Here is a 144,179-nt window from a genome sequence, read left to right as displayed (position 1 = left end):
CATTCATGCGACGGGTCTTCGTCGAGTTGTGCATAATTCTCAGGCTACTTTAGGAATTCACAACAGGGCTATGTCTTTATTAGAATTATTTGTTTATTTATTTTTTGTTGTACGTTAGTAGTAACTGCCTCCTTCTTCATCCGATTTGTTTGTACCAGTAGCATCTGTCTATGCAGCTAGCTGCTGTGGCTCAGATGAATTTTTCTGCCTATCCCACAAATTTTTCTGGTTTTATCGTAGAAGATGGTCCTCTAGAAGTGGCACGTCGGTCACTAGACACAACTCAGCTATTGCAAATTGTATGTGTGGAGCCACCGCGTGCGTGGTTCTGCACTCTTCGTGCCGTCTGTACATGCGTACCACCGCTTGACTGTAGATGACAGTAGTCTATTCCAGTACATTGAGAAGCTACGGCCTATAAAATGTATTACCAATCTACGGCGGTAGCTGGAAGATGGATTCAACAATGTGTAGAATTTTCTGAGCAGACCGATTCCTCTATTCCTGACGTTTTGGAATAACTCCATTCTGTCCTCTTGTATACACCGAGATGACAAAAGACCTGGTATACCAACTAATATCGTGTCGAACCTCCCTTTGCTTGGCGTACTGCACTCTCTCGACATGGCATGGGCTCAACAAGTCGTTGGAACTTCCCTCCAAGACTATAGAGCCTTGCTACCTTTACAGCCGTCCACAGTTGCGGAAATGTTACCGGTGCAGGATTTTGTGCTCGAACTGATCTCTCGATTATATCCCAAAAATTTTCTAAGGGATTCACGTCGGACGATCTTGGTGGTAAAATTATTCTCTCTAATTATCCAGACTGTTGTGACTTTTCATGCTTCCCCTACGAATCTGTTGCAAATACACTTCTCGGGTTTGCGCCTTATTGTACTGCGGAACTTGCACAATGTTTCATCGATGCAACTGTTCGACATCATCAGGTGGTGGTAGCTGCTGCTCTCACTACTGCAAGGCTCGACTGATGATAATCGCGCGACGGCGTCTGAATGTATCATTCCGGGAGCAGGCAATACGCGTGCGCGGAAAGACGCTCGTAGTTGGAGGAAAGCGGCGCTCCTGGTGCCCCCTCCTGGGAGCCGCAGAAAGGCCATCCACGGGTGAGCTATGGGAAATGACTGTACTGCCGGACGCTCCTGCGGTTAGCGGCTGAATTAAATCTCAGTAGTGCGTTGCGTCGCGTGATGAATCGGAAGTTCTTGTTTTCCCTGTTTTCTTTAATGGTAGCCAGTGGATATCAGGCGTCGCTTAGTTGAAAACATACATCCCTGTCCGCCTCCCTAACAACACAGTCGCAGAAAGATGACGCTGGGGATAAAATTTCAGAATTTTCGTAAAACATACGGTGTCCCGTGCCCAGGCACTTCTGCACTACTGCAGGTTTATTAGGTTGCTCCAGGCTTGTAGGACGATGGCGTTCAACCCAACGTTCTTGTACGGTTTGGCATGTCTGCCGAATATCTCATTTTCCATACTGGCATGGGATTTTACGAAGGCCAAGGTCGTCTTTGTACGAGCACTATAAATTCCTCAATTTTGCTGGTGGACGGAAGAAAACACTTGATGTCGTGTCTTTTGAGGATTCTTTCTATTCTTGAGGACATGCCACCAAAATAAGGCAGAAACGCTGTTGGCTTAGAATTTACCTTGAACGGAATGCATGGCGTATCTGCCTATCGGAATAGCCATTCTGTTGGAATACCGTTCTTAGGTGTTGTAGCTCGCCAGGTAGACTATCAACATCTGAGACCACATGTGCTCTATGCACCAAAGAGCGTAAGACACTACCGCCTTGCGCCGGATGATGACAAATTGTGGCCTGCAAATATAGTTCCGTATGAGTTTATTTGCGATAGACGCTATGTCCTAGTGTTCCACCACCTTTTCTTCTGACTATGACGTCCAGGAATGGCAAAATGCCTTCCTGCTACCATCACCAAATGATGCCGAGCACTTGAGTCGATGAAATATCATGCGAGTTACACAATACGATCCGGCGGCAAACCCGAGAAGTGTATTTGTTCAGAATGTTCTACAAATACATCACGGACAACTGTGGCGTATCGTTCTTAGGGGAACATGAAGTCTATGAACTGCTCCAGATGGTCTCCTTGTTGACAAAAACATCTCCGGTCAATGATACGTTCAGTTGGACCACATGACCCAGTCCATTCCACGTAAAGACAGCTCACACCATTGTGGAGCGAGCACCAGTTTGCTCATTGGCTTGTTGACTACCTGTGTAAGTGGCTTCGTGGTATTTGCTCCACAATCGAACCGTACCATCAGCTTTTATCAACTGAAATCGGGAATCATCTGAAAAGGCCACGGTTTTCCAGTCGTCTAAGGTGTAACCCATATGATCACGATCCCAGAACAAGAGCTCCAAGCGATGTTCCGCTGTTAGCAAATACACTCCTGTCGGTCGTCTGTTGCCACGTTCGTCGTGCGTGCCACATTTCTGCGATTATTTCACGTAGTGTAGCTTGTGTGTTGGTAGTGACAATTCTATGCCTACGCCGCTGCTCTCAATCGTTAAGTGTTGGCCGTCGCCCACTGCGTTGCCGGTGGTGAGAAGTAATGCCTGAAATTTGGCGTTCTCGGTACACACTGGATATTGTGGACCTCGCAATGTTGAGTTCCCTAACGAGTTACGAAATTGAATGTCCCATGCATCTAATACCAACAAATATTCCACGTTGAAAGTGTGTTTATTCTCGTCGAGTGGCTGCAATCACGTTCGAAACCTTTTCACGTGAATCACCTGAATGCAAATGACAGCTCCGCCAATGCACTGCTCTTTTATACCTTCAGTACGCGATGCTCCTGCCATCTGTATATGTGCACACCGTTATCCCATTACTTTCTTCACCTAACTGTACGATGGGACACCGACTAGAATTTATTTAACGCTGCTGTACACGTCTGAATGACGCAGACACATGACTGCTTCCCGATATAGCCACCAGATCTCTGTAATCAATGGTGAGAACGTTCTACCAATAGTTCGGATCCCGGACGATAGAAATCCGCTTCTTGGACAAGGGACCATTAGAGAACATCGTCGTAAACGCCTTCAACGTCTAATAATCTGCGACTGCTCTGAATCAGACCCTCGATTACCCGGACGCTCGTCTGCGGCCTATGTCAATGGCCTGCCTTTCCCATCAGCATCATCCACGTCTGTATGGCCTTGCTGAAAATATTGGCACCATTTCGCAACGGTAGGATGCAACGTTGCTCTTGGTCCATACACCGCCTGAATTTCAGTGCGAATTTGTGTGGAATTTAAATGTTTTACCCAAAAGAATCGTACTGTAGCACGTACTTCGATTTTGGAGTACACTTCCAGTTGCCGCTCCACTTCCTCACTCCCCCGCTGTGATGCTCCTGTTATCCGTACCGCAGCGAACTGTGTCTACAGGAAACGAGGAACATGAACTCACTTCAGACAATGCACCACATCGTCTAGGCGTGGGGCGATCTGCGTGACTTACTTCTCGAAGTTGCTCCCTTCGTATGTGATGGTTGCAGTAAGAGCTTATTTTACTTCGCCTTTCGAAATACTGAAAAGGTTTAATCATTGTGGTGAATTCGTGAACAAAGTGAGGAGGGTAATCTATCTCCAGTGACTTGTTTGAACGGCGCTCCAGAACGTCATAAATCCCCCCCCCCTCCCGCAGCACTAATTATCTTCTCCCTCAAAGGAAAATGTGACAGTAAACCGATACGTACCAACATGAGTTCAGTGTGAAAGAAAGGAAATGAGAAATAGATACGTCAGTGAAAACAAGCCGTACATCACCTATTCGCCTTGGTAGGTAAACATACAAATAAGTATGCGCTGTTAGTTCAGCTAAGATTAGAAGATAAACAGAAAATTCAATCGCAAGTGGGTGGAGTACTTACTTACCATAATGTCAGACGCCAGATTCCAATTGACGTACTTGTCCGGAGACGGTTGCCGTAGTGGAGTCATGTGCAGAGGCTAGTTACATTGTATCAGCTTGGCACCACTGGAGTTTCATTAACGATATGTTTAAAATGTTACCATAATAAGAAATTCAGGGAAATCGGTTTTTTCCGCATCCTATTTCTCTGGATACCATCTAAAATACTTCGAACATATCATTTTAAAGTACTCTACATAAAAATCAACTTCCATAGTAACGTTCATTTAAAAGTGGTAGTCTTCTTCCAGAATGCAGTATTTAAATTTTACCATCGCAGCTAAACATCCACTACATTAAGCGGCGTGAAAGATGGAAGCGAGAACGAACGAGGGACCTAAATTATTTACGCTGCAATTAACTGTAAGCCTCTTATCTGGGAAAAGATAATAAAATTCTTTCCTTACAGCGTCCTGTGTCATTATTCAGACTAAGCAGAAAGCTATGGCACGTTAGCAAGACAGATGGGATGGTGAGTATTAAAGGGAGGAAATAATTATAAATGTTTTCACGTTTCTTCACTGAAATTTAGTAACGTTACAGGACTAGACCTGCGAATTTTCTTTCATTACATACCTAATGCTGACAGAACAATCTCATTCACACATATTTTGGAATTTTCCTTCCTTCCCACAAGACAGCGGCAGAACCCTTATTGTGATAAACAGGTGACAGTTATTACATGGTAGCGTCAGCTGTTTCCTCAAATTTTAAACGCCATTCGCAGTATCACCATGTTCCTGCATTACGTTATGTATTGTTTTCTTTCCTGAAACATTTCATTGGATTCTTTTAAAACAGGCTTTATATCAATTGAAAGTGTAATTGAAGACAATACAGAAACTTTTTCTACTCAAATCAGATTTATCTTGTAATAGAAGTACCTGTATATAGGTCAGAAATCTCAGCAGCGTCTGTCATTATGTGCACAGTATCCGTCAAATAGTCCGTACGTACAGTATGTGAGGCTGCACATTTGATGGTACGTAAGTGTAATAACAACATGTCAATGCTAACCGCGTGTTTTCTGTCAGAATGAATCACTGCAGAGAATGAAACGATTTCGGATATAGCTGCTTTTAAACGAATGCCTTGGAGGAGAATTCATTTTATTATGATGTAAGTTATTCTCTTCAAACATTTCCTAGATAACCTCTGTGCCAAATCTGGCTGAGTGCACCTAAATATTTGTAAACCATGTTTCAAACAGAAATATACGAGTGCATACAACACAAAGAATATTTTTCCAGAACACCAATCCAATTGGCTGTGGCTGTCGTCTGTATACCATGCCAGTGCAGACTGTTAACTCTGATGACACTGGAAACTAAAGAGCGGATGCAGTGGATAGGTTATTGTGGGAAGTGGATCAGAAACGAAGCCGCAAAGTAAAAATACGGCTATGGAAAATAATGTGCTCCAGTTTTCAAAATGGAGGGTGGTATGACGTTATTGTCTCTTGGTTTATAGCTGCTTTCAATCCCTTGTGCACATTACACCAACTTCCAATTCACATACCTGTCTCGTTAGATTCCTCCTTCACTTCCTCACTCACCACTCATAACCCCTCATCCCTCTAGCACCCTCCGTCTCTCTATATCCCTCCCTCTACCCCCCACCCCCCGTTTTGTTGAGTCCATCTCGTTACAGTCGTTCTGCAGTCATTGTACTACAACCAGCTGTCTGCGCTCTCTTTTAGGATTATGCTTCCATGTCTTTCACACCAATTATTGCTCTTTGTCAAGATATGATGGCGAGAAGTTGACGTATGTGAGGCCATGTTTTGTTCCGATCACCACCTGAAAAGCTCCAGAAACGTTAGGCACCCTCAATAATCATCACGCACTCACACAATTTCTTTTACACTTAGTACAGTTCCATACAAAATGTGTAAGGTAATTAATTTCGGTCTACGATAATCACTTTCAAGACGTAATAACAAGTAACTTCTCAGTCACAATCAAATCCTGCAGGCGTGGAAATGTTGAAATATTTGTTTGATAACTTTCAGGCAAGTTGTTCATGGTTTAATCCTTTCCGCATCCATAACTGTGTTTGTTGTCTCCGTCTACACACATTCTCTCCCTGCATGTATCCATAAAAACGTACACGTGAAACAGACTATCTCACTTCTTTGCATTTATTCGACTCTAACCCCAAACAATTTGTACGTCCTTTTGTTTGACATTAACAATATCAGTAGCTACTAACCCATAAGGTTGCATGCTAAGTCTCATTGGGTGTTTGATAGGTGACATGAAATTTATCTATTCCTTGTAAAGCACATATTGCGTGGAGTGTGCTGAAAAATAATGACATCGAATTTTTAAGTGAAATGTCTTAAAGCTTTTCAAATAAAACAAATGTTATCAAAATTCTACACCTTTATTCTTCAATTGCACACATTTACTCCTCAACATAGTCACTCTGGCGATGAACACATTTCTCCTACGGAGAGGATTTGTTAATAACGTCACTGTGGAATGTTTGATCTTCTTGACAGAGCCGCAACCTCACCTCTCGTTTTACCGCTTCAGCACTATCAACATTAACTTCTCGAAGTTTTGGAAAAATTAGAAAATCGGATAGGAGCAACTCAAGACTATGTGGAGAATGATCGTCGACAGTGAACAAAAGGCGTCGGATTGTTACAGATGCAGCGCTCATGTGTAGTCTGGAATCGTCATGCTCAAAGAGAAGGTGCTCCATGTGTGGATTACAGCAAGCTGTTTCTCCTACACCAACATAGTTACGTTATTGTACATCCAACATTTCAGCACAGTCAGCAATCGTGATAATCCTATACATAAGAAACTATCAGCCTCGATTGCGGTAATGAAACCAACCTTTACCAAGGTTTCAGCCCAAGTAATTGAGACTTCTTCAGAATATACACCTGAATCTGTTATTTGTCTAAGAAATAAATAGAATATTCAGGCTGTTTTAGTTTTATTTCTTAACCATGCCCTCTTACACAAATTATAGATTCAGGTATATCTTCTGAAGGAGGCTCAATTATTTGGGCTGAAAAGTAGGTAAAGGTTGGTTTCATTACCGCAATCGAGGTTACGTTACACACCATCGTGTTACGTGCCAGAATTCGGAACCCTCTAGCGGCACTGGTCTGCAAACATGTAGACTTGAAAAAAAAAGATGTAGAATGTAAATAACGTTTGTTGTATTTATAAAGCTTAAGAATTTTCACATAAAAAATTCGAAGGCATTACTTTTCAGCACGTACTCGTACGTTTGAAAAGTTAATGTTTCGCCGTACAGTAGCACAACAGGTAACGCATTATCCACATACAGAAAGTATCGGGACACGAATCTCTATGTGGCACATTTTTTATTTATGAAATGAAACCAATTTGATCGCAAGATATTGTTTAGCGTCCCAGTATATCTAACGTGGTCAGGCTAAGTAAGCAATGAATAAATAAAGAATCCATTTGCACAGCATCAAATCTCGTTACTTAATTCCCGTTGTTTGTCATAGTCTTCTGATGTCTCTGAATGCTGTTACATTCAAAAAATTACACTGTGGGATTATACTGCCACAAAGATAAACCAAAACCAAAGATGTGGTACAGAGAAGACACAATCAATGTGGTTTAATGTCAGGAAGGGATGAAAAACCTTACCATTGTGATTTGAATTAAGGTTCGAAAAAGCAATACGAAAACAATTCGGGCTTTCAGCACTGGAAATATGAATTTGTTACAACTCAAAATTTTCGTCATCAATTTTTCTTTTTGCGAAAAATTTAGAGAAGACTGTTTTTGTTGTTGATTCATGTTACAAAACTGGTATTTTTTGCAACCGTAACAATAACTCCAAAAAGTCTCATGGTCATCAGACAAGTAAACTCTAGAGTTCACAGCCAGGTTTTAGTGATTCATCTAGTCCACATAGTTTTAACTTCTCTTCGTGATTCCCGCATCACTTTTTCATTCAAGGAATAGAACAGATTCGGTGTCCGATTATCCCCATCTAGACTACTAATTTGGAGACACCTTAGATATCTCTGCTACGCTGTTGGTTTTAGATCAACATATCTGATCTAATGACCATTGTAATGACAAGTCATGCAAAAGATGCTTAAAGTAAAAGGGTATCTAGAAGCTACATTGGTGCGAATGAGAAGTGAGCACTCCCAGTGGAACACACAGAAAGAAAAACTATTACCATAAACAACAAAGTCTAATTATTGTGTAGACGTGTAGACACATGGCTTATCCCACGATTCTTATATTCTAGTAAACATTGTTAAATGAACGCTAAAGTTCAAGATTAACCGACGTATCCGATATTACAAATTTGTGCTAAATAAAAGAAAACAATCTAATTAAATATAATAATATTATGAGTTATTTTAGAAAGAAGCACAGAGCTGAATTGAAAAAAAAATTGTAACTGTTGTGACCTGGAAAATGTTTTTGGCAGATTGCACTTTAAATACTTTTTGAAGACTTCTACAAACTTGAAATAGATTTAAGGGATAATAGATTCTCTATATTATAAAAATCCCGTCTGACAGATGTCAACACACTTTGTATTTCGCTGAATTCTTTTTATAGAAAGTACTATAGAAACTATGAAGATATCAGTGGACATGACTTTCAACTATGAGGCTACTTTGTGTTTCATTTGAGATACTGTACACATGACCTAACACTCTAAATTACACCAGGATGTTACACTACTGGCCATTAAAATTGCTACACCAAGAAGAAATGCAGATGATAAACGGTTATTCGTTGGACTAATATATTATACTAGAACTGACATGTGATTACATTTTCAAGATGCCTGTCATCTCGATTGCTAGTGATACGAGGCCGTTCGGATCCAGCACGGCGTTACGTATTACCCTCCGGAACCCACCGATTCCATATTCTGCTAACGTCATTGGATCTCCACCTACGCGAGCAGCAACGTCGCGATACGATAAATCGCAATCGCGATAGGCTACAATCCGACCTTTATCAAAGTCGGAAACGTAATGGTACCCATATCTCCTCCTTACACGAGGCATCACAACAATGTTTCACCAGGCAACGCCGGTCAACTGCTGTTGGTGTATGAGAAATCGGTTGGAAACTTTCCTCCTGTCAGCACGTTGTACGTGTCGCCACCGGCGCCAACCTTGTGTGAATGCTCTGAAAAGCTAATCATTTGCATATCACAGCATCTTCTTCCTGTCGGTTAAATTTCGCGTCTGTAGCACGTCATCTTCGTGGTTTAGCAATTTTTATGGCCAGTAGTGTACTAGGATGCGAGAAAATAGGTTGCTAAGCAAACTGCTCCAATATTCACGCCAAGAAAGGAGTGATTCAGGAAAATCTCTTCTTAATTGAACCGAACACTTCGTGCAGTCGCATAACGAAAGCTGTTCAATGCTCGTAATGGATGACAAAGGTAATGCAACATGTCTTCCTAGCACTTCCGTGCTCCACAATACGAAGGGACTTCGTAAGGTGTATTACACATTATATGGCAAGTTCAAATGGTTCAAATGACTCTGAGCACTATGCGACGTAACTGCTGAGGTCATCAGTCCCCTAGAACTTAGAACTACTTAAAGCTAACTTACCTAAGGACATCACACACATCCATGCCCGAGGCAGGATTCGAACCTGCGACCGTAGCGGTCGCGCGGTTCCAGACTGTAGCGCCTAGAACCACTCGGCCATTCCGGCCGGCTATTATGGCAAGTCACATAACTTCTATTGAATGCTGCTCTATGCGTCAAAGCGACACATATACATAATACTATTGTTTAACTTCGTCATCAAGTCTCTGTCAATAATTCTCGGAATGTTCCTCAACGATAGAAATTTCCTCCTCGCCCGCGGAGCCATTAGAAAAGCGCTGTGTACGTGGCATCACTGGAAAATCTTTTTCCTACCAGATGTTTCTTCTGCTTGCGGGAAAGATGCAAGTCACACAGTGCCTGACTTAACTTCTGAGGTCATCAGTTGCCTAGAACTTAGAACTAATTAAACCAAAGTAACCTAAGGACATCACACACATCCATGCCCGAGGCAGTAACCAGGGGCTCAGTATAGTTATGTGTTATCAGGATACCTTATAATTTTTTTTGGATACAAAACAGTTGCGTACAAAAAGACACACACTGTTTTCTGAGTCTTCTGACAAGTGTCTGATTTGGGACTTAACAATATTTGACGTGCCCACTCTTCAATTAGTTTTCTCTGTTAAGGACGACCGTGCTGTCTTTTAAGCACTTTCCAGGACAGTGTACTCTAGCCACGGCAAATTAGTAATTGCGACACGTGAGGTGCGGATTACGCTGACACGATACATTGTGTGATACGACACGTTGCAATGAGGACGGCGCGACGCGACGTTTATCAGTGCGACAGTCGTGTTCCCACTGGGATGACGCGATATGCGGCACGATATGCGATGCGTTTCGCCATTCGACAAGCAACAAGACAACAGGAATCAGCAGGTTTCTTTTTCAGTTTCAGTTGCAAAGATATGCTCTTCTGAATGGGATGCTCTTTTTGGTCCTCATTAGTTAAAGCTCAAAAAACTGAAAGATGAAAGTGAGAACTTGGCGCAGCTGTACAATGCTCTACATATCTGACAGTATGGATGTGATCTCTCGAGAGATCTCTCAACAAGAAAAGTTTCAAGTTTCACGAAATCTACAGATTAAGTCCAGATAATTTCCACTTTTTGGAGCACCTAGTATCAGCTACTCTGACTAAACAGGAGACATATTTTTGCCTTCCTATTTCTTCTGCTGAGGAGCTACTCATTACAATAAGATACATTTGTGAAAGTGTGTGAATGACATTGAAATGCCATCATGAAAAGTTTATTTTCTTGTGAGACCACATAGTATAGTACTTTATTCAATTAGGTACATGTATAAATAATGGTTAATAACTAATAAACCTAGGATATGACTTCTGCAATTGTTCAATTTCGCAAAGAAGTATATCATTCAGGTTGATGATTATTAACAAGAAACATTGCTGGATTTGAAATGACACCAATCAACATCGATGGTGTAGCAGTCACTAGATGGTGAACTGTGTGTAGGGATAGACATTGTGTTTGAAGAAATGGAAGTAGCCCTTGATAATTAGAAAATTCCAAAGAGTCATTCCCGGCTTCGTCCAGATAGTCATGCAAAAGTAACTGGAATTCAGCTTTCAATCTCTTTTTGACCTCAAATCCGGAAGCATACAGTTTTAAAAAAATTGACACGTAGAGACACGGAGGAGCTCCCCATTTCACATAGGAGGAGGTAATAGCGTCGCATGAGGCCCGTTGCCGCAAACCTCAACCCTGGCATCCTCCTATATATTATGGAGAATGGAAAGAGGTATCATGCTCTTTCCACCGCCAGAAACAGTACCAATACGTTACTTACATTTTCTACGCAGCAGACTATGACCTAATGTGGACAAAACTGGCCAGCGACTACGTTCTACACTGAAGAAAGTTCAAAATGTGCCTAGTGGTTATATATTAGGAAACTACCACAGTAAATATGGGTAATAACGAAAATTAAGTCAGTTCAGACTATTAGATGTGGAAAATTTTTTGCCAAATTGTTTCCTTAAAACCGAATAAGAAAGACTGTATAGCAGGAAAAATGTGTGAATCAAAATCAGTGGTTTTTATGTTTTACGCAAAAGTAAAAGTTTTGCTTAGAAACAAACTACCTACAAACACAGACGTAGCTTTCAGAATGAATTTTCCACTCTGCAGACGAGTGTGCGCTGATATGAAACTTCCTGGCAGATTAAACCTGTGTGCCGGACCGAGTCTCGTATTCGCGACCTTCGCCTTTCGCAAGCAAGTGTTCTACCGACATTTTTGTCATTTTCTTGCTGGTGTCATTTTGTTCGTAATTGTTCGTTGGATATGTTGGAGCCCGCCGTTGTGGCCGAGCGATTCTACACGCTACAGTCTGGATCCGCGCGACTGCTACGGTCGCAGGTTCGAATTCTGCCTCGGGCATGGATGTGTGTGATGTCCTTAGGTTAGTTAGGTTTAAGTAGTGCTAAGTTCTAGGGACTGATGACCCCCGAATAAGTCCCGTAGTGCTCAGAGCCATTTGCACCAAAAATGGCTCTGAGCACTATGGGACTTAACATCTGTGGTCATCAGTCCCCTAGAACTTAGAACTACTTAAACCTAACTAACCTAAGGACATCACACACATCCATGCCCGAGGCAGGATTCGAACCTGCGACCGCAGCAGTCGCACGGTTCCGGACTGAGCGCCTAGAACCGCGAGACAACCGCGGCCGGCCCATTTGCACCATTTTGATATGTTCGAGGAGGACGTCCCATGAGACCGGTCAAAAGTTCATCGTTGATCCGTTCGCTCAGTTATTTCATTACAGAGGACAGCTAACCCTCCGTCCGACCACGCTGAGCTACCGTGCCGGAGTCCGACTGAGCTACCCAACCACAATTGAGACACTGTTCACACAGTTTTACTTCCGCCAGGCACTCGTCTCCTACCTTCCAAACTTCGCAGAAGCTCTCCTGTGAACCTCGCAGAACTAGCACTCCTGGAAGAATGGATACTGCGGAGATATGGCTTAGCCACAGCCTGGGGGATGATTCCAGACTGACTGCTACCATAGCACGGCTCAAGACCTGAATTCTAGTCTCGGTCCGACACACAGTTTTAATTTGCTAGGAAGTTTCAGATTTACCTTTGCTTCATCTACATAAAACAATTGCTTTTTAGGCACATCGGATGACTTGAAATTTCCATCGCCATGTACGAGGGGCGTTCAGAAAGTAAGCTCCGATCGGTCGCGAAATGGAAACGACTATGAAAATCTGATAAAGCTTTGCACAGATGTGTTGGGTAGTGTCTCTAGTATAACCCCAGTTAGCATCACGTCGCTCTTCTCATTTCTGAGCTAGCAGTAAGTGCGTAAAGATGTCTAGAAAATAGTGTCTGCCGCTAAGTACGAGGGCCTGGTGAGAAATTTCGCCTGAAGCTATGCAGCTAACATTACATAACTGTCGTGCTGTTTCGTCTTCACCGCAATTCTCAGCCGCATTCTGCAGGGGCAATGAAGATGCTCCTGTATCGTTTTCAAATGGACATGTTAGATTACCCACAATACAGACCGCAATTGTCTCCCCCTGAGTTTCATCTCTGGTCACATGAACCGCTGTCTTTGAAGACAACATTTTGGCACAGACAACGAGGTGTAGGCCAGCGTGGAGAATTGGCGGAAAGCACTGGCGGCTGCCTTCTATGATGAGGCTATTGAAAAGTTGGTACAACGCTATGACAAAAGTCTAAGTCAGAATGGCGACTACGTAGAGAAGTAGCTGAAAGTTGTAGCTAATTGTTACAAGTAAAACATTTCTGATGTTCACTGTGGTTTCAATTTGGCAATCAATCGGAGCTTACTTTCTGAGCAGGCCTCGTATCTTAGCACACAAGTTGTGTAACACTCCACAAGGCGCTGGGCGAACCGTGTCGGTGTCGTATACTTTTGTAACAGAGTGAAGCAGTTAAGTCGCATTAGCTTTGTGTCTACGCACCACATGATACGGGTCGCTTCTGCGTCGTATCACGAGTCGCTTCGCGTATCGCATATCATGTCGCGAGTGTAAACCGCCCCTTAGGCCGTCGGCACACGGACCGTGCTGCCGAACGTTAACGTTGAGCGTGCCAAGTTCTACGTGCTGCTGAACGCTCAGGAACGATGCGACTTGCGCATACGGTACGTGGGCCCCCAAGTGGTATACGCGATTGCAAGGCACTCCAGCGGCAGTTGAGGGATGTTTCTAGTTCGTAAATCACACTATTTACTCAACGGGCGCGCGTAAGATTCCCACGTTAGCTCTATTAAAACGCACATTTCTTCCATCGCCCACCAAAAGGAAAGTACCATGTCCAATCAATAACAACACAGGCTTATAAAAGTTGCATTACAAACAGTGCGTTACAAATTTGGAATACTTCTCCGCATATGATAAACATTATTTCATCATTCCCACATTTTAGTAAAACCCCAAGGTTAGTCTTACTTGATCACTGTTCGTACCCAGTAGCAGAATCTTTGCAACATGTGAATTACGAAGCATAAAAGAAGAAGGAGCAAAATATTTTTATACAAGTTGAGCAAGCTATCCTTTAGATTACGCCAATCGAACAAAATCACCCCTAAAAAGAAAGTGAACTTGTATTTACATAACATCAAATATTATAGTCTACACTTATATAAAACTAATAATAAGGTATCAGAACCTAATAAAAACTCGAATGTTAAGGGGAAAAAAAATGGTTGTGTCAGGACGCAAACCACCGCCCCAACAAAAAAAAACCTCGTTATTAGATGGTGACGCTATTCATTACGCTTTTTTTTAATCTCATTTTGTTCGTTGTATTTGCTCAGGGCGGACGTCACAAGACACCCGTATCAGTTCGTCGTTGATCCATTAACTCAGTTTTTTTTTATTACAGAGGGGAGCTAACCCTCTGACCGAACACACTGAGTTACCGTGCCGGCTATCTAAAACAACGTCACACCTTTCGTATCTAATTACAGTGTCTTACCTGTCTCTAAAAACCTTAATCATAGATATGTTACTAACTGAAATTTAATTACAACACATTGTACCATGAAAAATGCGTTTTGTGTGGATCTTTAGTGTGTCGCTGCCTTCAAATAGCCTACTCTCATATACGCAAGTTACAATAATTCTTTTGCCACGAATATGATGTTTCTCATTATTTTATTGGAACGAATGACACAGTTAACAACGGGTTTTGCAGTGATTCTCAGTTTGCTCGTGCCCGGAACGGCATATATACATATAGGCTTGAAATGAATGCCAACATGGCGCCTCACAACTCAGTACTGAAGGGAGACGGCGTGCTTGTGACGTAGGTGGCGTTGTGCCATGTCATTGGTCAACGCTGAGATGCACGCTCACAAGGGAACCTCCCCATCGCACCCCCCTCAGATTTAGTTATAATTTGGCACAGTGGATAGGCCTTGAAAAACTGAACACAGATCAATCGATAAAACAGGAAGAAGTTGTGTGGAACTATGAAAAAATAAGCAAAATATACAAACTGAGTAGTCCATGGGCAACATAGGCAACATCAAGGATCTTCTGAGCACAGCGGCGCCGTCGTCCCGTGGTTAGCGTGAGCGGCTGCGGAAGAAGAGGTCCTTGGTTCAATTCTTCCCACCAGTAAAAAGTTTAAATTTTTATTTTCAGACAATTATCAGAGTTCAGGCACTCACACATAATCAATTTCGCTCTCCAAAATTCCAGGACATGTTCAGATTTGCTTGGACATATGCAGGATTTGACGGTCTACACAAGGAAAAATTTGAAAACGTTAAAAACATATGTTTTGACAGAGCACAGAGAAAACTGTACGACTGTGAAACTATTGTATTCATTTGTTGCAGTTTATGTGACACACACATATGTTTTCATCGCTTTTTTGGGAGTGATTATCACATAAACAAGAAAACCTAAATCGGGCAAGGTAGAAGAATCTTTTTACCCATTCGCCAAATGTGCAAGTTAGGTAGGTCGACAACATATTCCTGTCGTGTGACGCACATGCCGTCACCAGTGTCGTATAGAATATATCAGACGTGTTTTCCTGGATCAAATGTTTTCGGTTCCCATTGGAGAGGCACGTCCTTTCGTCTACTAATCGCACGGTTTTGCGGTGCGGTCGCAAAACACAGACACTAAACTTATTGCAGTGAACAGAGACGTCAATGAACGAACGGACAGATCATAACTTTGCAAAAATAAAGTAAGTAAACTTTGCGCTCGAGGGTAGACTCGAACCAAGGACCTCTCGCTCCGCAGCTGCTCACGCTAGCCACGGGACCACGGCGCCGCTGTGCTTAGAAGATCCTTGATGTTGCCTATGTTGCCCATGGACTACTCAGTTTGTATATTTTGCTTATTTTTTCATAGTTCCACATAACTTCTTCCTGTTTTCTCGACTGATCTGTGTTCAGTTTTTCAAGGCCTATCCACTGTGCCAAATTATAACTAAATCTGAGGAGGGTGCGATGGGGAGGTTCCCTTGTCAGAATACCTGACATGCCAGATATTGCTCTGCACGTCCGGAAAGACTCCCGAGCGTGCTATTCCACGCTCTGACGTCAGAAACTCGGCACGCTCAACGCTCAACGTTCGGATGCACGGTCCGTGTGCCGAAGGCTTTACCCTCGTAAGACGTGGCCTCCCTGTCCAATCCCGACACGGTGAGACGCGACGCTAGGGGCACCCGTGGGGAGCGGGCCACCTGCTGCTGGAGTCGGTTCGGGTCTAAGAGGAGGCGGCGTCGGCGCCACCGGCTCGGCCGTAAACGAGTTTAAGGCGCGCTTAAGGGGTGCGCGCGCGGCGGCGCGGCCACGGCACCGGGCCCGGCCGGCGCGCCAGGCGGTAATTGCAGCCGTGTTTGGCCGGGCTGCGCGGCGCAGCGCCGAGCGGAGCCAGGCCGGGCCACGCCCACCTCTATCGAGCGGTCCCCGCCGCTGCCGCCGCCGTTGCTGCGCGCTGCGAGCCGTCTGCACGCGCGTGCAAACACTCCGCCGCTCCTCCCAACACTGCGCTCTACCTGCACAAACCTTACCCCACGCCCACTGCACTGCCGTTCTCTCGGGAAACGCCGACAGTGCCACTAACACTGTGTAGCGCCGCCCTTTAGGTACAATTACAGCCCTTCACTCTCCGTGAATGCTTCCTGCTGTGATGTGATACCCTTCTCCTATTTTTGGGTGATTTTCGGGTCATCTTTCTGACTGACTTGATGCAATCCTCCCGTAACTTGATTAAACATTTGGGCGTAACATTGCAGAGCGATATGAAGTGGGACAAGCATGTAATGGCAGTTGCGGGGAAGGCGGATAGTCGTCTTCGGTTCATTGATAGAATTTTGGGAAGATGTGGTTCATCTGTAAAGGAGACCGCTTATAAAACACTATTAAGACCTATTCTTGAGTACTGGTCGAGCGTTTGGGATCCCTATCAGGTCGGATTGAGGGAGGACATAGAAGCAATTCAGAGGCGGGCTGCTAGATTTGTTACTGGTAGGTTTGATAATCACGCGAGTGTTACGGAAATGCTTCAGGAACTCGGGTGGGAGTCTCAAGAGGAAAGGAGGCGTTCTTTTCGTGAATCGCTACTGAGGAAATTTAGAGAACTAGCATTTGAGGCTGACTGCAGTTCTATTTTACTGCCGCGGCTCCTACAGAGGCATATAGGCAGTCATTTTCCCCTCGTTCTGTTTGGGAGTGGAACAGGGAGAGAAGATTCTAGTTGTGGTACGATGTACCCTCCACCACGCACCGTATGGTGGACTGCGGAGTATGTATGTAAATATGTTCTAGATGTAGATGTTACTTCCTCACCCGTATCAACCTCTTCATCTCAAAGTTGCACTTGACCAAACATTATCGATTATTTGTTGTGAAAGACGTCAATAAATCCTCCTTTCGTAAAGTTTTGTGGTTTTATAATTTCGTCGCTTGATCGAGTAGGCAGAGTATTTCTTCTCTGCCTGAGTTTTCTCATGTTTTATATCCCTCGCGGCAAAATTACCCTGGGAACTGTAACGCTTTCTTGTTTGTGAAATGTTCCAGAATTAGAAGTAAAATTCTATCTCGAAATATGGCAGAAAACCCAAAGAGATTCTGGTCATACATAAAACACACCAGTGGCAAGACGCAGTCAATACCTTCACTGTGCGATAACAACGGTGAAGTCACTGATGACAGTGTCACTAGAGCAGAGTTATTAAACACAGTTTTCCGAAACTCCTTCACCAAGGAAGACGAAGTAAATATTCCTGAATTCCAAACAAGAACAACTGCCAAAATGAGAAACATAGAAGTAGATATCCTCGGAGTAACGAAGCAGCTTAAATCACTGAATAAAGCCAAGGCCTCTGGTCCAGATTGTATACCTGCCAGTTTCCTCTCAGAGTATGCTGATAAAATAGCTCCACATTTAGCAATCATATACAACCACTCGCTCACAGAAAGATGCGTACCTAAAGACTGGAAAATAGAAGTCACACCAATACCCAAAAAGGGAAGTAGGAGTAATCCGCTGAATTACAGGACTATATCAGTAACGTCGATTTGCAGTAGGGTTTTGGAACGTATACTGTATTCGAACATTCTGCAGTACCTCGAACAAGACGATTTATTGACACTTAGTCAGCACGGTTTCAGAAAATACAGTTCTTGTGAAACACAACTAGCTCTTTATACTCATGAAGTAATAAGTGCTGTCGACGGGGGATGTCAAATTGTTTCCATATTTTTAGATTTCCAGAAGGCTTTCGAACCCGTTCCTCACAAGCGTCTTCTAACCAAACTGCGTGGGTACGAAGTATCGTCTCAGTTGTGCGACTGAATTCGTGATTTACTGCCAGAAAGGTCACAGTTCGTACTAATAGACGGAATGTCATCGAATAAGACAGAAGTAATATCCGGCGTTCCCCAAGGAAGTGTTATAGGCTCTCTATTGTTTCTGATCTATATTAACGACGTAGGAGACAATCTGAGTAGCCGTCTTAGATTGTTTGCAGATGATGCTGTCATTTACCGTCTTGTAAACTCATAAGATGATCAAAACGACTTGCAAAATGATTTAGATAAGATATCTGTATGGTGCGAAAAGTGGCAATTGACTTTGAATAAGGAAAAAAGTGAAGTTATTCACTAAAAGAAATACGCTAAATTTCAATTTTGCGATAAGTCACACAAATCTGAAGGCTGTAAATTCAACTAAATACTTAGGTATTACAGTTACAAATAACCTAAACTAGAACGATGACATAGACAATATTGTGGGTAGAGCAAACCAAAGACTGAGTGAGATTCATTGGCAGAATACATATCTACATCTGCATCCATACTCCGCAAGCCACCTGACAGTATGTGGCGGAGGGTACCCTGAGTACCTCTCTCGGTTCTCCCTTCTATTCCAGTCTCCTTTGTTTTCGGATTGCATTTCCTTAGGATTCTTCCTATGAATCTCAGTCTGGCATCTGCTTTACCGACGATCAACTTTATATGATCATTCCATTTTAAATCACTCCTAATGCGTACTCCCAGATAATTTAAGGAATTAACTGCTTCCAGTTGCTGACCTGCGATTTTGTAGCGAAATTATAAGGGATCTATCTTTCTATGTATTCGCAGCACATTACACTTGTCTACATTGAGATTCAATTGTCATTCCCTGCACCATGCGTCAATTCGCTGCAGATCCTCCTGCATTTCAGTACAATTTTCCATTGTTACAACCTCTCGATACACCACAGCATCATCTGCAAAAAGCCTCAGTGAACTTCCGATGTCATCCACAAGGTCATTTATGTATATTGTGAATAGCAACGGTCCTATGACACTCCCCTGCGGCACACCTGACATCACTCTTACTTCGGAAGACTTCTCTCCATTGAGAATGACATGCTGCGTTCTGTTATCTAGGAACTCTTCAATCCAATCACACAATTGGTCTGATAGTCCATATGCTCTTACTTTGTTCATTAAACGACTGTGGGGAACTATATCGAACGCCTTGCGGAAGTCAAGAAACACGGCATCTACCTGTGAACCCGTATCTATGGCCCTCTGAGTCTCGTGGACGAATAGCGCAAGCTGGGTTTCACACGACCGTCTTTTTCGAAACCCATGCTGATTCCTACAGAGTAGATTTCTAGTCTCCAGAAAAGTCATTATACTCGAACATAATATGTGTTCAAAAGTTCTACAACTGATCGACGTTAGAGATATAGTTCTAAAGTTCTGCACATCTGTTCGACGTCCCTTCTTGAAAACGGGGATGACTTGTGCCCTTTTCCAATCCTTTGGAACGCTACGCTCTTCTAGAGACCTACGGTACACCGCTGCAAGAAGGGGGGCAAGTTCCTTCGCGTACTCTGTGTAAAATCGAACTGGTATCCCATCAGGTCCAGCGGCCTTTCCTCTTTTGAGCGATTTTAAAGTGCAACAGGTCTACTAAAGAGACTGCTTACACCACGCTTGTCCGCCCTATTGGGAGTAGTGCTGTGCGGTGTGGGATCCACATCAGGTGGGACTGACGGATGACATCGAAAAAGTACAAAGAAGGGCGGCTCGTTTTCTATTATCGCGAAATAGGGGAGATAGTGTCACAGACATGATACGTGAATTGGAGTGGCAATCATTAAAACAAAGGCGTTTTCCGTTGCGACGGGATCTTCTCATGAAATTTCAATCACCAGTTTTCTCTTCCGATTGCGAAAACATTCTGTTGGCACCCACCTACATAGGGAAAAATGATCATCACGATAAAATAAGGAAATCAGGGCTCGCACAGAAAAATTTAAGTGCTCGTTTTTCCCGCGTGCCGTTCGAGAGTGGGACGGCAGAGAGACAGCTTAAAGGTGGCTTACTGAACCTTCTGCCAGGCACTTTATTGTGAATAGCAGAGTAATCACGTAGATGTAGATGTAGAAAACGTTCTCGAAACAAGGCCGCGTTACACTGATGACAGAAAGACAATAATAAAATCACGAAAAGGTAGCTTTTAGAATTGACGAGTTTAGTAAATTTCTCCTGCTTCGTCTAATATCTTGAACTGATTAAATAGCTACTATTTTTATGAAACTGAACCACCAAGCTCCGAGCGAGGTGACGCAGTGGTTAGCACACTGGACTCACATTCGGGAGGACGACGGTTCAAACCTGCGTCCGCACATCCTGATTTACGTTTTCCGTGATTCCCCTAAATCGCTTCAGGGAAATGTTCGGATGATTCCATAGAAAGAGCACGGGCGATTCCCTTCCTAATCCTTTCCTAATCCGATGGGACCGATGACCTCGCTGTTTGGTCACCTCCGCCAAATCAACCAGCCAACCAGCCACCAGGCACAGAAGTCGTTATTGGAGAGCAGAAAAGTTTGGTGCCACAAAACCGCATTTTATGCTACGTTTCAATACAAAGAATGATTTGCATGATGATCGTAATAATGATTGCGCTTCGCTAATATTACAAACTACAGGCTGGAATGATATGCATTGAAATTTGGAAACGATAATGCACTTAGGGCGTGCGATCTATCCGTCATCAAATCTATCACTTTCGACTAATTAACGGGCTGAAAATAGATAAATGTTTTTGGATTAATGGAGCACGGTGCTGATAACACTATTTTAAATAACATACATGCATTTTTAAGCATTCAGTTATTATTTCACCACTAATTACGGTAGCAAAAATATGAAACATTTCCTCTGGTAGCTCTAAAAGGAAGAAGAAAAATTGTGAGTTGTACCTTTTTTTTAAAAACAATAGAAGGGCGAAAACTCCTCACATTGCTGAATAGTAACAAGAAAGGAACTTCATGCAGTACAATTAAGTCTTTGGCGTTGATTCATAATGATTTCTTATAGAAGAGACATTAAGTGTGTTTTGTTCTCATGTTTACATTTGATATTCAGCATACTGTGTACGTTACATGTAGCTACCGTCCTAGACATGGAAGATTACTGCATTGAATGAATGTCTGTATAAGTAAAACTGCATGCAACTGTGTGAATTCAAGTGAAAATTCTTGTTTCAACTTTGCTACAGAAGCCTGAAAAAGGCAGTTGAAATTTCAAAGCTAGCTGGCGTGGGAGCGTTGTCTTCATGGGTTTCGTGCTAGAGTCTCTTACGACTGATTCTCCCAGACCACATGACGGTGTGGCTTTCCTTAGAATTTTGGACCTTAAACCGACTGGAAAATTTTGAACCGAAGAAACAATCATTTTTTCTCCTGTGTTCTACTTGGAGGAGACGCCTGCTCTTACTGAGAAGCTCATCTTGGTGATTGGTAGGTGTGCCCCCCTCCCCCCCCCCCCCATTAACGTTGTTCACTCTCTGCACGCAGGGGCGAGACAGTTTGTATTTTAGAAAGATGTTACCGGGGGGCGCGGACAATATCAGTCGCAGTTAGTATTAACTGCTACTTCCGAGCGCACGATTTTGGTTGCAGTTAATTCAGCTTTGAGTTAGGATTCTCTATTACGACTAATCTCTATCTTTAGCAGCAGCTCGGGGTTTGCACGATTGTTACTTCAACTGTTACCTAGTTTCAGGTGGGACCGAACTGATCAAAGTTTATCAGCCAAGATTTACTCCACGCGTCGTGAGCCCATTTAACTTCCTTGTTTCTTTACGGTGCAAGGTAAAAGCCGGCTTTGATGAGTCAATCATTCCTACTCTGAGATTCTGAAACTTTGTATGTGAGTAGTTGTGATTCCATGTTGTATTCCTTAGCCAATCCGATCTGCACTGAATAACGATGAACATTACATTAATACATTTTGCTTTAAGAAGCCATAGTATCAAGTTCTTACATGTGTGCCATGTTAAATGCGGTTCAGGAGTCCTTCCGTATTTGTGAACAAATGTTTTCCAAGCAATATTTTATCTTGTCAAACTTTGTCACAGTGGGCATACCAACACGCCTTCCCTCCTTCTGTGATTTCTAACCTCACGGAACTTGTAAGAGGGAATTACTTGGAAATATTCAGTAAAGTGCAACCTGTGATCGGTTGATCTGAAGTTTAGTTTGTCGTTTTATCTTTGTGGTAACAACGTTAAGCATTGTAACTGCTCAAAAGGAAGCTCCCGCCTACAAAAAGTTGGCTGTCATACGGTGGAACGTCGACTCACCACAGAATTATAAAGAGGGAGGATTTTATTTGAATAAGCTCCCAGAATACTGATGCGAATTATTTACAGAAGAATGGAAAAGTGTGAGAACCCATAGCCGGAGAAGATCAGCTTCGGTTGTGTGGAGATGTAGGTATGCGCTGGACGATAGCGACGTTGTGACGGACTTTAGAAGACAGGTTTAAAAAAATCAGATCTGCGTTCGTAGCATTAGTAGAATGAAAAAAGTCGTTAACAATATTCAACTGAACAAAAATATCTGAAAGTATCATGGATAAAATACAGACAGCGAAAGGTCATTTACAGAAATTAGATTTCAATGAAACGACATGAAGAGAATCAGTGGTTGGATGGGACCGAAACTGGGTTGTAGCATATACCCAGCGCAATTCAACCCCTACTTTTTGCAAGCAGTTAATGGAATCAAGGAGAAGTTTGAAAAGAGAAGTGGAGTCCAGGGAGAAGACAGAAAAATTTTAAGGGTTGACAATGACATTGTAATTCAGAGACAGCAAAGGATTTGGAAGAGCATTTCATCTGAGTGGAGAGTGTCCTGAAAAGACCAAAGTAAAACAAGCGTAATGGAATGTAAGAGAAATAGACCGGCTAATTCAAAGGGAATTTGATTAGGAAATGCGACACTATAACTAGTAGACGAATTTTGCTACTCGGGCACCAAAATAAATGATTATCGTCGATGTAGAGAGGATATAAAGTGCAGACGGACAACAGCAAAAAAAGCAATCCTCAGAGACAGAAATTTGCTAACTTTTAATATAAATCCAAGTATTAGGAAGTCTGTTCTGAAGACATTTATCTGGAATGTACTTTTCTATAGAAGTTAAACATGGATGACTATTCGTTCAGACAAGAAGAGGATAGAAGTTTTTGAAATGTGGCGCTACAGCAAAACACTGACGATTAGATGGGTAGTTACTAATAACAGGTCTGCATCGAATTTAAGAAAAAATAAATTGAAACTTCCTGGCATATCAAAACTGTGTGCCGGACCGAGACTCGAACTCGGGACGTTTATCTTTCGCGAGGAAGTGATCTACCATCTCAGCTAACCAAGCACGACTCACGACTCGCTCCCACAGCTTTAATTCCGCCAGTATCTCGTCTCCTAGCTTCCAAACTTCGCAGAAGCTCTCCTGAAGACCTTGCAGAACTAGCACCCCTGGAAGAAAGGACATTATGGAGACATGACTTTATTTAGCCACAGACTGGGGGATATTCCAAGAATGAAATTTTCACTCTACAGTGGAGTGTGTGCTGATATGAAACTTCCAAGACTTGCACACGGGACCATTGCCTTTCGCGGGCAAGTGCTCCACCACTTTTTTTTTTTGACCTCATTTTGTTCATTATTGTTCGTTGCATTTGATCGAGGTGGACGTCCCATGACACCTGTTCAAGTTCATCGTTGATTCGTTCACTTAGTATTTTATTACCGAGGGCAGCTAACCCTCTGACCGAACACGCTGAGCTGCCGTACTGGCGCCATCTGAGCTACACAAGCACGATTCACGACCCGTCCTCACAGCTTTCATTCCGACAGTACCTGCCGTCCCCAGCAGCTAAAATACATAGTATCGAGACTTCTAAGGAGCTTCACATCGTTACAAGTTTCATTGTGTGTGACAGAGAATGATTAAGAAAAGCGTTGGAAAATGTGAGTGATGGGATTCATGTCGGACGATCTAGGTGGCCAAGTCAATCACTCGAACTGTTCAGAATATTCTTCAAATCATCTGCGAATCCGGCCGCTGTGACAGAGCGGTTCTAGGCGCTTCAGTCCGGAACCGCGCTGCTGCTACTTTCACAGGTTCGAATCCTGAATCGGGCTTAGATGTGTGTGATGTCCTTAGGTTAGTTAGGTTTACGTAGTTCTAAGTCTAGGGGACTGATGACCTCAGATGTTAAGTCCCATAGTGCTAAGAGCGATTTGAACCATTTTGAACCATCCACAAACTAATGTGGTCCACTGACATGACGCATTGTCGTCGATAAAAATTTCATCATTGTTTCGAAACATGAAGTCCATTACTGGATGCAAATGGTCTCCAGGTAGCCGAACATAGCCATTTTCAAGCAGCGATCGTTTCAGTTGGACCAGCGGCCCCAGATAAATCTATGTAAACACAGCCCACACCATTATCGAATTGCCGCCAGCTTGCAGAGTGCCTTGCTGACAACTTGGGTCCATGGCTTCTTGGGGTCTGCGCCAGATTCGAACCTACCACCAGCTCTTACGTACTGAAATCGGGCCAGGCACGATTTTTCCAGTGGTCTAGGATCCAACCGATATGATCACGAGCCCAGGAGGGGCTGCAGGCGATGTCGTGGTGTTATCAAAGGCACTCGCGTTGCTCATCTATTGCCATAGTCCGTTAACACCAAATTTCGTCGCACTGTCCTAACGGATACCTTCGCCGTAGGTCTCACTCTCCGTTCTGCTGTTACATCACGAAGTGTTGCTTGTGTGTTATCATTGACAACTCTACGCAATTTCCGCTGCTCCCGGTAGTCGACGTTGGATGACGCTATCCCACGACTCTTGTCACCACAGTGTAAAGGCACTATCAGCAGTGTGCGTTGTACCACAATAGGGAAAGTACACAGGCATTCGGAAGTGTCAGTCAGTCAGTAGCTTGTAAGTAATGTGCAGGGCGAACATTAATAAAATCTGCCAACTGCAGTGACGTATTCCTGACATTAAATGGTGGAAAAAAGGTCCTATGAACATGTGTTCGTAAACAGATGGTGTGCGTATAATGACAACAAATCGACAATGTGCACAGTACAGAGCTGCATCGCATTCACTTCACATCAGATGTTCAACTGGCCTCCATGGGATTAGAGGTGGTAGCGACAGTAGCGGTTGTCATGTGTGATACACATAATCGCACTTTGACTTACACCATGTTGGTGAGCCACTTGCCTGGAGCTTGTTCTAGGGTTGGTTCGTCTCAATATCCTGTAGAATCCTGTCCTCCAAATTTGGTGTACACAAAGTCCTCCGCCATCCTGCGCGTGCGTCTGTCTGCGAGGTACCATGAACACGATAACGTCCATAAAGTGCTTGAAATGTTGTGGTTGGTTTCTGCGAGGGTACTTGTTTTGATGTAACCGTGCTATCTCTCGATCGTTTCCATTTGCTTGGCCGTACACAAACACCATTTTGGTTTTCTCGCGACATGAATACCGGATCATTCTGCTGTTTACAGCACGCTGCACCATTCACACAGCCAGCAACACACAAGGAACACACAGCAAGTGGTCAGAGGAACTTTCCTTCGTCAGCGCCATCGACCATGGTAACGATGCATATTCGGACACACGTTCTTTCTTCCATTTGCAGTCAGGAATTCGTTCCTGCAGATTGTCGGATTTGTTGATGTTCACCCTGTATATGTGTACCTATCGATTAATGCCCTGGTTAAATTATAGCGGTAGGCCGTATCTGCCGTTGTTCTCCTTCAGTAATAAGCACTTCACTGTTTCCGTTATTTACGTTTCACGGAATTTTTTATCTACTTCTGATGGCATCACAAACTCAGAACGGTATGTCGAGAACGGAAACGGTAGCTGTAGCAGACAGTTGGAAATGCTATCTATATCTAACACAAGCATCACAGAAGACTAAGAATACAGACAATTGCAACCAATAAGAAATGAGCTGTGTACATCAAAAGATGAAATGGCCCACCATAATTCAACAAGTATGGGTTTCCGGACGTACGGTATAGCTTTTCCATTCTAGTTTTGGCCAAAACTATGTCTTGTGATTATGTGGAAAACTTTTAAACACCCTGCACGTAGTAGGTAAAAAGAAATAATAATAGACAGGAAGATTCTACTGCTAATTTCCGTTTACGTAAAATATTCCTATCCTGAGAACAGACTAATCCAGCTGCTGCCCTTTATCGGCGCTCCTGTTTTCGTATTTCTCACACGTGCAAGCGGAGCCGAGACAGTTTCTTCTTCTTGGTTCTCCTGCGCTCCCTAACTAAATTTCACAGCGTTCCCTCGTGCAGTTTCATTTCTAGAGGTCTTGCAGTACTACCTTATTCAGCGCTTTTTTCCCCCAAGAGAGCACAGCGCATGTTTAAATTTTCTTTTCCAAGAACACATCCCTTCCGGGACACTGTGTTTGTTTATATTTTCAACATGTGGTGAATTTATCCACACTTTGGGATTAGTGTAATTCTGGGTATTTCAAATTAAGCTATCCCACAGAGCACACTGTACACCAACGGCACCTAAACGTAACTCATAAAGAAAAGGCATCTGTATACTCTTGGCTTGCCAAGTCAGGATCCTTTTATACTCTGACTTCCATTTCGTCAAGTGAATTACATAGACTAACGTAATTTTATACTTTCCTTCGTATTACCGTGTTATACCTATGTCACCACCCGTCTTATTCAAATAACGTAAAGGATCTTCGCTAGAGTTACCGTGTTTATTTTTCAGGGAAGGTTATTCAGTTCCTACTTTACTGAACGCGAGATATGCTTCCAGGATATATTCATAATCGATACCGGTTCTTGAATGTTACAGAGATATTCATCAAACTCCAGAGCAGTAGAGACTGAGAGGTATACTATTTAAATTCCGAGAAATGTCTGGCAACATATTACTTCCTTCCACGGTCCTCTTGCGGGGATGACAAAGAAGGGAAATATCAGGGAAGTCTGTATTCGTACGAGAGCTTAGCGACAGTGATTCTGTAACAGGAAAGCGAGGAAGCGCTAGTTGTTTCCGAAGCACCGTCCACCACACACAGCAGTATGGGGTTAAGAGCCATTCGTCTGTCAAAGGGACGGGTTTGGGGGGGGGGGGGGGGGGTGAAAAGGCAGTGTTGCCACAACGCGAGAATGCCCATACTTCAGTGATCCAATACCTGAAAATAAAAGCACTTAGGGTCTTGCAACAAACTGTACATGTAATTTAAAACATTTGCGAAACTTCGCTGTAGACTCCCACAAAATTATGAAAAGAAAAAGTTTGTCGTTTACCGTATTATCGCTGTTAATGCAGTAAAACTGCTATATGAAGTACGACGTTTTAATTTATTACTTCCTTACTACTACCTGTGTTCGTGGCACATTTTGCAGGCAGTATTCACATATACCACTGCATGTACCAGAAAAATTACATCATTGTGAAACACTTAATTGAGGAGGTATATGATAAACACTGAATGCCTTAAAGTCAAATAAATACTCGTGCAACACCGGGTTTCTCAAACTAGCGAAACCTGTTTCAGATTTTTTTGAATGTCCATTCTTTTGACTGTAGGTCTTGGGGACCACGGCCATTCACTATTGTAAAGAAACGATACGTCTACAACCGTCCTTATGAGCTTATTAATTGTGTAGCTACCACTTTCGGTGCTTCACTGCGCCATCACCAGACCGTAGTTGGCGCTGAAGGGGTTATCACGATCCATACATACACTGCATCAGTGTCCAACATAACTGGTTAACGCAGATTACCTATAACTGTGGTGTCATCACTCCATCAACTGCCAGCTGACTCTTGGCAATTGATGGTTCGAGGGCTAACACCACGGTTACAGGTAGACTGCGTAAACTAGTTATGTAGGCCTCTAATGCATCGTTTATATCGATCGTGATAACCCGTCAGAATCAACTACGGCCTGAAGATGGGGCATTGAATCGCCGAAACTGATAGCTACACAATTAATAAGATTGGAAGGACGGCGCTTCAGTCTGCAACCGCGCGACTGCTACGGTCGCAGGTTCGGATCGCAGGTTCGAATCCTGCCTCGGGCATGGATGTGTGTGATGTCCTTAGGTTAGTTAGGTTTAAGTAGTTCTAAGTTCTAGGGGACTGATGACCTCAGCAGTTAAGTCCCGGTGCTCAGAGCCATTTGAACCATTTTGAACACTGTCAGAAATATCAGAACGATTTATCCGTCTCCATCATTTATCTATCATTCTAGAAAATAAGTAACATCGTCACGGAATCACTCTGTATATGCATTCGTTTACAGTGGCTGGTGCCTATAACTTGTACCATCTCAAGCATCTTTTGATAACGTTTTGGACATGGTCTCCTACTCAAAATATTGTGTAGTCAGACATCAGCTCTACGCCAGTAACTGTTATAAGTTGTAATAAAACCTATAACAGTCACTGGCGTAAAGATTATGTCCTTCAAAAAAATTTTATGATTGTGAATCCTAGCTAAAACAAGTTTATTCATTGTGTAGTCACTCCCCCTTACATGTTTTGTAAGTTTATAACAGAAATTTCCGAACACCTTGTATGTGTATATCGCTATCACACGACTTTTGTCACCTCAGTGCAGTTGATTCACACTTGTTCGATCGATACTCAGGCCTCTAGCAGGTTGGATTACAAATGGATAAAATCCATTTAAGAGCCCCACGATTCGTCAAATGATCGTACAATAGGTGTGAGAGCGCTACGGAGATGCTCGACAAATTACAGTTGCAGTCGCTGAAGAGGCATCATGTGTATTACGACGGACAGGGTGCGTTCCAAGAACAATCGGCCAACATACTAATTCCACCCATGCATTAAAAGTCGTTCTTTATACACAATATTCACCAACGTACCAGGGCAGGGAGAGGGACCCTCCGCCATAAACCGTAAGGTGACTTGTGGAGTGCAGATGTAGATGTAGATGCATCACGTTACGATGACCACAGATGCATGTTTCGGTATTAATTTTTGGATAATAAAATAGGAAAGGAAATGCTGGTGTGCGACCAGCATTGTTCCCCAGGTGAGCAAAGCACGTAGTCCGCGGGCCCCGAGCGGGCTCGCAGCGCCGCCGTTGTCCTGTGGCCTGGTAACGACCTTGTATATAGGTCGCAGAGCCCCCGCAAAATCAGCAGAAATATCCCCCATTTTAGAAACGTGCGGCCGGGCAGGCAGCGGGGGTCAGCGCTCACGCTGGATGGACATCAAAGAGGTCGGCCGTCGCCCACGGCTTCAACCGCAGCAGCAGCAGCAGCAGCAGCATCGGCCGCACGACAAGTCAGCCAGTGCCGTGCGCAGCCGAGCCGCTGCAAAACCCGCGCCTTTGCCGAACACTCCGAGGCAGCGGGCCGGCCCCCTGTCTCTGCTGCCACTGGCGGCGGGCGGCGCTTTCCAAAAAAGTTGCACGTCGCGCTTTACACTAGTGGCTCTCAACTGCGCGCCTAGAGCACACCGGCCTAGAGCACACATCAATTTTCGTTTGCGATGTTCACGCGGTAACACTATGTCTGACTGAGACTCAGATCCACCCTAGTAATAACTTTATTTCTTAATTTTTTGTTCAACCTATTGGAGGCACATTTTTTTAATCTCTTATATAAAAGGCAATGTCCCGACTCACTCATCATTGTCCAGCACAAATTACTCAGGGCAGAAACTTGAAATTTGCAGAGGGTGTTGTATTACACGCCAACGGCCTTGCCGCAGTGGTAACACCGGTTCCTGACAGATCATCGAATTTAAGCGCTGGCGGGCTGGGCTAGCGCTTGTATCGGTGGCCATCCGGTTTGCCGAGCGTTGTTGGCAAGCGGGGTGCACTCAGCGCTTGTGAGGCAAACTGAGGATCTACTTGATTGAGAAGTAGTGGCTCCGGTCCCGTAAACTGATACAGGACCGGGAGAGCGGTGTGTTGACCACACGCCCCTCCATATCAGCATCCAGTGACACCTGAGGACCGAGGATGACACGGCGGCCGGTCGGTACCGTTGGGCCTTGCGAGGCCTGTTCTGACGGAGTTTGGTTTTAGTTTAGTTGATCTTATACTTTAGGCATCGTTAAGAAGGGATTTTTCGAAATTCCACCCCGAATGGAGTGAAAAATGGTTCAAATGGCTCTGAGCACTATGGGACTCAACTGCTGTGGTCATCAGTCCCCTAGAACTAAGAACTACTTAAACCTAACTAATCTAAGGACATCACACACATCCATGCCCGAGGCAGGATTCGAACCTGCGACCGTAGCGGTCGCACGGTTCCGGACTGCGCGCCTAGAACAGCGAGACCACCGCGGCCGGCCCGAATGGAGTGAAATAAGGGCTGAAAGGTATCTTGAAAAATGTCGCTATTAAGGTAGTTTTAAGGCTAAACCTACGAAAACTGATGTCTGGTTTCTCGGTCAGAACTAAAGAAATATGTTTTTCCGCATTTTTGGAAATTTAACACTTTTCTGTGTGAAACAGTCCTTGAAACTTTCAAAAAAGAAATCGTTATTTTTAAGCCAACACCCATGAAAATTTTAATTTGACTTCGCGGTTATAAATTTTAAAAAAAAGTGTTGCATTTTTTTTCGAAATTGAACCCTTAAGGGGATGAAGTAGGGCAAAAACTTTTGATAAATATTCCACTTGTCGATTAGATACAAATTAATATCTGTTACGAACGCATGAGGCATGATCTACGAAAACCTAGGACTCCATCTACCACAATCGCTTTTTGGTTAGAAGTGCATTCGGAAACGACCATACTTCTGTGACCTTAATTAGCGTGAAAAGCTTAGAAGGTGCTGCAACTTGTGAAAAACATAAACATTCGGTTAAATAGAAACAAAAAAAAAAAAAAAAAAAAAAAGAAATCTGTGCAGACCACACAGTCCAGACGAGCGAAGAGGCGGGCGCTAAGCTAGTTTTCGACGAATAGATAAAGTTCTAGCGTCATTTTTATTTTCTTGCTATCAAAAAGTGACTCGCAGGGTCTATGCTCTTGTTCATTTGTTTACTGAATTGGAAAAAATGTGCAGTTAATTATCTCATTTGTATAGCACTAAAATTATTCAAAGTACTTAGAGACATTAGAAAAGGGACATCAGAAAATTAGTTACACTTTATATTATGAGAACCCCAGTAACTTTCATTGAATATTGCAATACACTTCACAGATACATGGCACTATTTTTCAACGTAGTTGCCAAGTATCTGTAAACGACATTCGGAATGTTCAACCCATCGGCTTAGTTCTCGACAATAGACACCTACTCGTTGGTGTCGTACATGTCAGAAAGTATAACATACAAAACATAAAACATTTGAATATAATACCTACTATCCTGATCATTTGTCAGGAGATTGTCGAAATAGGTGAAAAGCTGTAATGTAATTTATTTGAACTGAATGCAGTTTATGATATTAATACTGACTTATATCTTTCTTATTTGGTTATTGTTTTCTCTTCTGTGATGTTTAGCAACATTTATCCAATTTAGGAATTCTTGATTCATCATTGTATCAATGGATTTAAATTTTTTCTTACAGTGCTATTATTTTCTGTATTCGCATATTTGTTTTTTTAATTGAATCTACCTTGTTTCCAACGTTATTCGGTCACACACTCTTTCTTTTTTTACATAGTTTCTTTCTGCAGGCAGATACGCCTTTTCACTGAGTTGATGCTCAGCATTTACTGTGTTGTACAGTTCATCTGGTAAGACGATTTGGTCAACTGACGATCAATACGATACGGGCAGTTTCCAAATTTTATTACAGAACCAGAACAATTAACAATATTCTAGAACATTCGACTATATTACAAAAGCTCGAGATCATCATAGTACCATCTCAGATTTTTTCCATTTAAATATACATTGATGCCGGAAGGACATAAGATGTTCTGGGTACCACCAAGCACTCACATCTCCACAACCACAACAGCTACCACCGTACAAGCTCTATAATTCACAATACGCTAAACAACGGTATCACTAGACACACCCAGGGACCAATGGATAGTTTTGGAGATATCGTCCAGTTCACCCACACTGATGTTTTGTTCAGTTTTGCGTAAGCTGATTCTGAAATAATTTGGAAGAGAGTATGACGTACTGTTGATTTATCCCTATTTTTCAAAAATTTCTGGTTTAGGAACTTGCGCGCCTGGGCGTCGTAATATATATGAAAATAACCGCGGAAGTTGTAAGCTTTTATATGTAAATTGAAGGTGGATGGGGGAGGGGCGTGGGGGGAGAAAGGATACAAAAGGAAGTGATTACGGAGTCAGATGCATCGGGACATTACGCGGAATCAGCGGCGACTAGCGAAAATGTGTACCGGAGAGGGATTCGAAATCGGGGATCTCCTCCTCATTAGGCAGGTGCGTATAACGCTGGCGCCATCTGGGACACGGTGTTATCGCAACTGTGCTTACCATCTCGGCACGCCTCACGGCGGACCAACATCCCCACCGAGCGCCACCTATCCACAGTCCCTGTCCTTTTCCCCAGTGCTCGATTCTCAGAGATTTCCGTATAAGGTCGGACGTACTTATGCATTCTCACTGAAGAAGGTCGATCCAGTGCCCATCTAGGCGAATGGGCATGTCCCAAAGAACGGACACCACGCATTCATATAAACTTAAGCCTTTTATTCGTAAGTCACGACCGGTTTCGGGCTAATAAATCTCCATCATCAAGTGTAATTACTAAAAACAAACAAGAGCAGCGTGCAAATAAATAATTTTTACACACGATTGTATACAAAAATAAAGAAAAGTAGTGAGGACTATCACATATAAAATTCTAATAGCTGTCAGGCTAGACAATGTGAAAAGTGAGCGCGGACTAAGTCGCAATAGTCACTAAATAGCATATTGCTATCACTTACAGAAAATTTTTTATTGTTCATTTACCTATTACTTTAAACTGGTCTCTTTAACGTACTAGCTTTTATTTAGTGGTTTTTATCATCCTTGCGTACTGTTTCGTCATTTTGTGTTTATTAATCATTTAAAGTTCATCTTTGCTTGCACGATTTTACGCATAAATATCGAAAGCTAATGAGGACTATCACATATAAAATTCTAACAACGATCGGCCTAGTTACGGTGATAAGAGTGAGAGGAATAAGACGCAATATCGTGGCGACATGTAATAATAAAAAAAAGAAACCACCTTGAGACGCCCACTAAATCCGCTGGGCAGAACATGTGATTGTTGTTGTTGTGATCTTCAGTCCAGAGACTGGTTTGATGCAGCTCTCCATGCTAATCTATCCTGTGCAAGCTTCTTCATCTCCCAATACGTACTGCAGCCTACATGCTTCTGAATCTGTTTAGTGTATTCATCTCTTGGTCTCCCGCTACGATTTTTACCCTCCACGCTGCCCTCCAATACTAAATTGGTGATCCCTTGATACCTCAGAACATGTCCTATCAACCGATCCCTTCTTCTTGTGAACATGTGATCAGGATTGTGGAAAGGGCCAAATAAGGTTGGTGTCAGTTTCACCTTAAAATTGTAATTTATTGTAATTTAATAACACATTTACAACCAAAGCGACACATAGCCGAACCTTTACAACTACAGGTTTCAAAATGCAATTCTTTCACGGCTGAAGGCCTCCAGACAAGAAATCTTAAAAATCAACAAGAAAAAAATCAGTTAAAATAGCAAATAAAATAATTACAATATAAATCTATCACAGCTAGCCTGAAATCTCAAGGCAAAAGTGGATAGAAAGACGTAAACAAGGTGCAATACAAATGGCTGAAGGGCCAATTAATTTTCCAAAATTTAAAAAAAAATTATAACCATAAGCCTAAAGTTTTATGTAGCTGAAACCGGATTAAAAGAAAAGACAACACAACGGCTATTAGCTCTCACCAAATATCCACTTTCCGGAACTCAAACATGCTTACATAAAACACAGTAACACCAATAATTTTTCTTTTATCATTGGCTATGCTAGAGTATAAACAGACAATTAAATACCGGTGAGAAAGACAGTAAAGACAACAGCAGTCAGGAGCCTCCAGGGGGTCGTTTTGCCCTTGTTCACTTAGGTGAGACAGGTGGTGAGCCCAACTACACTTGATCCGTCGGAACCCAACCAACGGACAGGCATGGACCGACCGACACACGACTTGCTTTCCGTCAATCGGTACATGAGAATTCAAACACAAAATGTTTCGGGCGTGATTATCCACAATCAAACATGTATATTTTTGAATGCATTATGGGAACAGCAGTGATCAATGTCTTGTAAATAATTACTATTAAAAACAGTCTTGATCACGATTTATTTAACAAGGTGACCGGTTTCGACCACTACTGCGGTCATCTTCAGACCATTGAGTAGGAACCCCTTTCTGTTGGAGAATCACAACAGAAAGGGGTTCCTACTCAATGGTCTGAAGATGACCGCAGTAGTGGTCGAAACCGGTCACCTAGTTAAATAAATCGTGATCAAGACTGTTTTTAATAGTAATTATAAACATGTATATGTATTAAGCTGTCAAAACTACACACCATGTTGGACAGCGACAACAGGGGAGGAAAGGACACTGCCGGAAATTACGTTAGTGGCCAGGGCAGGTAACCGGAACACTAACGGCCACAAGGCAGAAAACTCTGCTGGTGCACTTGAATTGTAGTCAACCAATATAGTTAATTCCACTGCATGGCGGCTAAATTTCAGCAATACAAACACTCGGTGTTGCTCACAGAAAAACCTCCCCAACAGCGAACCAGAGAAACGAACGAGAGTGGATATATCGATACGCGCTGCTAACGCCGCTCATGGTCAAGCAAAACAGCAACTCAGCGACAGTAGTAATTTAAATTAACGTAGTGAGGTGGAAGTACGGTAAAATCAGGGTGGAAAATACATGACGGCGGAAACACGAGCCACGCACGGCTCACACCTAGGTTGAAGAGACACGGTATAAGATAAGAAAGAGAACACTCACGTTCTGTAATGCGACCTCGAATGCCGAGAGACTGTATAGAGTGGAGGCGACCACCATAAGCGAGCTCAGAGGAGAGCACATGGTCCCACTTAAAATACGTGGGACACCACGATTCTTGTAGGCAAAACGGCTAAATTGCATACAGATTCTCCATGAAAGGTAATGCCTCGACCAGCTATAGTGAAGATCTTATTTTCTTGTCGTTTACATCATTTTATAATTTTTTCTCTCGTTCTGCAATTAAAATTGCCAATTTAAATGTGAACGGTCTCTTGCCATTAACTTCCAGTCGTCCTAACAGATAGCCGCAGTATCGTCATACAAAAGTTTACCAATTTAGCTCCCTCCCTGGTGTCCGTTAATCCATGCTCTTGAGACTCATTCCACTCTCACTTTTCACTGTATCTAGCCCGAGCACTATTAGAATTTTATACATGATAGTCGTCATTAGTTTTATTACTTTATGCATACAAACGTATGTAAACATTATTTGTTAATACGCTTCTCTTGTTTCTTAAAAACCTTACAGCTAAATCGGTGATTTTCGAGTACATCCTTGGTTCTGACTTTTTTTTAATTTTTCGCTCAGGATCATTATTGAGGACTTTTCTAAGGTTTGCTAAAACCCGTGAAAAGCAGGTACAGTTTGACAGTTTCGAATCACTTTCGAAGGCAGCGAATGGTGGAAAGCTATGAAACCATATCGAATCTCTGCCCAATTCGAGTATCGACACAGTCGCTCGGTCAGAAATTCTCGAGCTGTGTATCCATCGAGGTGACATTGCAAGCTGACGGAGTCCGCAGACAGGGTGTGGAGTGGACGTGGCCGCTGACATACCGCTGGTGTAACTCGTTTGGGCTACGAAGACTGTATCGATGTGCTAAAGGAATACTCTGTGCTCGAGTTTGTTTGTTCACGTTTTTCGGTTTGGATTACTCTCTGAACGGATTTGTCACACTTCACTACATTCTTCGCTTTCTTCTCAAATTCGCTTCTAGGCAGACGTTCACTGCATGAAACCAGTCGTTACCGAAAAAACGAAAAGTTGTTTGTTAGACCTGTCTCTGCGTCTGGGCGTGTGCGAGTGATCACGAACTTAGTTTCTATCTACGTTTGAGTAGCACAGAGAAACAAGCAGTCTCTAAGAATGACTACTTTTCAGTCAATAGCAAGCAGTGGTATCTCGTAGATACCTTCTCTCCTTCATCGTGCCATAATATTGAAGTAACACGTAAGCATACAAGTTATAGTTGTGTACACTAATCCACCTAGCAGAAATTGGTATATTGCCTGTTTTTATGTGCCGGACTGAGTAGAATTGAGTCCAGGTCCAGTTCTTTCCAGGAGCCACAGAGCGGTCCCAGCAGACGTCAGTGTCCTAAGCACTGTCAGGTAAGCACTGTAGATGGACAGGTAATACACTCTCAGTTGCCAAATTCCATGCACCGCAAATGAAGTCGACAGTCAGCTGCTGAAGCTTTCGCGGTGCATTTGTGTCCGTTCACTCCTTGTAGAAAATGGCATCCGACACCCAATGCGTGTGCTACATTTTGCAGCTTTTCCTCGCATAGGAACGGATTTGATCTAAATGACTTTCTGTAATCCAAACTTTCCGAAGTCTCCCACTTGTACACATAACGAGGAGTTTCGAATACGATCCACCTGCCAGGCACCTGGACAATTATTACTCAAAAACCGAAAGACAAAAGAGAGTGAAAGCCGCTATGGCCGAGCGGTTCTAGGCGCTTCAGTCCGGAACCGCACGACTACTACAATCGCATATTCGACTCCTGCCTCCGGCATGGATGTGTGCGATGTCCTTAGGTCAGTTAGGTTTAAGTGGTTCTAAGTTCTAGGGGACTGATGACATCCGATGTTAAGTCCCATAGTGCTCAAAGCCATTTGAACCATTTGAACAAAAGAGAGGTATCAGATCGGAGATCCACACGATTTTGATTGAGTTCTGCCGGATAGAATATCATTGGCAAGTTTTACGAAGACGAGATATCTTCAAATAAATCAGATTCGTGCGATCTAAAATTTCCGAAGCAACGAATAATTTTTAATGTAAGACAATGCTCCAGCATGTGCTTCGGCGACCAATGTCCCTGCAGTTGACATGACTGGCCACTATCGGGCTTCTCCCTTTTTCCTGAATTAAAGGGCGCTCTGAAGGGAATCCGATACTGGTCCATTATCGATAATCAAAAGGCAGCGGACAGCCATCGGAATACCATCAGAGAAGAAGATTCAAATGAAAATTTCTCGACCGAAATAAAGTGTGTATTAACAGAGGAGCTGACTACGTAGTAAGTTCATCCACCGACATTATAAACTTAATGTGTGAACATATTGGATAAAAGCTTCATGAGATGTGGCGGACATATTTCCACTAACAAAACTGACGTCTTGACCACAAGTATTTATTTTATTTCTTTCACAATAACGCGTGTCGGCATTAACACCAAATTCCAAGTAAAAAAATCCTGGTGAAACGAAGTATGGCGTCCAAGTTAACCATATTAGGTCTAAGTCCTAAATTTTATTATTAATGTGGAAACTTAGCGAAGTGTCGTGTTTGTCTTAAAAATCACTTCATACGTTATTGATTCAAAATGTTTTCTTGTTGTACCGACTCCATACCGACAGTAGATCCTCTCTTGCGTAGTATACGGGATGTTTCAGGAAGAGCTACAAATATTTAGCACTGTAGACTAATTATTCATAGCCAAAATCAACTAGTACTGGCATTTGCTATGAATAATGAGAAATCCTATAAGTTACGATTTAGCGCAGACCTTTAATTTGCCCTTCTTCTCGTAAATGTTTTCCATGTATTCCCTTTCTCGCCCATTTTGCTCAGAACTTCCTCATTACTTACCCTGTAAGTACGCCAAATTTTCAACTCTTCTGTAGCACCACATCTCAACTCTCCCGATTCTCTTCTGTTCCAGTTTTCACACAGTCCGTGATTCACTGCCATACCATGCCGTCCTCAAAACCTACATTCTCAGAAATTTATTTCTCAAATTGAGGCATATATTTGATACAGAGAGAGACTTTTCTGGTCCAGGAATACCTCCCAGTAATCTTCCTTTTTGTCCTTCTGGCTTCCTCTGCCATGGGTGTTATGTTTACGTGATAGATCAGTTCCTTAACTACGTATCTTTCGTGATCAATTTTGGTGTAATGTTTCTCGCGATTCTCATTTCTGCTACTTCTCCTGACCTTCGTCATTTTTCGGTTTACTCTCAGTCCGTATTCTGTACTCATTAGAACAATCATTATGTTCAACAGGTCCTGTAATTCTTCTACAGCTTCACTGAGGACAACAGTCTCATCAGTGATTGATATCCCGTCTCCCTGAATTTTAATGCCACTGTTGAACCTTTATTTCATCATTTTTCTTCGATGCACAGACTGAACATTAGGGGCGAAAGATTGCATCAGTGTCTTACAACCTAGTGGATCGAAGCATTTCGTTCAAGGTGTTACCTTTACTATTACCAAAAACCGAAATGATCGTCATTTGTAACAGATCCTCAGTCTTCTTTTCCATTCTGCTTCTTGTCAGGATCTTGGGTGCATAAGCTGTTAAGCTGATTGTGAGATATTTCTCGCACTTACCAGCTCTTGCTTTCCGAAAGTCTAATGGAACGTTGCCAGTATCATGGATTCTATACAACACCTTGAATAGTGAATACTTAGCCCAATGATTTCTAAAATTCTGATGGAATGCTGTCAATCCATTCCGCATTATTTGATATCAAGTATTTCAGAATTCTTGTAAATTATGCATCTAGTACTGGAGCCCCTATGTCTTCCCTATCGAATTCTGTTTCTCCTTCTATAACGTAATCAGACAATTCCTCCCCACCATAGATGCCTTCAGTTTACTCTTTCCACCTATCCTCTCTCTCCTCTGCGTTTAACAGTGTAACTCCGATTGCATCTTTAATGTTGCCACCCTTGCTTTTAATTTCACGCTAGGCTGTTTTGACTTTTCTAGATACTGCGTCAATCCTTGAGATGATTATTTCATTTTCAGTTTCTTCAAATTTTTATTTTCCAGCCAATTCGTCTCAGCTTGCATCCACTTCCTATTTCATTAGGAACTGATGTGTTTTCCTTTATTCCTGCCTTTTCGTCAACATTTACGTACTTTCTTCTTGTGTTAATCATTTAAAGTGTTTCTGGTTGCCCAAGATTCTTTGCAGTTATCTTCTTAATACCCATGTTTTCCTTTTCAACATCCATCATGACTGTGTTTAGAACTGTCCACTCCTCGTCAACTGAACTGCTTACTGTATTATTTCTTATGACAGTATCCATATCTTTAGTGAACTTCAAATGCGTCTCATCCTTCCTCTGTACTTCAGTATTCCACTTTCTTCCATACTGAATCTGCCTTACTTTTCTTTTAAACTTCAGTCTATTTTTCATCATTACTGAATAATGAACTGAGTATGTATCTGATCCTGAGCACGCCTTACAATTCAATATCTTATTTCGGAATCTCTCATTCACCATGATGTAATACAGCTGAAGGCTTCTGTTTCTCTGGACCTTTTCCACGCGTACCTCTTCCTCTTTTGAGTACTGGCAATTAATATCTGAAATTTATTGCAGAACTAAATTAGTCTTTCACCTACTCCCAAGCCTATGCTCTCCAGTAACGCTTTCTTCTGTTCCTCCTTTCCATGATTATTAGATTTTGATCACCCCCTACGTATTGAATTACCCTTTCAGTATCCTCATACACTTTCTCTCTATCTTTATCTTTTGTTTGTGGCTTTGGCATGTACACTGAAATATTGTTGTCGGCGTTCGCATGCAGTCGATTCTGATGAGAGACACACTATCCCTGAACTGTTCACAGTAACTCACTTTCTGTCCTACATTCACATTCGTAACGTGTTCTACTTCCGTTATACTATTTTCTACTACTGTTTATATTACTCTGTACTCGACGGACCAGAAACCCTTGCCTTGTCTTCTTTACATTTCACTTCACTTAACACCACCATACCTAGATTGCGTCTTAGTATTTTCCTTTTCAGATATTCTGGCTTTCTTGTCACTTTCACACTTCTCGTACCGACGCCTCAGTCTTGGAATGTTACCCTTTCGTTTGCTATTGCTCTTTTTCTCATAGTTATCTCCCTCTTGGTAGTTCCTCCTGGACTTCCGAGTGGGAGACTAGTCCGGAATATTTTGCAATCTTTGATATTATAATGACACTTTTTCAACTACAGACCATATGTCCTGCGTATATACATTATGTGTTTTTAATATAGTGGCTTCCATTGTCTTCTGCATACTCAAGCAAAACATCATCGCTGATTCATCAGCCTCTTATAATCAGTTTTCCAACCCAAGGTCACGAGAGTGCCCCGAAGCTTTGTCCGCTCCTTCGCCCTCTTTGATAAGGCTGTTGGCTGAACGAGGGCCTTAAGCTGGGAATCTTCGTCCACCATTGGCGATGATTTTGATTCAAAATTTGAACCCAGAACGCAGGACGCTGTGATTACCAGTCAAAAACGCTTCCACTTTTTTTAAATTTCATTTTTTTCGGTATTGTTCGTTGCGTTTGGTCTGGGAAGACGTCACAACGCATCCATTCAAGTTGATCGTTGATTCCTTTACTCAGTTTTTTATTACAGAGGGCGAGCAGCCCTCTGACCGGACACGCTGACCTACCATGCCGGCAACCACTAGACCTCTTAAAGCGTTTACCATTTCTCCTGAAACACCCTTTATAGCGATGGACAGTCATCACTTGCGATCCCCCACTACTCCAAAAACACACACACACACACATACACACCGTACATACATGCGGGCGAGTGTTGTTTTAAATACGGATTAGGAAACCCACTGTCATTCCAAACAGCTTCCAGTCGTCCCGTAATGGATCAGTATAGGTCCTGAGTGGTTTTGGGGAGTCTTATAACATTTTTCCGCCAAACTAGTGGCAAGTCCAGGTAACGATGATGGAGGTGGATCGCGTCCGCGTACCATCTGTCTAAAGCAGACCACAGAGGCGAAATAATATCGAGATCTGGCAACTGTGGTGGTCACAAAACCAGTCCTGGATGATGCAAGCTGTGTGAATTGGAGCCCTGTCATCTTGGAACACAGCATTACTTTTGCGGAACAAACATTGTACCATGGGGTAGAGCTAATCAGCCAAAATGGTCACATAATAGTTGGCGGTAATGTGCCCTTGCAGAGTTCCGATGCCGGCCGTTGTGGACGAACGGTTCTAGGCGCTTCAGTCTGGAGCCGCGCTGCTGCTACGGTCGCAGGTTCGAATCCTGCCTCGGGCAGGATGTGATGTCCTTAGGTTAGTTAGGTTTAAGTAGTTCTAAGTCTAGGGGACTGATGACCTCAGATGTTAAGTCCCATAGTGCTTAGAGCGGTTTAGATTTCCGAAGGGTCCCATGGATTACTACCATGTGGCTGCCCAAGTCATCACCAAACTCCCGCCATCCACTCTTGTGACTTTAGTTTGGCTGGAAGTTGGAAACAATATGAAACAAGTCTCATCTGATGAAACGACTTTTTTCTATTGCTCCATAGTCCAGGTTTCGTGGGTTCTGTACCACGTAAATTTGTTACGATCATTTGCATTACTTATGAGTGGTTTTGGACTTACAGCTCACTATGCAATTCCCAGCTTATGCAGCAGCCTTCGTGTAGTTTTGGTGCTGACAAGGTTTCCGAGTACGACATTCACGTGTACAGTGACTTTTGCAGCTACCCTCCTTTCAATTTTCGTCACAGTCCTCTTCAATGATAGTCACTCACAACAACTCAATGCACATTTTCTTCCGCGTTATCAGCTAGGGGATAATGTTTTTCAGCTTTACCTGTGTGCGGTATCAGATGGTGCATCTTGAATCACCAAATATTTCGAAACTTCCTGGCAGTTTAAAACTGTGTGCCGGACCGAGACTCGAACTCGGGACCTTTGCCTTTCGCGGGCAAGTGCTCTACCATCGGTCCGGCACACCGTTTTAATCTGCCAGGAAGTTTCATGTCAGTGCAAACTCCGCTGCGGAATGAAAATCTCATTCTGAACCAAACACTTCGGCTGCCTTGGTTACGATACCCCCCGCCTAACAGCAGCATCAGTTGGCTCACATTTGAATTCACTTAGCTCCGACATAATGCACTCTCCTGCCTCGAGATGGCTGGGTGTTTGTGCTGCCTTCATCATTCATGAAAGTGGCGAGATTGGACTGAGCAAAGGTTGTGAATTTGTACGGGCGCTGATAACATCGCAGTTCAGCGCCCCACAAACCAAACATCATCATCATCATCATCATCACATAATGCACTCACTACTGCGCAGAACACTGTTCTGAGCACAACTGACCTTTGCAATTCTGAGGTCATTATACAGGTTCAGTTCGTGGTGAAATCCCACAGCGCAACCTTGAGACTTCTCCAGCATATGCTCTTATGTTCAGGCACGCATTTCACACGTTTCCATATTTTCGTCCAACTCTCGTACATATTAAATGTAAAATAATTAATAATCTGTTTCACAAGCTGTAGTATTCGTCTTGGAAATTTATCATGTTAAAATCAGCGAAGGAAGCAAGGAAGTGCTCTTGTCACATCGTCGACGAGGTCATTGGAGACAAAATATAAGCTTTTGTATGACACAGATGGAAAAGGAAATTAACCTTGTTCTTTTCAAGGAACTGTTCTCAGTTTTCGCTTAGACTGATTTAGGGAAACTTCGGAAAACCTAAATCGGTATTGCTGGTAGGAGAGTTGAACCTGGCTCCTATCGCATACGAGTCCAGTCGTAACCACGGTGCCATCTCACACTAACGTAAAACCGGAGAAGAAGTGTAGTGAGGTAGACACACAGTAAGCGAAATAAGAGCTGCTAAGAAGGGACGGGTTAGGTTCAAATCTAACGCAGTCTATATGAAACTTTAACCTGATCTTGAGAGCAGATGAGAAGAAGCATGGTAGGGGTCAGACAAGGATGTAACGAAATCATGCATATTGTACAGGATGTCTGTATAAGACGCATGGAGTCGCATCGGGAAGGTTCTAGGTTCCAGTTGCCCTCCACTTGCCGAATTTAGGTTTTTTGTGGCTTTCTTAAATAACTTGATCGAAATGCCTGGACGATTCCTCCTAAAAGCACAAGGACGGTTTCATTCCGTTGCGTTCCCAAATCCTAGTAACTGTCATGTCTTCGATGGTCTTCTCGTGAACTTTCTTACTTCCCATTTTACGTGTAGTATGTACAAAGAGTTATAGCTCTACCATAAATAAGGAAATGAAGAAAATAACAGGATTCTACCGCGAAATCCGTTGTTTTGTTACAGCTCATCTATATTTCAACTACTATATAGTCGTCTTTGCCAATAACAAACATGTAACATTAGTCCAAAGTGTCATGTACTAGTCGGCCGGAGAGGCCGAGCGGTTCTAGGCGCTACAGTCTGGAACCGCGAGACCGCTACGGTCGCAGGTTCGAATCCTGCCTCGGGCATGGATGTATGTGTTGTCCTTAGGTTTAAGTAGTTCTAAGTTCTAGGGGACTGATGACCTCAGATGCTATGTCCCATAGTGCTCAGAGCCATTTGAATTTTTTTGTCATGTACAAGTCAATATTGGTTTATGTAGAACATGCAGGAGTCTAACATGAACTTAAGTGAGACTCCTAAACTTTGTACATCAACCAATATTGTTTACTACGTGGCAATTTGGACAAATGCCACCTGTTCTTATATGCACTGATGATGACTATGTAACAGTTGATACCTAGATCTGCTGTAATAGAACGACTTATTTAGCGATCAGTTGCTGTTCTTTCCTCCATAACCTTTACTGAACTGCTGCTCACAACAGGATCATATGGACTCCAGTGTAATTACAATTAAGAAACCCGAAAGACTGATCATTATAAAAAAGGGAGTGAGTGATAATGGCGTAGAGTTCTTTACATCCTATGCCCACGATATATGCATTGTGTCATGCAGTGAGGCCACATAACACTGTTGATGTCGGTAGTTACATTTAGGTGTGTGAGGAACTTAGAGTGGAGAAAGATGTGTGGTAACACCGGCTTCCATTTTCTGAAGTTCTCTTTGTGTTCAGTAGTAGAAACATCACGCCAACGTATACCTATCCATATTATAAATTAATGTCCACCACCGCTTTTTTCAATCGGTATGTGAAGGCTAATTTCAGAAACTACAGCTGGTATTACTTTCATTAATATATATATATATATATATATATATATATATATATATATATATATATATATATATATATTGATTCACGAGGAATGTTTGTGTGTATAATTTATAACAACTACGCGAGCAAAGTTGTCCGGTCATAGATACTTCGTCAAACGCGTGAGGAGACTGGGTGGCTGCTATATGGTATCTTCTTTTTCCGCCTCTATCGCAGCTGGGAATTAGATCCCTGTTTTTCAATAGCATTAGAATGCCAGTGAGTAATGTCAACCCAACACCACGTAGATCACATGTGATTATTATAATTCCTCTGTGCCCACTTTCGTTTGACTCCCTCTTTCCCACGAGGAGATCATGAACACAGAGTTGAGTTCTACAACGACACCGAAGTAGATAGGACGCATTCGCTTTGTCGTACAGCTGATGTACAGCTTTAATCCATCATTACATGCAAGTCTACAGATACGACCACATACGAAATAATAATATAAGTGTGATGGACAAATTATTGCTCAATTTTGTATGCCGGTGAATTGGTAAATGAAAGGGAGTATCAAACTCCCTTCTGTATTCTGTGAATTCTATTAAAATATGATCCTTCCCTTCCCAGTCTTCCGTCCTGGACGAATTTAATTGTAACATTCTCAGTCCAGAAGCGAAGAGAGAGGCTGGATGGTCAAAGAAATGATTTACTTGGATTGACTTAAGCTAAATTTACTGGAAAATATAAGAAAGAATGTTCAATAAGAATACGTCAGGCAATTCCATTTCATGTTATAAGTGTTGCTGAAAATGCACATTGATGTTCATGTACATAATGAGACGTGGTGACATGCGATACGCTGCATTTAATGCACTAATATGAGCCACCAACATATCGGATTAGAGCTGGTGTTACCAGTTAGATTAGTATTTGGTCCAGGAACTACGAAGATAACAGTTTGCAGTTACATCTTGTTAGACGTACGAAGACTGATAATAGCAAGGCTTGGAATTACATCGGAAGAGGCAAACGCTGACAGTTTCCAATAGCGCTTTGAATTCCAGTAACAGTATTTTATTTGTAGTTTGTAGATCGTCATTGAGCTACAGTACCACTATTCTCACTTTGGAAACATATAGTAAGCTATATGTGAGTGGGAGTGGGAGTGACTAAGCCACACCCGACAGAAGCAGTGAAATAATTTTCGTGAAGATGGACGTATTGTGCTATTCTGTGGGAGTGCTGTTTTATACGAATTACACTGATTATTTCTACATATTGCACTTCAGTTTGTGAAACAGCAAACAGACAGAGTAATCAACGTAATGCATTTGAGTTTGGCATTTGTAGTAAATAAAAGTAAAGGAGTAATTGCACCAACGTTAGAGATGTAATTAAAGTGAAATTCCTTTTGCTTATGAATGAACTATTCATTTTTGAAGACAAATGCTTTAATGGAGTTACCATTTATGAAACTGTTTAATTACGTTTGCTGAAATGATTAAGTCAACCAACATCTTCGCATCAGTCATTAATGTGAATTACAAAACATATTCCATATTAGAAACAGCAATTATTGTTTACAGCAGTAACAATGGAAGTAATAATAATTTAAAGCTACAGTAAAAACTGAAAGAAAAAACATAGAAAATTGTCAGTTTTTAAAAAGATGTGGTGATAGACGATAGGGAAGACTTGGATAGAAAGAGAGAGAGAAATTTTACCCTACCTGGTCTGAAATTCTCGGGACTACTTTGAGCCTTGAAGTCCCGGTTCACTACAGTTTAATTAATGGATTAATATTTCTAAACACTACTAACACAAACGGTAAAACTATTACGTATATTGTGGAAAGCGCAGTGGCGTGTGAGAGTAAAGTATGTTACTTCTTAGGGTTATTAATTAACCTTCAGCTCCTGTGTCATTTGTCTTGCATTTTACCTATTAAGTTGCTTATATATTAAGTGTCCAGTTACAAGTGCTACATCCCAACTGCGGTATAATGACCTCGGGATGGATATGCCTGCTGTTTATACTTAAGCTATATCAGGTTTACCGGGTTGATTCCATTACACTGTTAATTTACATTTTAACTATTCTAGATGATGTGTAAGGTTTCTGTGGAACGAGTTGGTGAAAGTGTTCACTGTTGACTGATTGCGTGTTTCGGTACTGCTGCCTGTATTGGTGTACCAATCTGAGCACCTGTCGTACGTGCATCGTGTGTGGTACAGTGCTCTATTTTACGGCCGTGTCCGGCTGTATTCGTCATGTAATGTCCTTGACACATCATCAGCGATTTTATTTATTATCTCCCACTTGTCTTTGTCTCTTACTGCCCGTATCATGTCGCTGTGGTAATGCATTGGCTTCTGGTGCGCTGCTCTGTATCAGTGACAGTGAAAAAGTTTGTGTTCTGGGCATCCACGTTCCCCACATGTACAGGTAGCACCCTGGCTGCCGTATACGCGGTGTATGTTCACTAGGTAAGTGTCGTGACCTGTCGAACTGAACCATACCCCGGCTGGGATTGATATCAGACGTTCTCTGATGTTCGGGAAGAAATGACATACCTTGCGGCCCTTTTCACTTAACTCTCATTCCCTTTGCCAGGTATCCACCTGCCTGTTAACGAGTTGGCGCTTCTCGGTGATGTCCTGTCCGGTAATCTCTCTTGGTGACCTTGCGTAGTAATTCGCAAATCAAAGGTCAGCTTGAAACACCTAGGGGTCGTTTGTCGCGGAACCCCATGTTCATCTTGGCACCCTGAACGGGGTGCTCCGGAAAGCCAGCATTGTACTCTGTCGTCAGATCGGCCACACATTGCCGGTTACCCTGCCTTACACAGCAGACAAGCCTGCGACCAACATATTCCCTAATGAGCCGTGGTCCTTTAACGCCTTTTCTCCTACTTCTGGTTTACCTTCAACCACTTTCCACACATGTTTACGACAATGGCACACGAACAGCCAACTAGCTCCGCCGTTTCCCAGATTCTCGACTCCAGGCGTCTGGCCGTAAAAGACTGCACTTTGGCAAGTCGCTTACGTCAGTGTATTTCCCCGCATGCGGCCCGTACTTTCGCTAGAGTGATTCCTCATTCACTTCCGCCGTGTATCGCGAACTAGTCTCTATTACTTCTAGAAACAAATTATTATTCATGTGCGGCTCTTTTATAGTAATACTGAGTTAATGCAGACATTTTATACGAGAAGGAAACTTGAAATAATTAATAAAACAAATTAATAAGCTGGTTCTTGTGGCAGCTCATCGATGTTTGTGTCTCGTAGAAAATCATTCTCGCTAAAAAGAATAATATCTAGATGGTTTTGTTAGGTTCTTTTGAGTCTGACAATTTCGATACTGCATAATTAAGCTCCATCATCAGTTCTTTAATTTTCTTTATCACGTATTGAAGAATAATTTCACAAATCGGTTTCCATTCTGGTACAATCATTAATCTGGACATTAACTTCACATCTTATTCTTGTTAACTACCTCTCATGACAACTCCATAACAAGAACTAGCCTATGAGAGCTTTTTAAGAATTGCGACTAACTCGAGAACACGTACAACGATACAAGAAGTCGAAGTTTCAGCGACCTTATAATACACCGACATTTTGCGTCCAAAGACTTTCACACAAAATTAATTATTTTTATTTTACAAATATAATCAAACTATTATGCAAGATAAACTATACAATAACGCTAACAATTTCAAACATCATTACAATTTCGAATTAAATATGATGTACACTACTGGCCATCAAAATTGCTACACCAGGAAGAAATGCAGATGATAAACGGGTATTCATTAGACAAATATATTATACTAGAACTGATATGTGATTACATTTTCACGCATTTCGCGTGCATATATCCTGAGAAATCAGTACCCAGAACAACCACCTCTGGCCATAATAACGGCGTTAATACGCCTGGGCATTGAGTCAAACAGAGCTTAGATAGCGTGTACAGGTACAGCTGCCCATGCAGCTTCAACGCGATAAGACAGTTCATCAAGAGTAGTGACTGGCGTCTTGTAACGAGCCAGTTGCTCGGCCACCATTGACGAGACGTTTTCAGTTGGTCAGAGATGTGTAAAATGTGCTGGCTAGGGCAGCAGTCGAACATTTTCTGTATCCAGAAAGGCCCGTACAGGACCTGCAACATGCGGTCGTGCATTATCCTGGTGAAATATAGGGTTTCGCAGGGATCGAATGAAGGGTAGAGCAACGGGTCGTAACACATCTGAAATGTAACGTCCACTGTTCAAAGTGCCGTCAATGCGAACAAGAGGTGACCAAGACGTGTAACCAATGGCACCCCATTCCATCACGCCGGGTGATACGCCAGTATGACGATGACGAATACACGCTTCCAATGTGCGTTCACCGCGATGTCTCCAAACACGGATGCGACCATCATGATGCTGTAAACAGAACCTGGATTAATCCGAAAAAATGACGTTTTGCCATCCGTGCACCCGATTCGTCGTTGAGTACACCATCGCAGGCGCTCCTGTCTGTGATACAGCGTCAAGGGTAACCGCACCCATGATCTTCGAGCTGATAGTCCATGCTGCTGCAAACGTCGTCGAACTGTTGGTGCAGATGGTTGTTCTCTTGCAAACGTCCCCATCTGTTGACTCAGGGATCGAGACGTGGCTGCACGATCCGTGCCTGTCATCTCGACTGCTAGTGATACGAGGCCGTTGGAATCCAGCACGGCGTTCCGTATTACCCTCCTGAACCCACCGATTCCATATTCTGCTAACAGTCATTGCATCTCGACCAACGCGAGCAGCAATGTCGCGATACGATAAACCGCAATCACGATAGGCTACAATCCGACCTTTATCAAAGTCGGAAACGTGACGGTACGCATTTCTCCTCCTTACACTAGGCATCAAAACAACGTTTCACCAGGCAACGCCGGTCAACTGCTGTTTGTGTATGAGAAATCGGTTGGAAACTTTCCTCATGTCAGCACGCTGTAGGTGTCGCCACCGGCACCAACCTTGTGTGAATGCTCTGAAAAGCTAATCATTTGCATACCACAGCATCTTTTTCCTGTCGGTTAAATTTCGCTTCTGTATCACGTCATCTTCGTGGTGTAGCACTTTTAATGGCCAGTAGCGTATGACAAAATAATAAATCTCGTCTTAATTTCATGTTTGATTTCCGTTTCTGAAAAGTAGGCTAACTTGTGTTGTGAGAAATACAATGAATGCAAAGTAATGATTTTGATTCCATGGGATTGTGTCATGAATTTAATACGAGTATCACATCGTACAATTCGCTTACATCCTTTCCTTGCCGACTCACATGTCCGCAGCGTCACCTGGTGGAGTACCGAGGCTCACAAGAAAGACAGGCCTCAGGTCGTACGTCACTGCAAGTCACATCTCCGACGGGGAGCGAGTAACTACCTCAGAGGTGATTTTTTTTCTTTTTTTGAGTCACGAGTCTTCTGACTGGTTTGATTGGTTTGATGTGGTCCGCCACGAATTCCTCTCCTGTGCCAACCTCTTCATCTCAGAGTAGCACTGCGACCTACGTCCTCAATTATTTGCTGGATGTTTCCCAATCTCTGTCTTCTACTACAATTCCTGTCCTCTATAGCTCCCTCTAGTACCATGGAAGTCATTCCTTGATGCCTTAATAGATGTCCTGTCATCCTGTCCCTTCTCCTCGTCAGTGTTTTCCACATATTCCTTTCCAACCGATTCTGCGCAAAAACTCCTCATTCCGTACCTTATATGTCAACCTAATTTTCGCCGCGCAGTGTAGCCGTGCGGTCTTGGGCGCCCTGCCTTGGTTCGCGCGGCTCCCCCCGTCGCAAGTGCGAGCCCTCCCTCGGGCTTAGGAGTGTGTGTTGTCCTTAGCCTAAGTTAGTTTAAGTTGGATTACGTAGTGTGTAAGCCTAGGGACCGATGACCCAGCAGCTTGGTCCCATAGGAACTTACCACAAATTTCCAAATTTTCCACCTAGTTTTCAACATTCGTCTGTAGCATCAAATCTCAAATTCTTCGACTCTTTTCTGTTCTGGTTTTCCAACAGTCCATGTTTCACTACCATACAATGCTGTGCTCCACAGGACTTTAATAATTCATAAATTTGAATTTAAATGCAAGCAAGCTCTCGTTGCCCACGGCTAGGTTAAGGCCTTTAGTGGTTACATTTTCGCTGAATATTGATATCCTGTGAAACGTCTCTGTGAAGTCGTTTCATAAGTCGCTTGTCGAATTTGGTACAACCTATTCATTTTACTACCTGATTTTACCTCAATTCATGAACTCTTCCAGAAAGACTGAGCACTCAAATTAGGCCTATTGATTATTATATGTGTGTTTTAATGTGAGTTTCGGTTTTGTTTTGTGGGAATCGCTGAATTGGTCATCGTCTGCTGAGAGCAGACGATGTTGCTTCTCGTTCAAAGTAGAGCACAGGATGACCAACTTAGGTTTCCAATACCTGAACAGAGAGGTTGACCCATCTTAGTCGAGGGCTGTGTCGAAGGCTGTTTTTGTGTGTGAGGTTGGTGACGGAGGGCTACCCCTCTGGTAGCTTCCGCTGCACGAGGAGCTTGGTAATCTGGAAAGAGAAAGAGACACTTCGGTCAACGCTCGGTGAGTACGGATCGTAGCTCTTAAGGGGGGTTGCAGGTGATAGGAATCAGGTTGAGTTAGGACTTTATGTTTAACTGGTGAAATACTTAAGAACTTTAGCTTATCTGAAGCATGTGAAGAGAGTTATTTTTTTAATGATTTTTAATCTTATATTTTGTGGAAATTGCTTTTGTGTTTGTGTGTCGATTTTGTGCCACGTGATTGGTAATCAATGACACTTTTGGTTCACCACAGCACCGCAATAGGCTTTATTTTAACAGTTCGCTTGTTTAATGAGCTACAATTTCTGCAAGAATATCTGTTCTTTCGTGCGCTTTCTACAAAGCAGCACAACAGTTTGAATCAGAATGCACCACTTGCTCTAGTTCGGCCGTCTGAAGCAGCAGACGCAGTTACAGGGTGTTTCAAAAATGACCGGTATATTTGAAACGGCAATAAAAACTAAACGAGCAGCGATAGAAATACACCGTTTGTTGCAATATGCTTGGGACAACAGTACATTTTCAGGCGGACAAACTTTCGAAATTACAGTAGTTGCAATTTTCAACAACAGATGGCGCTGCAAGTGATGTGAAAGATATAGACGACAACCCAGTCTGTGGGTGCGCCATTCTGTACGTCGTCTTTCTGCTGTAAGCGTGTGCTGTTCACAACGTGCAAGTGTGCTGTGGACAACATGGTGTATTCCTTAGAACAGAGGATTTTTCTGGTGTTGGAATTCCACCGCCTAGAACACAGTGTTGTTGCAACAAGACGAAGTTTTCAACGGAGGCTTAATGTAACCAAAGGACCGAAAAGCGATACAATAAAGGATCTGTTTGAGAAATTTCAATGGACTGGGAACGTGACGGATGAACATGCTGGAAAGGTAGGGCGACCGCATACGGCAACCACAGAGGGCAACGCGCAGCTAGTGCAGCAGGTGATCCAACAGCGGCCTCGGGTTTCCGTTCGCCGTGTTGCAGCTGCGGTCCAAATGACGCCAACGTCCACGTATCGTCTCATGCGCCAGAGTTTACACCTCTATCCATACGCGGCAACCCCTCAGCGCCGCTACCATTGCTGCACGAGAGACATTCGCTAACGATATACTGCACAGGATTGATGACGGCGATATGCATGTGGGCAGCATTTGGTTTACTGACGAAGCTTATTTTTACCTGGACGGCTTCGTCAATAAACAGAACTGGCGCATATGGGGAACCGAAAAGCCCCATGTTGCAGTCCCATCGTCCCTGCATCCTTAAAAAGTACTGGTCTGGGCCACCATTTCTTCCAAAGGAATCATTGGCCCATTTTTCAGATCCGAAACGATTACTGCATCACGCTATCTGGACATTCTTCGTGAATTTGTGGCGGTACAAACTGCCTTAGACGACACTGCGAACACCTCGTGGTTTATGCAAGATGGTGCCCGGCCACATCGCACGGCCGACGTCTTTAATTTCCTGAATGAATATTTCGATGATCGTGTGATTGCTTTGGGCTATCCGAAACATACAGGAGGCGGCGTGGATTGGCCTCCCTATTCGCCAGACATGAACCCCTGTGACTTCTTTCTGTGGGGACACTTGAAAGACCAGGTGTACCGCCAGAATCGAGAAACAATTGAACAGCTGAAGCAGTACATCTTATCTGCATGTGAAGCCATTCCGCCAGACACGTTGTCAAAGGTTTCGGGTAATTTCATTCAGAGACTACGCCATATTATTGCTACGCATGCTGGATATGTGGAAAATATCGTACTATAGAGTTTCCCAGACCGCAGCGCCATCTGTTGTTGACAATTGTAACTACTGAAAATGTACTGTTTTCCCAAGCATATTGCAACAAACGGTGTATTTCTATCGCTGCTCGTTTAGTTTGTATTGCCGTTTCAAATATACCGGTCATTTTTGAAACACCCTGTAGTATGTTAAATAATTATCGCACAGCCTTGTGTACTGGTTAAACCTCTGTCCAGAGTAGAGCATGAGTAGAATCGTAATGCAAATCTCACTAAGATATTTTTATGGTATTAATGCAAAGGAGATGGTAGTATAATTGTCTCCCACCCCCGTCTTCTGTGTTTCTTCTTGCTGTAGTTAAATTGTGCTCTGTTTCATTCTCACGTAAATCTTACTTACATATTTCGAGTCAGGCACCAGTTATGTGTAGTCAGGATGTGCAACCAACTATTTAGTTACAATAAATAATTTACGTGAAAGATAAATTCTTTGGTGTCGATCTTACCCCCTTACTCTGATTTCCATTCCTGAATTAATCAAGTTGCTTCATGCACGACATGGAGTACTATTTACCTGGCTGCTTAAAGAAATTTGCCTACTTGTAATTAAATTATTAAAGTAATTAAACTAATAATTTTCCAGCACCGTTTTTTCTAAATGGTTAGGAAGGGCTTGGGCTGGTGGCGACCCTGAATTTGTGAATTTTTGTCATTATTTGTGTGCGAGAAGCAGCTAGAAATGCGAGATAACGTATACGGCTCGATGAGAAACGTCGTAAACACAGTAATACGTTACACCCGTGTGCTCTTCACGGAGTCGAGCGTTCGCAAAGTGTGGCGGACGAGGTGACTTGTACGACGTCACGAGTTCGTTGTGAGACCCGTGTTTCTGGCAGATCCCGGCGGCACACATTCTAGTATTCGACAGTGGTGTCAATGCTCTGCCTCGTCAGCGTATAGCCGGACAGGGGTGCGCGGCTAAGCGGCACAGTACCCCGTCCGTCGCAGAGACGTCAGCCGTGCGGCAGGGCTGCGGCCTGCGGTGGACGCGCTCGCCCCGCAGTGTTTCAGTGGCGGCAGCGCGTCCGCGGCGCCCGTAATGAGCGGCTCGGCCCGGCCACGTGGCTCGGCCGCCTCCATTACGGAGATTGAGCGCCCCGTCAGCCCCAGCTGCCACACCTCGGCCCGAAATCCCATTATAACTTGCGGCCGCCTTTCTTTCCCTTTTCCGCAGGCGAAGCCCCGTGCCGAAGCGCCGGGCGGGGCCCGCCTCGAGTTATAACGCGCATCCAGGCTGGTGATAAATAATCCGGGATTTGCTCGACTGAACATTGGCGCCGCAGCGCTCTCGCCTTCTCAAGTTAGCACTCCTTTCTCCTTAGTTCGACTTCCTTCGTCTCCATTAACGTTTTACCCTTTTTTATTTTTCTTCTTCATCTTCTTCTTCCCGCTATTCTTTCACCGGTGAAATAAGGACCATTCATAACGGATTTAGCTTCTTTAAATTATATTGTTATTAAATGAGCGTCCGGCGTCCTCTGGGTAAGTTTTTTTTATTCTAATTTTCTTTTATTCTGTACCCTACATCCCTCTGTCCTTCTCCACTACCCCCTCTGCTTCACCCGGCCTCTGTCCATCTGCTCTTTCTCCCCCTGCCTTGTCACAGTTCGCGCCGCTCCCCCCCCCCCCCCCCCCCCCCCCCCCCCCCCCGTCACCACCGTCGGAGGTTCGAGTCCTCCCTCTGGCATCGGTGTGTGTGTGCGTGTGTTGTCCTTCGCGTAATTTGACTTAAGTAGTGTGTAAGCCTACGGAACGATAACCTCAGCAGTTTGGTCCCATAGAACTTACGACAAATTTTTCGAATATTTCCCCCTGTCCAACCGTCCTCCCCCTCTATTCCATCTTCTCTTCCCCCTTTTTCTGTCAGTCTCCTTCCACTCTCCCTGTCATCTCCTCCTTCCTCTTCCCTCTCTGTGACTGTATCGTCCCTGCCTCTCTCCCTGTCCATCTCCTTCCCTTTCGATGTCCATCTTCTCCTCTCTTTTCTCTCTGTCCATCTCCTCTCTTCCCTTTCTCTCTCCATGTCCTCCTCACCATCTGTTCATTCCCTCTTTCCCCGTCTCTCTGCCTATCTCTTCGTCCCCCTGTCCGTCCATGTTGTCCTCTTTCCTTTCTCTGTCCGTCTACCACACACCCTTCTCTCTGTACATTTCCCCCTTCCTAATTGTGCCTATCTCCATCCTCCCTGTCGCTGTTTGTCCATCTCCTTCCTTCTCTCTCCACGTCATCACACTCACTCCAATGGGAGTTTTTACCCGTAGCTTACCTGTCATAAGCACATGTCAATAAATTTCACACATACTTAAAATGTTTCACTATGTCTTCAGGTAAGCAGTATGGGTTGAATACCATCTTCTATGAGGTTTTACCGGTTCCGTAGTTCTCTAACGAATACGCTTTTCGTCTTTTCCTTTTTCGTGTGTGCGAGGTCAAGGGGTCGGGGCGGGGGGGGGGGGGGGGGGGGGGAGGACAACTCGAACAATTATTTCCTCACGAAAGTGAAGCTTAAATGCAACAGTGTCGAAGAGTAATTGGCTGGTTCAAATGGCTCTGAGCACTATGGGACCTAACATCTGAGGTCATCAGTACCCTAGAACTAAAACTACTTAAACCTAACTAACCTAAGGACATCACACACATCCATGCCCGAGGCAGCATTCGAACCTGCGACCTTAGCGGTCGCGCGGTTCCAGACTGAAGCGCCTAGAACCGCTTGGCCACAAAGGCCGGCGAAGAGTAATTAGTTTATTCTTTTTTTTTATGCCCTACACTATACAACGTTCAAATAAAACTTCAGAAAAGTTATCTGTAAGTAGCAAAACGTCAGATTTGCCTCATTTACTCACCTCTGGAACGACATGTCGGGACGAATTTTAATGGCACAATCTCTGACAAGAAGACAAACCTGCCATCTGGTGGTCAGCTCCTGAATCGGTGGTGTTCAGTTCAAAAAGTCGGTGCGAGTTTTTACCTCACACGAGACTTTATCCCCGCCTATCCCAAGATAGGAGAAGTCTCTAACATACGAAATTTGTGAAATTCGTTCATGTAGAAGCTCGCTAAAATTGACTTGTGACTTCGCCAGCTGCCTCTTATTTCGTAATGCGGTTCCTTAGCTCTTGCCTCTCATTGTTAACATCGTGAAATCCCATTCCTTTGTCATCATCTGTGTATCTGCAGGCAGCACTTGGACCCAAGTTGATGCGTTAATCTTCTTTGTCCAATTAACGTAATTATAAGATTTGATGACAATGAGTTAAAATTTACAAGACTGCCTTTGCATCAACTGCCATACGATTTAAAACACAAATTTCATTCCCACTAACTGGAGCACTTACAACAGAAAGGACGTAAAGTCAGTGCATCATATATTAACAAATTATTTACTAAACCAGCAGAACAAACAAATACACATATACACATTCTCGGGTAAGCACGAATACAGATAAAGTCAGGCACATCTACATCTGCATATATACTCCACTAGCTACCAAGCGGTGTATGGCGGAGGGCACAATTCGCGCCAAAGTCATATTTCCCCCCTCTGTTCCACTGGCGGATCGCGTGGGGGAAAAAGGACTTTCTGAACGCCTCAGTACGAGCTCTAATTTCCCTTATCTTTGAATGGTGATCATTGCACTATCTGAAAGTTGGTGGTAATAATATATGTTCTACATCCTCGGATTGCTTAGCTCGCAATCTATCTGCAAGTGTGTCCCACTTCAAACTTTCTATGAGATTTGTAACGCTCTCGCGATGGCAAAATGTACCAGTCACGAATCTTTCCGCTCTTCTTTGGACCTTCTCAATCTCTTGAATCAAACCCAACTGGTAACGGTCCCATACAAACGAACAATACTCTGAGATTGGACGAACTAAAGTATTGCAAGCTATTTCCTTTGTTACAGGACTGCATCGCTTAAGGATTCTATCAATAAACCGCAATCTACAGTTCGCCTTGCTCGTTACTTGTGTTATCTGATCATTCCATTTGAAATCATTTCGAATAATCACTCCCAGGTACTTGACGGATGTTACCGCTTCCAAAGACTGGGCATTTATTTTGTCCTCGTACATTAATGGGGAATTTCGCCTTGTTATACGCAGTAGGTTACACTTACTAATATTGAGAGATAACTGCCAGTCATTACACCACGAATTTGTTTTCTGCAAATCCTCATTGATTTGTTCACAACTTTCGTGTGATACTACTTTCCTGCAGATTACAGCATCATCGGTAAACAGTCTAATGCCGCTGTCAATAACATCAACCAGATCGTTTATGTGAATCGTAAAAAGCAGCGGATCTACACTACCTTGCGGCACACCTGAAGTTACGCTTACTAGTTTGATTGTTCATTTTTTAATGCCGACTTATGACATGAATCCCGCGGACAGTTTATGAGTATCTTTATTTGCTGTTATTAAAGACATCAAAACATTCGATGGAAGAACTTGTTTCATTTTAGCTAACACCGTAAGCAGCTGGTTTAATTCCTTTCTGCGTCTTTGGTAACCAAAGTATATGTGACTGACCTCCTGAATTTCCTCATTGTCAGATGTGGTGATGATACGAAGTGAATTCTCTGGAGGTATTGTCGGAAGAAGCCTTGGCAGAATTTCTATTTGGCAATGGTCATGACAAACCGCCTCTCGTTCCCTTTGTCAGTGGGGTTGCATTTAGCATCCCTCTTTTCAATGTAAAATTGTCCCTGTCCTTGCTCTTAACTTCGAACTGTCACTCTATGTTCCATTCGCTTCACGCCACATATCTCACTACAGCAATTAAATCTGGAACTCACATCTCTGTGTATTGCATTTAGTGCTGGGTACATTGAGAGCTGTTCGGCTTTCTCATTCCCCACAATCATGATGATGACCTTGGTCAATGCAAATGACTCTTCTGTTTCTTTGTAGTTTTGATATAGTAGTGGCTATTTGATCTTCACCAATACTTTTAAACATGTTAACTACTTGCGTCTCGGTTTTTACACAGCATGTCGTCCTGAACAAAGACAAGACTTTAGACGTAAAAATAGCTTCGGCTTTACCCTTGGGAGTGATACAGATCGATTACTTATTACAGCATATATAAGTAACCTAGTGGAAAGGACGAAAGCTCCTGAGAACGCTCGCGGATGCTGCTGTTGTATATAGTCACGTCATGTAGCTAGAAGTTCTTGCGAATTACCGGACGATTCGTAGAGGATCGACAGCTGATGAAGAAATTGACAGTTCAACCTGAATATAAATAAATTTGAAGTGTTGCATATAATTAGGTGGGCAGAAAAGTTACGGCTTGTTTTCAGAAAAATGTCGGAAAACAGTTTTATCTGAGGACATGTGTACGGAGCTACTTAAAGTGGAACAACTGCATGAAACTGATCATAGGGAAGGGAGATTACAGACTGATGTTCATTGAAATAATGCTCAGGAAATATAGTCCACCCGAGAATGGCGTAGTTTACTACCATCGTCGGCAGATGCTTGAGTATCGCTTCTTAGTCTGTGACCCGTAGCAGATAAGGTTCATCGAGGAAATACAGAAAATGCAAAGGTGACCACCACGTTACATCACAGGTTCATTTACTAATTTTAGTATGAAAGCATTACGGAGATACTCATCCAACCCCAGAGGTGGGTGCTAGGCATGGCAGACCGTGGGCACAGGCGCTATGCATCACGATCTAGCTCGCTGTTAGATTTCCAAAAGCGTACGTTTGTAGTAGAGTTAAACATTATGCTGCTTCCTCTTATATATTAGTCATTAAGGGTGTACGTGCAGGTATTTATTGTGACTGAGGACAGTGTAATGAGCAACATTACATAGTTATTTACTTCATTTTCAGATTAACAATTAAAGTTAGTAGGAGTAGTACTTTTCAGGTTGGTTAGTACCTCCAAGTACGACAGTAGGCCATTAATGTTTATTTTCCCCTGGCCAGCAGGTCAGGTGAAGTGTGTATGCATAGCTGCAAAATAGTTAGTCTATAGAGACAGGCGAATTCCACTTAGCGGTGCATTTACGACCGTGCAGATAACAACAGGTAGTAAAATATGCGACGTGTTTCTGAGAAGACTGTTAGACGCAGAGAAAAAACAGCTAACACACTGAAGTGGGTACATGTTAAGGCACCAATGATCAACAAATCCGCACTTATACCCCTAAAACAACGAATATCTCGCGAAAACAAATTAGAACTTGTCAAGCCACACAAAGGTTTACCAACACTTGCTGTTCCCAGGCGCCATTCTCGACTGGAACACAAAACCTGGGATGTGACAGTTGTACACCAAGTATTTCGCCCCCCCCCCCCATTCCCTAGGTAAGCTGACTTACAGGGTATAGGGTACCATTATAGATGCGTAAATAAACATCTTAAATATATTCAATTGGTTGTTTATTTACATTAATTTCTCATATTTTCCTAAACAGCGATCTTTATCCGTCAGCTTCTTTGGACTCATTCTTTCGATGTGTCTTTGAAACACTAACATTTATATCCTTTTTTCTCTACATATCTCTATATTATCTCCTACCAGAAATCTTTCTGCTACTGTCATATTGCCTGTTATCTTCTCCGCAATCAATTTCTTGTTTTCGCTTGAATTCTACATTCCTTGCTACCAGTCGTCAAACTAACGTTTCTCATACATAATTGAATTCTGTTGGACTTGGTACTCTGTAATGGTGATATATTTCCCATGTTTCAAATCAATGATTTTTTGTAATCAACTACTTCATATAATATTGAACTGAACGCTTTAGTCTGATACTGTCAGTAATTAGGCTTTCTTTTCCTAAGTATACTTCTGTGTCTGCGTTTTCCTGTATTTTCCTACATTTCTGTCTCCTTTTCCGCCTAAACTGTCCATCTTAATTGCTAAATTGTGTACAAATGTTAGATCAAGAGTTCAGAAACTCCCTCTCTTTAAATACTAATTTCCAATAAAATAAAGAGAAAATTCCATTTTTTTGCTAGGGTATGCCAGTTTCCTCTTTCATTTGGTATTCTTTTCAGGAACATAGTTAAGAAACGATAGAGATTTCCACAGCCTTTCTTCACTCCTATATTACCCCCAGACGTTCCTGAAATTCCATGAATGTTTATATTTTATAGCTGTTATTATCTTTTATCGTTGTTACCTTCAAAAACCAATTTTCGTACAAATATTATGTAACTCATATTACATTTTTCTCACAGCAGATAATTTTTTGCGGTCAGTAGGAGAAACTTTGAAGTAAGTTTCTCCCTTCAGAATATATCCTGAATGAGCAATTTATTTCTATAAGTGGGGAGAACTTCGGATACGAGTCTAGTTTGTCAAAACCATCTGCCATCATTAGAGACGGGTTTACAAAAACCTTTACACTATAAGAACGAATCGAAAGTTATTTCAATTAAAACGACAGAGTATTCGGTGCCGTTGCATGTGCAGCAATTATGTATACGTAGGTGTAAAAGGAGTTATCTTCGCTGATGGAACGATAGCAAAATAATTTTTATTTTAGGTTATCAGTCTTCTGACTGGTTTCATGCGGCCAGCCACGAATTGCTCTCCTACACCAAACTCTGCGCCTTAGAGTATCCGTGCCACCGTTCCATTTCACTTCACTGACCCCTACTACACACTGAGACTTTGCAGTTCCCTTTTCAGATTTTCTAACTTTCCTGCTATGTTCAGTGTTCTAAAAGTCCATGCTCCAACTCGCAGCATGTTCTCCCTTAGTTTGTTATCCAGTATTTTTCTCGTGGTTACATCCCCCTTGGCAATCCCCTCCTGGATATCCAAATGGAGGACTAATCCGGTATGTTTTGCCAGTAAAGGGCTTATCATATTCCTTTTAAAAAATAAGTAAACTAGATAAATTGCGCAGTAATTTCGCCTTTTCACTGCGTACTGTGAAAGGCAGTACAGTGTTCTTAAAGTAATCTCTTTCGAATCAGGCGTGAAAGGTTTTAGTCTTTTGCTTCAGGGTTAAGCAAGTCCTGCATCTCCCGTACCTGACAATTACTGAAATTTAAATACCTGTTGATCAGCTTGTTTCTATATTCCTGTACAGATTCTCAGGGAGTGTATGTGTATGTAAGGTTTAAGACAAGACCTCATATCTGGAGACGGACCATTTTCACATTAAAAGTACAAAAGTGGAGGAGAATGAGTTTCGCTCCCGAAATTTATAGGTTTAATATCGGTCATTAGTAGCATAATAATTCACTGTACATCATATTGCACTTATGAATTCCTATTCAATGTTGTAATGATGCTGACTTTTACACGAAACGTAGGAGACAAGTACTTAGTTTCACATGTTTGTTCCCACAGCAGTAGTACATGATCAGAAAAGTGTTCCCACTGAGACCTGTCTTTCTACATTTACATACATACTCCGCAATCCACCATACGGTGCGTGTCGGAGGGTACCTCGTACCACAACTAGCATCTTCTCTCCCTGTTCCACTCCCAACAGAACGAGGGAAAAATGACTGCCTATATGCCTCCGTATGAACCCTAACTCTCTTATCTTATCTTTGTGGTCTTTCCGCGAAATACAAGTTGGCGGCAGTAAAATTGTACTGCAGTCAGCCTCAAATGCAGGTTCTCTAAATTTCCTCAGTAGCAATTCACGCAAAGAAATCCACCTTTCCTCCAGAAACTCCCACCCGAGCTCCTGAAGCGTTTCCGTAACACACGCGTGATGATCAAACCTACCAGTAACAAATCTAGCAGCCCGCCTCTGAATTGCTTCTATGTCCTCCCTCAATCCGACCTGATAAGGGTCCCAAACGATCGAGCAGTACTGAAGAATAGGTCGTATTAATGTTTTATAAGCGGTCTCCTTTACAGATGAACCCCATCTTCCCAAAATTCTACCAATGAACCGAAGACGACTATCCGCCTTCCCCACAACTGCCATTACATGCTTGTCGCACTTCATATCGCTCTGCAATGTTACACCCAAATATTTAATCGACGTGACTGTGTCAAGAGCTACAATACTAATGCAGTATTCAAACATTCCGGGATTCTTTTTCCTATTCATCTGTATTAATTTACATTTATATATATTTAGAGTTAGCTGTCATTCTTTACACCAATCACAAATCCTGTTCAAGTCATTTTTTATCCTCATACAGTCACTCAACGACGACACCTTCCCGTACACCACAGCATCATCAGCAAACAGCCACACATTGCTATCCACCTTATCCAAAAGATCATTTATGTAGATAGAAAACAACAGCGGGCCTACCACACTTCCCTGGGGCACTCCAGATGATACCCTCACCTCCGATGAACACTCAGCATCGAGGACAACGTACTGGGTTCTATTACTTAAGAAGTCTCCGAGCCAGTCACATATTTGGGAACCAATCCCATATGCTAGTACCTTAGTTAGGAGTCTGCAGTGGGGCACCGAGTCAAACGCTTTCCGGAAGTCAAGGAATATGGCATCCGTCTGATACCCTTCATCCATAGTTCGCAAGATATCATGTGAAAAAAAGGGCGAGTTGCATTTCGCAGGAGCGATGTTTTCTAAAGCTGTGCTGATTCACGCTAGTCGCTAGTCGCTAGTCCTCATTTTGCATCGAATTTTCAAAAGGAATTTGGACACACTAGAGACTTTTCAAGTCACAGTTATCTGTGCAGGTGCGTTTTGATATATTTACCGTTCCTCACAGTACATCTTTTAAAGGTAAAGTACCAGTGGTCCTAAAACTGATCCTCAAGGGACACCTGTCTTTTCGGCTTCCCAGTGCGTCTTTCGCATTCCTTACATTATGTAATGCAGTGTCCATAATAGCGGGTATTTCTCCCTTCCTTGTAGGTACTATTGGATTTTTGAACAATTTATTTTTGTGTATCAAAGATGGTGCTCTACCTCCGAGACTACGCATCGTCAAATATTTTCCTAGAAGAACTGTTGCCACTGCGGAAGCTCTCGTTGACTGAAAAGCGCTTCAGTCTGTGCGCAGTAGTGCCCTGCGTCTGCAAAGAGGCACTCGGGCCCTGCTGCAGACCCAGGAGCTGCCACGCTCCCTTATTAGCGTAATGACCACCGCAGGCGGACCACTCCACACCAGGAAACGGAATTAATCATGGCCGTGAATGCGCCGCGGCCGGCCGTATTGCGCCCCAGAGGGCCACAAGTACTGCTAGCCTCACTGCCTGTCGCGTCCTACGTCCATCCCCCACCCCCTCCCAGCCACACCACAGTCACAGTCACAACCATCGCATCCTCGCCACTCCGTATGAATTCCGCATAACAGCCATCACTCCTTATCACATTGCTATTGTGGATAGCGAGTTCCGTGCCAAGCGTGCATTTGAAACGAGCATTTCGGGCTGTGTACCAGACACCATCCCAGGAGAGGACGCTTCCTGTACAATAACATGCACTCGTTTAGGAGTGCTATATTTTTTTCTGGTCAGATATCAGCACTTTGAGTTCCATAGAGTATGCAAGCCCGTTAAACTTCACAGTGTATTTCTATTTTTGCGAAGTGCATCGCATATGGAAGGCAACCATTTGAGCTTTTTTACATGTCTTTATTTTTATTTACCCCCAGTAACAATGTTGATTTCTCCACACAGTCGTATTGTAAAATTTATTTTGATTAGCTGTGTGGCCCGAGTGGCATGTGCAACTGGAACATTTCCATCGAGTAGGTTCCACAATCGTCTTGGATTGTAATTATTATTTTTTGCTATTGGCCCGTTTAGGCTATTACGCCATTTTCAAGCGGTAGTAGACGTAGCACACTCCACCAAGCTCTGCAGCTACCAGAATGTAGCGGGAAAACATAAAACTTATGACATGCAGTCATGCGTACAATTGGTATAAAAGCAGGTTAAAAATAGTAGCAGAAATAAGAGCGCTGCCCATAGGGGGTCAACTGCGATAAAATACCTGTAATAGCACAGGAAATCATCAAAAATTTACTGACAGTAGGAAGCCCTAAGTTCTTAACTGTGCAAATGGATGAAAAATTGCACTGTAGAAATCGTAAAAGTAACTGACTCTTTTAAGAACATAGAAATCATTAATCCGACACATTTTTCAGTCACTACGTTGTTAGTAAAACATTCTGGGATAACTCCTCACTTAGCCATAAAGTAGTCATTGTACAAAATAAATTAGAATTATATTTGGGGGTGACAAACGTATCCCTTTACGCAGTTGGGAATATTAATACTACAGCCTATCAATATAATTATTCTCGTACGAAATTTGCTGTCAACAATGCGTCTGTGTTGGAGAGCAAGGGAAATATTCACAAGAACAACATAAAAAAGTATCTGCAATACACTTATATAAGTATGTCTCTACCATAGAAACGAAAGATACGCGCAACGATAAAAATCATTGACAATCTACCTGTGACAATAAAATGTCTGACAGCATAAGTATTATCAAATGTTGATCAGAGATGATCCTCCTTGACAACTTCTTCTCCACCACACAGGGGTTATTGAATAGAAAGCGTTCGGCATCATTTGTACAGGTGAAAACATGTAAATGGCCAGCACGTAGCAACATGAAATATTTTCCCTTTTTATTCGTTCTGTGTCGTTCAACATTATAATTTTTATCGTGAATATCATTTATTGAACATTTAGTCAATTCATAATCCGACTATGCTATGATGACGTTATTACCAGATCGATAATTTCCGGCGCTCTGTGCAGTGTTCGCGTTTCTGGTACCAAACATGATGACTAAGGTTTTATGAACCTAATGTCAATAAAATGGATAAATACCTAGTGTAGTACGGGTGTAAGAACAAACTGGTATTGTCAGTGAAAAAATGGCATTATGTGTGCTGTTTCAACATAATTTTTCCTGCCCCTTCTTGCGTTTGCTGCATCGACATTTCTCTTCCACAAATGAGGTGCTAATATTAACACAAAAAAACATTTTCCTGTTTGTGAAAATGCATATATCAAGACTGTTGGAATACAGTCATATCAATACACAGTTTCCAGGATAAGTAAACATACCTACAGCCGTATACTGTTCATGAACTGTCCATATCGCGGGTGGTGTGCAAGTCACGTGGGTCAGATATTGTATTTTGTTGAAAAATATTTCCGGCCTGCACATATTTATTGGTGCTTCAGCGCCATAGCAGAGAAAATGTTTTCGGCACTGTAATCAACAGCCATCTGCTTTTGTTCTCGGAGATACAATTGGAGCACTAATGGTGTTGACCATGTTTGTCTGATATTTGCCAGTCACTGTAATTTATACTTATTTTTCTATTTATTTATGAAACATTATCAAGATTTATAACTATAAATTTAATTAGGGCGGTCAAATCCAGGCCTACTCAGCAGTTACTGTCGGAATATACCTAGCGCAAATGAATATCAAACGCTCCACTACCAAGCATGCAAGAAGTCACCGAATGTCTGAGGAAGATTCTTCATGTAACGAGTATTAAACAAATATATTGAGGAAACAATCAAATGAGAGACGTGCTGGGTTCTCCAAACATATGGTTGGTACTGCACACGAGCTGGGAGTTTTTGAGCTCAGTTTCGAGTGCGGAAGTGTTTACATCTGAGAGAAAGGGCGACCCGTTATGTTAACATAACGAGCTTTACGTACAAATCGGATAAGAACACCAAAATGGATTTTAACAGCTACAGTTCCAAGAATTCTACAACAGCGATAGTTTCTTCCAGCAGGATAACAGTCCATGCCAGAAGGCCAGAATCGTTGAACAGTGGTGTGGTTTGAAGAATATGGTAGTGAAGCCACGTTGATGTCTTGGCCGCTAAATTCGCCAGACCTGAACCCAATGGAATACATCTGGGAAGCTATCGCGCATCATCACAGGCCTGACCCTTGCGATGAAATCTGGTTCGACATACATCCGGAAACCAACGAACGGCTTGACGAATCCATGTGAGGCAGGATCACCACTGTGTTACGTTCCAGAGGTGGACCAAGATTTCTTAAACAATCTGCCATTCCTATCATCAGAGATGTGATCGTACTTCTTGCAAGAAATACTATGTCACAGGCAGATGGATACATAGCAAGCCGGCTGCACGCATTTTAGAGCAAGAAGTTCGACATCTGTATTTGCAAATCGTTTTAAAATACAAATATTATCTATCCTATGCAAGACTGGAAATTTGAATGTCATTGTATATCACGATTGGAATTGCAATCATCATTGACAGTGCAGAAACTTGTCGTCTTACAAATGCGTATGAAAATGGACGTGAAGTCCGTAACATGTCGCATTTGATAGAAAGCCCGACATTTGTGACATCGCAAATTGGAACCCATCAAGGTTTGAAGTGTTCCCATTTAAAGGAAGACAAAAGTACTCCGACTCCATATGGTGCTGAAAGGACATGGTGATGATGTTGAGGACAATGACGATGACGATGATGACAACTATTGCAATCTCATGGTGATCCTCATAGTCCTCCTCATTATCATTAAGGCATCGCGTCATCATCGTCATTAGGTGCCATAAAAGAGGACTGTAACAACACTCACCAGCAAATATTGAAAGCCGCTTCGGTACAGACAGCAATCGCGTTGAAGCCCCTTGAATGGCGCGATCAGGGGTACTAAACAGCTTCTCGAAGAGTGGATCAGAGTCATCGACATCCAGACGTATCGTATGTGAATAAGATCAAGATTGCTATTGATAAACAGCTACAATTAAATCAAATTGATTTCTGGGAACGGAGGCCATGCAAAGACCAAAAGGCCACGCTACAAACCACTACCGAACAGAATGAGATTTTCACTCTGCAGCGGAGTGTGCTCTGATGTGAAACTTCCTGGTAGCACTCGCCCGCGAAAGGGAAAGGTTCCATGTTCGAGACTCAGTCCGGCACATAATTTTAATTCGCCAGGTAGTTTCACTATGGAACAGCTGACCAAATTTCCAGTACTCTGTACCTGACGCGCAATTTTTAAGAAAGCATTCTGAGCCGTCAGCTCTGGCCACCAATAAATACTTTCGGCGTTTCGGGTATTATTATCATACTTGCATGTGCCACGCTGCTACAGAGGGATCAGTGTGGAGTCAGGGATGAGGCACTAGCGATTACTTCTAAGTGTATTGTTCCTGCTGCTAAACATTGTAAACAAACCACCTACGCATGCTGAAAAACGTAGTGGGCAGTGATTCCACACTTTTAAGTTCTTGAATACCCAAGTGAGTTGCATCTGCTGATTCATAGGTTGTGAGTCCTGTCAGAGAAACTGCAGTACATAAAATATGAACTTAATGGAAGTGAGTCTAATGTTGACAGCGAAAACTTGGAGAAACTGTGAATCAGCCCATCGTCCACAGACGAACTTAATACTGGATGGACACTACGTTGTTCAACGAACTTCCAGCATGCTGGAGTACCTTGGATCAGCAACTTTTGTTAATCAATATAAAGGAAAACAGTTCAAGTTGCAGTTATTTTATTTTTCATTCAATGATTAGTTTCGGGCCGAGGCTCTTTTTCAGATCAAATAACGAAGTCGAAAATGCATTTCCGAAGACGTCAAAAATTGTGTAATGCACATTTACAGTGAATACAGATAAAAGTTATCTGTATGCACTGTAAATGTACATTTGACGTATTTTGACATCTTCGGAAATCCGTTTTCGACTTTCTTATGTTGATCTGAAAATGGGTCTCGGCAAGAAATTAGTCATCGGAGGAAAATTAAAATAACTGCAACATGGATTGGTTTTTCGTTCTATGTTGTTCAACGTTAACAGATTTCCAGCACATGCCAACAAATGAATGACCATATCCACACAGCTAAGAACAATCTGAAATGTAATCAAATGGCCTACCATACAAGGCTAAGACTGTTTTACAAGAATTAATTCTAAAGCAGTAATCCAGTACTGCTGCGAATCGCGAAGCCATTCAAAGAACTTTCCATCTAAACATCTACTCATGCTTCAAGAGTATATTACGAATAGTATTGCTGAGTCTGATACCGAATTCGAAGCGTTGAAAAATTGCCAGCCAGATACCTAAAAAGCTGGTCTGGTGCAAGTAGGGCTCGCGCTCTGAGGGCTCCGTACAAACTTAATTGTGGATACAGACACTTCATCAATCCAGGGAGTCGAAAATATCCACAATTTTTGGCTGCCATCGACACTGATACTAGCAAGATATCTGGGGCGACAATGCTTAATTTCTAGTTTGAAGTCGTACAACAAATAAAAAATAGAAATAATCATGTGATAATAATTAGACACAATTTTATGTTTTTTTCCTTTAATTGCACTGTGAAACCTTGTTTCTTCTCAAATTTCATGATTCCAAGCCATTGGGAAGCACCCTATAGGTTGTGATGAGTGTACGTTCGAGTATCAAAATAAGTAACATAAATGGTCGTATCTTTTGACTGTACTGACTTAGCTTTTTTCTGCCAATTGAAGAACGGAACACTAAAAGGAGCGTATTTGGTATGGAAACTGGAAATGGGTGAGGGTAGGAGAAGGACTGCATCGAGCACTGACACGAGATATATTTCTGATTGCCTGTAAAGATTGACAAACAGCATATCATGTAGCCAGTAGCATTTCTGTGGAGATTCTTCTTGGATTCCATGTTCCAATTAAAGGAACTAAAAACAACTAGTAGATATACACATCAACAAAAGTTTTGCATCACAACTTTATTTCGAAATTCATGACACATAAAACCAAAATTGGCTCTGCGGCATGCGTATACAGTCATTTGCTACTTGTTAGTCTCACCAAATCAAAAATAGAAACATTTTTAACAACAAAATAGTACTTTTGCATGTGGAAAGGGGGAGGGGATCGAAGGGAGGGGGGGGGGTGTTCACAGCACTCCAGAGCAATGTTAATACTGGTGGTACTGCCTGTTGCTGGGTTGAATCCATTGTGGAATACCACTGATGATACCGTCAACTGTTACAATCTTCAATGGCGATTGTGCGTCAGTCGGGCCGTGTGCATGGTCATCGTTAACGACCAAAAACAGCTCGTTTCAATGGATCCCAAACGTGTTCGGTTTCGTTCATGTCCTTTGTATGGGTGGTTCACTCCATTCTGGTGATCCTCACATGTTGAAGGAACATGTTCAGGAGAACATCGAATGGCCTAGCAAGTTATCGTCAATGAAGAGGAACTTGTCATCAAAGTGTTTGCGACACGGTACCACTATGGGTTCAGAACATCGTCCCTGTACCGTAGGAAATTTCCTTCTATACTTATGCGATGTGTACGGTGGCCCAGTGTAACGCAACCCCAGACCATCACTCCACCACCACCCTTGTTGAACATTTGGGCCACAGCGTTGGGCGTGTTTACCTAGTTGTCTCCAAACATATCGTCTGAGACTTCAGACTACAAATAGACACGAGTTTCGTCCGTAAATAACAACCGTCACGAATGATGAGAGGTCATTCTGCACGATTCCTTGCAAATCTATGACGGAGAGCATAGTGGTGTGGTGTACGACGTGACGCTCGTCGTGGTCTTCGTGAACAGAGATTCGCATTATGCAGTAGTCATAGTCTGATGCGACGTATGATGTCCTCGCCTCTTCGAACACCGAATACAGTTCTGGAGTATTCAGCTCACTTTTCCTTTGAATCAAAAGTCGTAAATATCGATTATTCTGTGCACTTGTTAAACGTGGACGGCTTGAGTGATGCAAGTCCCTAACTCTGTTTGTCAGATGTAGCCGATTCCATGTCGCTCAACATCAGTTGAGTCCGGGGAATGTGTCGAGCAACTTACCTGGTTGACAAGCTTCCAATCATTGGTCGCGATTGTCCTCCGTGGCTTGGTGGATGTCAACTTTATTGTCCCACAGACGTCTTTCATGCGTCCCTGCTGGCGCTTTACTTTCAACTGATGTGTTAACAGCCCATTTGAGCACGGCGATCTGCCCGTAGGTAGCCCTCATGGTAACTGTGTGTATATTTACAGACGACGTCAGTGGTGACTACTAGATCGGTACAGGAATATTCATAATAACAGCTCACATGCATGATATATCAGGCTGATGCAAAACATTTATCGATGTAAGTATTTATTCTGTATCTCGGCTCTCCACCATCTGTTGCTGAGACTGACATGCTATGTGTGTGAAAGTTTGATGATGGACTTTGGTAGATAACTGTTCATCATTAATCTTGGTGTAAGAAAACGAAATAAATATCAGGGCTGAAACAAAGGGGAGATCTACACTTATGTTGCTGGTCGTGTAGGATGTTATCCAAGGACAGTTCTTAATGATTTTACCTTTATTTTTCAATTTCATTTTTTCGAATAGACCTATAGTAGTGTCCACCACTAGCACTGCCCATTTAGGTAAGACGAATTCAGCGATACGTAAGTGGTAAGCAACTGCGTCCACGACGTACTGTCGATCGATATTACGCAGAGTACTGGGTGGAGCTCCCCGTTTACGATTCTGGGTGAAGCACCTCCTCGAAACAGTGTTTGAAGTGACGATGAAAAAGATAATTGACCATTCAATGTTCGTGTTGCAAAGCTGTCAATGCTGTATCTACCATTTGTACATTCAGCAAAGCGTACTGAAGTTCATCACAGTGTAGAACACGAGCGCCAAAATTTTCGCTGAACACTTGGAGGCGGCGCGCCTGGTGGGAACCCTCTAGGGTCAGCTTGAGCAGGTGGGCGGCAGCTCGCGCCGGCTACGGCTCTCCGTTTACGACTCTTCTTTTACGACTCGCTACTTGGAAATCGCCGCCAGAATTACGCTCATTTGTGCCGCCACCCTGAGATGTTAAGCCAGCAGTTCGCTGAGCGAACACCTGAGATTCCCGCTCAGGCTCATCTCGCGAATGCACTTTCTGTGATGCTTCCCCTCATTTCATAGGGCTCCGTGAAATGGAATCTTCATTGTGGCGTTCCAATCGAATTTAGGCTGCCAACGAATGAGAGGTTTCGTGTGCTAAAGACTTGATTGTGACCTAGATTCCGGAACCGAATGAAATCGGCAACTGGAGAATTGAATCTCAACACTGGCACGAGTTCACTGTTTTACTGGTGTACTAGCTGGTTCGATCTCAGTAAAATTGAGCCTCCATAAAATGCAGTCGAAGTAATGTGCCTGAGTGCACTACAATTAACAGTGATAGCCGTACTTTCACACTTGCTGTAATACAGACTTATGGAACAATCTTTATTATATTTATTTTACGAAATATGAACAGGGTATGAAAAATCTAGTGTAGAAGGAGACAAGAGGTTTAAAGGTTGCAGACAATGGTTACAACCGTTTAATGTGTCCTTTCTTCTTTCAGTTCGTCTCACGTCCTCACCCACCACACATTTTTGGATCGAACTTCGGCCCTCGACGAGACGTCCAGTCTGTTGAAATTGCTTAAACCGATGGCTTACGCTTCCCTTAGTTAGTGGTATAAGGCCGAAAATGGGACGAAATGAACTCTGTACTGAAACCTCCGACTCACACCTTCAGAAGTCAAGAATGCAGAAAACCTTATGCGGCCTGGTTGCAATCTTAGAACTATGTGAACTGACTGTATGCCGGCGCAAGCACTCTAGCAGTCATTTACGCAACTATCAGCGTTTTAGAGGTGGAAATTGTACCTTTATATTCTGTTCACCCCAACGGTGTATAGATCATTTTGCAATTTTGATATTTTATCAAATAAAAATGAAAATAAGTTGGGTTCATTTTTAAAAAAATAATCCTGCATTTCGTGCTATAAGGGCAATGAAAAAATCTGCGTCTGAGAGAGTTGCTGCAGCGTACAGGTATGTGCAGCGTAGTGTGACTTTGATGCGGATGTATAATCACCGACATGTAGGCAATGGATTAGTATGGCATTTGGGTCTTTCAAAAGTGCGTGCAGTTACGCGCGAAAACGTGAACTATGGCAACGTTATTAGCAAATGCGTCCAAACAGGAACTTTTTTTTCTTTTGAGTCTTCAGCCTTTTGATTGGTTTGATGCGGCCCGCCTCGAATTCCTCTCCTGTGCCAGCGTCTTCACCTCAGTGTACCACTGTCAACCTACGTCCTCAAATATTTGCTGGATGTATTCAAACTTCAGTCTTTCTGCCCTCCAGAGCTATCTCTAGTGCTATGTAAGTCATTACGTGATGTCTTTACAGATGTCCCATCACCTTGTCTTTTCTCCTTGTCATATCTCTGATTCTGCACAGAAACTCCTCATTCCTTACCTTATCAGTCCACCTGATTTTAAACATTCGTATGTAGCATCTCATCTCAAATGCCTCGATTCTCTTCTGTTCCATTTTTCTCACAGTGCATGTTTCACTACCATACAACTGCTGTGCTCCAAACGTGCATTCTCAGAAGTTTTTTCTCACATTAAGGCCTATGCTGGACACTAGCAGACTTCTCTTGGCCAGGAATTGCCTGTTTTCCAGTGCTAGTCTGCTTTTGATGTCCTCCTTGCTCCATTCATCATTGGTTATTTTGCTGCCTTGGAGGTAGAATTCCTTAACTTCATCTTCTTCGTGACCATCAATCCTGATGTTAAGTTTCTCGTTGTTCTCATTTCTGCTACTTCTCATTATTTTCATCTTTCTTCGATTTATTCAGTCCATATTCTGTACTCATTAGTCTGTTCGTTCCATTCAGCAGATCATGTAATTCTTCTTCAATTCCACTCAGGTAAGCAATGTCATCAGTGAATCGTATCACTGATATCCTTTCACCTTGAATTTTAATTCCACTCGTGAACCCTTGTTTTATTTCCATCAATGCGTCTTCGTTGTACAGATTGAACAATAGGGGCGAAAGACTACATCCTCATCTTGCACCAGTTTTAATCCGAGCACTTCGTTCTTGTTCATCCACTCTTATTATTCCCTCTTCACATTTGTACGTATTGTATATTACCCGTCTCTCCCTATAGCTTATCACTGATCTTTCAGAATTTCGAAAATCTTGCACCATTTTACATTGTCGAACGCTTTTTCCAGGTCGACAAATCCTATGCAGGTGTCCTGATTATTCATTAGTCTTGCCTCCATTATCACTCGCAAAGTCATTATTGTCCCTCTGGTGCCTTAATCTTCCCTAAAACCAAACTGATCGCCATGTAACACATCTTCAGTTTTCTTTTCCACTCCAACAGGACATAAGTGCTGTTATTCTTTTATTGGATGCCGGAGTAGAAACACTAGTAGAGATTCATTGGAGAATGAAGATTTTTATGGGGGAGCATGTCTGTCAATTACCACATTTGCTTCATAATAACTTACGTCCCCCATTTTCAAATGTTGAACGCACAAGTTAGGCCAACTCAAGTTACTCGAACATCCGCCCTGTAGGCGTGATCAAAATAGTTCAAATGGCTCTGGGCACTATGGGACTAACTTCCGTGGTCATCAGTCCCCTATAACTTAGAACTACTTAAACCTAAGGACATCATACACATCCATGCCCGAGGCAGGATTCGAACCTGCGATCGTAGCAGCCGCCTAGAACCGCTCGGCCATCGCGGCCGGCTGTAGGCATGGTCTCTCCCCATGCGATTACCAAGCAGTAGGAGAGGGTTTTTTACCAAATGGGTATCTCATACTTGCTACATGGGTGAGACGATTACCTCAGTGCTTACGCAGATAGCGCATGATCAGCACATAAGTTCTGAAGCTTACGGCCTTCGAGCGAAAACGTTTTGATCGGTCATTATATTGAGACGTGACTGAAAGAATTTCTTCTGCTCCTTCTGCGGAGGACATCACCAATATGGGTTGTAGCCCTCTATTAGGGTTCGATTCTTTCTGACTACTGAGGCATGACGACACAGCTTTTCAGAATCAGAGCAGAACTGGCCATCGTCATTTGTCGCCGTCCGTTACGGCTATTGGGAATAATTTTAATGAGGTGGGGAAGGGTGTGAGAAGGAATAGTATCTGCACTCCGATGCTGACGAAGACTTGTAGGAGCCTTCTACCTTGGAGCGATAGCATTAGCGGACCACGACAACGGACCACGGCCGACTGCGTTCAGTTTTGGACATCACGCTTGTGCTCTGGAGAAGGCGGTAACGAAATTTTTGTGCTGTCAGTAGCAAACCTTCACATAAGCTACAACTACCTTTCATGATATTTTCCGCAGATTGGGCCAAGCGTTGGGTTTCTCCGGAAGTCATTGATGCTGTAACTGCCTTATGGTCATCGACTTTATCCGCTTAACAGATTCAAAAACTCGGCTCTGTTAGTCACTAGGTCTAAGACGTTGTCCTCACGGGAAGGTTCCGTAACTGCTCGAAGTATTTAAAAAAGTTTTCGAAACAGTTCACACGGGTACCGGTCTCTTAATACATATTCCGTAGCTGAAAAACTATGTAACTGAGAAATTGAAGTTTGCCACTATTGCAACAGCACGACCAGGAAAAATTCTTGCAATATTTTTAAAGCTTTGTCTGAAGTGATCTGCCACCGCAGTTTCTGAGGCACGTGGCCTTTAAAAGCACTCCATGACGATGCTTGAATCATTATTGCTGCTTACGTAGAGACAGATTAATTGCTGTTTGTAATCTGTAACATCTCGTTAGATCCTATAGCTCTTTTTGGTAATAAATACACAGCAGATTTTAACATCTCTGAGATAATTTTTATCTCGATCGATGTTTTCGCTATTATTCACTTCCAGTTTGATCCATCTTCCCGAACCCAATTCTACTTGTTACCTTCATCTTCGTTATTAATTAAATTTTCGGTTCCCGTATAATCGGCGTGTCTCTCAATTTGAGACGCAATATCTGAGTGGCAGCGTGACTATTTTAATATAATAAGGGAAAGCAGATTTCTTATGGACCACTTTTTATGCTTATTCGGATCACCAGCATCAGCCATTGCCACGTATATTCAGATTCAAATCTAATTGCCGCGATATAATGGGGGATAACAGTTCACCATCAGGCCGGAACTTCAGCTGCCCAATCTGACACGAATGGCAAACATTCCAGCAGTATACCAGAAAACGATCTGTAGCAAAGATCAAAAGTAGTAATCCGAGTAGACACAGAAAATTACCCAGACGATGTCTGACTTTCTTCATTATATTAGACAAGTGACCGGACACATGGTTTCATTTCAATGACCGAGTTCAAGTAATATGTTTCTTAAGGTTCTGTTTTTCTTTAATGTTTCCGAAATTCGGCCAGCCACATTTTACTCTGAAATTTGCACAGTACTTCTTGCTTGCTTATCCTCAGACTAATTTCGGCTATGTTCGCACGTTGCTTTTCGACAAGAGTTTGACTTCGTTTGCGTTTCTCATGTAGCCGCCATCCCTTTCATGGTGACACTCTCTAGTTTGTCTCCTACATAATTATTCTAATATTTTTAATGCAGTCCATTCTCGTACAGGTATTTTTAGTGACTAGTATAATAACTATAATGACACAAACATGATGAAATAGTAGTATATATGTCACCCAGTGTAGTTGTAGAGCAACCCGTCATTTTCATGTGCTCTGCGCAGCCTCCACAGGTCACTAATGTACATGAATTATATCAAACATTATAACGGAGTGAGGTGAGAAAATTAGATAGGGTTGCCATTTATATGTGGTATATCAGGAGGATAATTGTGTTAAAACGAAGCACCTACAAATTCAGAAATACACTGGTTTGCAAGTCTTAAGGAGGAAATTAACTTTTGCACGATGTCTCACTGCTATTAACATACATTGATGAAATTTGGATCATATACAGAAAGAACTGCTACAGTGTAGTACAGCAGGTAAGTAAAAGAAATACCCAATGAAACAAAAATGATACTTATTCAAAGCTAATAATTACACTGAAGTCACCGCGACTCATAATGGTCCCCTGGACATTACAGATGGCGACACATGCGGTTTCATACGGTGTGTGACGACAACGGACGGCAGCGCATGCTCTGCAACGCGGTCCCATTCTGCCCGCTATGTTAGTATGGAGTTCATGCGGTAGGGCGTCCCTTCTTCAACCAGCGCGTGTGAGGACTGTCGGATGTTCGTGGCCGCATGGACGCATCCCACCCATGCTCGATGGGATTAAGTCGGAGGACAATTCCCCACATATCCTCTCGTTCCAAGAGCTCCTCCACCCTCCATGTTACATGAGGCCGTGCACTGTCGTCCATAAGAACGAAGTTATGATACAATGCAGCCCTGAAAAGACGCACTTGCTGAAGTAGTACAGTGTCACAATAACGTAGACCAGTGAGTGAACCGTGATCAAAGATTTGAATGTCAGCACGCCCTTGCAACGTGCAAACTTCCTCAGAACATAACATCTTCACCACCAAAATGATCATGTTCGATAAAGCTGGACGTCCCCTCATACGTAATGCACCCAGGAACGTTACTGAAAATGTTCCTTTTCAAAATGGCTCTGAGCACTATGGGACTTAATTTCCGAGGTCATCAGTCCCCTAAAACTTAGAACTACTTAAACCTAACTAACCTAAGGACGTAGTGCTCAGAGCCATTTGAACCATTTTTGAGCTATGTAAGAGTTACTTTCACTATCTGCGCCATGAATAAAAATAGGAATGGGAAACTAGTTTTGTCCATACTGGTATTTTGGAAAGGTACTATTTTTTCCAACCTTTATACAACATTTTCCTCTTTCAGGTTTTCTTTTGTTGAGAAGACGTCAGGTCATTGGGAGGTCCTTGTTTCGACAATGAGGAGCAAAGCATAGCAGTGTGAGAGAGACAAGAGAGAGAAATGTCACTTGAAGACGACGATATTGAATAAATAAACAATGAAGTGAAGAAGAAATTTTGCCAAACCACAATACTGTTCTTTGTTCTTCATTACTCCTAAAGAAATTTGCAACAGCCAGGTTTAGACGACTGTGAAGATAGAGACTTCATTTCCCATTGGAAAAGCGGCTGTCCGAAAAGATAAAACTACTCTCTTCTTCTTTGAATTATTGATGGGTGAAGATATTCAGAAAATTGTACTTCACTCTAATGAAGAAATCAGTAAAAAAGAGGCTTTCGACCTGAAGTTAGAGAGACACACTGGACCCATTGATGACAGAGAGGTGAAATCACTTACCGTGTCTACTTTGTTTGTGGGGCTATCAAGAACTCTGATGTGAATTTCGATTGTCTTCATTTCGAAAAATTTGGTCTTTCATTTTTCAAATTTTATGTTCTGAACCCTACCCAAATTTCCTCATTCACATTTGAGATTTGATTCTAAAAAAAACACGCGATAAGAGAAGGAGAAATTATAATTTACTACCATTTGTGAGCTGTGGGATATTTTCAGTACAAGCTGTGGAACATATGATACACCTTCGGCATGTGTGACTACTGATAGAACTCTTCTTAGTTGCAAAGGAAAGTGTCCCTTCAAAATGTAATTCCCTTCGAATTGAAGATTCTGTCACTTTCCGAAGCTCATGTATTTTATTTTTACGAAGGGGTACCCTACGAAGATAAAAATATACAGAGGGAAGGCTTCCTTCTATTGCCGACATACCACGACATTCACCGTGTGGAAACAAAAAATACCATTCTCAGTGTAACAGCCGACAGCTGGTTTTCGTTGTACGAATTAGCTGAGGAGCTTACTGAACCTTTCGATGCGGAAAAACAAAAGAGAAATACCTCCCGGATAACTCGCTGTGAGAGGATTAGATCCCATGACACCAAGATTTGCTAACCAGCCAGACAAAATGGTCAGTCCCAAGAACGACGCATGATTCAGGATCCGTAAACCCTGATACACAGACAACCGACACTGTTGAGAAGCAGTTGATTGTTTCGAAAGAACGTGTCACTCCTACACAACAAACACGTCCTCTTGTCGTTGACCCTTGGGTTATTTTAATGGCAGACTCGATATAATGGGAGTAAACCCTATTCAGTTTGCCTGGAAGTTGATTGTCTTGACAAGATTTTTTGAAAAATGTTGGCTAAAACTTGGCTTAACCTCATATAAAGCGAAGGCAAGCTAATATAAGGATTAGCAAACCCCTACGTCTAGAAATAACTATTGTTCTTTGAACTAAATAACATACCAATCGCCTAGCTATTTTATTTTAAAAAATAAACATTTACGGCTTTTATTTTCCTACGTAATATGACGGGGAACGTTTCGTACAATCTTGCCCCTGCAAAAAAAAAAAAAAGGGTCGTATGATTAACTGTCAACGGTGCATGGGAAGGGAGGAAAAGATTTGTAATAATGGTAATGAACATCAGAACTTTCTTATTCGATATAGGCAAAACCGAAGGAAATTACGAGGGTCACTCCACAAGAAATGCATACTACTTTTTTAAAATCCATCTTTTATTTTATATGTTTGAAAGTTTTACAGTGTGTAGATATATCCTTTAGGAACAATATTTTCATTTCTCCACATAATTTCCATCCCTCTCAACTGCTGTGTTTCAGTGTTGTCCATCCGAGTTTTGTGATCGCTTCCATGGTTTTTTGACTGACATGTGGCCGTACATTGTCGTGCAACAGCAAAACATCCTGCTTTTGCTGATGTAGTCCAACATGACTCAGTCGAGCTTGAAGTTTCTTCAGTGTCGTCACATACGCATCAGAATTTATGGTGGTTCCACTTGGCATGACGTCCACAAGCAAGAGTCCTTCGGAATCGAGGAACGCCGTAGCTATAACTTTTCCAGCAGAAGGTGTGGTTTTGAATTTTTTTCTTAGGTGAATTTGCATGATGCCACTCCATTGATTGCCTCTTCCTCTCTCGTGAAAAAATGGAGCCATGTTTCAACACCTGTCACAATTTTTCCAAGAAATTCATCTCCACCATTCTCATACTGTTCCAAAAGTTCGCTACATACCGTTTTGCTTGTTTCTTTGTGAGCCACTGTCAACGTCCTGGGAACCCACCTGGTACAAACCTTTTTCAACGCCAAAACTTTCAGTAATCTGCAAACACTTCCTTCCCCTATCCCAACGTAGCGTCACAGTTCGTTCAGCGTGATGCGTCTGTCAGCAGTCAACAATTCGTTAACTCTCTCCGGAGTGTGTGCAGTACGAGGCCTGCCGCTGCGAGGGCAATTCTCAATATTGCCGTGCCCGCTTTCCTCACGTAACCTGCTTGCCCACCGACTAACTGTACTGCTATCGACAGCATCATCTCCATACACCTTTTTCAACCTCTGTGGATGTTCCCACTGTCTCGTTTTCACAGCACAAAAATTCAATGACAGCACGTTGCTTCTGACGAACGTGAAATATAGCAGCCATCTTGAAGACATGCTGAGACGGCGCTACTCACGGGAACAGGTTGAACTAAGTTTGAGAACAAGCGGGAAGGTTGTATCTACACACTGTAGAACTTTCACACACGCAGAATGAAAACTGTATTTTTACAAAAGTAGTGTGCATTTCTTTTGGAGCGACCCTCGTATTTTTGTGGCATTGTGCTGCACTTGCGGCCTCGCCTGATGGGACGGAATCGCGTTACTGTTTGCCTTTAGGTCATTCACTGCCTGCAGCCAAGACGATAGGAGCCTTTAGTCGGCTCTTTAATTATATCAAGCGCTACTCGTACCACCCTTCTGAAGGTAAGTGGCTGTCTCGTTAACATGCGATCCACCCCGAACCGTGCCGTTTCAGCGCGATCATTTTAGTGTTCTCGTTAGACCTCTGCGGTAGTGGGGCTACGCTGTTGCTGGTGATTTGGCAGCAGCGCTAATCTGCGAGATCCTCGGCTGTGCGCCGCGCTCTCCTGGCGAACAGCTCGAGCTGGCAGCAGCGCCCCACCGCGGCGTCAGTATCGGGGTTCGCATTAGCACAATTAGCCACGTAGGCAACCGTAGCGCTGCCTGGGTCGTGCCCACCGTTTCGAACGCCGCCTGCAGACTGCGATCTCGGTGCAGCACATACCGAAACCACAGCGAGACGAGGCATCTGCCACCTAACACGCGCTGTTCACGCATTAGCGCCTCTCCCTTTATCCCTCATCCCTCCCCCTCCCCCCCCCCCCCACACACACACACACACCATCAGCTACCTCGTACTCTGAGGTACTGACACGCTAACACAAACACGTGTCAAACTGCAGTAATCATCATCAACATTATCTTTAGCAGTTCTTTTTTTATGAGGAAACTAACACAGAATCTTCTTAGTCCATCCATTGTTTCGTCACGTTTTATGCCCAGAACATCCCTGTTTCAGTTTCGTAACATTCACTGTCACGTACCGACGTTTTATTTTATCTGATTTCGTTTGTTTATGCCTTGATATACACTACTGGCCATTAAATTTGTTACACGACGAAGATGACATGCTACAGACGCGAAATTTAACCGACAGGAAGAAAATGCTGTGATATGAAAATGATTACCTTTTCAGAGCATTCACATAAGGTTGGCGCCGGTGGCGACACATACAACGTGCTGACATGAGGAAAATTTCCAACCGATTTCTCATACTAAAACAGCAGTTGACCAGCGTTGCCTGGTGAAACGTTGTCGTGGTGCCTCGTGTAAGGAGGAGAAATGAGTACCATCACGTTTCCGACTTTGATAAAAGTCGGATTGTAGCCTATCGCGATTGCGGTTTATCGTATCGCGACATTGCTGCTAGGGTTGGTCGAGATCCGATGACTGTTAGCACAGTATGGAATCGGTGGGTTCAGGGGGGTAATACGGAACGCCGTGCTGGATCCTCACTAGCAGTCGAGATGATAGGCGTATTATCCGAATGGCTGTAACGGATCGTGCAGCCACGTCTCGATCCCTGAGTCAACAGATGGAACCTTTGCAAAACAACAACCATCTGCACGAACAGTTCGACGACGTTTGCAGCAGCATGGACTATCAGCTCAGAGACCATGCCTGCGGTTACCCTTGACGCTGCATCACAGACAGGAGTGCCTGCGATGGTGTACTCAACGACGAACCTGGGAGCACGAATGGCAAAACGTCATTTTTTCATATGAATCCAGGTTCTGTTGACAGCATCATGACGGTCGTATCCGTGTTTGGAGACATGGCTGTGAACGCGCATTGGAAGCGTGTATTCGTCATCGCCATACTGGCGTATCACCCGGCGTGATGGTGTGGGGTGCCATTGATTACAAGTCTCGGTCACCTCTTCTTCGCACTGACGGCACTCTGAACAGTGGACGTTACACTTCAGATGTGTTGCGACCCGTGGCTCTACCCTTCTTTCGATCCCTGCGAAACCCTACATTTCAGCAGGATAATGCACGACCGCATGTTGCAGGTCCTGTACGGGCCTTTCTGGATACAGAAAATGTTCGACTGCTGCTGTCCTGGCGAGCACATTCTCCAGATCTCTCACCAATTGAAAACGTCTCGTCAATGGTGGCCGAGCAACTGGCTGGTCACAATACGTCAGTCACTACTCTTGATGAACTGTGGTATCGTGTTGAAGCTGCATGGGCAGCTGTACCTGTACAGGCCATCTAAGCTCTGTTTGACGCAATGCCCAGGCGTACCAAGGCCGTTATTACGGTCAGAGGTGGTTGTTCCGGGTACTGATTTCTCACGATCTATGCACCCAAAATGGGTGAAAATGTAATCACATGTCAGTTCTAATATATTTGTCCAATGAATACCCGTTTATCATCTGCATTTCTTCTTGGTATAGCAATTTTAATGGTGAGTAGTGCACCTGACACATTTGCAGGGTGACAATTATATGAAATGAAGTCGCCAGGACTTCTCAACGGTTTCCGTTAAGACGTTCAAACTGCATGGTTGGCCGCGGGGTATGATGGGAATTAATATGGTTTGCTTTAGCGACGAAGCTCACTTTCATTTGGATGCGTTCGTCAGTACGCAAAACTGGTGCATTTGAGGAACTGAGAATCCGCATTTCGTGATCGACAAATTTCTTCACCCTCAACAGGTGACTGTTTGGTGTGCAGTGTCCTCGGTGCGACATTCCTTGATAGCACTGTGACTACCAAACGGTACGTGAAGGTTTTGGAAGATGATATCATCCCCATTATCCACAGTGACCCTGATTTCGACCAGTTATGGCTTATGCAAGACGGAGCTCGACCCCAGCGAAGCAGGAAAGTGTTTGATGTCCTGGAGAGCACATTGGGGACAGCATTCTGGCTGCGGGCTACCCAGAGGCCACTGGTATGAGCCTCGATTGGCCGCGATATTCTCGGGTCCGAACACATAGTAGAAACGAAGAAGACCTTTTTGTAGAAATTTTGGTGTAGTCAAATTTTGTATTGAGATACGTTTTCGAGTCATTGAAGTAATACGTACAAAATTGACCTACAAACCCACCCCACTCTCACAGTCATCCCTCACTGATCGGGAAATTTAGTATGTTATTTATGGCACTCCCAAGTACCATTGTACAAATGTTTGCGATTCCCGATATTCGACCATTTTCAGTCTTCGCTGACCGTCTTTATTACGCCACCGTCCAAGCCGAGACCTCATAAATTGTGTAACTGACGTCTGTGTAAATTTTACCTAGCAGTTTTGTGAATTTCAGCACCAGGAAATGAACAATTACATCATTGTATTAATCAGGCGTTCTAACTTCGAAACGACTATGGTTGTTGACTTTGGATCAAATTTTCAACGTAATTAGTTTTAGCGTAACGTTTCCAAAAATCTTTAACGAAATAGTCGACAACGCTGGAGCCCAAACAACAGAGACCAAAAATTGTCGAATAGATCGTGTAGTCGCAAATTTTTGTACAGTGACAGGAGAGAGTGTCACAGCAATGTGCAGGAAACCCTGAATGGTCAGGAAAAAAATGTGGAAATTTGTCGTAAGCTCTTATGGGACCAAACTGCTGAGGTCATCGGTCCCTAAGCTTACACATTACTTAATGTAACTTAAACTAACTTCCGCTAACAAAACGCTTACAAAAACCTAAGCAGCTAAGCTCCATGTTTGTGGTGAGCGCCATTAGCGCCCTATTTATTCGATACATGTACGTTGCCTGCCGAGCCGTTCTAGGCGCTTCAGTCTGGAACCGCGCAACCGCTACGGTCGCAGGATCGAATCCTACCTCGGGCATGGATGTGTGTGATGTCCTTAGGTTAGTTAGGTTTAAGTAGTTCTAAATTCTAGGGGACTGATGACCTGAGATGTTAAGTTCCATAGTGCCCAGAGCAATGTGAACCCTTTTTGAACATTTTTTCAATGATTGTTCCCCGTGTTTTATGTTCCATTTTATGTCAATGTTCTGAGCGTTTTTTTTTTTTTTTTTTTTTTTTTTTCTTGACACCCGTCTCACTGTGATACTGCACGGGCGCTGAAGACCTTGCTGTCGTGCGCCCCCAAAACCCCTCTACTACTACTACTACCTTTTTGAACATGTACGATACAGGGAAGAAGACTATAAGTTGTACAGATATTTGTATGAAACAAAATACAGAATTATAGAATTAATAATAGATTGTCATAAAACGCAGTGTAAGAAAACATGCACGCTACCAGGGCTATCTAGGTTGCTGTGTGGAATTAAAAGCGATTTCCAATTATTTATGAACAAACAGAATTGTATTTTATAGAAATATGTGTTAACCATTGCTGGCCTCATGGACGTGAAAAGCTGGTAGAATTTTCCAACCACATCAACAGCATCCAGGACAACATCAGATTCACGATGGAAGTAGAGACAGACGGAGCCTTGCCTTTTCTAGACCTCGTCCTCGTCCGCCGGAAAGAAAATGGGTGTCTCAGCCACAGTGTTTATCGGAAACCCACCAATACAGACTGATATATGCGCCAGCAGCTATCACCACCCTTGGGTTCTGGAGATATTGGTGCATCGAACGGAAGCCTTTTCAGACGATGAAAGCCTTCCGAAGGAACTGAACCACTTACAGAAAGTCTTCAAAGAAAACGGCCATAATAACCGCCAGGTTTCGAAAGCCGTTTTGTCGAAGAAATGTAAGCAGAAGACCTCCGAGGAGGGCACGAAGATGCTTGTATTCTTGTCGTTCTATGGATCAATAACAACAACCTCAGCAAAAAAATGGTTCAAATGGCTCTGAATACTGTGGAACTTAACTTCTGAGGTCATCAGCCCCTAGAACTTAGAACTACTTAAACATAACTAACCTAAAGACATCACACACATCCATGCCCCAGGCAGGATTCGATCCTGCGACCGTAGTGGTCGCGTGGTTCCAGACTGTAGCGCGTAGAACCGCTCGGCCACTCCGGCCGGCCAACCTCAACAAAGAGGGCGGCCTGCGGCTAAGCACAACTTGATACCCGGCCATCGGAAAGTTGAAGCGGGTGCGGCAAGCGCGCAATGAAAACATTACTAGATACGGCGCTGGAGCAAGCACCAGTGACGTCACTTTCAGCGCGACTGTATAAGGACGGCAACAGCAATCATCCGACAGTCACCACTTGACAATGGCAGAGGAGACCTCAGCCGAAAGCTCATTGATTTTAAACCAGTGGACACGGCTGGAAGCCCGAGAAAATTTTATCTGAATGTATCGCCGCGAAACTATGTATCCGTAAATGATACCTACGTCGTCGCTGAACGAGGCAGCTGGGCGCAGCGGAGGGCGGCCGAACCACCTGTGGCGGCGCAGTCCGCCGACACGAGCCAGCCAGATACCCGGGCAGCCAGCATTCCGCGCAGCCGCCGCCACGGCTGGGATGGCTGCCACCCGGCCGTAATTAACAGCCTAGTTCGCGCCCACGCGCCGCGCCGCCCGTTCCGTCCAAAATAAAGCCGCCCGCCAAGAAGTAATTTGCACCGGACTCCTGAATCATCCATTTTTGACGAGTAATATACCGATTATGAGCCGCGACCCGGTGGATTATCTGGACTAAAGCGAAAATTTCAACACCGAGAAGGATATATGTGACCGAAATTAACTTTGTACCACATATTAAATACATTAAACTACACTGCCAGCTGCATTAATTTGACCAACTGTCAATATCCTGAATAACCACTTTTCGCAAATCGCATCGCTGCGAGACGTGGGGGAAGAGAGTCACTGAGTTCTAGAGAGCAGCTGCATAGACGCGAAACCGTGCTGACTCCTGAGCCGTGGCCAGCTGCGCTAGGTTTCTCGGTTGAGGGACAATGGTGCGCACAGCCCGAACCAAGTCGTCCCACATCTTCTCGATTCGGTTTAAATCCGGCAAGTTTGTTGGCCAGGGCAGTACGGTTAAATCTTGCTGCTGCTCTTCGAACCACGCAGGTACACTGGGAGCTGTTGGATTGTCCTACATCTACATCTAAATCTACATACATACTCCGCAATCCACCATACGGTGCGTGGCTGAGGGTACCTCGCACCACAACTAGCATCTTCTCTCCCTGTTCCACTCCCAAACAGAACGAGGGAAAAATAACTGCCTATATGGCTCTATACGAACCCTAATCTCTCTTATCTTATGTTTGTCGTCTTTTCACGAAACGTAAGTTGACGGCAGTAAAATTGTACTGCAGTCAACTTCAAATGCTGGTTCTCTTAATTTCCTCAGTAGCGATTCACGAAAAGAACGCCTCCTTTCCTCTAGTGACTTCCACCCGAGTTCCTCAAGCATTTCCGTAACACTCGCGTGATGATCAAACCTACCAGTAACAAATCTAGCAGCCCGCCTCTGAATTACTTCTATGTCCTCCCTCAATCCGGCCTAATAGGGATCCCAAACGCTCGAGCATTACTCAAGAATAGGTCGTATTAGTATTTTATAAGCGGTCTCCTTTTGCTCATGAACCACATATTCCCAAAATTCTACCAATGAACCGAAGACGGCTATCCGCCTTCCCCACAACTGCCATTACATGCTTGTCCCACTTAATATCGCTCTGCAATGTTACGCCCAAAGATTTAATCGACGTGACTTTTGTGTCAAGCGCTACACTACTGATGGAGTATTCAAACATTACGGGATTCCTTTTGCTATTCATCTGCATTAATTTACATTTATCTATATTTAGAGCTAGCTGCCATTCTTTACATCAATCGCAAATCCTGCCCAAGTCATCTTGAACACTCCTACAGTCACTCAGCGACGACACCTTCCCGTACACCACAGCATCATCAGCAAACAGCTGCACATTGCTATCCACCCTACCCAAAAGGTCATTTATGTAGATAGAAAACAACAGCGGACCTACCACACTTCCCTGGGGCACTCCAGATGATACCCTCACCTCCTGGCGGATGCCATCATGCCGAGGAAAAACAAACCTTGTGTTTGCGAGTATGGATTCTAAGGATCGATGCGTACCTGTGTTGATCCAGTGTGCCTTCCATATTGATGAGAGCACCCATGCTAAGCCAGAGAATCACTCTCCAGACCATAACGCTCCTCCTCACGCCTTGTAGGACATTGGCTTTCAGACGTTTCACGGCCATCTGTCTGACAGAGCATAAAACTTGATTCATCTGAAAATGCTTCTTGTCGCCACTCAGTGGACGTCCAGTATCGGTGTTGGGGTGCAAATTCCAGCCTTTGACACCAATGAACAGTGTTTACCGTGGGCGCACGAACCAGGCACCTGCTGTGGGGGCCCATATGCAGGAACGCTCGCTGAACGGTCGTTGAGCATACACTGTTGGTAGCCCCTTGGCTCATCTGCGCCGTCAGTTGCTCAACAGTTGCATGTCTATTCTCCCGTATATATCTCCACAGTCGTAGTTCACCCTTGTCACCTATGCCCCATAGTAGACGACAGTTGCTCCGGCACCGGCACGATATCGCTGCGATAACGGCTGCACTGTTTTCCGAGTCCTCCGTGACACAGTTGATACACCTTCCACTGCTAATTCTTCGACCTGCCGTCTGCGGTTGGTTATTGCAAATGGACGTCGAATATAGGCGGTGATCATGTGAATGTGACTGGACTGTGTATACAAATGACTGTCTGCTGTCATTCAAATTGCAGTACCACTACGAATACAAAGAACTAAATTTACCTTATTCGGCGTATACATTCTAGTAGGAAGAACACATGATTTAAGGAACATCCAGGAACAACAATGACTCTAATTCGGACTGAACTAGTATGACAAATAGGGGTTCGTCATTCCATCCTGACTCCACGCTGGACTTTCATCAACTGTACTGTCAGGCATGACGGTCTCTCGGTAATCCATGACCAGATGTTTTCAGAGAAGTGCAAGACGTGCTGGCGAGTCGTAAACCCTCTTTATATACCCAAGGACAGCACGGACGATATGTGTCCTGCCTTATGTAGTTGAAATGTGACATCGTCGGGACAACAAAAATATAGCAGACCCACACGCCTTAAGACGTCAGGAATGTGAAGGGTGTTATCCACATTACCGGCAGACAGAACCAGATGCGACCATGGTGTGGATGCAGTTGCACTCCAAACAGTCACACGATGTGGTGGCTTTATATGACAATAACGAAAGCAATTTGGAAACATTCGTTCTCTTCCACAACACCATACACGCACACGCCCGTCGTGATGCCGTAAGAAGAACAAAGACTTATCTGAAAAGACGACATGGTGACATCCTGTGTTGAGAGGTTCCTGAAGCGGCTGTACATTCCTGCACATCCAAGTGAAAAAAATGTCTCGGGCACAGGTCACGAGGGCCAACTCATCTAATTCATATTGGCATGGCAGTCGTGGCATTACAACAATGAATCGCGGTCTTTGTATATCATGATCCTGCTGATGTCTCTTTCTGACACTTGACAGTATCCGCTCCTTCGTTTTACACGAGACAAGCACGACCTTTTCATAAGCAACCGACATTCAGATTTCATTTCTGAATGATAAACTCAGCGGCGTGCTATTCCCTTGTATACACAAAGTAGACAGCTGTACCAGATCCAGAAGTCGTGGGGTTGGGCGGCCATCCCGCATTACAGACGTCACCTGGGCAGACTGGTAAAACAGGACACGCAGCTATCTGTGGAGGAACTAACATCAGACTCTGACGCTGGGCAGAGTACAGGTCTCTCTGGACACGCATGGCATCGAACACTCCTAACGATGGGTCTCCACAGCCGACAATCCATGCAAGTGCCAATGTTAACACCGCAATATCGGTGACTATCACTGGAAAGGGAGGTAACTATCAGCGCTGAACGTAGGCGAAGCGACAGTGTGGCATCATCTGATGAATCCCGCTACCTTCTTCATCATACCGATGGAAGTGTGCGAATCCGTCGTCTTCCAGGGAAACAACTCCTTCACGCCTGTACTGCAAGACGGAGACAAGATGGCGGGGCTCCACTATGCTCTGGGGAACATTTAGATGGCATCCATGGGTCCAGTGGATCTCGGACAAGTCACCATGACGGCCAAGGAGCATCATACACGGGTTGCAGACCTAGTACGCCCCATCATAGCGATAATGCTTCCCGACGGCAGTGGCATTTTTCGACTAGATAATGTGCCATATCAGGCCAGAAGTGTGATGGGATGGTTCCAGGAACACAATGGAGAGTTCCAGTTAATGTGCTGGTCACCCCAACACGCCAGATCTGCACCCCATCAAACACATCTGGGAAGTTACTGAACGTAGTATTAGAGTTCATCGTCCTCCCTGGAATTTACGGGAATTTGATGACTTGTATGTGCAGATGTAGTGCCATCTCACTCCAGCGACGTATCAAGGCCTCACTGCCTCCCTGCAAGGGCGCGTCGCTGTTGTTAACCGTACCAAAGTTGAACATACCGCCAATTGGGTAGGCGGTCGTAACGTTCTGACTGATCGATGTGCGTACCCACGTTTTCTGATATGTATACTGTTACCATACATACATTAAATTCTAGATAATTGTTTTCTAACCATCCTGCCAATGGCACGTCTCCTAACATCATCTGCTTCTTGTCTGTAATCTTTTTCTCCGTTCATTATTGTTGTTTTGCAACAACTTTTACTCAGTTTCCACTGCATGCTGTTTTTCATTTTCTTCCCAGTCTTTACACACTTAAGCCGATAGTACGCTGTGCTTCTAGTCGCTTCTTTGTAACTCAGAAGAAGATTCTTTTGAATAAGTATTATGTTCCCCATATCAGATTAATAGGAACCTGGAACAAATATAACATGTGCTGTTTGAGGTATTTTCCGTCTTTCGTGATCAACCCTGTAATAGGCCAGCTTCATTTTATTTTCCTTATTTTTCATATTTCATTTAATATTTTCCGTCTGTGACTCTCTGACATAGACTTCGGTATCTACGACTAAGTTGGCATTGTCGTCACGTCCAAGCATTACAAGGAATTTCTCACGCTATCATACATTTGCAGCGATAGGTCTAGCAGTAATCATATAGACTGTCCACAATTGGGCGTACCTTTCCAATAAATGTCACAAAAAGTCATAACGGGCGCAAAGCGATCCATAAAGGCATGATCTTACAGTACGATTAAACGTATTGCAGAACTCTGAACTATGATGCGGAAACTTGACTAAGGGTAGTTTACTAGAAGCGCTCAAGAGTTAATAATCAAATTACGGAATAAAAATACTTAACAACAAATTAGGGCAGAAAAAAGCTTTCTGTTACTTTCAATAAATAATACAAAATATACAAAACAACCATGCAGCTATTAGATTAAACATAACAGATTTAACAAAAATTTTCCGGTTATGTGGCCGTGTCGCCAAGTTGTTTCACACCCTTCTAAATCCGTTGTCCTGGTAAGGCTGCTTGAAACTGTGACAAAAATATTGTTCTATAAAAAAATATGGCGGGGTGACAAATACACTGGTGAGCCAAAACATGGTGACCGCTGCCCACCGCAACACTGGATTCCGCCTACTTGCGTTGCGGGCACGTGAGGTAAGTGGATCAAATACAGACAGCAGGTCGCCCTAGCGAAGATAAGGGTTTCAAGTGTGTAAATCCACTGAGATGAGCGACTTAGACAGGAGACAGATTATTATCACGCGGAGCCAGTGAAAGAGTACCTCGAAAACGGGAAAAGTGGTCGAATGTTCACGTGCTATTGTCGTGAGCATCTACGGAAATAAGGACAGTGAAATTACAACTAGGCGCCAAATGGTTGGAACTAGATCGCTGGTCGTACACACAAACGCCGCCATCGAGGTGAACAGCGGCTCGAAACATGCAACGTGCTACGGATGCGGGCTAGTGGGAACAGTATTATACTATGGGAGACATTCTCCTGCGCTTGCGGAGGACCTGTGGTACTAATCGAAGACAAGCTGGCATCTTCGAACCACATGCGACCTTTCATGCTTGATGTCATCTTTCAGCATCCAGAATCGTGCTACAGTGCTTTGAGGAGCATTATAGTGAGCTCACGCTGATGTCTTGGTAACAAAATACGCCTGATGGAAACCCATAAATCCTACGGAACCTGTCTGGATCGCTGTCGGGTGCCATCACTGCGTACACTAATCAGTGGCCCGTTATTTATGAAAATTGCATGACTTGTGCGTAGACATCTAGTGTCACATATTGCCACAAACCTACTAACAAACCATCGTATCTCCGATATGCAGAATCAGTGATTAATTCCGTTCCAAAGACTGACAGACAGGCTACTAAGCAGGTGGTCATAATGTTTTGGCTCCTCCGTGTTGCCTCCAGGAAGATAAAACTGTTGACATACAGGAAAGGCTGGTGACGGAGGATACAAATAAAGACGCAGGAAATTTGGTTGTGGTAGACAAACACAGATCGTGTATAACAATGAAAACAATAACAGTACGCGTTTGTGAATTCTGACCTGAGAGGATTAATAACAGTAAATTGTGAATCAACACCTATCGTTTCTATGATCACTATAATCGTCCCTAGCGCAAATAGCCACAGGCATGATCGTGTATTTGGATTGGACAGTATGATAAAGGACAAAATCACATGAATACCATGGCGTAAATTCCTCGTTGATGTTGATTGGTGTCTTATTTATCTGGTACACACTGACGATTTTCCTTTATCGTTCTCTGTAGTATAGCAGCTCTGGAAGTGTTCTGAGATTCTAGTGCGTCTGTAGTCGCTTGATATTATTTTGTTATACCGCCATATCGGACGCTGCAGATATTGACTGCGACAGACTACCATGAGGACTATGGTAGGTGCATTAGCAGTATTTAGACCTACAAAATGCGCTGCCATGTAGAAAACTTTATTCTAGAGGTGCAGGCTATAGATATTTACTGATAGCGTCGTGATTTCTGGGCTTTAGAAAGCATGTGTAAAAAGTTGTGTAAACGGAAATTGCTTTGGGAATAGCATAAAAGTAGTAGAGTAGCTGCTGGGAAACTTCTTGTTAACTATAAGTACGAAAATAAAGATTTCGGTGATGCAAGAAGCATAAAAAGCTGCATTAAACTAATGGCTACGGAAATGTTTCCCTCGCAAAAAAATTACTCGCACGGATACAAATTCGGCACTGTTTTTCGACGTCATAATAACATTCCTCGATGAGATAAATAATGTGATATAGCTACTTCGTAGGTCTGGCAAGCAAAGACAGAGAAGAATATATTTAAATATAATATACTTATGTTGTATTGTGGATAGTTGAATTTTAATGCAGCACCCACAAGAAATTTATGGATTCTAGAGCCAAAACAGAGATTACGTTCAGTTTACGTAGAAGTAATGCCTTTTTAAATGAAAGAAACCTCCCATTGTCCTCAACCTGTCGTTTATCCCTGGTAGCGCTTCTCACGAAAAAGAATAAATTGCTTGTTCTGCGGCTGCTCCTTTCATGAAGCTCGACTGCAAATCTGAAACAAAATTATGTCTTCTGGGATGTGTGCTATTCTTTTGTACATTGCTTTCTCAAAAGCTCTTGAAAATTGTGGTAGCAAAGAAATTGGTAGCTAATTGCCCATATCCCCTCGTTCACCATTTTTATAAAGTGTTTTCGCTAATGAGGATTTCGATTTCTCGGAAAACTGACAACACCTGATACACTGCACATGTTTCTAGGTACACAGCTAATATATTATACAACGATTTTTATAATCCTACCTTAAAATTAAACACGACCATGTAAGTGTTCAGCACTTGATAATGTAACAGTTGATCCAGTCTCTTCTTTGTTTCCTGAAGCTACATGTGATGTAGTTGTCTCACATTACCAAAGAAGGCAAATGCTGCTAAATGTGACAATTATTGGAAATTATTATGGCCAGTCATGCTGGTAAAATGAGGCTGCAATAATATGCAGAAGAACAGAAAGAAAAAAGAGGAATATTGATTACATAAGAATAAGTTTGGTTTCTTGGGGGAGAAATGTTCCAAAGAAGCGGTTGTGGCAATTCACTAAGCAACAAATGACCTACTGAAGACAAATCGGGATACCAACCTAGTATCTGTGGACTTACACAAAGCCTTCGAGAATACGAGTTGGATTAAGATGTTCACAATGCTTAGAAGAATGAGCTACGTAACTCCCGCAGTGCTGAAAGCGGAAGCTCAAGACAAATAGGTTCGTGTCAAGAAGAGTGTAGATGAGCGTTGTAGGTTACTGTATAAGCCCTGCTGTTTATCTGGTATTTCGAAGAAGCAATGAGCGAAGCGAAAAACTGCTTTAGGAAGAGGGATGAAAGTTCAAGAAGAAAGAGATACGATACAGAAGTCACAGACGACGTAGAACATACTGCCGGATTTAAGGGCCAGGTCTGTGTAACCGTCTAACCTACATAGACAAGACATTGTACCTTACTGAAACATCGCGACTGTCTTGGTGTAATAAAAACAATGTTAGATGGCTGTGTCTTAGGGAAGCAGAAACGGAGGTCCGTGAACACGAGAAAAAAGTGTAACGTTAAAACTGCAAATAGAAGGACAGTGGAAATTGTGTAATAATTTGTAAAATTGGCTTTTTTAGCCTGGTCCAAAACGAAATGTGCATTATGACTTAAATCCTATAGCATCACGTTCACGAGCTAGGGCGTGGGTGGACACTTGCAGACTGTTTCTCACCTCACATTGGTTGATCGATGCATGGCGTTGTATGTTTTTCTTTTTTTTTTTTGTCATTAGTCTTCGGACTAGTTTGATGCGGCCCGCCAAGAATCTTTCTCGTGAGCCAACGTCTTCGTCTCAGAGTAGCAATTGCAACATACGACCTCGATTATTCGCTGGATGTGTTCCAATCTCTGTCTTCCTATGCAGTTCTTGCCCTTTCCAGCTCCCACTACTACCATGGAAAATGTTCCCTGATGCCTTAACACATATCCAGTCGTTCTGTCCATTCTGTGTCAGTGTTCCTTTCTTCACCAATTCTGCGGAGAACCTCCTCTTTACTTACCAGTCCGCTTGATTTTCAACGTTCATCTGTAGCAGCACATTTCAAGCGCTTCAATTCTCTTGCGGATGGTCGCAGGCGAATACGAAGAAAACTGTCCTCGATAAAAAAAATACTGGTTTTAGGAATTATAAGAAAGTGTTAATAAACTACTGAAAGAGTATTTTCTATGGCAGTTCATAGGATATCCGGAACAGCCACGCGGGGTAGCCACGCGGTCTGAAGTGTCTTGTCACGGTCTGGGTGGTTCCCCCAAACGGACGTTCGAGTCCTCCCTCGTGCAAGGGTGTGCGTGTTGTCCTTAGCGTAAGTTAGGTTAAGTTAGATTAAGTAGTGCGTAAGCTTAGGGACCAATGACCTCAGCAGTTTGGTCCCATAAGACCTTATCACAAATTTCCAAAAAAATTTCCGGAACTGAAGAAACCGGGAGCATGTAGAGGGAGCTGTTATCTACCAACATTAAAAAGACGTGGATATTTAAGGCATAAAATTAAGAAATGTTTGACAGAATAGGTGAAAATTGCTTGCGGAAGGGCTTTACCGAAAGAAGGGGCAGGATACAGGAATAGGGTCAGGCTAAGACTGGAATGTACAAAAGCTATATACCGGACGCTGGGTGTGGCAGTTACTTAGAGATGAAGGATACGCACAAAATAGGAAAAGAATCAACCAGTCGAAAGGCTTGTGAATTTAAAACACCATCAAGACCAGACATAACTGGGAATTTGACATACGTCACTGCTATCGCGTGCTTGTATAAATTTGAAATTGTGGGCAATAGCAGAGTTCCCACACAGACGTTTAAGGAAAAGACCGACAACAAACGTGACGACTTTTAGAGTCCTTTGCTTGATAGATGTCCCTAGGATCTGAAATTCAGTACTTAATTGATAAACAGTCTGAGTATTGTTAATCCCACGTTCTTGCTTCCTAGAGACACTTGTGTAAAATGAAATGGTGTATTCGGAGCCTCGCTGCCAGAGAAGTGTACTGGGAACGCTTTGGAGGTGATCCGTCTCGTTAGCAACAAAAGATGACGCCAATTACAGTCATCAGAGTCACAATAAAACGGAATCTTTGCACTTGCCTTCCACGCCCTCATTACTGCAGGGTCTGATTAACTACATAGAACTCCGTCTCATTTTTTTATATGGACCGTTACGCCTTTGAAATTCTCACAAAGCAAGAGATAAAACCGTGAGAAGCGATGAAACGCAACTAATGTAATCTCATAATACGTTCAAAGTAGCTAAAGAACTACTATTTCCTCACGTAAATTTTTATTTACAGTGACTTGCTAATACAAGTTAATTCTGCCCTAATGAAAAGAATGAATTTAGGGCATCACATGTTAATGAAACTCGTGCATTTTGCTTAAAAACACTCGTTATATATGTATTTCGAACAACTATAGGTGTGACGTTGCTGGGCTATTACCCACACCTGAAAAATTATGAGTGTTTATATCCATTTGCAAAATGAAGTAGCAATAAAATTCTTTGATAAGCTGCGCATGGGATTTAAATATCTGACAGACAGCGGAAATATTTTTAAATCAAGATTACAACTTTTTGTCTTTAACATCTCCTTCTGTACGATTTTTGAATAGGAATAAGTGAATGGCCAGCATGTGACCATATTAATGTATATGAAGAACTGCGAAATCTTTTGGTAAACTGAAACTTTTTCGAATATCTTGAATACCATTCATGGAACATGGAACCAACTAACCGTTCGTTGTTTCATTAACTAGGACACATGTTTCACCCGAACACGCTTGCATGTAGAAAACATGAAAATTTCTCTCTCAGAAACTCGTTATCTGAAGAGATAACTTGGTTCTATCTTAGTTTTGTCTTACCCAGTCTTCCATTTTGTTTCACAATTTTATTCCAATCTGGGAAATGGAGGAGCTTTCACTTCTAGTACTTTTCATTTCGTTGATAGATTCACGCGCCTATCTAACTTTCATAGTTCCCCTTAACGTCACCTCAGACTCTTCTGCGAGTGTCGATTTTGAATTTTCTTCGGCATTCAAGTCTTAGCTGTTTAGACGTATATCTTGTGAAAATATATTTCAGTCGAATGAAACAGTTTGTAGCACCAACTTGATAGAAAACTAGTTTTGGTCTTATGTGAAGTCAATAAATGCATCGAAGCCACCTGTCTAGACACTCTGCGACTATAGTGGCATTGAAATAGAAGATAACACGGAAAAGGCGGAAATATTAACTTTTTTCCAAAATCGTTTCACAGAGGAAATCGCACTGTAGTGTCTCTTTAAATCTTCGCATGAACTACAGAATGGCTGATACCGAAATATATGACCATGGGCTAAACAGGCAACTGAAACCTGTCAGTAGAGTGATAGCCACTGTACCCGATGATATACTAATACTATTATACACAGAGAATGTCAGAGAACTTGCTACTCTCATAGCAGAAGTGTACTGTAGTTTCTTGCTTGTGCGAAGTGTTTCTGATGATTGCAGAAAAACTCAGGTCATTACAGCTTTCAATGACCGCCGAATAGACGCACAAAACTATAGGCTGATATCCCAGACGTTGTCCATTTGTAGAATTTTAGAACATGTTCCGTGCTCGGCTATTATGACACATCTAGTGGGTGGAAATCATCTCTATAGAAACCAGCGTATGTTCTGAAAACAACGATCGCGATAAACCTAGTTCGCTCTCTTCGTGCGCAACGTCCAGAAAGCAGTAGATACCGGGGCCCAGATTTATGCTTTGTTTCTTGACTTCCGCAAGACGTTCGATACAGTCCCTTACTGCCGCATAATGAACAAAATACGAGCTTACGGAATAACAGACCAACTGTGTAATTAGATTCAATCATTTCTAGCTAACGCAACACAGCACGACATTCTCAACGGTTGTAAATGTTCAGACGTAAAAGTTCGGGCGGCCCCAGGGGAGCGTTATAGAACCATTACGCTTCACAATATATATATAAATGACCTAGCACACAACGTCGGAAGTTTCAGGAAGTTTTCCGCGGATGATGATATCGCATATAGACAAGTCGTTACAGTAGAAAATTGTTGCGAAATGCAGGGAGACCTGCAAAGGATCGAGACTTCGTCCAGGGAGTGGCAATTGACCCTTAACACAAGCAAATGTAATGCATTGCCAAAACTTAGTAAGACCCTTTTTTGTATGCTTACACAATTGCAGTAGAAATACCTAGGAGCATGCGTATGGAATTATTTGAAATGGAGCGTCCACATAAAAGTAATTCATCGGAAGAATTGTCAGGAAATGTAGTCCATCAACAAAAGAAGTAGTTTGCTGAATATTCGTTAGAACGATACTTGAATATCACTCGTCAGTATGAGAACCATACAAGATAGGACTGAAAGAGGAAATAAGATTCAAAGAAGATCAGCATGTTACGTTACTGGTTCATTTAGTAAGCATGAAAGCGTCACAGAGATGATCATTCAGCTTTCAACTCCACTGGCAGACACTGCAAAAGAGGCGTCCTGCATCACGTTGTAGTTTCTTGTTAAAGTTCAAAGAACGTAAAAGTTTTTTGTGGACAACTGCAACTTAACCAACGCAAAAAGAATTTAAATGTTGTGGTAAAATCTTCTAAAAAGTGTAGGGTCTGCCTATAATTGATCCTCTTTTATTATGCAGTCAAGGTACCACCGGTTTCCCGATAACATATCCATCTTCACGTTAAAGCTACAACTACGTACGTACGAATTACAGGCCGTTAAGTAAAAAAGTTCATGGTGCTTGCTATGAACAACATAGAAAACTACAGGTAAATCTCGTCACACGCTATAGCTGCGTCCAGTGGAACTGCCGCACATACCGAATTTGCGTAAATCGAGAGTCATTTTATACGTTAAACATGGGGTTATGCTGTCGTTTACGCGAATAATAAGTTTAAAACAGCAGAATTCCTTAGAAATTTTATTAAAATAACCATTATCTTTCTGAAGCGCATTCTAAGGCAAAATGCCTACACTAAAACACTAAACACTGATACATAATAATAAAATAAAATCATTTTCATTAAGTTTACATCCTAAATACCCTCTGAATCATCTACGTCGGAAGAATTTGATGATGCTACAGTCAGTTTAGTTTCCGTGATGTGTCTTCTTACAAGCAAATCCTTGATATGTTCTCGCTAGGTACTAGACATTCATTTTAAGTGCCAAATGTTTTGCAAAAAATCTTTAACTGTCAGCTGTAACATTTAAGGGCATGCTTAACTTTTTTCCCCCACTATTGCACTCCTTCCTTCTTCGGGATCACGTACCACAAATGTTCACAGCAGCGTTCATTATTGTGAATGACTCGGCCGTTTTCTTCGTTGTCAGCTTTCCAAGAGGCTGAAATTCCTCGTCTTCTGTTTCTTGTTTACTACTTCTCTCACTGAAAACTATCAAATCTTCGTTACTCAGATCCTCAGAATGAGGGATTAGGAAGTCGTACACATTCTCTTAATCGACATCAGTGAATCCAGTCTGCTGAGTCATGTCGGTAGTCTCTCTTTGGAACAGTGATATCAGTGACCACTTCATCTTCTGGCACTGGCACAGCATCGGGCCACTCTTTCCTCAATACAGTATTCACACTTTCGGAGTGATGTCAGTCCATGTGCGTCTAATAACTCAATCCCCACCTTAATATTAAATTGTCGTCAGAAAATCTTCATGGTAAGTTCGTGACTCAATCACATTCTTCGGTGAGGTAGGAGAAACTTTTATGCAGATAGTATTCCTTGAATGTAGAAATAACTCCCTGGTTCGTGCGTTACTCTTCAGATGTCATGTTGGGATAGCGGAAACTGAACTTCAGTGTTTTTATTTGAGTCAGCGGTTGGGAACATTATGAAGTAGAAGAATTTTGAAACAAATTTTATCTTTCTCAGGGAAAGCCTTCAGTTCTCTATTTAGATCATTAAAAATTAGTCACTGAAAACAAAAATAATATAAACGTTTTTATTCTTCTGCAGTGAACTCCCAGCCTGTTCTTGCCGCAACGACTGGGGGAAGTGGAAAAATCGCAGGATTTTTAAAGTATTAGATCATAAGGGATTTTAATTTGTAATCACTTCAAGCATTTCCTGTCGCTGTTTTTTCCTGTATATATAGAAAATAACTTGCGACTGGGAATTGGTTTCGAAGAAAAGCACTGCTTCGTTATGTTTGGAATCCTAAGCGATAAAACCAACCTGAGCTGGCCGAGATAGGTGCTGGACTGTCCTCGTTTTTTGTTAAATCTGCATACCAGGTCTTGACTTCAGCTTGACTAGCAACTCCACGGAGAGGCATGTGCTGTCAGTTATGGTCCCCAGTCCGCTGGCTTAGCGTTTTTTTCCATTCTTTCTATCACCGCTTAGCAAGATTTTGCTAATCGAGTCAGTCTTAAGTTAGTTGAAATTTGGCATTTCTTCAAATTGATTCCACGTTGTCACGAACAGTTTTCATCGTAGTTCAGTAACTACCAAATCACGCTGAATGTCTAACGAACTAAAAGTCTCTGTTTCTACTGAATACGACATCCGTAGACGCTTCTTTACCTTGACAGAGATTTTTTATTCCTATTGCCCAACATTTTAAATATAGGCCCTGCCAACTAGTCTACTGATTTGACATTATGATCCACGTGTGTACAGAAAACGACAGAAGACACGTGTTAAGTGCCGATGCGTTACTACTTCCGAGGACTGTCAACAAACTACACCGCTGAACTTAAAACTAAAACTACTTATATGCCAAAACCCTCATAATGAATCCGCATATAACGGGGTCCACGCAACATCGCTGGTTTCATTAAGCCATTAAACCAATACGATCTCCCAGCGTTCTAAAGGCACATATCCTGGCATCATCAAATGTAATTGATGTTGAGAGATGCATAAAATAATCATAGATAATTAACGGTCATCACTGAGGGAATTCAAGTTTGCACCTGAAAAATAGGGCAGATAAGCGGAAGAACCCGAAACTGTGGCATCAGGTCCCTACTGCACGAATACTAATAGGTGCCGGTAGAGGGCATGAGAGTTGCATAAGACCGGTACCTTATTTTTAGACGACTGGGCGTCGTTTCTGAAAGGAAATTGACCACCGAAGACAAATTATACGGTCGTTGTTTGCCGTTGATAACGTTACTAACGTTTTTAACACTATGAAAAAATTCTGTGTCTGTGCCTACTTCTTCTTAGGTTGGTTAGTTTGTGGGGTTGAAGGGTCCAGACTAGAAAGGCCATCTATTTCCTACTTCCTTTTAGTTTTGTACTAATTCCAATATTTAAAAATTGACGCTAATTAAAATTTGAGTTGTTAAAATTGCCTTTCGGTCTCAGGGACAACTATGTTAGAGTAGGTGAATGATTGTGATTGGAAGGTAAATTAGGAGAGTAGCTAAAACTGACAAGAGGAACACGCTCCATAACAGTGTATAGTGGAACAAGGGGAATGAGAAACAAAAATCAAAACGCAGTGACTATGAGATACTACAGTTTTCACTGTGAATGAGCTGGTGGTAAAGTTGGGCATAAACAATCGAAATTCGAGAGAGTGGGTCTGTGTCTCTGATCCAGTTGACCATTCAGCGTTTGGTTTTGATGCAGCCTTAGCAAACTAAGGCCGGTATTACACTATGAAATTTCTTTGTCAAATATCTCTGTCAAAAATCTTTGTCAAAGATATTTGAGGGTGTAATAGGGAACTTTGTCAAATGTCATCCAATATTTGATCAAATCTAGGGCCTCGCTGTAGATTTGATCAAAGAAGTCGCATGTCTTCTGTTCACTGCAATGTGAAATGTTACCACATGGAGCGCTAGCAACGCTGCAGCGTTCTGTCGTCTGTAGTGTTTTTATAAACATTGCCAGTAAATACAATTGGTGTGTGCCGACAACTACAAAATTAATAGAGATGTTTGAAGCTGATGAGGCGCTTTACAGCGTGAGGCACCCTGAGTACAAAAATAGATGAAGAAGATTGGAGACCTGACCTGACCTGACCTAACTTAACCTAACCCTCTCCTGAAGCAAGGAATCTTACTGTTACAGTGAGCCTGTCTTCTGAAGATACAGTTATTAAGTGAATATTGTGATTTGTGATACGAGGATACACTTCACTGAGCATATACAGAAATGTATGCTCATCCATTCTTAAGTAATTGATACACGACTTGACGTCCTCCACTATAAGCTCATGTAAGAAGTTTTGTTGAACGCTTTTATCGTGTCGTCGTAAAGCCCACGGCTTCACCCAGGTTTATTTCCATTTTTCCCCGCTTCTCTTCCGCATGTGCACACAGTGGAATTGTGGTACATGCAACTGCTGCGGTTTATAACAAGTTGTTGTTGTCAGCCATCTTCAACTTCGACGAAAAGTATGATGACAGTGTAATACCCCTTCTAGCGCTATGTCAAAGATCTTTGTCAAATATATTGGACGGAATAGTTGATAAAATCTTTGACAAAGAAATTTGATAGTGTAATACCGGCCTAAAAAGAAATCTTTAAAATTTTTTCCCAGAACCAGCAAAAAAGAAATTCTTGATTCCGACTGGCACATTGGCCCTAAAACTATGAGCACAAATTTAGCTGCACAAAATCCAGTCTCTTACCTGCCCAATCACCAATGCAAGGCAAGAAGTGTAATATCATATCGAAAAGTTTGTAACTTGACACTAGAAGTAAAATTTCACACTGCCGTTAAATCTAAATAATTGGAACTCGGAACATCTTATTCAAAACCTATCCCAATTAACGATAGCAGCAGGAACAAATTTAGTTTCCATGGATATTAGGAATATGTAGAGTTCAATACCAGTGGACGAGTTTTGAATTGTTGTGAATAACTTACGTTCTTTCAGTAATCGACATACCGAATAATTAGTTGAAGTAATCCAGTTACTTGACATGATCCTAAAATTCAATTATTTCAGTTCTCGGGACAATTTTTCTTACAAAGCTGGATTTAGCCAATGACTCCCGTTATCTTACTGCCTAAAAAACATTTTCGTTACCAGGTTAGAAAATAAGATATTTAATCAATTGAGAACGTTTACCTGAGGGATGGTAGCCTGGTATTGCTGTGTCAACGACATTATATTGCCGTATAACCTATAAAATGATGAATGCGAGGCTTTCGCAAAAGAACAGCTTAAATTCGAAAATCCAGCTGAATATATGAACACAGTTCCCTTCCGTATTTGGATTTGTTATTAACGGTAAACCAGTCAAAAATTTCCTACGATATTTACAAGAAGCAGACATCCACAGATGCGGGTATTCATCAGACATCGAATTATCCATTACATACATATAGCAACATTCAGAACGCTCCTGTTTAGATTACATAGGGTTCTGCTTTCAGATATAGTTTTCAGTCGAGAAATTAACACAATCAAATATATTATTGCTGTTAATGGCTACAACTCCGATTTTGTTAATAACATTAACAGGACGATCCGGAAGAAAATATTGCCTATCCTTCCACTTCCACAACAAGTAATCACTAATAAACCAAAGTACCAGAAAATCATATTACCAAACGACGCAATATTACGGTATAGTTTTCGCCAAAATGGGAGAAAGCTTAAATGATGAAGGTATTACACCAGCATTATTTATTTCAAGAACGACTGGCTTTCGACTTCGCCACAAGGAGCTAATAATATATAACAAATTTTATTCTACAGGTATATATTGTATTTACTGCAATGATATGTGACTGGTACTAAATTCGAAATTTTCAACGACTTGTATGACACCGTACATACAAATACAGACACTATCATCTTTAAGATCTTATGTAACGAAAGCGAGAGCAGTACTCTCAGTATTCCGCAAGAAATGCATAACATATATTATCTAAAGCTACACCCAAACCAAACACTGAGCGGTCAGATGAGTCTGTGACATAGAGACACTCTCTCGAATTTCGATCGTTTATGCCGACCTTTACGAATAGCGTCTTCATAATAGCAATTCAACTATCTCATATTCACTGAATTTTGGCTTCTGGTTCTCATTCACCTATTTTCACTACACATTGTTACAGAGAGAGTTTCCCTTCTCAACTTTAGCTGCTTTTCTAATTTACCTTGAAATTCTAATTTTTATCTGATTCAGCCTAGTTGTTACTGGTACAGAAAGACGATTTGAGTAACTCACATTGTAATGAGTTTTAATTTTTAAATAGTAGGACTTGTACAAAAACTGAAAAAGCAGGCACACAACGCAGAAGTTTTCCACATTACTAAATGCTTTAGTAATTTTCGCAACGACAAACAGCAACCATTGTAGTTATATAATTTATTTTCGGTTGTCGATTCATTTGAGAAACGACTCCCAACCTTTTAAAAAATAAGGTACTACGGTCTTATACAACTCTCACATCTTCTACAGGCACCTATTAGTGCCCGTCCAATAGGGATGACCCACTGCCTTTGTCAATTTCCGCTATGACTTACTATCGGCTGCGTCTGCATATTATGTTATCAGTTCTTCATCGCAACCAAGACAGCCGTTTCTCTGAGTATTGTCAGAAGTTCAACACTGGTAACTGGTAACTATATCGGGTTCTTCCGCTTGTCCACACTATTTTTGAGGTCCAAATTATCTCACTGTGGTGGCCCGTAAATATCTAAGATTACTTATGGATCTTCCAACATCCATTACATTTGATGATACCTGGATATATGCGTTATAGAACGTCGGGAGATCGTATTGGTTTAAAGGCTTAATGTAATCCAGGCAAGTGAGTACTTTTCTATCTCCTCCTTAGTAGCCAACATTAGCTTTTTCACTTAATGGCGTTTAATTTTTTATGTATGTTGTTGCAGATTTAACCTGAAGATGCGATTCGTTATCGAAAACCTGTTGTACCTTTATTCCAAAGTAAAAGAGTATTGGCAATTATAAGCAGACTCTACAACGTTTTTAGATGTTACCGCTAACATCTTTTTAAAAATGTTCAGAGAGCGTGAGTTCGTAGAAGAGTCAAGAAATATATTGCTTCTTCCGACGTATGTCTCGCGAAAAGACCCGTAAGATATATTAGACAGATTCGAGTTCACACAGAAACTTAACAGCAATAGTTTATCCCGCGAACTATTCGCGGCTGGAACAAGAAATTGGGTAAGCGATACTGGAACGCAAAGTACCCTCCGCCACACACGCAAGGTGGCTTGCGGAGTACGGATGTAGATGTAGATGTAGAAGAGAAGTATCTATATTAGACCAGGGTATTGATGAGAATTCAGAATATTCATACTATATAGGCTATAGAGATCGTAGTCTCTGTAATAAATGAACATTTCTTTTGACGAAAATGAATGCCGAGAAGATGCGAGTGGAAAAAACAGGAACCCTGTTATTGGAATAAAATTTCATTTTCACTGTTGCGAAAGAATAGAAGTTCTGTTATTGTAATATTACTTCATTTTCACATCAGAAAACGGTTCCCTAGAAAGAACTTAGATTTACGTTACGTAGCTTACAGTGTTATCCTGATCAGTTTGTGAAAAATTATTAAACTGGTCTTTTAGTAACTTATACGACAGAAGGAATACTCCGTAGCTGTCATTACTATTTTCAGCGAGATACTGAATGTACATTATTATTTTATCGATAAAGTCCTCACTGGGAATTGTAAACTGAGCTTCGGAAATTATGTTGACCAGCTGGCGCCGTGGCGAAAACGAATACAGAGATGCCTATTTGTCTTTGAGAGGTGGTTTACAGATAATGTTCAATATGCTGTAGCTGTTTCCGTTACCTTATTGATAAAGCACACCTGTGTGATTCATTTGTACTGTTTAGTGGACCGTGGTCTACAAAGTATCTTGTCTGAAGCTTTAGCGCCTGAGGCTTATCTCGCTTCTTTCCAGAAACCAATTGCTGTGAGTGCCCGTAGCATTTCAGAGTACGTTTTGTCTACCCTTAGGAGTACACGCAGACACACACTTCAGCAAATTGTGCAGTACTAAAATCTTACTTTTGTCTGTAAATATCACTTAGCATATTCGCTGCTCAAAAAAACTATTCATTATTGAAATAAATGTAATACTGGATTTAAAACAAGAAGCAACAAATGATAGTTTATTTATTTGCTATTCTCATCCTCACAGAAACGCCCTTATAAGAAGCCTTGTTAAGAGCCGCGTGAGGAATTGCTTGTGCTGGGAATCTGGAATCAATATTGTTAAAAACATGATATTTAACTCAGAGTGATTGGGTTTGCCGTTAATTATCTCTTGCTAATGGATTTAGTTGATCTATTACATGAATCAAACGTTTTCCACAGAGAATGTGAACTTATTTATACCAAGTCAGTCTTTCAGTCAAACGTATAGGTGTATTTTCCTGAAAGAATAAGTATTTTCATGACGAACAGTTTTCACTTAAAGCAAAGAGAAAGCAGTCAATAAGCGACTACTTAATCTTAAGACTAATGATTTGCTGACAAACGTATTCAATTTTCCCGTTAAACACAAAGCAGCGAGTTGTTTCATTAACAGATGCTTTTTGCGACATTTTATGCTAACAGCGGTTTTTATTGATGTACATTATAAAATACCATGTGGGTTGCATTCCATTAAGACTCATACAGCTTTATCAGTTGATATAAGGAGTACATGATACAAGGAAATTCATCGAAATGGCATATGTGACGTATTATGTGTGACTCGTATCTGTAGTGCTTTACTTACGTCTTGTGTTCTTAGCAGCGTTTATTTTCAATAGTAAACGAAGCGTAAGATATACTTTGCATTGACCTTGAGGTCATAAGAGACGGCACACAAGCCCACAAAGGAGGAGGATAGAGCTGGAAACAAGTAGGTATGTTTTTGAACAAACCTCCCTGCCACTGTTCTCATTTATGCTCCACTGTTTTAACTAATTCATACCACAGTTTCATAATTTTCTCCAACATGACGAAGTTCAGTAAAAGCCGCGTTATCAAATTGGATAATTAGGTAAGTAGATGAGCCAAAGTGCACATACCTTGAATTTTTAAATAACCTCAGCTTGTTCGTTGGTTATTTCTTTTCTATGCTCAGGAAGGGCTACACATTGGTAATTAGGAAATGCGTATTTAGGTTCATAGTGCGTCTTGATTCTAGTTTCCAGTAATTCTCTTATGCCTGCCTCAACTGCGATTTCACATTTCAAGGATTTACACCACTGATGGGTAGGCATACTAGAAAGAGACTATCCTTTCCGTACTTCAGGAAGAAGCAAATGAGGAGATGTATTCTATTCTCCTGTTACCTCAGCGTGAAAAATTGGTAGGACCCCACTGAGTGTCAGCAAAAGAGCAGAAATTTCTAGAAACTTAAACTGAATACTTTATTAACAATGAACTGTCACTGTATTGCTTAATTCCATTACTGGTTATTCCAGTTAAATATAACACAGTAAATTAGGAGGAAAGTCTCTACCGCTATCTTTTATATCTACTTATTCAGTTATATTAAATTGGTGTTTTTTACCTCCGCTGATAGCTTATTGTTTAAATAAAATGTTGACTTTCTCGGATAAAATAGGTACTTACAGTATATTTTTATCAACTGAAACGTACTACATTACAATGAAAATTGTTGAATGATAGATAGGTAACAGGAGTTATCAAGCCTTGAACGTGGACAATGAAATAATATGTAGGAATATTTAGGAATGTCTTCACTTTTTTGTTAGCTATATCAAATTTCTTCCTGTTTCTTACGTTGTTGCTTGTTGAATACCTCTGTATCAGAGTATGTAAGAACACTCTCAATCCTAGAACATAAGGTAAAGTCGATACGAAAATAATGTTCAGTCTTGTATTGCTACTGTGTAAATCATAGTCAGTTAGCTTATACTGATCTTTATTATAAGAGACAACGACCTATAAGTAGTACTTGCAGTGGGAAGTAGGTGTACGAATTTCAAAACTCTGAAAACAGCATTTGAAAGATGTGCAGTTATGTTCTTTACACAACTATATTGTTACTGCTCTCTTCCGCTGAATAAATATTTTATGTTCTTCATGTGAACTATTCCGAGATTTAGCTCCACAAGACAACAGGGACTTGAAATATCAAATATAAGCCAACACTTTTGTCTTCAGGTCAACATATTGAGAAATATCCTAAAATTAACATTTGCTAATCTGAGCTTCCCCATCAGTATATCTGTGTGTTGACTTTGTACTAATTTTGTGTCCAGTTGGACCCCAAGAAATTTTACACCCAGTGTTTCGTTTAAGGCACGGCTTCGAACCGCTGCTACTAGTACTTGCGTTAGTAGCAAGTCATTTTAGGTTAGTTGTTGTTGTATAATACGAGTATTAGTCGTAGTGCAAAGTCTGTCAATGCGATCCTCCACTTTCTCAAAGGAAAGCAAGTCTCCGTGCATACATGAGGAACACCATTAATGCGACGTCATTTTAGTTTGCCAAATTGAATTTTGCAGTCCAGACAATAAAATGATTTGCTGAGTACTTGCATTGATTTATCAGTGGAAAATCATTTATGAAAATTAGATCGACGGGCAGTTAACAAATTCCGCTTATGAAAACAGTCATTATTCGATCATAGGCCACTTTATCCAAATCTTTGAAAAGAGTGAAATGTGACTGTCATTAGAAGTATTTATCTCTAGTTTTATTGATGGTCGTTACCACAGCGTATATCAGTCTACGAGAAAATATGCCCTTGATCATTGACTGACTATAAACGTAGTTTAAGGGTAGTCTTTTGTTGGTTGGTTGGTTGTTTCGGGGAGGAGACCGGACAGCGAGGTCATCGGTCTCATCGGATTAGGGAAGGACAGGGAAGGAAGTCGGCCGTGCCCTTTCAAAGGAACCATCCCAGCATTTGCCTGGAGCGATTTAGAGAAATCACGGAAAACATAAATCAGGATGGCCGGATAAGGGTAGTCGTTCCACATTTTAATACGGTGCTAGAAACACAACCATAGCCAGTAGATTACTGCTTTTCAGTTATCTGATGTAGTATGTAACCTCTATAATGTATTGTTTACTTCTGTCTCTCTTAACTCCTAGGTTAAAGAATAAATTATTCCTCTCTGCAAACGGGAACCACCCAAAACCTCTTCGACAGGCCTACAGTCTGAACGTGATCTGTTACCTATGCTTTAACTGCAGTTTGTTAAAGAAGATATGTGTTATCATTTGTGGATGGAATCTTCCGGTATATGTGCTTATATGTTACGAATAATTCCTTACCACACACTGCTGCGTTCTGAATTGCTGTGTTTTCGTTGTCATGAAGCTATGTAATGGTCACCAGTGAAATGGGTATGTACCAACTCCGAAGGCAAACATTACAATGAGTTCCAGAGTGAGAATGATTGATATCAACAGACATTGTATCTCTAATGACACAGAATTTCAATTGATTCTGACAGGCCGTTTATGCGGACCCATTTATGTCACGAAGCGTCCCGTGGTCATCATTTAGCAACCCTGCGGTATCCATTACTAGGGCACCGCTGTTGCGGCGGGTGTGGCGACATCCGTGGGGCACCGACCGCACTCATGTGCGAATAATGTCAAGAGGCATATGACGCAGCGACTGTGAGCAGATTGCAGTAGGAAAACTGATCAGCTGCCTAAGAATATATCTGGACGGTATGACTGTGAGAAAGCTTTTCAGATAGGATTAAATGTATACGCATTAAAGTAAATATTAACTGTGTATTTCTGAAGCAAAATGTTCTTACTGAACATAAAAGCCTGAAATGTTATTTTAGTAACAGAATGAATGACACAGAAAGTCCTTCTATAACATGTTTGAAAACACGATATTCGAAATTTTGAGGCGTAATGAAATACAGGCAGGAAAGGCCAGAACTGAACAATGTAAAAGATCTACCAACTCCACATAGGAGCAACGAGACTGTGATATCAAGAAAGACAATTAATTATTAATTACGTTATAAGCATAGGACATAGTTATCATCAATAAATTGTCTTGTGTATCGTAGACGCATCGGAGGAAGCTACGAAGGAAAAGTCCGAAGGGCGGTAAGAATAGTTGATAAAAGGCACTGAAGACAAGGTGCTGTGTCTTCTAGTGGAAAACAATACATTTAAAAATTGTCAAACGGAACTGCTGCGCATAATATAAATGTCAAAGTTAGCATTAAAATGACTAACAGTAGAAAAAGGGTAGAGACTTCCATCACACGAAAATTACTGAAGTCTATTTAGTAAAAGTTGTGGAATTCTCTTACGCAGGAAGATATAGAATATGAACAGATTGTGACAGAGAAATTGTCTTTTACAGATGGTTTATACTGTTATCAAAGACTGACGTAGATGTAGGGAGGACTCTACGGGAGTCCAGAACTGGAATGTGGAAAACCGGAAGCCTTTAAAAACGTTGGCCTATTGAAAGATGTTCAAAGTTTATATTGATATATGAAATACCAAACCAAGATATATTAGAAAAATGGACGACGAAGAGACTATGAAAGGAAACAAGTGAGCTTTCACATGACGGTAACGACAGAGATAGACTAGGGAATACTTTTGGTAGAATATACAACCACAGCTACAGGATGTTTTGGGTGTAGTGACTGTATCAAAACGAAAAATTTGGCACGAAATAGAAAAAGGTGAAATACATCTTCATAAGTAATGAAAGGCTACGAAAACGTTTTCTGCAAATCTGTCTTCACAAACGTCGTTACTTTACTCTGTAATGTGTGATTAATTATGTGTTTCGGTAAATGGGTAAAATGATTGTTAGAAATATTAAATTGATTTTTATTCTGTATGAATTTCAGCTGGATCTATTGTACATATGTTGAATAATACAAGAAGTAATTTAATCAGGTTATATTTAACTTATTGAGAAGATTATTCAGTATTACTTGGAAGTAGATCGACTTAAAATGATCCTATGTCAAAAATGTATGAAACAGTAGAGGTATCACAAAATTTCCTGAAACTCATATTACCGACTGTTTCAAAACTTCCCTGCATTTCCTGGGTGAGATGTCAGCCTATGTGTCTAAGAGCTTTCAAGTTAAGGTAGGTACTGTATTGATTCAGCTGTCATCTCTGAGATCTGTTTTTCATGTTTTTAGTCTTTCGGGTGGTTTTGCACCATTCACATTAATTCATCTCCTCTCTTATGGTTTTTGTAGCTGTATGAAAACCATACATATTCCCTACTGTACTTTAATATTGTAATTATCGTGTTCTCTGACAAATTTTTATGTCTACGTTTTACCCCGCACCAAAATAAGTAATCATGGGTGGCCCCGTAATCTGTCCCTTCTTTTGACAATTACCTTGCACTGACACTTGTCCTCGCGTGCAATTTTGGTTTCGTACCATTTCGTCATGTATTTGTTCATTTTCATCCCGTAAAATCCTTCGTATGTTCAATCTCGAGATTTCACACTAGAAGAGGCAGTCAAATGAAAACGAGATAAATGACAAAAAGTAAGTAAATGTTTCGAAGTTAATCACCATGACTTAACACATTTATCCCATTGTGAGACAATATAGTCAATATCTTCATGGAAAAATGTTTGTTTTTGCCTATGAAACAATGATTGTACGCAGGCGTGCACATCTTCATCCGAATCAAATCTACTCCCACGAATGTCTTTTTTCAGGGATTCAAAAGTTTTGAAATCACATGAGGAGATATCGGGACTGTGTGGAGGATTATTTAAGTGTTTCCCAGCGAAACTTATGCAGCACACTCTAAACAGGCTTGGCAACATGTCGGCGGCCCCAGATACTGCCAACGTCGTATGGAACTCGCAGCAGAAGTTTCGCTGGTAAACCATCGATTTGCTTCGGACGAAGGGGTGCACGGCTGGGTACAATCATAGTTCCGTAGGCAATCGCAAACATTTTTTCATGTCGGCATTGACCATCGTGCCTCAGAGCGGGATAAATATTTCAACAGTTATGGTGATGACTTTTGAAATAATAAACAATTTATTTACTTTTCTCCCATCTATCTTGTTTTCTTTTAACTGTCTCGTTTACTTCAAAGGCAGTGGTGGGAGCATGTGCATCAGTTTCAACTGACAGAAATATCGATATATTTCACACAGGGAATGCTTCTGCGATTCTGATGGATGTGTGAAAACGGTAAAAAAGGGTTTACACAGGGCAAACATCTACATGTCTAATAGGGTGTGACAGCCAGGTTCCCCGAATAGCCGTGGCGGAGCACACGGCTTCGTTTTGTCATATATCGACGCTGAAGCGTCGCAAAAGTCATGGTACGTGCTGTACCGAAAGCGTTATATCATCCAGTGACGACTGGATTAGTGGCAGCTATCTCACCGATGCGGATCCTAGAGTTTAGAAACTGTACCCCCTCAGACCGTAACTTTTATGTCAATGTCATCGCAACATGTTCAGCGGTAAAATGTATTGTCTTTGTTACGTTGCACTGGCGGACGATTGGGGGGGGGGGGGGGGCGGTGGGTAAATGCTGGATCTGATAGTATGCCTTTACCAGTGGATGCAATATGAAAGATCACCTTCTATTAGTGAGGACAATATCAGCTCCAAATGCTACTTCAGTAATGTTCTGGAGCCCAATGTACCATCCTTACTACAGGCGCTTCCACATGCAGTATTTCAGAGCAAAGTAATGGCTAGTCATATGGATTAAAAATTTGAAAGTCGTCACCGTAAACTGAGAGATACTGCTGCTTCCCTGGCCTGTATGTTAGCCTAGCGTATCATTTATTCGGTACTTTGCTGTATGGTTGGTTTGTCACTTTTACATAGCCAGACTGCAGAGAAAAACGGTGAATTCTTGTGGACTGTCATATTAATCGCATGGAGAGAGACTCAACTAAATCTGAGATGAGGACCTGATGATCGCGCGATGCTGAATGGGTGCCGTGTCATGTGGCATCAATGCACAAATTGTCATTTGACGAAGCAAGGAGGGCCATTTAGTCAGCACACAGGTCTCGCAGGCGTCGTCAGCTTCCTAAACCATGGAGCTGCTTCTTCTGATTCAAGCAGCTCCTCATTTCACCTCCTGCGACTGAACGCACTCATTTCCAGCAGCTCCACCATTGAACAGTGCAGGTCTTCAGCGTGGCAGCCACACACGCTGATAGTTCAGCAACACAGGCTCACGGTAGCCCCATACCCTCTTCGGACAGATGTGACCAAAGCTTCTCATGTTGCATAAACACACTGAAGTTTTAGAGACTATTTAGAGACCAATAATTACATTGCTTGCCAAGAAAATAGCAATGCCTTGGAGACAGACCTGAAATTGGCAAGGAAATTACTACGTTGTTGAATAGGCAAATTATCACAATGAAAAATGCCCCTATCATAAAGCAAAAAAAGACGAATATGTTCTGGGCAGAATTATGTATATAAAAGAAGGGAACTAGCTGCTCGACTTATCTAGCAGATTCAAGAACATTTAAATAAAAACATCTTGACATATTCGCGCTTGTCTGTATTAGTACCCCTGTCATTTAATATAACACATAGTGTAACATGACACAAGATGTCAAGTCGTATAATATGATACATGTCATCATCTGTGGCTGGCGACACTTCTGAAGTTTAAGCACAAGATAACGGACTTCAGCCTATAAACAGCAAGATGCAGGTGTGCCAACACCTTGAATCTGGAGGGCTCACTGCGCTGGGGAAGGAGGGTTAACTCGTAAAAAAGCGCGATTGTATCAAAATGTTTTGATCTAAATATCTCTGAAGATGCGCGATAAGTCGAAAAGCTGGTTCCCTCCTTTCATACCCTTAACTTTGCCCAGGACTTATTCGCCTTTTTTCCTGTTATGATAGGAAAATTTATCATTTTCGTTCCTAAACTTTGATTTGCCATAATTTTTACGTTAGACCTCGATAGCTTAGCAACCGATCTATATTTTTGTTTATACGGGCGACGACTGGTCCGGTAGAGGTTTTTTAATATATTTGGAGCCACTTTGTTTACAACGTAGTAACGGGTAAAGTTATCACAAAATAAAATGACTACCATCAAATACGTGTATATGTCTACCTTGTTACAAAATTTGACACGATTCGCCCAAGTCTGAAGTACAGGAACGGTACGTAAAGATAACCTAACGAGTAACGTGTTTTTTAACGTAAAATACTAATGAAGCGCGATTTTTGAAATCGAGTTTTCGTTTTATGGTGAGAATACATTTATTATTTATTTGTTTAACTTAAAACCGTTTCTGTGCATTCAGTTGATGTAATAACGAACTTTACATGCTACATTTAGTTGGAATTTTATCATATTTGGACAATGGATATTAAAAAAAAGCGTTGCGCTTTGATTTAATCCATTTCGCTACTTGCGTGCAAAGTTTGAAACGATTCGTACATGTTCAAAGTATAGAAATAGGGGCCTTGAAAAATCACCCAGAAGAAGCCTTTTTTGGCATGTGAATTCCAAATGAAACAAGATTTTTTCACATTTAAGACCGCCACATTTAAGAACTTCGTGAACGTGTAAGGGCTGAAGCAAGAATATTCTACTATGTCCCACAACAAATTCCGCATTTTTTCAACCAAAACTGGCCATTGAAGAAACATTACTTATTGAACGTCTTTCGTACATTTCAACGCAATTACACCTAGAAACGGTCTTAGGGAAGAAGACAAAGGCCTGCAAGTCTATGCTCACACATATGTAAGAGACTTCTAATGAAACTGTGTGCTTGTGGAAAATCGGTTCAATAGCGTGATAGAATCCGTGATTTCCTCACAGGAAGGTCACAATAGGTAGTAATCGAAGGAAAACCGTCGAGCAAAACAGAAGTGATGTCCGGCGTTCCCAAGGAAGTGTTATAGGCCCTCTGCTATTCCTAATCTACGTATACAATTTAGGAGATAATCAGGGCAGCCCTCTTAGATTGTTTGCAGATAATACTGTCATTTACCGTCTAATAAAGTCATCAGAAGGTCTAAATCTATTGCAGAGCGATTTACATAGGCTATCTTACTGGTGCGAAAGTGGCAATTTTCTCGTAATAAGGAAGAGTGTGAAGTCAACCACTTGGGTGGAAAAAAAAAATCTGTTACATTTCGACTGCACGATAAATCACACAAAAATTTAAAGGCTGTCAGTTCGACTGAATAAGTAGGAATTAGTATTATGAACAATTAAAGGTAGAACTCTTAGAAGATGCAACACGTCTTCTAAAGAGACCTCCTACACCACTCTTTTATGCCCTCTGTTAGGGTATTGCTGTGGTGTACGGTATCGTTATCAGTTAAGATTGAAAGAGAACATCGAAAAAGCGTAAAGAAGACAGCTCATCTGGAATTATAGTGAAATACGGGAGAGAGTGTTACGGATTTGATAAGCGAGCTGTGATAGCAATCATCAAAAGAAAGGCGTTTTCGTGGCGGTAAGATCTTTTCACGAAATTTCAATCACAAGCTTTCCTTTCTGAATGTGAAAATATTTTACTGTCGGCAACCTATTTAGCGAGAAATGATCATCACAACAAAATAACAGAAATTAGATGTCGTTCAGAAAGATTTAATTGTTCATTTTTCTCACAGGCTGTTAGAGACTGAAACGGTGGAGAAATAGTCTGAATGTGGTGCCAGACACTTAAGTGTGAATTGAAGAGCTGTCAGGTAGGTGTAGAGATCGATGGAGATCTGAAACTGTGAGCCTTTTTTAAGTTGTTCTCCTTGCCATAATAAACTAACTGAATCCTCATAAATAAACTGCTACCGGTTAAAACTGCAAAAACATGTAAGCGGCATGGAACAAACATCAAACTGGCATTATGTGTACTACATGTTTCGACATGTATGTGATTAGCATTTCAGCAGAACATATAAATTCTGTACGTAAGAAAAGAATTCGCAGGAAAAATGGAATCAATCGACCCTGGAGAAATATACTCAGTGCCATGCAGCATTAACTGCCCAACGCGACTGGAAGCCAAAATGAAAAACACGTTATGCTCCCGGCCAGTCAGCGTTGTACGACCACGTCACTTACGTTGAATTAGGAAATGCGCCTGTATGTAGAAGAACAAGTATCCACAAGGACAATTTAACGACGTCTGGAGCAACAGGAACTGTCAAGAGGGCGACCATGGTTGACACAGTAGCACAGAAAGGTGCACCGACAGTGGTACATTAGACATACGAGTCGCAACATGTTGTCTTGACAGACGAATCGCGGTTCATACAGCATCCTGGTGGGCGTATCGCATGCAGACACTTCGAGGAGAATTCAGCATCATACGAGCCCAGTCCAGGTGTAACTGTGTACATTTCAATAAACACCTATGGCTCGCATAGGCGATAATCTGTTAGCAGTTCTTACATTTTAGAAGTGTTGCAGATGGTAGTTATCTTCAAAGTCTCCGTGATGTTTGAACAAGATAACGAAAGACCGCATGACTTCTGATCTGTCCTTCCTTGATACAGGGGGTTTTCGACTTTTGACGCGCTCTGTACTTACATACCAACTACGAATTTAATCATGTAGGCTCTCTACAATACTATGTACAGAGAATGGCTAAAATTTCTTAATTTTCTATATCTAGTGGTGTTTCCATATCACGTTCCACAAAATCCCTATTCGTTTGCTCCTATTGTAGATCTGATATTTTTACAATTCTTATGCATAATATACATGGAGGTAGTAACACGAAGTAAATTCACTTCAGTCTTATACAGGTATATTAATTTGTAGTGTGGTAAATAATTTATGTATTTCCTGTATTTGCTGCAGCATCTCTACATTAATTGTACAATGAAGTGATAAAAGTCATGATGTATCTCCTGATATAATGTCGGATCTCCTTTTGTTCAGCGTAGTGCAGCAGCTCCACGTGGCATGGATTCAACAAGTCGGAAGTCCCCTGAAGAAACACTGAGCCATGCTACCTCTACAGCCGTCCGTAGATGTGAAAGTGCTGCCGGTGCAGGATTTTGTGCCTGAACCGACGTCTAGTTTATGTCCCACAAATCTTCGATAGGATTCATATCGAGGATCTGGGTGGCCATTCGGTCGAAATACCCAGCATGTTCTTCAAACCAATCGCGAACGAATGTGGTCTGGTGACATGGTACATCACAATTAACATGAGGTCCATGAATGGATGCAAATGGTCTCCAAGTTGTCGAACATAACAATTTCCAGTCATTCACCCATTCAGCTCCCAACCTATTTAAAATGGTTCAAATGGCTCTAAGCACTATGGGACTGAACATCTGAGGTAATCAGCCCCTAGACTTAGAACTACTTAAACCTAACTAACCTAAGGACATCACACACATCCATGCCCGAGGCAGGATTAAACCTGCGACCGTAGCAGCAGCGCGGTCCCGGACTGAAACGCCGATTTCCTGAATTAGGTTTCGAGTGACACTAGCAGAATGGATCATGAGTTGTCATGAAGCCATACAATACCTTGAGTGAGCACTCTAGCCTTTTATTTTAATTTGTGCATCGAAGTTTCCTCAGTGTTTCAAAGTGTTGTACCACATTGACTGTTTCATACCTGGGGAGGAATTTAATAAGCATAGTTCCCTGACACCTAGAATACAATATACATAATTTCTTGTGCTGATAATGTTGATTTTAATTTTTATTTTTTGGAGAATCGTATCTCCACTCCACCGACTGTAGTTTTGATTCTAGAGCTACATAACAAACCCAAGTCTCAAGACTCGTCACATTTCTGTTCAAGGATTCATGTCCCTCATCACTGTATCGGGTAAGAAATGTCAAAGCACTGGGAAATCTATCTCTTCGTTTTGTGGAAATCAGTAAGCATTTTTGGAACCCAATGGGAAAACAAATTGCGAAAAGTTATTTGTGACATATCTCGCAAAACATCGGATATTCATCACGAAGTATTCTTTTTGTGAACCGTCTGTTTTCACTGATTTTCTCATTCACTTTCTCAACCGAACCATCATTGGCAGCGTTAGGCCACCAAGTCCGTGCTTCGTCATAAGCATTGGTTCGTCCATCATTCCATCATTGAATTGTCTCACCCACTTTCTCATCCTTCCGTCACTCATTACGTTTTTACCACAAATCCCTACAATTCACGATGAATTTCAGCTGGCCTAAGATTCTTTGCGTTAAAAAACTGTATTACGTAACCCACTTCACAGTCGATGTTCTCAGAGATTCTTTTAGATATTTTGAAATGTCTTTGAGGAAAGTAGACACAACAAAATCTGGTTGTAACGGTGTCACTGGAAAGACAATGAACCAAAGAGACGAATGCGAACGTACAGAAATGGTTGGTTCAAATGGCTCTGAGCACTATGCGACTCAACTGCTGAGGTCATCAGTCGCCTAGAACTTAGAACTAATTAAACCTAACTAACCTAAGGACAGCACACAACACCCAGCCATCACGAGGCAGAGAAAATCCCTGACCCCGCCGGGAATCGAACCCGGGAACCCGGGCGTGGGAAGCGAGAACGCTACCGCACGACCACGAGATGCGTGCTCGAACGTACAGAACTGCGACATTAGTGCTGCCGTGGCAGTGGAACATAACGGTACTTGCTTTCTGGACATGCCTCGTATCAATCAGTGACAACTACGAGGGGACTAATTAACGTTGAGTATGTCAGCGCTCACTGAAATGTAATGCCCATACACGTACTGAAATTTTTATGAGCAATCACCTACGACAAAAGGTCACATAACACCCTCCTCTTGCTGGCTCTCTTGTTATTGGCCAACGTAAAACATGTGATGGAATACAAATAGGAAATCAGCTACGCGTTTCATTTCGGTGTCGTCTGTGTTATGACAGTTCCGTGACAACATGCTTGGGTGGCGCATCACTGTTGTCACATTCCTCTGGCTGCCTGTTCATCCAAATCATACACCCGGATACGTGTGTGTCCACCCGGATTCTCGAGGAATCGCTCGTAACAAAAACAGTGTAAGCAAAACGAAAAGTGTTGGTCTGTTGTCATAGTGGGTTCCGGCCGGCGCATTTCATTCATTCATTGAACGGCATAACGGCGTGTTGCGCGGTGGCGTTCTCCCCGGCGGCAGGCTGAGTGCTTTGCCGTGTAGCGTGGAGCCCCTGCCGCTAGCCCGCGGCTCCCTGCTCCTGCCAATGCACTGCAGCGCTGAATGGCTCGCCTAGAAAGCTAGGCTGAGCTGCTCTATGTCGACCTGGATGAGACTTTTGTCCCCAGCCGCTGCCAACTTTGCGACTAGAGAGATGCAAAAGTGCAGAAAATTACATTTTTTTCAATTTTGATATCAACTCAGTAGATCTCGTACGCGAAACCTTCCTTGGGCCCATTTTCCAGTCTCCTGATTCACAGCAAGGTACATTATTTATGAATGAAGTGCTTTGATAAGTGCAGAATATTGTGAGTTGTCGTAGAGTAATCTCCCTGCACTCTTTCATGTTCTTGTACTGACTGTGTTAAACGTGCCTACCTCATTTTAGGCTAGAGGCATCAATTCCAAGAAATATAAGCCTAAATAATGTAGACAAGAGTATAGCTAAAGGACAGTATGACACATATATGTTGCACTTATAAGAATCACATTCAGACATGTCCAATCATAAAGATTAATTTTGATAGCCACCTGAATTTGTTACTAATGATACGGAAGCCAGTCATAAGTGAACAATAGTTTTAATATTGGTTGTATTACATCGATCCTGAACTTGCATAATATTTAATGATTTATAAATGCGTGACAATTGTCGTTAAACACATGGAAGCTCAGTTGATTATGCTTGATATCACAGAACTTCGATGTTTCTTTAATATTATATTTAAAACTTTAGACGTAATAGACACAAAATGTACTGACTTACAGAATCATACGGCGCAGTAATAATTGTGACCTCGCAATCATGTTCAGTCACTGACTTAGAACCCTTTCACTTGATTGAAATTAATTATCAATAAACATAACAGTTGAGTACAAACGAAGTCACAGTAAGCAGCAATGTAGTAAGGCAATTCCAAAGTACGATAGACAAGATATATACAGAAAACCAATAATAACGTAAACTGAGTAATATAGCTGAATCAGAGAAAAAAATGTAGTATAATTTTGTCAGATTCACTGCTTGCCATAGTTGATTATCTTATGTTTCAAAATGATCATTAATGTTGTTGTAGCATCAGGTTCTTAAATACACTTCACAGGTAAACTTAACGATCACATTCTCGAAGCCCCATAATTGGCTCCCATTGCTACGCGTAAGTCTGAAATTTGGCTGAAAGGTGCCAAATCGTGGCGCCCTGCGACGCCACCTTCGGGCTCGGCGAAGTTTAAAACAGCAAGGTGTCGACAGATGCGGAAAAAGGCCACATCTCATAAGTTCAAGTGAACTGCAATGTGGGTTAATGATGCCACATTAACACTAGACTTCTCCAACGTGAACGTGTCACCGATGGTAATATCGACACATTCCGTCTTAAACACATTTCACACCGATCTTTTGAGGTACTGTGGGAGATCCAGCTTTGAAATCACGCCTTTTTCTAATGAGTGTCCATGGAAAAACCAAACAGAATCGACGTGAAAATGGCTCGAGGAAAAAAGGGCATCTACGAAAGCACCCCTTCCCTTGGGGCGTTGATTCGGACACGTTTCGTGGTCGAGAACTACCGTTCGCAGTACTAGGAGCAACAGGACGACTTTTTTAAAACGTTCGGCACTGCTGCTACCACCTAGACTTTTTCGTGCATCTTGGGGCTGCAATCTCACTGACCCCATTGCAATGTAATGTGAACGCAGTTTTTGCTCTGGTATATATGGCGGAACCACTTGGGACTGTTCAAAACCATTCGACGAAATCTGAACGTGATCCGAAGGAGCAAAGGGACTTTATCCTTTGTCAGCCCTCCTGTTTTGCGTACTCCTGTGGCGTGACCATGTTCGCCAAGGCGGGGATAGGCGGTAATATTAACTTGTGCATGAATAAAACATCAATCACCCCAATTCGACAACACCCTAGGTGCCACCACGCACCTTTTGAGCCGTAGCGCCATATAACGATCCTGCCTTGGAGGCGGTTAAGTGGGAGATGTGTCTCAGAGCTGGATAGTGACAGATGGTGACGCGAAACTGGACGCGCACGTAGTTTATGCATCATCCGATAGAGGACAGTATTGGATAGGGGACTGATTTAGCTACGATTGTGCCCTGTAGAGTGCACTAAAGTAATAGAATGTTTTTCATAAACTGTTCTGGTGTTTTCATAAAGTGTTATTATATCTTTTTGTGTATGTAAAATGTTATAAATGTGTTTTAGCAGTATGAATGATGCGTGAGTGTGGATTAATGTTAATATGAAGATAATTGTTTAGCGAGTTATATAGAAGGATTTAGTGTGGGAACATTTCGAAGAAGTATGGATATGAACAAAGGGGATTTTTTTAGAATAGATTTGTAAAGTAAGTTTATGGTAAAGGGAAAGTTAAATCAGGTATAAATAACAATAGTAAATAACTTTATGCATAAGCAAAACTTCAGCATATTTGATAATTACGTCGGTAAAAAGTGCAGTCGTGAGGTTTACTATTTTGCGATTGGTTATGAACGAAAAGCGCGGACTGACGCGGGAGAGTGTTGTTTTGCTATTGACTGTTGAGTAAACTGACCAATGGTAAAGCAATATTCTTCGCGCTCCTTTATCTGCTGGTAGAGAAGACTTAGAGTATTCTAGGGAAGAGTCGAAGCCTAGCCATGAAAGAGATCGGACGTGTGCAGTAGTAGTTCCGATGGAAATGATAAGCTGCCGGATCTAGCAGTGTCTCATACATCAAAAGTGTTGGAAAGTGACGGCATAATTATTTCGATGTGTGTGTAGAAATTTCGGAATTTTTAAGTGAATTTTGTGACGAGAAAAGACATATATTCCGCGTGGCGTATTGAGCAGGTCGGTGGCTAAAAACTGTGACTGCATTTGGTACCGACAGACTTAATATTTGGCGAGCATTATCAATCAAAAACGATCCGTATTTTTGTAGCTATTACGTTTTCGGGAAATGCAACACCATAAACTTGCTAACGTGAGTGAAAGGGATTGTGAGTGACTGTGTTAAGACTAGCATGGGCTTGACAGTGATACTTGTTACCCTAAGTTTCAGAATATATTAATTGAGGACAAAATTTCCAAACTTTCATTTCGTGTTCCTCCCGAAACGTAGATTAGTGACTTGATTTTCAGCCTGGTTCACGTCGAAGTACAGTAGGTTTCACTCGGCTGTCCTACTGATGATCTGCTGAGACAATGTTCACAAGTAGGTGCAGGTTCGTCGTAAAGGGACGGAAAGAACCGCGTCGCCGCACTTTGTTGAGCACATTATAAAAGTACCTGTCAGAAGCTTCAACACTAGTTCATCCTCGCAGCTGCTCTAGCGCCTGAAGGTAGGAAAACCCCGCCTAAAGAGTGTCGAGGTGGTTGTGTAACCCTCAGGTGATGTAGCAGTCGCGAGGATGAACTGATATCGTTTCACTCACGCACATGCTAATATGATGCACACATCCCTTGCATGATGTCCCACAAGAGTGATAAAAAGCATAAACACTCTTTGCTGCTTTGATTAAGTTCGAATTTCGTCGAATGCTTTTGAACGGTCCTCTGCCACTCATAAGAAAACAGCGTGATTTCAGCGCTGGGTGTCGCTGTTCTGACTTCCATCACAGAAGCGTCAAACGAAGGGGATGAAAATAGGATTAAATGGGATGTGACGAACTGCACATGGTGTGACAGGTCGACACTGGCGTTGGGCAGGATTGTGGTGCCGATGTGACATTAATCCACCTTACAGCTTACATGAACCGTGGGTCTTTCATAGTTAACTTCAGACTGTCCACTCGTATACGCCACGGATGCTACTACCATTCATGGTACATCTTTGATTTCACGCAGTTTAAGATCCTTGACGGTACCACCGTATCTACTTACACTAAAAAAATTGTTTTCAGTCATTAACAAGAAAGTCATTTCACAATATTACACTTAATCATCATTGACAAGGAAATAAATGATTAAAGAACAACATTAAAAAATAAAAGTGAGATAATATGCCAAAGTGTGACGTAAGGTAAAATCCCTAAGTGTGACATACTGTGTTGTACTGTTACAGTAGTTCTCATCAAAGTAAGGAAAACAAGCCAATAAAAAATTAATAGAACAATTCGCCCTACGAAAGTTCGATGCATCTAGAGTGGAAAGTTTCAAAGATCACACGCATACAGAACAAAGTATAGAAGTAATCTGCAGAAGTATAAACCCACATCATCGACATCGTTTACAGTAGGGCTCAGAAACATTGTTCATTGAAATAGTAAAAGATATTATTTCTATCGAAGCCGACATTGTGTTTTTCTGGGAAGTTATCTAGACGTAAGTAACCAGCTAGGTGAACTTAATGAAACCATCGGATATATTTACTGGCAGACCAAACCCGCAGTCACGATCGTTGAAATCATTTAACTATATTCCACACTCAGTGGTGCAATAATACTCCGATAATATAGTGGTAGTTGGAGACGACTTAAGGCTTTCCAGTATAGACTGGGACGCGTATGGATTCACTGTAGTAATTCTGAACACATTTTCTAAACCCTCTCTGAGCAGCTAGGCCGACAACCCACACTGTACGGAAACATTATAGACCTCGTAACTACAAACACAATTTACCTGATTGACAGTGTCGGCTTAGAGAGAGTAATTATTCATGGTGAAGTCCTCATAGTGGCGTTGGTGGCTAAGGTTAATAAATCCATCATGAAGGCTGGAGAGGTTTCATGCTAGGAAAGAGTAGCTAAGAAGTTGTTAGCATCCTACCTAGACAATGTATGGACATCATTTACTTTCAATATGACAGACGTAGATGAATTATAGATAGATTTTAAGCTGATTTTAAATCACGTTCTGGTGAGGTATGTGCCGGGTAAAAGTGTTTGACGGAAAATACCCTCCGTGGTTTAGTAACAACCTTTGGAAAATGATAAGGAAACAGAGATTGTTGCACTGCCACCAGTCAGTTGTGGCAGTGGAAGATGGAACGAAGAAAGCTTAAGTTAGCGCTAAAAAAATCACTCTCGCAGGAGTATCGTACAGACATACAATCGTTTGTCTGTCGCTAGTACTCTCGTGTGGAGGCCACAGAAATAGGTATCCAATGCGTTAAGAAGCAACTGAAAAATTTGAAAAAAAAAAAAAAAGTTGTCAGGCTCATTTATCGGGAATCACTCGCCCCACGCAAAATTCCAAGCAACTGAAAAAAGAAATGGTAAAACCGGAGTTGAATTCTGTATATGTAAAGGGTAAAAGAACGTATTCTAGACCGACATCTTTAACGACGGTTTGCTGCAAATTCCTTGAGCATTTCTAATTTCGAATACAATAAACTTCCTTGAGACAAAAAGTTTCGGTTTACTAATCAATATATATTTACAAAGCATCATTCGTGCAAATTTCCATCTGCAATTTTCTCGAATTATATCGTGAAAACCATGGATTGCAACAGACGTATTCCATATTCGTTTATTCATTACGAAAAGCGTTTGACACAGTGTCTCAGGGCAGACTGTTAACGAAGATTCGAACATATGGAACAGTTTCTGTGATACGTGAATGGCTCGAAGACCCTAAGTAACTGAACCTAGAATATTGTCCCTGACGGCGAGTGGTCAACAGAGAGAAGGGTATCGTCAGGAGTACCCTGGGAATTGTGATAGGGCAGGTCTTGTTCTTTGCATACCCAAACGATCTGACGCACAGGGTAACCAGAAATCTGTGGTTGTTTGACGCTGTAGTGTACGGAAAGTGTGGTCGTTTAGAGATTGTAGAAGGATAGAGGATGACTTAGACAGAATTTCTGTTTGGTGTGATGAACGCAGCTTGTCCCAAATGTAGAAAAATGTAAGTTAATGTGGATGAGTACGAAAACCAATCCTGTAATGTTCGAATGTAGTATTAATGGTGTGCTACTTGGCACAGTCAAGTCGATTAAATATTTCGGCATAAAGTTGCAAAAGTGGACCGTAATGGAAAAATCGAGTAAGACCACCAGTAGAAAAGGCGAATTGTCTACTTCGGTTTATAGGGGGAATTCTAGGTGTGTGTGGCTCCTCTATAAATGAGACCACGTGTGGTTCATTTGTGCTGAGTACCGCTCCAGTGTTTTAGATCCCCACCTGGTCGGTTTAAAGGAAGACATAGGCAATTCTCTGACGTGGTGGTATGTTTGTTACTGATAGTTTCAAACAACACGAGAGCATTACGGAAATGCTCCATATTGTCAAACGGGACTCCTTGGAGGGAAGTAAACACATGGTGTTGAATACAGTAGGTGGCTCATGTTGAACGATAGGATACTGAACCATAATTTTGTTAATAAATTTAATAAGAAAATTAACCACTTTATTTATAGACACACTATAAAGATTCAAAAAGTCTCAGCACCTACCACCAGAATTTACTTGTGATTTTTTTCTTTTGGAAGCGATACAACGGGTGGCAGTATTTACAAAACCCCTAAAATAACATTTAAGAAAAATGTTAAGAAAAGAATATTAAGAAAAATTTTCTAAACCCCACATATTAAACCCAAGCCTTGACACAGCTGTTTCACAAGATCAAGAGTGTTGCATTTAACAATAAATTCCAAATTTAAGCTTCATTAACCTACAGAAATGATTAACAGGCAATTAACTTCCGACGTCGACTGGCAAATAAAACAAACAGTATATAATTAGGAAAAACGAGCAGATCCAAATAAATAAACTGGTGACAAGTCTACATAAAGCACAGTCATGCAGACAAGGTGCCCGTGTGGTGCCAAACCAACTTCTTCCTTTTATGGACAACACTCTATCCGATTGGCCACCTCAGTTTTTTAACTACACACTTCGTCGAAGCGTCACATACCCGTGAACCCGTTCCTGGCAGTTCTTGCTTCCCGTAAGAGATTTGGCACGTTGTTGATATATATGTTACCTCAATGCGTACACGCCGCTGTGCGTTGATTGTATTTTCTCTGCGTCTAATAGTCTTCACGTCACAAACTTTATGACATGGTGTTTTCTGCATGGCCGTACCGAAGCCGTAAATTGAACGACGCCCAGCATCCGCGCGTCTCCACTTTCATTTATGACTTGATGCCCAGGGGTAAATAAGCATTAACGGCTTGCTATTTCCACATTTACTTGTTTTCTATTTAATTACACCTATATATGCCGGCCGCGGTGGCCGTGCGGTTCTAGGCGCTCCAGTCCGGAGCCGCGCTGCTGCTACGGTCGCAGGTTCGAATCCTGCCTCGGGCATGAATGTGTGTGATATCCTTAGATTAGTTAGGTTTAAGTAGTTCTAAGTTCTAGGGGACTGATGACCACAGCAGTTGAGTCCCATAGTGCTCAGAGCCATTTGAACCATTTGAATTACACCTATAGAAATTTCTGCACTTACACCTGTTACAGCCTGGATACATCAACAAGGTGATGCCGACCAGAGATCGTGTCTTTCAGTGCTGATGCTCAACAGGCCTGATCTCTTACGGGAATCGGGAAATGAGTGTGAGGGGTTCATGGGTACGTGATACTAAGTCAGTAGCGCGTAACAGGATGGGGATTTTGATCGGATGGCCAAGGTGGCTAAGGCGACTGCTTGCTTTAAGCGAAAAATTAGAGTCCCGGTTCACAGCAAATTTTAACCTGTCACCTTTGTTTCATTTCAATTCCCAAACGCGGCTGACGTCATTGAAACAACTGTTGTCGAAGTCTAGATAATTAGAACTAGCAACTGACTGGAGAACAATTCTACTGCCACTGACATACATCTCGCGCAAAGTCAATGGAATCGAGATAAGAGAAACTATGGCAGATGCATATACGGTCATTTTTTCCTCACTAGATTTGCCAGCGGAACAAGAAAGGTCGTGATTATAAGTAGTCCAGGATACCCTCCACCAAATGGAGAATGTACGTATATGTAGAGTGTAATTAAATTTATTTACTAAACATCGCGATTTCTACCTTATATGCAATTCTTAGGTGGCAGTTCACTATTTAGTGCATCAGATCATAATCGTTCCTATTATGAGGTTATTGTCTTCATAGCACTTCATGTAACAATACCTATCGAATTCATGTCAGCTACACACTTAAAGCTGTCCATACACCAGATGTGACATCTGAGATTGTTATTTAGCATTTAAATTTATATTCGATGTCAACAAAGCTCATTTCCGAGAAATGCTTTTCTTACAGTTGCCAGTCAGTGTTTTACATCATTTCTACCTCCGCCATCATGATTTATTTTTCTGCCCAAACAGTAAAACCCGTCTACTACTTTTAGTGACTCATTTCCTAATCTAATTTTCTCAGCGTATCCTGATTTAATGCAACTGGATTCCATTAGCTTTGAGTGACTTTCAATGAAATCCTTCGATAAAAAACTATCTGTGAACGGTTTACTCTCAATCCATACTCTGTACTCATTAAACGGTTCATTCCAATCAAATTGTCCTATAATCATTTTTCACATTCTCTTAGCGTATTAATGTTATCATTGAATCTTATGAGTAATAATAATAGTTTGGTGTGGCTAAATAGCCAGGTGCAGGTCTCCCATCTGGACGTCACCTCGACATCATACGTGTAGCTAATCTATACTATTTATCCACGCGGGAGAGGGGACTTACCGTTTAACGTAGAATCCATACTACGGTTCGTTCCTGGCGACTACTCAGAAGGTGAAGCTGAAGGTTAGATTTAACACTGACTGAAAGCTACTGTGATCCAATCGGAACTCCATAGTATGACCTCTCGGTGTCCTTGCATGTGCTGCACTATTAGCCCACCAGGCCAAACTACTGATACCCTGTCACCCTGACTTTTGATTTATTTCCGTCACTGCTTCTTCAGTGTATACATTGAAAAGTAGGAGCGTGCTGCCTTACACACTTTTTAATACGAGCGCTTCGTCTTTGGCATTCCAGTCTTATTAAATCGTCTTGTTTCATGCACATATTGTACATTATCCGTCTTCTCCCATAGGTTACTCCAATTTTTCAACGAGTTTCGAACATCTTGCACAATTTTACATCGTCGAACGCTTTTTACAGATCAATAAATTCTATGAGGGTTCTTCATTTTTCTCAAGTCTTACTTCCATTATCAGTCCCAACGCCAGAGCTGTCCTTTCTGGTGCCTTTTTTTGTCATTAGCCTTCTGAATGGTTCGCTCCGGCCCGCCACGAATTCCTCTTCATGTCAGAGTAGCACTTGCAACCTACGCTCTCAATTGTTTGCTGGATGTATTCCAATTTCTGTCTTCCTCTGCAGTTTTTGTTCTCTACAGCTCGCTCTAGTACCATGGAAGTCAATTCCTGATGTCTTAACAGATGTCCAATCAGTGTTTAACACATTCCTTTCCTCTCCGATTCTGGGCAGAACCTCCTCATTCCTTACCTTATCAGTCCACCTAATTTTCAACAATCGCCTGGAACACCACATCTCAAATGCTTCGATTCTCTTCTGTTCCGGTTTTCCCACAGTTCATGTTTCACAACCATATAATTCTGTACTCCATACTTCCTCAAAGATGTCGTCCTTGCTCCGTCCGTCATTGGTTATTTTACTTCCTAGGTAGCAGAATTCCTTAACTTCATCTACTTCGTGACGTTCAAACCTGAAGTTAAGGTTCTCGCTGTTCTCATTTCTACTACTTCTCATTCCCTTCCTTTTTCTTCGATTTACTCCCAATCCATACTCTGTACTCATTAGACTCAAAAATGGCTCTGAGCACTATGCGAGCACATCTGAGGTCATCAGTCTCTTAGAACTTAGAACTAATTAAACCTAACTAACCTAAGGACATCACACACATCCATGCCCGAGGCAGGATTCGAACCTGCGACCGTAGCGGTCACGCGGTTCCAGACTGAAGCGCCTTTAACCGCACGGCCACACCGGCCGGCTCATTAGACTGTTCATTCCGTTCAGCAGATCATTTAATTCTTCTTCACTTTCACTCAGGATAGCTATGTCGTCAGCGAATCGTATCAATGATATCCGTTCGCCTTGAATTTTAATTCCACTCCTGAACATTTCTTTTATTTCCATCATTACTTCCTCGATGTACAGATTGAAGAGTAGGGGCGAAAGGCTACATCCTTTTCAATACGAGCACTTCGTTCTTGGTCGCCTACTCTTATTATTCCCTCTTGGCTGTTGTACATATTGTATATGACCCGTCTGTCCCTATAGCTTACCCCTACTTTTTTCAAAATTTCGAACATCTTGCACCATTTCACATCGTCCATTGCTTTTCCGAGGTCGACAAATCCTATGAGGCTGGCCGGAGTGGCCGAGCGGTTTTGGCGCTACAGTCTGGAACCGTACGACCGCTCCGGTCGCAGGTTCGAATCCTGCCTCGGGCATGGATGTGTGTGATGTCCTTAGGTTAGTTAGCTTTAAGTAGTTCTAGGGGACTGATGACATTAGAAGTTAAGTCCCATAGTGCTCAGAGCCAAATCCTATGAACGTGTTTTGATTCTTCTTTATTCTTGCTTCCATTATTAACCGCAACGTCAGAACTGCCTCCCTCGTGCATTTATCTTTCCTAAAGACAAACTGATCGTCATCTAGCGCATCCTCAATTTGTTTTTTATTCTTCTGTAATTCCTGTAAGCAACTAGAATGCGTGAGCTGTTAAGCTGATTTTGCGGTAATTCTCACACTTGTCATCTCTTGCCGTCTTCGTAATTGTGTGGATGATGCTTTTCCGAAAGTCAGATGGTAAGTCGCCAGACTCATTCATTCTACACACTAATGTGAACAGTTGTTTTGTTGTCATTTCCCCCAATGATTTTAGAAATTCTGATGGTAGATTATCTATCCCTTCTGCCTTACTTGATCTTAAGTCCTCCAAAGCTCTTTAAAATTCTGATTTTGATACTGAATTCCCTATCTCTTCTAAATCGACTCCTCTTTCTTCTTCTATCACATCAGACATATTTTCTCCCTCATAGAGGTTTTCGATGTATTCTTTCCACCTATCCGCTCTCTCCTCTGCATTTAGCAGTGGAATTCCCGTTGCACTCTCAATGTTACCACCCTTGCGTTCATTGCCACCGATGGTTGTTTTGACTTTCCTGTATGCTGAGTCTGTCGTTCCGACAGTCATTTCTTTTTCGATAACTTCACATTTTTCCTGCAGCCATTTCGTCTTAGCTTCCCTGCACTTCCTATTTATTTCATTCCTCAGCGACTGGTATTCCTGTAGTCCTGAGTTTCCCGTAACATTTTGGTACTTCTTCCTTTCATCGATCAACTGAAGTATTTCTTCGCAGTTACCTTCTTTGTACCAACGTTTTCCTTCCCAACTTCTGTGATGGCCCTTTTTAGAGATGTCCAGTCCTCTTCAATTGTACTGTCTACTGAGCTTCTTCTTCTTGCTGTATCTATAACCGTAGAGAACTTCAAACGTATCTCGTCATTCCTTAGTACTTCCGTATCCCACTTCTTTGCGTATTGATTCTTTCTGACTAATGTCTTAAACTTCAGCCTACTCTTCATCACTACAAAATTTGATCTGAGTCTACATCTGCTCCCGGGTACGCCTTACAATCCAGTATCTGATTTAGAAATCTCTGTCTGACCATGATGTAGTCTGAGTGAAATATTCCCGTACCACCCGAGCTTTTCCAAGTATACCTCCTCCTTTTGTGATTGTTGAACGGGGTATTCGCTATTACTAGCTGAAACTTGTTACAGAACCCAATTAGTCTTCATCCTCTCTCATTCTTTGTCCTAAGTCCATATTCTCCTGTGATCTTTCCTTCTACTTCTTCCCCTACAACTGCATTCCAGTCCCCCATGACTGTTAGATTTCCGTGCCCCCTTACATACTGTATTACCCTTTCAATATCCTCATTCATTTTCTCTATCTCTTCATCTTCAGCTTGCGACATCGGCGTGTATACCCGAACTATCGTTGTCGCTGTTGGTTTGCTATCGATTCTGATTAGAAGAACCCTGTCACTGACCAGTTCGTAGTAACAAAATCTCTCCTTTAGTTCCCTATTCATAACGAATCGTACTCTCTCTATACCATTTTCCTCTGCATTAGAAGCTAGCCTATATTCATCTGGCCAGAAATCCTTATCTTTTTTTCCATTTCACTTTGTTTATCGCTATTGTATCTATCTGCGCCTTTGAATTCCTCTTTCAGGTTTTCTAGCCTCCCTACCACGTTCAAACTTCTGAAATTTCACGTGCTGACTCATAGTATGTTAAACTTTACTTGGTTATTCAACCATTCCTCACGGTTTCCTCCTACTTGACAATCTCCTCCTAGAATCCGAATGGGTTGTTACTACTGAGTCTTTCGCCAATGCAGGTATTATCTTGACACTTTTCTTCAGTTCAAGCCCCATGTCCTGTGGATACACACATTGGTTTCCATTGGCTTCTGTGTCCTCATGCTGTATCTTCATTAATGATTCTTCAACCTTTTAAGGAAAATTTCCCACACCAAAGGCAAAAGGTTTCCCTGAAACACTGTCCGCTCCTCCGGACTCTTTTACAAGACCGCCGGCACAATGCCGATAATTCCCTATACCAGCGGCCTTGATTTCGAAGCTGTGACCGAGAACGTTTTGATTGACGCTCCCCGTAGACAGACCATGGGTCCCTTATCTTCTCGAAAAAAAAAAAAAAAAAAAAAAACTGTTTTAAATTCCGAAGACCTATACCTTAACTGTATTTTATTTATTTCACCATAATATGAAACTGTACACTTAAATCCCATTAAATGAAAATACCTATGATCTGAGTAAGGCGAGGGAGACAGCACGTTACTGAAACATTTATTGTGTCTTTCTGTTATTAAATCGTCGCTGTCCGTATATTGTGTCGATAAATGCCGAAGGGTATGCATATTTAGTTTACGAGAGCGCCATCGAACGGATTCCTAAACCTCATTGGTTTATCGGAGACCGATGATCTTCCGAGCATACGACCGTGTTCCCGCGACTAAATATGAAGCTTCCAGTAGAAACGTGGCTGTGTCGCCTTCAGTCACTAAATTTTCCGAATACCTCTACAAGTTTGAACCTTGGCCTCAGATGAAATCAAATCTATAAATCGCTGCACGGATGTAAAATGAAAGCTGAAAGGGTCCACCAAATACCCAGTCTTCCAGTGACACTGAAAACGGAATACGAAGCAGCCTCTCTGTGCTCACGTGTTAACGTCACTTTAAATGCTCACAATACGATGTTTAGAAACAGGGAGCCCGGCGCAAAGTGAACTTATTGCTATTTAATACTCTGTTTGGGACACCGGTTCAAGGAAATCGGTAAGTGAAAGCACACGAAGGGACGTTATTTTTCTTTATGATTGGAGCTCTATCTTTTTATATAAATAAGTAAAATTTTTTATAATTATAACAAGATATTTATACGGTCATCTCTTAATAACTCGTGAATGGAATACTGTGATGTAGCGCATTATGCAAATATTTCTGTTTTCAGCCGAGTGAGCTGGCCGAAAAGGTCGCTTTTCGACAAGCTCACCCGAAAGGAAGCTGAAATCCGTATATTACGTCAACTTGCCGGTAATGATGATGATGTCTCTCTAGAGTGCCAACATTAAATTTTACAAAAAAATTGTATACGAGAAGTAAGGTTAGTGTGAGCATTCACACTGCACCTTCACTTCTATCTCCTTAAAAGCATCGCCTAACTGACCTCAACATGAACTATGCTAGAACACTTTAATGTCAAATGCCGCACATTTCACTGTTGTTATTGTAATTATTGTCTCTCTGAACGTTGATGTATGTTATGACACTGTCATCCTATGGTCATGACTTACTGAATCATATTCAGCAATAGTACGAGTAAAAGTCCTTTGCTTTTTCAGTAATGAGGTAACTATATGTGAAATGAGAATCTTACAAAAACTGTACGCTGATGAGGCAAAACATAATGACCACCTACTTCGTAGCATGTTGGTCCAGATTTGGAAGACCAAGCGTGGTACGTTTTGTGCATGTCCGTGGTAGGTTTTCGGAGATATGTGGTCTACGCAAAAGTCACGCAGTCCCCGTAAATTACTGTCACTGGTTTGTGGACGCACAGCCGGCTCCCTTCTACTTCGCCTACATCAATTATGTATTTTGTCAAGTTGTTCTTCCTCTATATAATTCAGTTATTTTGTCTTCATTTGATTACTTCTACTGGTATTCGAATAAAAATCCTATGATAAATTTATTCGACAATTAGCAGTAAAGATTATGTTTTGTGTAGATAGTAATCATGCCTTCATGTTACGTGAAGTGTTTCCAGGGAACATTTCCTTACTGTCACTACGAAATTCATGCTTTGCAGTACACTTCACCTGCTTGTGTAGATAAAGTGCATCTTATGAGGATTCCCAGCAGTTTTCATTACCTGTATTTTGCTATGGAGCTACTAACCAGCGTTGCAAACAGTAACCATCCAGCACTGGTTGAATGTAGGTACATATTGTCTCTGCCGCCACACCTTTATGAGGCAAGCAGATGTTAACGAGGGCGCGCTATGCATCTGCACAAGTTTGAAAACCGGCGTTAATAAAAAGGGTCGCGTCCCACATTCTGCTGGCTGACGACTTTAATGCTCGCTGCTAGCAACAGCGTCGAGATTATCCCCAGACGACGTTAGAAGAGTGCCATTACCGCTAAGAATTAACGACAGTCTGGAAGCGTCCCACGTAATACGAGATTTAATTTTATATTTAATACGCGCCAGTGCATCTGTAAGTGTGTAATTACTGCAACTGATATCACAGCTGGTTACTTTACCGAAATTGCCAAAAACTGCGTCTACCTTTACCGGTCGTTTCACGGTTCTGCGCTTCTACAGACCAATTTTTGTGAAGAACTTTTCGCTCTTGCAGCATTTTACTTAATAATTACATATAATAAGTCCATGCACTCTCTAGTAATATGAAAATATTATACTGCCCATGTTACTACCGGCTTCATTTACTCATTTGCTGGTTACCACGTGCCACTGCAACAAAATTAAGGATACATGTTATCAGACTAGGTGCTATGCAAACTATCTGCGAATTCCAGAATGAGATTTTCACTCTGCAGCGGAGTGTGCGCTGATATGAAACTTCCTGGCAGATTAAAACTGTGTGCCCGACCGAGACTCGAACTCGGGACCTTTGCCTTTCGCGGGCAAGTGCTCTACCAACTGAGCTACCCAAGCACGATTCACGCCCCGTCCTCACAGCTTTACTTCCGCCAGTACCTCGTCTCCTACCTTCCAAACTTTACAGAAGCTCTCCTGCGAACCCTGCCGAACTAGCACTCCTGAAAGAAAGGATATTGCGGAGACATGGCCTAGCCACAGCCTTGGGGATGTTTCCAGAATGATATTTTCACTCTGCAGCGGAGTGTGAGCTGATATGAAACTTCCTGGCAGATTAAAACTGTGCGCCGGACCGAGACTCGAACTAGGGCTTGTCTACTGTGTGAAGTAGGATAGATGGTCATCTGTGGCACCTCTGCCGAAAGAGTGTTGGTGCACACACAAGTGTTTCGAAGCATACCGTTCATTGTTCATTGTTGAACATGGAGCTCAACAGTAGCCCGCCCCTACATGTTGCCCCTACGACATGGTCAATTACGATTGCGGTGGGCACGGGACCATTGGGATTCGACGGCCGATCAATGGAAACGTGTCGGCTCTTCGGGCGAATCTCATTTTTGCTACGCTAGGTCGCTGGTCATCTCCACAAACGCCGTTATTTAGGTGTACGCCAGTTCTAAACGTACAGATCTCCAACACTGCAGGCTCGTGGGTGTAGTATTATCCTATGGGAGACAATCTCCTGCGCTTGCTTGGGATCAGTGGTAGTAACCGAAGACACGCTGACAGCTGCGAACCACATGCATCCCTTCATGCTTGGTATCTTCCCCTACGGCGATATCGTGTTTCTGTAGCACGGTTCACTGTGTCTTCGAGTCAGAACCGTGCTGCAATGGTTTGAGGAGGATTATAGTGAACTTACGTTGATGTCTCGACGACCATATTCTCCTGATGTTATCCCTAAGGAACCTATCTGGGTCACTATCAGCCGCCATGCGCCACCTAGGCCAATCAGCGGTCCGCTTTTTACTACCTGTGCGTAGACATCTAAGGCCACATATCTCGATAAACCCATCTAACTGTTGGATCCCTGATGTGCTGAATCAGTGATGTATTTCGTTCCAAAGACGAACAAACAAGTTATCAAGCAGGTGATCATAATGTTTTGGCTCATCAGTGTACATCACCAGTAGGGTTTTTTACGCTCACCCGACAAAACGTGTCTCTATGTGTAATGTTACCAACTTATCCATTAGTTGTCGGTTTTACATTACCTTAAAATGTTTTCATGAGTGAGTTTCGCTGTATGCGAATTATGTCGTTTTACTTATGTTTATTTGTATTTATTTACTGGGATGAAGGAGTAGTCTGGAAGCTGAGAACCTAAATGGTGAATAGTTGGAGGAAAGACAAAGCTGAGTGAAGATTGGGAGATGGAGGAGGGGGTAGAGGAGGTAGAGATGAAATTAGGAGATGAGGGAGGAAAGGGAGAGAGGGAGAAAGACACCACCTCTATCACCTATACTGGAGATTTGGGGAAGGGGGCATGGTAAGGTTGTACAAGGAAGACAATGTCTGACTACTACAAGTTGATCTGGGATTCAGTAGTTATGTGTAGCTGGATAACATGAAACACGAAAACACCAGTGTGGAGAGTTGCATCGAACCAGTCCTCGTACAGAAGACCACAACAACTAATACTACTATTACCACGTAGTTACGCATCACAGTTGTTTGATACTGGTGTAAATTGAAATTTAAAACAGTGTACTTTGTATTCTCGCTATATTGGTGTCAGTTACGAATGTTATTTTAATACATTTTCTGTTTCAGGTACGTACGAACACCAGATCTGTGACTGCATCCTGTACAGGTAATTGATCAATTATGGTACTATTTTACTGAGATTCACATGCTATCATATATTTTTATGGGCACTGGAATAAACGCATTCACTTATTCGTGCATGGTTCAAGAAAAACTTGCAGTACATTTGCAATGCAATTCTTCATTTTTAATATTGTTTTCTTATAGCTGCAAACAAAGAAAATGATATCACTATACTGGATTTCGTAATTTTATCACTAGTCGGACACTTCCCAAGTGTGTAGAAATTCATGTTGTATCGGAGAATATTTCGTGAAAATCCCAGTAAAATGTCCGGCTGATGAATATTTCATCAATGGCAAAGGTGGCTCAATTACCAACTAAGATATTTATTGTGATTCTTGAGTTTCTCCCGGCGTATTTGATAATCAAAATATCCACGGGTATGCTGCCGGTCTATAGTGTCCAACTGGCACAATATTTCGGCGATCAAACACGTCGCCATCATCAGGTGAACTGACGGACTGAGCTCCTGTGAACGTGCCGGCACGGAGATCCGTACGCTATGGCTGCTCAGAGGGAACTGGGTTCGGTCGCGGCGGCGGCCGATTTAAATACCCTCCGCCCGCGGCGCGCTCCCTCCGCCGTCCGCGCCCAGCGCCACGGTCGCGCGGTGGAACAGATTGCGACGGCGTCTGAGATGACGTCGGTGTGATGGCTCTGTCCGCCGTGGTCGTCACAACTATATGTCTGCTCGATTTACTCTTGATTAACGCGATCGCTGGTTCCCAAGCCTTGCTAAGATTATAGCCACAGTCTCGGTTTATGAGGTCGTCATTGGTGCGAATTTCGATGGCCTCTCTAACAACGCTGTCCCAGTATCTCGACGTCTGTACCAGAATCCTCGTGCGGTCATAGTCCATGGCGTGATTTTCCGACAAACAATGTTCAGCGACCGCCGACTTGCTCGGATACATCAGTCGAGTGTGCCTCTGGTGTTCACGGCATCGATCCTCGACGGTACGCATCGTCTGACCAATATACGACTTGCCACATTGACACGGAATCTGGTACACGCCGGCCTTCCTCAAACCGAGGTCATCTTTTGCGCTCCCCACCAGTGCACGAGTTTTATTTGGAGGACAAAACACAGTTCCGACCCGGTGTTTCTTCAGAATGCGGGCGATTTTCCCCGAGAGTGCGCCTGTGTATGGAATAAATGCAGTGCCTACCTCCTCCCTCGTGACTTCATCCATTCGTGATCTGAGGGAGCGCTCTGAAATTGTTGTCTTACCGGGTGACAAAGGCAATGCTACAGTTGTTGTCTCCCATAAGGACTACACTGATAAGATGCAGAGCCTGCTAAATGACGATTCCTATCGGAAGATCAGCGTTGACCCTACAAAGAAGGTGGAGAACAAGACGAGGGCGCTTCTCAAGGACGCAGATTTACCGGAGGGTGACGCTAAGAAATTGTTACCCCAAGGTCCGGTACCGCCTAGACTATATGGACTCCCGAAGGTTCACAAAGAGGGGGTACCATTACGTCCCATTGTCAGCAACATCAGGGCACCTACATATTTGTTGGCCAAATACCTGACGGGAATATTAAGTCCTTATGTGGGTAAATGCCCTCATCACATCCGTAATTCCGTGGATTTTGTTAAACGCCTTGATAGCTTCAGGTTGGATGAGTCAGATATCATGGTGAGTTTTGACGTCGTTTCCTTGTTTACGAGGGTACCCCTGCGAGAGTCACTAGAATTGATTGGTCAGAAGTTTGACGAGAAGACCACTGAACTTTTTAGGCATGTCTTGACTTCCACGTATTTTCTTTTTAATGGAGAATACTACGAACAAACGGAGGGAGTCGCCATGGGTAGCCCACTCTCACCGGTGGTAGCGAATTTGTACATGGAGAACTTCGAGGAGGAAGCCCTGTCGTCATCCGTATGGAAACCTACTTGCTTTTTCCGTTACGTGGACGACACGTTCGTCATCTGGCCACATGGTATGGATAAACTCCTTGACTTCCTTACACATCTAAACTCCATACGCCTCAACATCAAATTCACTATGGAGACTGAAACGGAGGGTAAATTACCTTTCCTTGACGTCTTGGTCAAGAGAAGGGCTGACGGCACCCTAGGTCATGGGGTGTATCGGAAGGCTACGCACACTGATCTGTATTTGCATGCAGACAGCTGCCACCACCCTTCACAGAGGAATGGGGTACTTAAAACTCTAGTACATAGGGCGCGCACTATCTCTGACGCAGAGAGTCTACCCCAGGAATTGGAACATCTGAGAACTGTATTTCGAAAAAATGGGTACTCAGAGTGGCAGATTCAACGTGCTCTCCGCCCAACCACTGCAGCACAACCTGTTGAGATGGATGAAGTCACGAGGGAGGAGGTAGGCACTGCATTTATTCCATACACAGGCGCACTCTCGGGGAAAATCGCCCGCATTCTGAAGAAACACCGGGTCGGAACTGTGTTTTGTCCTCCAAATAAAACTCGTGCACTGGTGGGGAGCGCAAAAGATGACCTCGGTTTGAGGAAGGCCGGCGTGTACCAGATTCCGTGTCAATGTGGCAAGTCGTATATTGGTCAGACGATGCGTACCGTCGAGGATCGATGCCGTGAACACCAGAGGCACACTCGACTGATGTATCCGAGCAAGTCGGCGGACGCTGAACATTGTTTGTCGGAAAATCACGCCATGGAGTATGACCGCACGAGGATTCTGGTACAGATGTCGAGATACTGGGACAGCGTTGTTAGAGAGGCCATCGAAATTCGCACCAATGACGACCTCATAAACCGTGACTGTGGCTATAATCTTAGCAAGGCTTGGGAACCAGCGATCGGGTTAATCAAGAGTAAATCGAGCAGACATATAGTTGTGACGACCACGGCGGACAGAGCCATCACACCGACGTCATCTCAGACGCCGTCGCAATCTGTTCCACCGCGCGACCGTGGCGCTGGGCGCGGACGGCGGAGGGAGCGCGCTGCGGGCGGAGGGTATTTAAATCGGCCGTCGCCACGACCGAACCCAGTTCCCTCTGAGCAGCCATAGCGTACGGATCTCCGTGCCGGCACGTTCACAGGAGCTTAGTCCGTCAGTTCACCTGATGATGGCGACATGTTTGATCGCCGAAATATTGTGCCCGTTGGACACTATAGACCGGCAGCATACCCGTGGATATTTTGAAGATATTTATTCTTCGTATAACCATAATCGAAATGGACGATTTGGGACGTCAGCTAGCATAATATATGTCGAAAAATAGCAAAATTCCTCCAGCTCTATTAAGGTGTTGCTTTTATTGGCTACTAGTTTCGATGTTACAACATCTCACCACTGACTACTAGTGTTAGACTCATACGGTTGATGTCAACAAGTATGGCCCTGAAGATGATGTTGTAACAACATCGAAACTAGTCGCCAATAAAAGCAACACCTTACTACAACTGGAGGAATTTCGTCATTTTTTAACATATAAGATATTTATTGTCCTCTCTGACCCCACAGTACTACCTAACGCAGTCACAGGCATGACTCACAGTCCGTCGGGACCGTACTAAACAATAATTACGGAGATGCACTAAAAGTTTTGTAACCTCCACAGACTTTACAGTAAAAAAATCGGCCAGGTGCGAAGAGGACTCACCTACAGAGGGTTCCGCACAAACTTAATTATGTATATAGACAGTTCACCCATACTGCGAATCGAGAATCTTGACTTTTGCCTGTTTTAGACATAAATACTAGCAGGATATCGGTCTCGGGAAATCCACGACTTTCGAGGATGTTTCAGTTTTTTATGTTTCAAATAAGATTACAAATGACGAGAAATACTTTTTCTTATGATATTATTGCAAATCAACATTTTTCAGATTTTTTCCTCACTTGTACTGTTAAATCTTGCTTCTTGCCAAATTTTGTGATTACAGGTCAACCCAAAATACCCTATAGGCTGTGACGAATGAGATTGCGAGTATAAAAATATGTGACATAAATGGCCGTATCTTTTGTTTCCTTTGATTTCAAAGCTTCAGTCTTTTTTACACCTCCAACAGACGGTAGATCTTAGTATGTAACATAAATTTCAGCTTGAAACTTCTATCCGTTACTGAGGAAAAGGCTTTTTAACAGTCAGACAGAAAGACATAGACAGATGGACGACAAAACGATCCTCTAAGGATTCCACGTTTACCGACTGAAGTACGAAACCCTGAAAAAGTACCTATTCTTTTTTTTTTTTTTTTTTACTACAGGCAACAGAGAAAACTAGCCACAGATATTAGATGTTTTAATTAGCATATTCATTTTATTTTATCTATCCTTTATACTATTTATATCAGAGAACATACTGGGGATTCTAAAGACTATTCGGCCGGCCGGTGTGGCCGTGCGGTTAAAGGCGCTTCAGTCTGGAACCGCGTGACCGCTACGGTCGCAGGTTCGAATCCTGCCTCGGGCATGGATGTGTGTGATGTCCTTAGGTTAGTTAGGTTTAAGTAGTTCTAAGTTCTAGGGGACTTATGACCACAGATGTTGAGTCCCATAGTGCTCAGAGCCATTTGAACCATTCTAAAGACTATTCTCTACGATGCAGAAATACCATTGATCAGAAAGATAAATATTGGAAGCAATATTCGCTAGCTAACAAGGAGAAGTCCGATAAAGAACTTTCCTGCGGCATGGTTTGTTCGCTCTTATTTAGGGCGATGTAGAGTTTCCCAGAATCCGCACTGTTCCCCGCCATTCGTTTCATTTGAATTCGCTAGAAAACTCCAACTCATGATAAATGCGACACGCTTACAAACATTTCCCGGACTCGATGCGCCGTGTGTTAGTCCGAACTAAACAGGATGCTGTTTATCTCTAACTCCGGAATGGAAAACACGGGAATACTGTCAATGAGGGAGTTATCGCACGGAGAAATCCACGCGAACACCGATATTTCGCCGTAATCATCCATAAATATTACGCCGAAGATAGCACCGCATATTTATGAGTCTTCCCGTAAAGACATTACGCCAGGCTGCAGAAGGGCGGCAGAGCGCCGTGCTCCGTAACAGAAAATATTCTCCGGGCTTTTGCGCAAACAGCAGGAGTGGAGATTTATGCTCGCGAAATGCAGATAGGAGGAGCCGACAAGATGTGTACTTTGGCCGCTCAAAAGAGCACCGCCCAGGCGCTCTTAATGCTGCCCTCCACAGAATAGGAGCCCTGCTTCTTGAAGGGGACCTGGCGGACGGGCGGATCCTGCCTCGCCTCGCGACGGGAACGGAAGCCAGGACTGCGCCTAACGAAACATCTGTTACGCACAGAGATTCCTACGTTCTGGATTCCGGGGTAGATTGTAACAATCTATGATATTTAATATTTCAAGAGACAGTGGTTTATTTCCCTTTGTGTCATTAGTGTATCTCTTAATATTTCTCCTTGTCTGTATTAGTAATTTTACGCCATAGAAGCATTTGATTATGCAGGCAAAGTCCTGTAGGAGCAAATTTTTCTGACGATGAGCTCAGACTCTCGGCTGGCTGCCACAGTTTATTTTGATGGGAAGCAATAAATTGTTTAATGACAATGTTCTATAAAGTAGAGAGAAAACAAACGATACTGATAAAACACTAAAAAATATTCTAACAAACGTCCTATCCCAGTCACTTTCGAGTGTAGTGAGGGCATTAGTTTCTTATTCCATTTTTAAGTGATGGCATGAACGTTTTACATGCTGCTTTTTATTTTTGAAATCACAAAAATTATTTCGAAAACAAAGGCTTTTCCAAATGTGAAAACATGTTTCAAAATACAACGTGGTGTTCTACCTAGTAGCAAATATTCTATAGCAATTTAAAAGAGTTTCAGTCGGGAAAATCTTGTGAGTATTGCATTTCATAATCTACCTGTTACATTAGGACTCTGACACTCGCCAATAATCAGAAAGGGGCCTCAAAAACTAGTAGAATTATTAAGACATTAGAGGAACACAGTTCATTTGCAAATATCACACGTTCCATGGTGAAGAACGTTCTTCTGTTTCCAGTAACAACATGTTACGTGAACGACGAAATATGCGTTAACTGTCCACATGTCATAAATAAATGTACCCACCATTAAACTCTGTTTCTTAAGAATTAATGTATTCCAAACAGCTGTGAAATGTTATACAGCACTTAAATGGGTAGGAAATGAAGTATTTAGTGCTACACAAAACACACCTTCATGTCTAACAAAAACAGAAACAGTAGAAAGTGGCTGAAACTGCTTACGGCTGTCTCTAGAGTGCATCCCTTCATGAGATTCAAAGTAATTCTACGTAATGATCAAAAACTATCATGTTATCCTCCGTACGCAATCCCCTAGGTACAGAACTCTGTCCTGCTCTGAATATGCAAAAGAGTCATTTGGCCGAGAGGTACATAACACACGAGCCTATTTCTTAAGTTCTGTACACTTTCGTACATCCCTCGGCAATGGGATGTGGGACGACGGCCAGTCAGTGTATGAGGATTGATGGTAAAACCTTTAGTCGTGTGTTTAAATTTCCTCATTCAATGCGATCGTTTTCGGCGATACTCTGCACCGTTATCCGGCCCTGGAATTCTTACCATCAATCCATCTATACATTGGCTCCATTTCTCCTCAGTTTTACTATTAGAAAATGGTCCAGACAAACTAAACAAATAATCTTCATCAGCTTTCGTTCCTTATTCGTTTTGCTTCCTTCTCGTTATTTTCAGCACGAATGCCTAGATAGGCATATCACTAATTTTTTACTAGTATTCTCAGTTAGTTCTTTAAGTTTTCTTTTAACTAGTGCATCTGTTAAAACTATATTATCTTTTTTTCAGGAATTATTTCTGTCTGTGTTTTCCCTATCGCCAAACACTGATAAAGGTCATTCTACAACAGCCAACTTGGTCACATTTCTTGCCCTCAGGACATGTAACGGAGTTTGCCATGCAAAGACTAAATACCAAGGCTAACGGTTCATTTGGCGTTAAATCTTAGTAAACACAAGCAGCTTAAAGAAAAAAAAGTTGTTTTGAGAATATAAAAATCAAACAATGATACTGATAAAGCATTAATATCTATTGAAAAAAATTTCTTACATTACACGATTACCTTTCGATCTTTTATTCCTGTTACTTTAATTCCTTCTCGTTGTCACTGGAGATAAGCTTTCCTGTTTCGAAAATAACTAACAATTTTGGAAAGCAGGATTATCGTTTCATCCTCACTTTGATCTTGAGAAATTTTCTCTTAATTCCTTGTTAACGTTCGGTGTACGATCTGATAACTAGTAATAAGCTGTGGCGTTACGAATTATAGTCCCTCCTTTATTGTCTTCCTTGTCTTCCTGTCTTTAGCAACTTCTCTTTGGTTTATAGGAATATTTTATTATAACTCCTCTCTATTTTTACATGAAACTTATAAAAAAGCTATTCGGGGTAGGCTGTCACGTAACCATAACCGAAATTTTTGTGACAGCCAACTCCGAACAGACATTGATCCCGACATTAATGTTGGTACAAAATAACATGGGGAAACTGTTATAAAACAACAGAAAACTGTTCGGGTATAGACTTAACTGAATAAAGAGTGAGTAATGCTGATTAATCCATACATTTTATAAAAGTGTTCGTGCTATGTATGTATGTTACACATCTCCTCTTCAGACACTGTATCGATTTCAAGCAAGTTTGGTAAACATATCACCTACTGTCTGGAAAGAACCACAGTGGAGGTAAGAACCAGCTACCCCTCAGAGGTGCGAGTGTGGATGTGGAAAAGTAGCTTAGCTCACGACGCGCAAATAGCCAGACTATATTCATCCAGTATTTGAAAATGAGGCCACTTAGTGACTTACGACCAGGTTCATACATAATTTCAAACCTTTCGAGGATTTTTCTCGCTGACAGGAAAAAAGTTTATGGCTTGCCACATTTTTGCCATTCATGTAGTAAAACTACCAAATGAGGCATTACTCCCTTTTTTTGCTAACACCATTTGCAACAAATTTTGCAGACAGTATGCACACATACCACCGAAGCAAGAATACTACTTGCAAGAATACACTGATCAGCCAGAACATTGTGACCATCGACCTACTATCGATACAGACCCGGCCATGCGACAGCAGCATTACCTGGCGATGAATGACTACTAATCAGTCACTCGCACGGTGCATGTAGTTGCAGTGGGAATGCTGTCCGCGTGTATACTGCGAGACTTGTTGTTATCGAGGAGTGCTGTGGTTAGTGTCTTCAACACGTCCAGGCGTCGTGGGTTTGCGCAGTCACCCCTCATTACACATGTCGGACGTTATAGTCTGGGCAGACTGGTAAAACAGGACAGGCAGCGAAGCGTGTACCAGTGTGTCTGAGCACACAGTTCAACGAACGCTCCTGGCGATGGGCCTCCGCAGACGACGACCCATGCACGTGCCAATGTTAACACCACTACATCGGCAACTATGACCGAAATGGGCAAGTGACCACCAGCACTGGACGATGGCGCAGTGACAGAGCGTTACATGGTCTGATGAATCCAAATATCTTCTTCATAATGCCGACTGGAGGGCGCGAATCAGTCGACTGAATGGGCACGTAGCAGGAAAACATTTTCTTGGGAACGACAACCGATTCTTTTTTATAAGGATGATACTGGTATCACTGTTGATCACTTACAATTTCTCATAGCGGTGCTTGAGGTAAATAACAGCCGGCCGGGGTGGCTGAGCGGTTCTAGGTGCTTCAGTCTGGAATCGCGCGACCTCTACAGTCGCAGGTTCGATTCCTGTCTCGGGCATGGATGTGTGTGTTGTCCTTAGGTTAGTTAGGTTTAAGTAGTTCTAAGTTCTAGGGGACTGATGACCTCAGATGTTAAGTCCCATTGTGCTCAGAGCCATTTAAACCATTTGATAAATAACGAGCTGTACCTCACACTTTATTTTATCACCTAGTTTTTGCTGTGTTGACTGTGTACTGGATAATAATTTTGGTTAGAAAGAAGTAATGAAATGAAAAAAGGATTTAGATTAGCAACTACATCATGCAGTTCACAGTTCTATTTTTTTTACGACAACTGCTTTTCCGTCGCACTCTGACCATCTTCGGAGCATAGAAGACGTATTTACGTGTACATCCCGCAACTGCAACAATTAATCATTTTCGAAATGCTGCAGTTCGGTATTGCTTGTGATACTGTGGCTACCTGTCTTTCAGTGTAAACTAGCAACACTCCAGGAACAACCCTAGTTCCTTCGAAACTTAGAAATACATCATGCGACGCAAAGCTGCACGTATTTTTATTCTGACAATCGCTGTTGGTCACATCCTACATCTATATCTACATAAATACTCCGCAAGCAATTATACGGCGCGTGGTGGAGGGTACCCTGTACCACGACTATTCACTACCTTCTCATAACAGATTCGTTGTAGAGTCAGCCTCAAATGCTCCATGAAAACAACGTCGCAGTCACTCCAATGATTCCCATTTGAGTTTCCGAAATATCTCCGTAATACATGCGTGTTGTTCGAACCTATTGCTAACAACTCTAGCAGCCTGCCTCTGAATAGCTTCGAACTTTCACCACCACCCCGACTACCCTCGGACCACAAATGATGCACTTAACACAGCATTCCAGGGTACTACGCTTGTTTCAGATGTGTCGAACGTTTGTATTGGAAGATGGAAGTACATAATTGTAATTTCCCAAGTTTTATCAAAATGGAGTAGATAAAGAATGATTAGCTATTGCCATTCTGGAATGCAGAGATAAGTACGTCTTTTATCACCCAATGTTGGTGACAACGTGGCCGAAATCGATTGCCAAAATAAAAATAAGTGCAGTTGAGTATTGCATGATCCAGTTCCTAACGTAAAAGTGTTTTCATTTCATTCCTTCTATTCGACTCGAAATTATTATCCGTTGACTCATTTACAAATATTTCATTTGTAGATATAGA

Source organism: Schistocerca serialis, chromosome 6, assembly GCF_023864345.2.
Source record: "Schistocerca serialis cubense isolate TAMUIC-IGC-003099 chromosome 6, iqSchSeri2.2, whole genome shotgun sequence".
In the NCBI taxonomy this organism is placed as follows: Eukaryota; Metazoa; Arthropoda; class Insecta; order Orthoptera; family Acrididae; genus Schistocerca; species Schistocerca serialis.
Note: the sequence above shows the minus strand (reverse complement) of the source record.